Source organism: Leopardus geoffroyi, chromosome D1 (genome assembly GCF_018350155.1).
Source record: "Leopardus geoffroyi isolate Oge1 chromosome D1, O.geoffroyi_Oge1_pat1.0, whole genome shotgun sequence".
NCBI classification, from domain to species: domain Eukaryota; kingdom Metazoa; phylum Chordata; class Mammalia; order Carnivora; family Felidae; genus Leopardus; species Leopardus geoffroyi.
Window position 1 is genome coordinate 100,158,691 of NC_059329.1, and position 142,714 is coordinate 100,301,404.

The 142,714-nt window shown below is 45.9% G+C and overlaps 2 protein-coding genes, 1 long non-coding RNA gene and 1 other non-coding gene across 4 annotated transcripts; 1 reads left to right on the plus strand and 3 right to left on the minus strand.

Moving 5' to 3' along the window:
- Window positions 1-48,263: 48,263 nt before the first annotated feature.
- TRNAK-CUU lies at window positions 48,264-48,336 on the minus strand. Its single transcript has one exon. It is a non-coding gene; the product is annotated as a tRNA-Lys (tRNA).
- A 14,936-nt stretch (window positions 48,337-63,272) lies between these two features.
- On the plus strand, window positions 63,273-117,095 carry PTPRJ (protein tyrosine phosphatase receptor type J). The gene is made up of 23 exons (XM_045485228.1): window positions 63,273-63,291; window positions 65,388-65,591; window positions 67,340-67,591; window positions 68,703-68,930; window positions 72,449-72,715; window positions 75,651-75,911; window positions 81,025-81,282; window positions 82,320-82,598; window positions 84,607-84,897; window positions 88,594-88,725; window positions 90,183-90,393; window positions 90,507-90,631; window positions 92,868-92,955; window positions 95,418-95,459; window positions 96,438-96,446; window positions 96,551-96,638; window positions 98,696-98,786; window positions 100,943-101,016; window positions 101,120-101,254; window positions 104,470-104,589; window positions 108,377-108,537; window positions 110,240-110,375; window positions 113,457-117,095. The coding sequence occupies exons 1-23, from the start codon at window positions 63,273-63,275 to the stop codon at window positions 113,613-113,615; spliced, it is 3,630 nt and encodes a 1,209-aa protein (XP_045341184.1). The 3' UTR covers window positions 113,616-117,095.
- On the minus strand, window positions 69,378-69,774 carry LOC123601681. The gene is made up of 2 exons (XR_006714238.1): window positions 69,692-69,774; window positions 69,378-69,445 (listed from the first exon to the last, which is right to left on the minus strand). It is a non-coding gene; the product is annotated as an uncharacterized LOC123601681 (long non-coding RNA).
- Window positions 117,096-136,615: 19,520 nt separating the features above from the next.
- LOC123601682 (olfactory receptor 4S2-like) lies at window positions 136,616-137,727 on the minus strand. The gene has a single exon (XM_045485230.1). The coding sequence runs from the start codon at window positions 137,650-137,652 to the stop codon at window positions 136,636-136,638; it is 1,017 nt and encodes a 338-aa protein (XP_045341186.1). The 5' UTR covers window positions 137,653-137,727; the 3' UTR covers window positions 136,616-136,635.
- Between the last annotated feature and the right edge of the window lie 4,987 nt (window positions 137,728-142,714).

Sequence of the window (142,714 nt, forward strand, 5' to 3'; positions counted from 1 at the left end):
GACCTGTGAGATCTGGAACCTGGTACGAGGGCGGACAATGGTTTTCTTAGTTTTTATCAACTCTGTTTTGGGTGGAACCTTCTCTTCTAGCCTAATATTCATAAACAGGGTCACACTGAGTCTGAGTTCTTCTTTTCCGATAGGAACAGAACCACACCCTTGGGACCAAGGGACCTAGGTGGAGCTCCGGGAGACTTGCACCTCTTGGCTAGAGGGCTGGAGAGCTGAGGATAGTCAAGTGCAGGAAAGCAGTAGATTCTCGTCTTTAGAAAAAGTTCAGTGTTCACTTGACTGGAACAAGTACCACCTGTAGGACACTATGGAAGGTCAGACAGAATGGGGAAGGAAATGGCTGAATGATTTTTTTTCTTGACATTTTTTTCCTTCCCCTCTTATCAAGAGGCCTATCTCGAAATTGGCAAGGTCCAGTGAAATAGCTCTTGGGATTCGTGGGGGTGGGATTGCTGAAGGGGCTTGGCCAGTTGACTGCTGTTGATGGAATGCTGCCCTGTGTCAGCACCATGCTTAATCCCCAAAACATCCTACGGGTTGAGGAAGTAGAGGCAGAGAGGGCGGGGACCTGGTATCTCAGAGCTAGCAGGTGCAGTTGAAATCCATTCTGGTGGGCAGGTGACGTATTCAAAAGGGCCATTGAACAGCCCCTCTCCCCACCCTGTGAAGGGAAGCTTAATCTTTTGGTGTTGCTTTGCTGCCCTGGAAGGTTCCAGACCCAGGTGATCAGTTTACTCCAAGGGCTCCTGGTGCTGGACTCATTTCCTCCTGAGGGGGAGGGTGGTGGCAGGGGGAGACTGACCATGTGGGAAGGTTGGGGGAATCTGATGTGCTGGACTGTGGGAGGCATTGGCCGTGGCCCACGTGACCTTCTCTGGGGTGGGGAGGTCCACACTTGGGCTTCACACTTGTGTTTATTTTGAGGCATATGTGCTTCTTGTTCGAGTGGGGTTGAACTGATTCTTTTGCCCAGCTGAACGTAGGGTTGACTTCCTTAGGGGTCCCACCTGGGCAGTGGGAAGTGCGATCTCTAGTGAGGGCCATGGCATGGTTGGATGGATTCACAGCTGCTCTGAGGTCAGGCCTGATGGCCGGTGAGGGCCTTGAGGGAATCGGATCACCCAGGGGCCAGGCTGGGGCCCAGGATGGTTGCTCCTGATTACCAGCACCACTCTATGTGGGCTCTCCAAAACTGGTTGGCTTGCTGGTGACACTGGACAAAGGAATAACCAATTTGCATAATTCTTTCATATGCACGAACTAGATTTTGGTTCTCAGAAGACACTGGGAAGGTAGATAAGTCTATCCCATTTCATACCTGAGAAGATGGAGACTTGTTTAAGATCATGAAGTAGTTGGAAATCAGCTACGGTTCCCAAGTCTGCTACTCCCTCCACTACCCTGTAAAAAACCCACGTCGGGCCTTTGGTGACCAAAGCTACAGGGGAGGAGAGCGCCAGCTGGACTCAACAGTGACCAAAGACCGAGTAGGTGCCCTCATATCTGGGGTTTGTCTTGCTCACGACTGTGTCTCTAGCTCCTGATAGGACCTGGCCACAGTAGCTTCTCAAATAAGTATTTGCTGAGAACATGAAAGAATTTCTTCGGTGTGGGGAATAATCTGGCTCACTTGCTCAGCGCCTTCCAGAATTTCCCCCTTCTCTTTCCAACTCCCTCTTCTTTTCCCCTGGGTATCACTTCTTACCCTGGGAGTGGGATGCTCTGTGGGACACCCATCCAGCTCTTCCTCTCCCCCATAAATTATGGGATTTGGGATTGCTCTCTGGGAGAAACAGGTAGCTATTAGACTCAGTGCATTAACATGAGATCTGGATTTTGTAGCTTGCTTCTCATGCAGATAGACCACCTTTGATCTGGAAGAGTGTCCTGTAACCTCTTTATTTTGACAGCTGGTGAGAGGGGGGCCCAGAGAGGTTTCGGGAGCTGCCTGGGGCCTCCAGCCAGTGGTGGCAGAGTTGGGCCTGAACCTGCCCCTTTCACTCTGGTGCTTTCTCTGCAGTATCCACTTCCACCCCAAATCCCAGTGGGGGACCTTGCACATCTTTTGAGATTTAAGTGTCTCTGGTTTCTGCCACTGGGGAGCTCAGCAGGAGACCTTCTCGTCAGTGCAGAATGATCGCGGGGGGTGTCTCTGTCCAAGCTAAAACTTGGGGCTCTTTGCTCAGGACTCTTGCAGCTCTCAGCTTAGGACCCCCAAGGGTTTTTTCTCTTGAGTTTGGTTTTCTCCCCTTTCCTCTGCCTCCCGTGTCTCTCCCCACCTTGTGTGTTGAGTCCCTCATGGCTGCCCTGGCAGGGATGAGTGGAGGGGAAGCGGTGGAGTATTTGAGTGTGGAGCTGGCTTCTCAGACCCTCTTTGGGTCGGTGCTGGTGGTTTGTGGCCCAGGTTGCTCGGCCTTGTGGTCTGAGGTCTGCAGGCCACACCCTGCCCCGGCCTCTCCCCAGGGGTGGGGGGTCGGCCACCTGGCACTCACGTGTGGAGTTCTACATCTGTTCCTGTGACCGGAGGAGAAAATAAAAACGCCATCCGATGGTGTGCCTATGGCTTGTGACCATTTCAAAGCTTAGTTTTCTTTGTGGTTTTGCTGGAGCCGGATAAGTTGTGGATTGGTCTTTAGCAGGCATCTGTGTATGAAAAGTCCCACACAGGGCGCCTTCTTCTACATGAGCTCATGTAAACTTCACAACATGTGAGGGGATGATCTCTCTGTCTTACAGATGAGGACACGAGACTTAGAGCCTTTTGCCAAGGGTTACTTTGTTCATTCAGTAGGTAGTTACTGAACATCTGCTGTGTCCTGGGCCCCACCCTCAACTTGGCCTTGGTGGATAAGATTGACAAGGTCCCTGTTCTCAAACAGCTGAGAGCCCCTGGTGGTAGTGTGGGTGAGGTGGATTGTGGGAGCAGGGGTTAGGGGCCGTAAGAGAGGGTTAGGGTTTTAGCCCGTGGTACTCAAACGCTTTATATTGTACCCTGTTACCACCCTTGACCTTGTGTGCTCCCCTCTCCCCTGATGGGGATTATTAGCACAGTTTATATATGGTTAAATATAAGCTCAGAGAGGCTGAGTGACTTGTCTAAGGTTGCACAGTAGATGAGCTGGAATAGACTCTAGATTGAGCCCTGTCATCCCATGCCTACCTGCGAATAATGTGGTCCTGCTTTCTTCTTCTTACTGCAACTAAAAAAAAAAATTGAGATACAATCAACACAGAGCATCGTATTATTTTTAGGCGTACAACAGTAATGTGTTTTTATCAAAATAAAAAAATAAGCAGTTTGCAGAAGAATATTCAGTCCTCCTGCTAGCATTTTGGTGACCTCTCAGACACATTAAAAAAAAAAAATCGAAGTTGTTAATAAGCAGAGGGGAAGCCCTGCACCTCATTTTGTAATCCGGATCCAGCAGGGTGGCACATCTGTGGTCTGAAAGCTAGGGGGTTTGGCTCTCTGCGACCTGGGGTTGGCCACGTCGTTGTCATGTTCCACTGAGAGTTTGGGGGAAAAGCTCTTAAAAGAGAGCCCTCACATTTGTTGCCAACATTAACCGATAGTAATTTTTGACCCTCGCTCAAACTTTAGAAAGCAGAAGTCTGGAAATTCCGAGTTGAGCCACGGGTGACCGGCCTCCTGGTACACATGAGCATGAGTGTGACACGGGATCGGGGAGGGTGACGTGGCCCCAGGGCAGATGCCTTTGTAGTTTTTAAAAACACAAGTCCACGGCACGCAGAGTCCTTCCTCATCCCTCACAGAGCTTTTGTGGGGGCTCTGAGCCTCTCTAGTTACTTGGCTCTGGCCATTAGTGGCCTTCTTGGGGGGATGCCTTGCAGTGAGTGGGCATTTGGGGGGACCTGTTGGAGGCCCTGACCACTGCATTCTCAGTTGCTTTTGTCACATTAGTTAAAGGACAAAGTGAAGGGGGCTGTGGTTTAGTCTTCGGCTCGTTCCTTTGGGGTCTGGAAGAACCCAGGCTGAACATCTTTGATAGTTATTTGCTCTTTGCCGCCAGACGCTGACCTGGGAGTGGTCTGGCACCTGGGTCCTTCTCCCACTGTCTTTACGTGGTGAATCATTGTCCCCACCCAGAACACCGTTGGGGGTGCAGGTGACTCCAAGAAACTCTGCTCAGTTGCTGGTGTCTCTTCTCAAAGAATCCTGAGTTGCCCCAGACTTCAGCCTCCCAGTGGCTCTTCTCTGCTTCTAGAAGACTCATCTGCTTGCCCGATGCTTCCTCAGGCCGGCGGCTCCCCATTTTATGGCAGCAACGGCTGTCACGGTCCAGAAGCTGTTTCAGCTTTGCCGATTAGTCTCTCGTGCATTTTGTGTTTGCAATGCGCAGGGCGCTGAAGGACCCCGAGCCTTTTATGCATGTAACCTCACTCCATTTTCACCCAGATCTTGGGAGGCAGGTGTTTTTATGGTCCCTGTTTTACAACCGAGGAAACGGAGGCCCGAGGAGAGAGTCCATCGCTGTGTTAGCTCACACGGCTGCCCTTTGCAGGACCGCCCTTCCCAAAGGAGCACAGTTCTGCTCTGGAATTAACCTTCTGGTCCTGAGGCAGGAGTTTTATTTTGAGGCTCCCTCAGCTTCCCCTGCTAAGCTTTTGAGTTGTGGGAGGGCCTCTCAGCCTGGGCACTGCCGACATAGGGGGCCAGGTAAGTCTCTGTCGTGGGAGCTGACCTGTGCCTTGTAGGCGATGGGGCAGCACCTCTGGCTTGTGCCCACTAAATGCCAGCAGCACCCCTCCCCTGCCCCCTCCCCTGCCTCCCCTGCGCCGTGGGGACCACCAAAAATGTCTCTAGACGTTGCCAGATGTCCCCCGAGGAGACAAAACTGCACCCGAAGGAGAACCACCGAGTTCTGGTGACCATTTCAAACCCTAAACCCAGATGTACGTACAGTGTGGGGAGACAGGAAGGTAGAACATTTAAAATCAGGCCTGTCTTAGAAAACCCAAAACTGGGGCTTTTAGGTACAGCCCTCTGTGTGGGAGGACAGACTGACAATGGCCTTTATGTGGGGACAACCTTTCACAGTGAAATTTACACCACCTGCCTTTTGGAAGCCTCACTACAGAGCCTCCTGAAAATACTTTGTCTTGGGGAAGAATCGGTCTTAACATTTATTGCAGTTTTGTGGTTAACAGAACTTTTTGTTGAAAAGAACCAGGTGAAATGGAGAAGGGCCTCCTTTGAGTCACTTTGGACGCTTGGAGCGCTTACAGCAAGGGGCACATTCCTGTGCCTTTGGTAGAGCCCTTGGGGAACCCGCTTTTCAGGTTTCCTCGCCATTCTCCTGGGTCAGATGATTTGAGAAATGTGTGTTCTGTGGTGTGTGTACACAAGCCTGCATGAGTTTGTTTTCACACTCATGGCTGGCAAACCTGTCATGTTTTGTCAAATCTGATTTCTTTTCCTCTGTGTATAGCTTCTGTTTGTTCACGCGTTTCTCCCTCAAAAGTGCTTCAGTGTCTGCAGTGTGCCAGGCTGTATCTGAAGCCTCTGGACTTTTATTTATTTCATTTCATTTCATTCCATTTTATTTATGAGAGAGAGAGAGAGAGAGAGAGAGCAAGTACGAGCAGGGAAGGGGCAGAGGGAGAGGGAGACAGAGGATCTGAAGCAGGCTCTACGCTCACAGCAGAAAGCCTGATGCCGGGCTCCAACTCACGAACCATGAAATCATGACCTGAGCCAAAGTCAGACGCTCCACCGACTGAGCTACCCAGGGGCCCCTATTCTTTTAAAGCATTGTGAATTGTATAATATTCAGCATCTGTTCTAGCCTTTTTAAAATTTTTATATTGCTGAGCATTTAATTCTTTATATTTTTAAACATTTTTTTAATGTTTATTGTTTTTGAGACAGAGAGAGAGAGAGAGAGAATGCATGCACAAGCAGAGGAGGGGCAGAGAGAGAGGGAGACACAGGATCCAAAGCAGCCTCCAGATTCTGAGCTGTCAGCACAGAGTCTGATGCGGGGCTCAAACCCACGAACTGTGAGATGATGACCTGAGCTGAAGTTGGACGCTGAAGCAACTGAGCCACCCAGGTGTCCCTCTATTTTTTTTTTTTTTTTAATCTTTATTTATTCCGAGAGAGAGAGCACGAGCAGGGGAGTGGCAGAGAGAGGGAGAGAGAATCCCAAGCAGACTCTGCACTGTCAGCGCAGAACCCCACGTAGGGCTTGAGCTCACAACTGTGACATCATGACCTGAGCCGAAATCAAGTCGGATGCTTAACCGACTGAGCCACCCAGGCACCCCTAGTTATTTGTGATATTTCAGTATTATAAGTGGCTGTCACTTCAGTGCTGCTCTGCTTGTGACATTTGTGTGTGAGCATGTGTGTGTTTATGTGTGTGTGTGTGCCTGTGTGTGCAAACTCAGTCACAGCATCAAGGCTGTGTGCTGGGCCATTGGGATCCAGGCTTGAGCTGGAAGGTTCTTATATGTGACTTCTAGGCTAAGTTGTAGTTTTCTTCCTTTTCATTTCATTTCTTTCTTTCCCTTCCTTCCTCCCTCTCTCCCTCCCTCCATCCTTTCTTCCTTCATCCCTCCCTCTCTCCCTCCCCTCCCTTCCTTTCCTTCCCTACCCCATTTCTTCCTTCCTTCCTTCCTTCCTCCTTCCTTCCTTCCTTCCTTCCTTCCTTCCTTCCTTCCTTCCTTCCTTCCTTCTTTTCTTTTCTTTTCTTTTTTCTAGAAATTCGCTTGATCATATTTTCCTCTCTCTCATGGCATAAGGAAAATGGTGCTTCTGATGATAGTGCTTATCTGTGAATGTGGGAAAACCTGCTGCTGGTTTTCAGAGAGGGTTTCCAGGTCATGTGAGGTGGGTCTCAACTGGACATTATGCTAACAGTAACCGACAGCGGTTGGGCACTGACTGAACCAGCCACTGACCTAACTGCTTTGGATAACTAGTTTCATTTACTCCTCACATGGGCCCTGGGAAGCAGATGCCGTATCATCCCCATCTCGTAAAGGAGGGGACCGAGGCACAGGCCAAGAGCAGGGCTGGGATTTGAGGCCGAGCTTATACCCAGGGCCCCACCATGAGTTTGTGTCTTTTCTGCCACACAGTCCTGGGCCCTGGCCTTGGTATTCCGTGTGATTCATAGCGGGGGATGGTTTTGCCACCCACGGGGCATTTGCCAACATCAGGAGACGGTTTTGGTGTCATGACTGGGGGGAGGGGCGCAGAGGATTCTGAGGGTGTTATTGGCATCTAATAGGTAGAGGCTAGGATTGCTGGTAAGAGCCCCCACCGTGCAAGGACGGCTCACAACAGTGAACCCTCCAACCCCAGATCCCAGCAGTGTGGAGGCTGAGAGGTGCCGTTAGGCGAGACAGCCAAGAAAATGAAGAAGATGCGAGCTCCTAGAGAGGCACCTGGGAAGGAGTGGAAGAAAGAGGTGCTTGTGAGTGAGACCTCTCCTTAGTTTCGTCGTCTTGCACAGACGACATGAACTTTGTGAGGCTCTGCTTCCTCATCTGAAAATCAGGAAATGATGCTTCTCTGGCATTTATTTTCAGCATGGATACAGGAGTCAGACTCCTTGGGTTTGGATTCTAGTTCCCTCTATGAGTTTGAGCAAGTTACTTTAACTTTGCCAAGCTTCAGTTGCCTCGTCAGTTAAACAGGCCAGTGACAGTTGTACTAAAATGCGTAATGAGAGTCAAATGCGTACCATATGAGCTGAGACATGGTGAGCACTTGATGAATCTTAGTGCCTTGAGAAAAGCAGTGATGGTGGGGGTGCTTAGCCAAGTAAGAAGGTCAAGTGTCTATGCTTCCTAAGGGCAGAGTTTTGTCTTGTCTTGGGCTCTCTCTCTAGTGTCTACAGTTGCCTGTAGGTTTGCCCCTGGATCCATCAAGGTGGGACTGAGTATAGAACGATGTGAAATAGCACATCTACAGTGATGCAAAGCTTGGCGTTTATTCCTGGTCTGTGATGTAATGGAGTCACGATTCAACTGTGAGTGGGTGTTGGGAGCAGAGATGGGCAATTTTCAGGTTCTTGAAATGTGGGAATATGGTTCCCTCGGGGCAGGCACTCGCCATTCCTGGCTTCAGCCTGGAATGTCGGCACTCGTCACCCCAGCCCATGTGTCAGTGCCATCGCTGTGATGGCAAATCCCTTGGCACCTTGCCTACCTTGCCACTCGACAAAGACTTGTGCTCTCTGGGTGGTGGAAGGGCCTCTGAGGCCGGGTGAGGCTGGCGATCTCACGTGTCTGCCTCCCTTCGCTGGCAGGAGGAGCAAAAGCCCAGCTCTGAAGGAGCGGGACGGATGGATGCGGGCAGTGGGGAAGAGTCTTGGGGAGTGTGTGTCAAGTGCACTTGCCGGAGGGTGCTGGCTCCACATTGCTGGCCGTCAATGACACTCCCTTCATGAGTCTCCCAGGTAACAGGGAAGTGCGACCGAAAATCTTACAACATAACAAAGACCTGGCGGCCCTGTAGAAACTAGTGATGGTTGACCCGCTGTACCATCTCACATCGCCTCACTTGATGCGGTGCTTCCTTTATACGGGGCCTGGGCCACCAGTCCACCCGGGCCTGGCAGCCACACACATGAGGGAAGTAGGCTGGGGGCACTGGGGATGAGTTGGAGAGGTCAGGTCCCCCAGAAGTCAACCATTCCTGCAGCCCTGGCCCTTGTTGTTAAGCGAGAACTTGGCCCCGTGTTGCAGATCTTCTGATTTGTTTCCCCCCCCGCAGAAAAGCAGAAATTCTACTTTTATGGGAAACCTCTTTCAGGAAGGCTGTAGTGTGGTACCTGGCACCTGACGGGCACTCAACAGGTATCCCTCCAGAATGATCAGGACTTGCTCTATGTGGATTAGGGATTCTCCGGTGGCGGTGGGCTGCATTTTTTGCCTGGCTGATTGCCTTTTGATACAACAGTGATTCTCAGAGTCCAGGAGGCCCCACATTCTCCTGCCGGATCTCTGGGTTTAACATATACTCAACTTCTTGCTCTGCTTTCTCAGCCTCTGTGTCCCTCCCTCCCCCTAGTATGACAGCTACATCCTCTCTAGAATGTTTCTGGTGAATTCTGACCTTGGGAAGCTTGAGGGCTGGTCTTGTGATCAACGTGTGAAGTACAGTTGTCCCCCACCCCCAGCCACTGAAAGGGCCCCTGGGCTCTGTACTTCAAGGCAGATTAGCTTCCAAGGCCTGCTGACACATCCTTCTGTGGTTGCTTGCACAGGCGTTGGGGGTATGAGGGTTCCATTCCACCGGTAGGTCTCGGGGTCAGGTGACAGAGGTAGGTCCCTGAAGTCCAGGTCCAGAAAAAGGCCACTGGGGCCAGCCTGTCTCTGCCCTGGGACACTGATCTCACAATCCAGCAGGATGCTGCTGGCTAGCTTGGCTCAGCCTTGCAGCATTGAAGACACAATGCATTTCAGTCCAAGGCGCTCTGCTCCCTTTCCGGGCGTCGGGAGAATGTTTTTCCAGCTCGGTTACTTGCTGGCATGCATAGGTCAACATACAAGGTGTTCTTGGAGAAACTGGAGCTGGATGTTGACTTTTGCTTCCTGGGATGTGTTCTGGGAGGAAGTGGGTTTTTAGGTTGTGGTGGGTATAGGATGTGGTCTGGAGTGATTAGTATCACACACTGTGGATGAAGTTAACAAGAATCATGGAGGTTTTTTTCCTTTTGTACTTTTGGGCTGAGGCTCCTTCAAAGGAGCTTGTGTATCAGAGATTCTGCATGTATTTTAAACATTTGTGTAGAACGTAGAGCATTCTGATTGCCTTGTTTTATGCACCAAGTATGTTTCTGGCAAGTGACTTGCTCAGTAAGACCTGGGTTTGACACTTAGTAGTTGTGTGAGCTCTAGCCAGGACACTGAACCTTGCTCTCCAGGGCTCGGATTCCGGAGGGTCAAAGGGGGAAGGGACAAAACTCATGGATCGTAAGGGTTTACTGAGTTATTGCACGTAAAGCACTTTGTGTACGGTTCTTGGCACAGCGTAAGTATTTAGTAATGGTAGTTATTATCCTAATTATTAGAGAGGCAGCTTAGTAATAGTAATAATGGTGGTGATGACAGTTATTGGAGGCTTACTATTTGTCACTTATTCTTCCAAGTACTTTCTGTCAGTTGACTCCTTTCATCCTCACAATAACCCACCAAGGTAGGTGCTGTCATAATCTCTGTTTTATAGATGATAAAACTCAGGCACAGAGAGGTTAAGTAACTTACCCAAAGCCACCCAGCTCCCACATATGAAAAGATGATGGACTGGAGAAGCGTGGACTGAGTGGCATGTTTGCACGTCACCTCCTGACGGTGTGGCTTGTTGCAAACTACTGAAGTCTCAGCGTTGCCTTCTCAACTGTGAAATGGTGCCGGTGACCCAGTCCTCGCTCCCTGATCCCCCCCTTCATTGCCTAGTGTGGTGCTTGATGGTGGGTGTGTAGGACTCAGACGCTGATTGACTGATGAGGCGAGGAGAGTGTTATGAGGGCCCAATGAGCTGTGAATCTCTGGACAAAAGGTAGTTGTTATTTTAAATGCCCCGAGGTACTTACTGTTGGGGTTTAAACACAGGGCCTGTTTTTTAGATTTCTGAACCACTTAAGAGAGAGATACAAGTTAAGAAGGCACAGATCAAAATGTCACCTTTGTTACTGATAAAGGCTCGGTTGGAGGATGTGGCTTAGGTGTGGGGTGGCACGGGCTTCCTGATAGGACTGTTATTAGCCAGATGTACCCACCAGTCTCGGGCCGCCTTGAGCACCCAGAGGCCACCTCACACGGCATGGTGAGTTGGCCCTAGCCGTGGCGCCCCCCGCACCGCCCCCAGGAAGCTTCTGGGTGCAGGAGCGGACCGCCAGAGCGAGATGAATCACCTCTGCATGGAGGAAGTGCTGGGCGGCGAGGCAGGAGTTTTGAAGGAAAAATCCTTTTTTGGAGACCAGAAGTAGGGAAGAAGCTTACCAGCTACAATTACTGTTTAAAGAAATATCCCCCCTCCCCATAAAGCCCCCAACAACCAAACAGCCACTACCAGCTCATGATGCTACCCACGTTCCCCCCTGCGCCTTCCATGGCTGTTGCATCTTTCCACTTGCTCACACCCAAAGCCTTTGAGTCATCTTTGTTCCCTCAAGCCCCGTATCCGTCCATCTGCTAGTCTGTGGGCTCGACCCTCAAAGCAGATCCAGAATCCATCGACTTCTTCTGCCTGGCCAACTGACTAACCCGCTGGGGCAAGACGCCGTTCTCTTGTCTGGGTCCTCCTTGCTGCTCTCTTCACTTCTACCTCGGTGTTTTCTCAGTCTGTTCTCAGTGAGGCAGCCAGAAGGACGCTTTTGAAAACTGAAGTGCTTTAGGGGCCCCTGGGTGGCTCAGTCAGTTAGGCCTCCGATGTAGCTCGGATCATGATCTCGCGGTTCAGGAGTTCGAGCCCCGCGTCGGGCTCTGTGCTGACGGCTCAGAGCCTGGAGACTGCTTCGGATTCTGTGTCTCCCTCTCTGTCCCTCCTCTGCTCGTGCTCTCTCTGTCTTTCTCTCTCAAAGCATAAATAAACATTAAAAAAGAAAAGCGAAATGCTTTAAAAACTGAAGGACCACCTCCTTCCTCTGCTCCAAACGCTGCCGTGATTCCTTGTTTCATCCAGACGAAAAGGCTGGGTTCTCCCAAGGGCCTGTCCGTCTGGCCCCACAGCCCCCTGACCTCCTTACCTCCTCTCCCTCTACCCTCAGCCCTGCTGTCTCTGCACAGTCACATACTCCTGCCTCATGGCTTTTCACTGCACTTTTGCTCAGAACAACCTCCCCAAGTCCTCACTTCCTCCAGCCTCCGAGAAGCCTGCCCTGACTTCCCCACACATGTACAGCAGCGTGCCGGTGCTCCTGAAGTTCCCTCCTCCACTCTACTTTTTGCCCGAAGCACACATCACCTCCGCTAGACTGTATTGCCCTTCCTGGACTTAAAATGTGGGCTCCCTGAGGAGTCCGACCTGTTTTGTTGACTGATGCCTCTCCAGCTTCTAAGGCAGTGCCTCTAGAGCAAAGAAGGTTCAGGAGATGGCCTTGTAATGGGAGACTGTGCCATGTGCACTTGGGCCAGAGCAGGAGCAAGACGTGTGCTGCCCTAGGCTCACGGGGCTGAGGTCTCGTGGGTGAAACGACAGCGTACAACTTCCGTAGCCCTCGCGGTGCCAGGCACTGCACCGACTGCTTCCTCACGACCGCCTGACCAGGCAGCTCCTGTTACCATGTTCATTTTCCAGGTGAGGAAACTGAGGCAAAGGAAGGAGGAGTAATGGACCCTAGGTGACACATGTGACTTCAGCTGTAGGTGACCACTCCAAGAGCCTGCCCTTAACCACTGCACCTTCCTTCTGCCCCCACTAACACAAACCCGAATCACGGCAAGGAACACGAGCCCAATTTCGGTTGAGGCTGTAAAGGAGCTTTGTGGCTGGTTACTGGAGGGTTCTGGGAAGCCTTCTCTGTGGAAGGAAAGTTTTATAAAGTGAAGATGCCTGGTAAATGGATGATTGCCCCCCAGATTAGCTTGTTTTTTGGGCTGACTATGATACATCAGGCTTTCAAAAGTAGAGGTGTGTGTGTGTGTGTGTGTGTGTGTGTGTGTGTGTGTGTGTGTGTGTGTTTCTAAGTCTAAGAAGTAGATTTTTGATATTGGTAAAATTCAAAATGACTGGGGTTACCAAGAATTCAAGAGGTGGGTTAACGAGACAACATTTGAATGCAATTTTATCCTTTGAAAAACATTTTTGAGAAGTCCTGTTTCTAACCAGGAAGCTTCCCTGGTTCATGAAAACTCTCTTTCCCATTAAAGTATGTATGGTCTACTGTAAACAAAGATCGAGTTCCTGTGAGCTGCTTTCTCATAACATATAGGAGCTATTTTTTTTTTTTTTTTTTAAAGGATCCAAGTTCATGTTGCCACACAAACAACAAAATAAACCGGTATGTTCCAAGAACAAACATTTGCTTTACCCACCCACAACTTGGAAAGATGCAGGGTGGAAGGAGAAATCGGAAGCCGGGGAGGTAACGCCAGAATATTTTAGCGGCTCCTATTAATTTCAGTAAGCCTGGAAGAAGCTCATAAACCTTTTAATGTTTTCATTAGAACCACCAGCTCAGGGTGCCCGGGTGGCTCAGTCGGTTGAGCGTCTGACTTCGGCTCAGGTGATGATCTCACAGTTTGTGAGTTTGAGCCCCACGTCGGGCTCTGTGCTGACAGCTCGGAGCCTGGAGCCTGCTTCAGATTCTGTGTCTCCCTCTCTCTCTGGTCCTCCCCTGCTCACACTGGCTCTCTGTCTGTTAAAAATAAACATTAGGGGCGCCTGGGTGGCGCAGTCGGTTGAGTGTCCGACTTCAACCAGGTCACGATCTCGCGGTCCGTGAATTCGAGCCCCGCGTCGGGCTCTGGGCTGATGGCTCAGAGCCTGGAGCCTGTTTCCGATTCTATGTCTCCCTCTCTCTCTGCACCTCCCCCGTTCATGCTCTGTCTCTCTCTGTCCCAAAAATAAATAAACGTTGAAAAAAAAAAAATTAAAAAAAAAAAAAAAACTTAAAAAAAAAAAAAAAAGGAACAACCGGCTCAACAAACTTGTTAGGGAAAGTATGATTGTAGAGATTCACTGGGCACTTTATCTCTTGGGCAGCCGGGAGCCCCAGCCCCTTCACAAGGGAAGAGAGCTTCTTCCCCTGCCTCTCTTCCTCATCCCCACTTTTGCAGAAGGGCTCTTGTGTCCTGTGCACCTAGTGGCTTCTCAGGGAGTCTCAGGAGGGACAGAGGCTGCTCAGTGCTCCCCTGCCCCCCAGGTGCCTTCCTCCCTGGAGGTGTGTGCGTGTGCCGGGCCCTGTCCTGGCTCCTCCCTCGCGTGGTCACTGCCAGTGTCGTTCTCAATTCCCGTCTCCTATGTCCTTCCTGATGGAAGCCTGCTCCTCCCGGTCTCACTCCTCGTAGGGGTGGCCACGTGACCCTGTCCTGGCAAATGGTTGCACGTCGTCATCACTGGGGGAAGCTCCAGGGAAAGCCCTGTGTGTGTGTGTGTGTGTGTGTGTGTGTGTGTGTGTGTGTGTTGGCGGGATGGGGGGGGGGGGGATAGGCTCTGCTCTGCTCTCAGGGCCGTGTGCCCTTCTGACCCCAGTGTGGATGCTGTGCTTGGAGGTGTGACGTCCACAGCTGCTGCTGCTGCTAATCACAGTAATAACGACCACGACACTGCGTCTGTGTGTCCAGGGCTCCTCCGAGCCCCTTTTATTAATGCATTTAAGATATGTAATATGATGATCTCCATCGGATGGATGAGGAGACCGAGGCAGAGGAAGGAGAGTGGACCCTCCCAGGGCCCCGCACTGAGGGAGCGACAGGACCCTGGCACCAGAATTTGTATCCGTCACCTCTCTGTCATGCCGTCATGCCGCCTCTCACGAGAGTGCAGGTCCTGTCCCGAAAAATGGGAGCAGGAAGTAGCCTTGAGCAGCTCTGAGTGTCCTGGGCTGCCTGCTTCTGGAGTACTTGTTATTCGAGAACAGCGAATCCCTTACTTGTTACCAGTGGCTTTACACAAATTGATGGAAGCATTCCGTGTTGTGTGGCTTTGGACGTGTTCCTGAACTTTTCTTCTCTTTAATTTTTTTTTAACACTTATTTACTTTTGAGGGAGAGACGGAGTGCAAGCGGGGGAGGAGCAGAGAGAGAGGGAGACACAGAATCCGAAACAGGCTCCCGGCTCCGAGCTCTCAGCGCAGAGCCGGATGCGGGGCTTGAACCCACGAACCGTGAGTTCATGACCTGAGCCAAAGTCAGATGCTTAACTGACTGAGCCACCCAGGCGCCCCTTAACTTTTCTTTATTTTGGTCTTTTCATCTGTCAAATGGGGATAATAATGGCATCAACTGACGGGTTGTTTAGAAAAGCTCTGTTGTTACTGTCCTAGCATGTTATTGGTAACACTGGCAGGGAATTCATGTACTGATCTCCTACTCGGTACCAACCTCAATGAATATGGAGACAGAAATTGCCTGGGAGCGATGGGGCAGGGTCCTGGGGGCAAGGAACTTCAAAAGAGAGAAGTATTGAATAGTAAGACCTTTCGTCCTTGGACAGCTTTGTTTCTGAAGCACTTTTGCATACATGTGTCCCAATTTAGTCATCTCCTCCCAGCCAGATTTGCTAACAAGCACATCCCTAGGCAGAACTATTCCTTACCAGCCTGGGGCTGATATTTGTGCCTGGACAGGTTGTCCATGTGTGTGCCCGGACGGATGCAGGGGCAGCGGGTTGGCATGAATTCCGGGCTACTAGCTGGGCAGAAATGAGCAGATTGACAGGCATGAATGAGGAGGTAGGAGAATGTCTTCGGTGTCATTTCCATTGTGAAAACCAGAGAACGGATGCCTTTATTTAAAAATCTGGCTTTGGAGAAGTTAAGCCGCAAGGAGAGAGGTTTTGTCTATTTTTGTTTATTTCTAAAATTGTGACTGGAACATAGTAGGTGCTCAGGAAATATTTGCTGACTGAGTAATGAAAGGAAGTTGGCCTTCCTTGCTGTGTTGTCACTGAAAATTCTGTTTTCCACACCAAGGGCAGTGTGCTGCATAGGCTGCCGGAGGGCGGCTGTTCATGGTTCCCTTACCAGTCTCTCCTGACAGGGCGAAGTACACATTTTTAAGCTACTTTTGCTCTGACTGATACACTTGGCTGCCTAACAAAAAGCCAGAGGAGAACTAAAATTTTTAGCATCATTCAAAATGCTTGCCATTCTTCTTGCTTTGCGAAATCGTGAGCCAGTTATTTAGAGTTCACATAAAGGTCAGAACTTGATCTGCAGGAAGGAGGTTCCCCTTGGTTTATGTGAGGGGGGACTTTCCCCCCCTTCTGTTTATTTTACCCAAACGCTTCTGTTTTTCTCCCAAGCTAAAATCTGGCATTTGTTGTAGAAAGTTTCTCAGCTTATGTGTTTTTTTTTTTTTTTTTTTTTTTAAAGAACTCATGTGTTTAGCTTTGGTTGTGATTCTCAGTGATTTTTCTGCTGCCTAAGAGTTGATTTTCTGCTCCTTGAAAGGCCGGCTCTTAAAGTGGGAGCCCGAAGTTCACTTTCAGTTTTAGAGGGAACTTAAAAACCATTTCCCTAGGCTTTTTAAGTGCCTCTCCAGCTTGTGTTTCCTTCTGTTTTTAGTTGATACGGGGGGCAGGGTCTCTCAAAATACATGGGGCCCTCTCCCTACCCCTCCACCCGGTTTGTGGTGTGAGATTGAGTCCCCCTTGGTCCTGCATGTGTAATTCTTTTGTGGGGAGGAGGGTGGAGAAGGCCCCTGACCCCTGGCATTGTTGCGGCCCCTCGCCTGGGGAACTGGAGGTCTCTTTCCCTAAGGGCTGGGTTCATTCAGAAAGTGGGAAGTGTTGGAACTCTGGGGGGCAGGTACGAATGGGCTGAACACGAGGTGGAGACTGGGCTGAGGCCCAGAGACATTTTTGGCTGCAGGGTCAGTCCACTGCGGCCCAGGCGGCTACCCGGGCTTTGCCTGGTCGGGCAAGGTGGCTCGAGCCCTTCCTGCTCCACTGGGATCCTCAGAATGTTTTCCTTCACCTCAAGGGGTGGAGGATAAACCCTACCAGTCAGCCAGTTTAAAGGAGGAGGTGAGGGGCACCTGGGTGGCTCAGTCGGTTGAGCATCCGACTTCAGCTTAGGTCATGATGTCATGGTTTGTGGGTTCGAGCCCCATGTCGGGCTCTGTGCTGAGAGCTCAGAGCCTGGAGCCTGTTTCGGATTCTGTGTCTCCCTCTCTCTGTGCCCCCTCTGCTCTAAAAAATAAATAAACATTAAAAAATTAAAAAAAAAAAAAAAAAAAAAAAGGAGTTGCTGGGCACAGGGATTCTCCCCAGCCCCAGCAGGGCTTAGACCTGTTCTCCCAGCAGGCTTGGTTCTTTAGGCCTTTGCAGGCCTCCTGGCCCCTCAGGGAGGAGGGGTCCCTCCCAGGACCCCTTGTCCTACTCTGCATGCTTCTCGTCTTCATTCTCTCTCCCTGTGGAACCCTCCAGTTTTTTCTCCATGACACAGATTTGCATTTCAAGTTCTCCTACAGCTGCACGTGTTTTTCCTGTTGGTAAACTGTTTATCTTCTGGTAGAGTTTAAACCTTTTCAAAGCGAATGTCTTTCTGTGATGCTGTGACCTATTTTTTGTATAGTGCATTACAGATTACAAAGCGCTTTCCTGCCTTATCTTACTGAGGAGCGGTGACAAGGGCAGACACCCAGGTAGCACTCACTGGGGGGATGGACTGGGTCTGAGAACCATAGAGTGCTGCCTTGTACTCTTGCCGCCCCCTGTGCTGCTCTCACCCCTGTTACAAAGCAGGGAGAGCTGAGGCACGATGGCTAAAGGATACTCCCGAGGCCACACATCTGCCAGATGGAAAGCTGGGATTTGCACCCAGGCAGATGAGCTCCAGAATCCTGATGTTTTTAGCCACGATACCATACTGACCCTCGCAGTAGCAAAACAGGATTAGGATTTGCCGCTCTTCGTTCTCAAAAACAAAAACCCAATAAAAACCAAAAACAAAACAAAAACCCAAAAACCTTCTCTTGAAAAACTTCGGAAGTAATCACCGCAGGAAAAGCTTAAATGATGTAGGTGCGTAAAAGCCGAGAGTGAGAATGCCCCCCTTGCCCCCCCCCCCACCCCCTCGCCCCAGCCCGTGCTTGTGCTCCCGCTGCTCTCAGACAGACCAGAGTGTTAACAGGGGAGGTCCTTGCAGACCATCCATCTAGAATCATTATGTATTTTATACGTTAAGTATGAGAACATACACAATTACACTAACGGGACCTCACCATAGACCTGCAGGTGGTGGGAGGGAAGTGCAGGTCTTAAGTCTACTCAAGGGCACACGGTGACTTAGAAGGAGAATCTGGACTTGAACCCAGCTCTCATCTCTTACTGTGACCAGCCTCATGGGGAACTAGCCAGAGGCTGGTTTCCTAAGAACTGTCCCGCTGTATTGTTGCCAGATGGTCTTTGACACAGTTGTGGGCACCTTCCAGGGTCATCATTAAAAAGGGAATAGGCTTCGGGCAAGAGCTGAATAATGCAAATCTTCAGTTTCGGTTTAGAAAATCCGAAACTTGCTGTGGGGATATAGAAAAAAAGGAAGTAGAATGATTGTCTTTCTCCCTCTTCTTTCTTCCAGAGAGAGAAGGGGTTTAGGAGGCCTCCTGGAAAACAGTCCAGGAGAGTCCTTTCCTGTGATAAAACCAGCCCCTCCCCCTCCCCCAGGGTAATTACAGAGCCTGGGGCCTGGAACCGTCCTCACCAGTCTGAGGAGACACCATTCTGCAAACAATGGGGGGAAGGAAAGGAAGGCAATGCGTTTGCCAATGGTGCCGATGACTTCCTCAAATGCAAGGCTCAGGCTGTACTTAGAAAATCCCTGCTCTGAGGTCCCCCTGGTAGGACGTGCAGATAGGATTTGCTTTCACTCTCTGCGTCCTATTGTCCAGGGCAGAAAATTTCAGACTATGGATGGGCCCTCTGACTCTGAATTCATATGGAAGTTTGAAAGCAAAGGAATCTTAAGTCTAGGGAGCCTTTCTCTTTTTCTGGATTTGACTGATCAGGAAACAGTAATTATCCAAACCACAGCTCTGTACCAAGAGGCAAACCACAGGAAAAAGAAATCTGAACAAGTCAAGAAAATAGAGGTCCCGCAAAGCATACTTCAATGTTTTTCTCAGAAGAGAGTCTCCTTATTCGTGTTTTAAAGACTTTGGTCCAGTAAATATAGCTCTTCTGGCTTCCCATGCTGCAGCAGAGAAGCAGAAAGTTGGAGGGAATGGGGCAGTCAGGGTGGAGATCAGAGATCCTGGAAAAAGAAGAAGCACGTGTTTAAACACCTCTGTACCCCCCCTCCCCCCCCAGGGAGACTTAGGTGCCTGGTTTCTAACAAGAGTGCAGAAGGCCTGGGAAATGTAATTCAGCCCGGTATGTAATATGAGTGGCTGCTAGTAATATGAGTGGGCATGGCCACAAGATTCAGTGATGATAAGGGTAATATTATTGTTATTAAAATTTTTTTAACGTTTGTTTATTTTTGAGAGAGAGAGAGAGAGAGAGAGAGAGACAGAGCACAAGCAGGGAAGAGGCAGAGAGAGAGGGAGACACAGAACCTGAAGCCGGCTCCAGGCTCTGAGCTGATAGCACAGAGCCCGATGTGGGGCTCGAACTCATGTACTGTGAGATTGTGACCTGAGCTGAAGTTGGACGCTTAACTGACCGAGCCACCCAGGCGCCCCTGTGAGGGTAATATTATTAAACTTAGAGTACAGTGGACCCTTGAACAAGGCAGGGTAATAGAGGCACTGACCCTCTCCCCTCTTTTAGTTGAAAACATGCCTATAAACTGAACTACTAATAGCCTACTGTTGACTGCAAGCCTTACTGATGACAGAAACAGCCGATCAGGACATATTTTGTCTGTTATGTGTATCGTATATTGTCTTCGTACAACAAAGTAAGCTAGAGAAAGGAAAATGTTACCAAAAAAATCACAGGGCAGGGGTGCTTGGGTGGCTCAGTCTGTTAAGCGCCCGACTCTTGATTTGGGCTCAGGTCATGATCTCATGGCTGTGAGATGGAGCCTGCTTGGGGTTCTCTGTCTTCCCTCTCCCTCTGCCCCTCTCCCATCCGCAAAAAGCACAGGGAAGAGAAGATACATTTACAGTGCCGTACTGTATTTATTGAAAAAAAAATAAACCCCTGTGTAAGTGGACTTGCACAGTTCAAACCTGTGTTGTTCAAGGGTCAGCTGTACTCAGTTTAAGAAGACAAGAGGGTGTGTGATACATACAGATTTCCATCATTTATTTCTCATTTGGAGAGGCAGTGCCAGGTTGATTGATTATTGATTGGATAGCTGGCCTCTTCCAGACAGCAGGCACTGCATACGCATTTCTTAGTCAGCTGGCACAGGTCGAGAAGCGGTCAGGTTGCTGAGGATGGGTGGGACAGACAAGGTCTGTCCGCAGGGAGTTTGCGCTTCAGTAGCGGTGAGAACGATGTCATTGGTGCAGAGGTGAGAGGGAAAGCTGAGGCAGGAGAGCCCAGAGCTAGGATGAGCTGGGCCTTGAAGCTGATTCCACCACTTGCCTGAGCAAGGGGTGCTGGCTGGGCCCCTCTCCTCCCTACTCTGCACTTTGCTCATGTGTGAAATGAAGACCATGAAAGTTCCTCCCCGTGGAGCTCTCCCAGGAAGATTCAGCAAGAAAAGGCAAGGAAACTGCCTTTGCACAGAGCCTGGCATATCCCGATAGCAGATAGCCGCTGGCTGTCTTCTTATTTTTATTCTCCTTCACATTCCCAATCTGCCCCATGGGGAACTCCAGGACGCTTCTCAAGAGGAAGGGATCTTTGAACCCAATGGGGAAGTCATCCTAGTAGGTGCAAAAGAGGTGCCACCAGGTGAGAATAATTCCAAAGGGCTGTGATGAAAGGTGTGTTGACAGTTAATTTGTCTTTGTGGAATGCCATATGGCCTGAGGACGGTGGGAAAATGCAACTTGACTGTGTAATACTTTGATGTTGGACCCAGGTCGCCATTAATGGTGCCAAGTGGGAACACAATCAGTTGGAGCATAGATTCTTGATGGGAAATCGGTGCTGTGGGAGAAATGCTGTTTAGCTGGAATCATGAGTGGAGATTATTCCTGGAGTCATCCCGAAATACGGGGCGCAAAGTGGTACTTACCTGTCACGTTGGGGAATACCTCCATTTTTCAGTCAGCCTCCCTCAGCTAGTTACTCTTCCGTGGTTGAAAAAGGTACCGTCTGTTACTGAGCATCAGGGAAAATATTATATTTAGGGGCTCCACGGAATGGAAAATCTACGTCCTGAAATGTTGTATCACTAGAAGGGTGGTGAGAAATGGTGCATGGGACTTGGGACTTACTGAGGGAACAGCAGATTTGGGTCTCCCAGCTCAGGCTCACTCTCTCATAATGTGGAGCTGCGGCGCTATTTAAATTATTTTTCTTTCACTTCTTCCCTCCCTTTGACAGGTAGAGTTTAATTCCCTCAAGTAAGAAGCTTATATGATGGGACCTCCACGCCGTTTTGATTTTGCCACTGCTGGTAATCTGATTTTAAACAGGAATATGTCATTGCTCAGAGTTTTTGTTTTTATGTGTTACTCTTTGTGGAAAATTTCTTGATGTATAACCTCATTATTTACCCCCTGGCAGTTCACCAATAGCAGCAAATCTTATTCGTTGTTATTGTTTGGAGGAGCAGACTATTTTTATATTTTTCAATTAAAAGTGGCTTTGACGTTTTCAACCGCAGAGGGAAATTTGATGAGTTAGTGTCATAGGATAGCTGGTGTGAATGTCACGTGATTGTGCTAATTGCCATAGCAATAATGTGTATTATTACCTGTTTTCGGGGGGGAGGGGGACTTGGTTTCCCTGAGATTTCATAATTCTTAGTTCACTAGCACTGCAGACAAGTTAATAGAACAGTTAGAGAATTTGCCATTCACCTTCCTTCCAGTGTGGAGAATCTTCTACAAGGTTCTGTATGGATGTACCAGGTCATAATAACGAGGACTAGAACTCAGTTGAGCTCTTTCTACAAAACAGTGTGAGAAATACCAGCGGAGGTGGCAATGAAGCATCAAACCACTAGGTCCTTGGCACTGTGCTTAGTACTGGGGTGACTTTTAAAAATAATCCTGACAACCACCCGAATAGAGAGAACGCTATATCATACCCATTTGCAGGTGAGGAAACGCACAGAGAAGGTTGGCAGTTTTAACCTAGAGGGGTCTAATTCAACAGCCAAATGTTTTATGTGACTTTTTCTGATCTGGCCTTCTAAACATGGTGTCCTGTGACTCCTGGTGCGTGAGATGATTATAGATGCAACCCTGATGAGTACTTATTTATTAAAAAACTTTTTTAAAAATTAGTTTTCTTTATTTTTGAGAGGCAGAGAGAGACAGAGCACAAGTGGGGGAGGGGCAGAGAGAGAGGGAGACACAGAGCCCGAAGCAGGCTCCAGGCTCTGAGCTGTCAGCACAGAGCCCGAGGCGGGGCCCGAACTCATGAACCGTGAGATCATGACCTGAGCCGAAGTCGGACGCTCAACCGACTGAGCCACCCAGGCGCCCCGAGTATGCATTTTAATAGTCACTTGTCTTAATATGTATTAGGGAAAAACCATAGAGCAGCGAACCTCATGGTTTTTTGGATCGTATCACATAGGGTGAAGCTAAATTCATTTCAGTAAAATGTGTAAGAAAAATATTAAACTGATAAAATGTGGGTGTTTTGTGACTGTGGCCAACACAATGGTGGTGGTACCTGAACGCCCAAGCAATTTCAGGGATGGATCTGTTCGCAGATGCCAGTATTTTGTTGATGTGTGCTGCTGATCAGGGCCCTTACAGCCGGCGGGGGGTGTCTCCTTTTGCCTGCACATTCTGTTTGGTCCTCCTGGAGTCACACGCTGGGAACCTGCATGCGTCTTTCTCGTTCTCTCTGGTATTTTCTTCTGCGGGTTAAACATCCCCAGCCATCTCCACCATTCCCCGCGTGCCTCGGTCAGTCCTGCCCTAGTCCTTCCTTACTGACAGTATCTGTCCTAATGTGGGCATCCCATATGAGGTCGTATTTCCTCCTGCAATCTTGGGCCATATGACCTCCCTCCCGTTTCCCCATCTCTTGCTGTTTTTCTCATGAGCCACTCACCTCTGTTTTCTCATCTGTAAGATGGAGCGATAGCCTGTCTGGAAAGCGCTTCACAAAGTGTTTACGGTACACAGACCACTGTTGCTGCTGGCAAGTCACTTTGCGGCTCGTGGGTCATATTCTCTGATTATGGCTTGTTCGATAGGAAATAGTCAACTGTGACTTGAAAATGGACAGATTTAGGACTTTGGGCCTCATAGCGAAAGGACCCCTTCCCAATTCCCTTTATCAGTTTTTCCTCTCAAAAAAAAAAAAAAAAAAGAGATGTTTTACATCTTTTCACTTTCGAGTTCAGTTTCTCTCTTCTGCTTTTTTTGGGGTGATGGTTAAAGTTACTTGAAAAAAAATTTTATGTGCATGTGCTATAACCTAAACCTACGTAGCTGAATGTGTCTAAAAGGTTTTCCTCGTATTTTTAATTGACCCGTTCACTTTATAAGTCATTAGGACATTATAGTTAAGACACTTGCAGCATTTTATGTATGTTTTACACAGCAAAGTGATACTTAACAGCATATTAAATTCTTTTTAAACTATAGAGTGAAATGTTATCCAGATTTTAAAAACTAGGGAAAAAAGTGTTTAAAGTACTTTAAATTTGAGAACTTGAAGTATCTTCATGTGTTCTGTGTTATCAGTTTATATTAGTAGTGGTAACGATTTCAGCTAACATGTTGGAATGTGGGACTAATTTGTGCAGAAGTATATTTAGAGCCTTTTTTTTAATTAACAGTTTTTTGTTAATGCTTACTTTTGAGAGAGAGAGCACATGTGCATGCCTGCGAGAGCAGGAGTGGGGCAGAGAGAGAGGGAAGATGTGAAGCAGGCTCCTCACTGACAGTAGAGAGAGAGAGCCCCGTGTGGGGCTCGAACTCACGAACCGCCAGACCATGACTTGAGCCAAAGCCTGATCCGTAACCGACTGAGCTACCCAGATGCCCTAGAGCCTTTTACTCAATTAGAATTACTCATATCATGTTTGGATTTGTAATTATCCAGCATGGGCCCAAATTAATATACAGTGTTTAGAGTCTAGGCAACAATGCATTGGGTAAGCTGGCATCCTTTAATTGTTGTAGGGTCTCTGAATTTGAGCAAAGTGTGCTAACTTTTCTGAGCCTTAGTCTCCTCATGCATCAAGTGGAATAATTAGACCCTTTCTCCTTGTAACTTACTAGGGTGTTAGTCAAGGTAATGTGAAAAGAATCTGTCATTGTACCAATGCAGTTCGGGCAAAACCATGTTTGGTATGAACGTCCCCATCCTGGAGGCTTTGAACCTTAGGTCTTAGGTTAGTGCTTCAAAGGTTTTTTGACCCTCTTGTTTGATGTTCTCTGAAGTGCACTGTGGTGTAGTAGTTTTTAGGTATTTTTGAGAATACTAAAGCACTTGCCAAAATAATTGACGAGTCTGTGGAATGTCACCATATTAGGCCTAGGAGTCAGTGCTCTCAGCGAGGCATTGCTCAGGGATTGCTATCAGACCGGATTTTCTTTGCTGATAGGGAAGTTTGTGAGAGCATATCATATCAGGTGAGGTGTTAGCTTAAGGAGGAGAACAAAAAAAAGGATACTGGCGACTTCTTGAATCTCCAAGATTCTCTGGTCCTTGTTTAGAACTCGCAGCTGTCTTTTAGCCTCTTATGCCTTTTCCAAAATACTCGAATATTTTGATGTATGGTGATATCCCTTACCTGCTCCGAAGCCCTTGGTGGCTGCTGCTTTCTGTACGTTTTACTTTGGCCTCTAAGTTCCTTACTGTGGCTCCTTTCCCAGCCTCACTCCTCTACACATAGGTCATGTTCTACTTACTGTTTTCCAGCCTACTGTTTCCTCTGCGAGTGCTGGGGGTTGGGGCCTTCTGCATGGAATACTCTTTCTTCCCAGCTGTATCTACTAAAGTCTTGGTCATCTGGTTTGTTCCTGAAACCTTTCACGGTCTTTCCTCAATCCCAAGCAGGCGTGCTTTTTCTCTTCTTGGGACTACTCTGTGGGAAGAGCATGGTGGCTTGACCTGGATTCAAATTTCGACCCGTGAGTTTCCCTGAGTAATGATCTCGGGTGGGTCAGTTCACGTGCTTACAGCCTTAAAACACCCAAATTCCATGAAACAGGACAGCCGGAGTGCTTCACACAGGGCCTGGACTTAGGTTCTCGCCCAGCATTGGTGTCTTACTTTTTCTTTCCCTAATGGTCTTTACATTTGCTCTTGCGTTAGAATATTTTTTTTTTTATCATGTCTTGTTTTAATAAAGTATAATCTTATGGAGGAAGACTGTATCTTTTCTTTGTTTCTCAAAGAGTGCCTAGCACAGTGCATTCACAGAAATGGGTGTTTTGCTGATCTCCGTAGATTCAAGTTGTTCTGGAGTCATGCTGGTTAGGGGATGGTATTGGAGAGCTCTTGTGTTCAAAGGGCCTACTTCCCCTTTTTCATCCTTGTATTTCTGTCTTCTCCCTATCTTTTAGCTTCCATTTTTACTTCCTTTAGTACTGAGAAAGAGCCAAGCTTACTTCAAAGAGTTGACTTCAAAGCCCCTTTGGCCGAGAATTGCTCGCCGCAGAAGCCTATAGGAGTTGGCGTCAATGGAAGACCTTGTGTTGGTTGCATTTAAAAGTTTTTTGGGACTTCTATTTTTATAATCCTTTTAAAGGGGAAAGGGGGGAGGGTTACAGAAACATCTGCTTCTTAAAAAAAAAAAAATCAAACATAAGCCAGCGTGAGTCCAAAAAAAGTTGAGATCTCTTAAAAGAAAAAAAAAGTGATTTTCTAATTGGTGGAAATGAGTAAGTCTTTTTTCTCAAAAAAGTTACTTTTGCCGTTTTGTCCTAGTTACAAGGGCTTGGGATGGAAATATAGTCTTAACTCCTGTGCGACGTTTTCCAAGATGGCTCCAAGACGGTTGCAGGTTACGTAGCCGAAAACAGGGTTTGGGCCTAGCGAGACCTCACACTCATCTCGCCTTTGAGCCGTGCATGTGGGCTGAAGGAGAGGGCAGAGATTACAGAGCAGTGATGTCCCACCATGGACACTTTGATGCTCTTGTTTGTTGACTTTTTGAGGCTTGGAGTGAGGGACTCTTCCAGGAATGGGAAGTGGAACCCTCCTGCTTTCTATGGTAGTCTCCAGATATATTTACTGAAGGCCTACTGTGTTTCAGCATCTTGCCAAACCTCCCTGACAGCCTTAGTGCGCAGGCTCCTGAGCCAAGCTCTTCATGATTTCACTTCTGCCACCCGACTAGTCATACCCCCTCTGCTCCAGCCCAGGACTTTGTGTGAATCTTTCCAGCGTGCTCCCAAACCCTTATGTCTTATTGGCCTGATGAATCCTCACTCTCCTGGTTTAAGGGTTAATCCTTTATAGAACCTTCCCCCAATTTCCCCTCAGCTGGCTGCTTTGTTCTCAGATATGACCTGGGAACATCAATTAGGACGTTTATTTTATTCTTCGGTAATTATCTATTTACACTTCTCTCTTTGCAAATTGCAAGTCTTTTGAGGGTTCAGTGAATGGAATAAACAAGTGCTGTGGGAATTGAAACTAGGTGGAGGTTAGGTTATCCGGGAGAGATCTGACTCAAATCTGTAAAGATTTGATACAGTTTGTTCACAAAATGTAAGGGGATGGGCTGAGGCAGCTCAGGCTGTGAAGAGACAAGGGTGGGAAAAACATCTTTGAGTCCAACGGAGACAGGCCTCAGATGGCAGCCAAGGTGTTCGGCCATTTTTACCAGGGGGAATGAGATGATTAAAGCAGAATTCTTAGGAAGCTCTGCCTGGGTAGTAGTGAGCAAGACGGATTTAAGGGGTAGTAAGGGGGGGCCAGGAAGGCCAGGTAGGAGAAGATTGCTGAAGTCTGGGAATGAGGCAACAAGGGTGCAGAATCTGGCGTCACCCGACTATGTTCTGCCACCTGTTTCTGTACAGTCAGAGAGCTAAGAAAATACGTTGTGACGTGTGGAAATTATATGCGATTCAGATGTCAGTGTCCATGAATAAGGTTTTGTTGGAACACAGCCATGCTTATTCATTTACATATTGTCTGTGGCTGCTTTCACACACTCCATCAGCCTTGAGGAGTTGCAACAGAGACTGTGTGGCCTGCAGAGGTGAAAGTATTTACTCTCTGGCCCTTTACAGAGTAAGGTTGCTGACCCTGGGGTTGGGCCAACCAGGGTGAGTAAGGATGTGAATGGGGAGGAAGGGACAGGCAGGGTCAAGGGACAGTTCAGAGGAAGAAGCAGTGGAGGAGAGTTTTTCCAAGTCATTGCTCTTCCCTTCTTCTGTGTAATTCCATGTCTTGGGGGTGGTGCTCTAGATGGGGCATCGTTAGGGCAGCGGGGTGTGGAAGGGCAAAAGGGTTGTGCTTTCATGATGCACACATCCTGGGCCCATCTGGGTGGCTCCAAGTCCAATGTGGGCTCCTCGTGCCTTGACCAGGGACAGCTTGCCGGCTCCTAGGGGCGGGACAAGATGGGGGTGAGGCCAAAGGGTCCACATCTGACTGACTGAGAGCTTTTGGGGGCGACTGTGTTCTACAGAGAGGACAGGAGTGGTGGAGGGGCTTTCAAGGAGGCCACCTTCTACCCCCTGCAGCTTCCCAAGGGTGTGTTTGTGCGTGACCTGAGCAGTTGGGAGCTCTTTGTGGCTGGTGTTGACACATCGTTTCCCTGCCTTTGGGGCCCAGAGAGGAAGCTGATGACTCCCTTTAGCCTAAGTGAGGAGAAGGCTGGTAGGCCAACTTCCCTGCTGTCCTGTGTCTGCCTGCGGGCAAGTGTCACCCATGGAGCTCTTTGAGGATGAACAGATACAAAGAAGGAGCGTGGGGTGAGAGGGAGGTCCCAGCGAAAACAAAATAGCCTGAGGCATGTCCCCAGTGAGGGAAAAGGCATGACTTTCACCCAGCCTTAGGAATGCCAGATGGGCATCTCAGGCGCCATGAATCAGAGACGACATGCCCATCGGTCCAGGACAGATCCTGGAGACTGACCGACCATTGCCACTTCTGGAAAAATGTTTGTTGTCAGAGGAAACTTTGGGAGGGTCTGGTCTAAGCCTCTTGTTTTATCGGTGAGAAACCTGAGGCCCCAGATGGACGGATTTACCAGAGCTGGTTGCTGATGGAAGTGGGGTTTAATTTCAGGCCTTTTAGGATTATTGCTGAGCAATTCCTAACTTTTTTGAACGTGTGTCACGTGCCAGAGGCTTTATATGCAGCTTTAGCCTTCCTGATGATGTTGGGAAGTAGCTACTGTCCCTATTTTATAGATTGGGAAGGTGAGGCTTGGAAAGGCTGATTTGCCAATGACCCAATAATGGCAAATGGCGATTAGACCTTCGTCAGCCTCACTCCAGGCCCTGTGTTCTTAAGCAATAGGTGTACGTACAGCATACATCTGAGCTGCTTCCTAGCTCCTGTTCCCAGAGCGTCCGATCCATTGTCTGTTTCTGTTCATCCACTAAATGTGTACCGAGTACTTGTGAGATGTCAGGAGGATACCGGGTTAGGTGAGGACACGCAGGGTACACCGTCTTGGTTTTGGCCAAGCCAAGGGGAATGCCAAAGCCAGCCAGGGTAAGGAATGATTGTTGCATGGCGTCCCCCTTCCCACCCTCCTGGCCTCAGCTCCAAGATCCCCTTGTCTGCGAAGCCGCCCCCGACCCCTCAGGCAGGTTGATTTCTCCCACTTTTGGGCTCCCACAGTGCCCCATGCTCTGTCTTTTAGCACTCACAGTGTACTGTGTCTTCCGGGGACTCTCAGGCTAAGAGCGTGTGTACTTATCTTCGTCCCGCCGTCCATGAGCACAGTGCTCAGCATCTTGGGGCACTTGGCAAGTGCTGAGTGAATGAATGAGTCAATGAATGAATGCAAACTCAACTGTCAGTGGTGCTCTGACTTTACTTTGCAAATGAATCACTGGAGGCACTAGTTAAAGATTCAAACTCCCGAGTTCTACCCCTTGGCGATTACCCCTAGGTTTGCGAGAGGACCCCAGATTCTGAAGTTCCCTGCGGCACCCAGGTGTTTGTGATGCAGGTGGTCTACAAGCCACACTTGGAGCAACTCTGGCACAGGTGCCAAGCTTTCTGGACTAGAGACAGGAACCAGACCTTAAAAATAGCACTCCATTCATCTGCTTGTGCTGAGACGCCAAGTGCCCCCTCCTGCTGGTGACAGGTCCGGATGTGGGCCAGTTCTCAGCCCAGGGAAAATGAACAGTGTCTTCTCCGTGGTGTCCAGAACAGTCTGAGTCAGTGGAATGTGCCGGCCAGTCAGGCAGAAGGGAACTTCTACTTCTTTTTTAAACCTTGGTGGGAACTGTGTTGGCAAGGCAAACCAGGAGGAGAGGAAGCACGATGGGGGTTTGGGGTTGGCCGATGTCGGAGGGCTGGCTGTACTTTGGGTGGCCACCGAGGGCCATTGCTATATATGCCCCTTTCCTCTTGAAATAGTCACTTCCCCGGCTGGGGTGTGTGTTGCTTGGCCGCCACAAATACATGGCCGTTGTTCAAGGAGGCCTCCTGGGATGTTAAAAAGAGAGAACGGGGCTGGGCTTCGGCCAGGGCTTTCTCTGGAAGACAAGAGAGCTGGCTTTGCCCCTGTCACACCTCTGACTCATTGTAAGATTCAGAGGGAGTGGCTCTGGGGCCTTAGGCTGGCTTTCCATCTGTAGAATGAGGTGGGGGGTGATGGGGCAGAGTAATAAAGCTTGTTTCTTGTCCTGAAAGGGTGTTTCGAGGCCAGGATTGAACACAGGGACTCTGTTGTGGGTCTGAAGCTACTGATGGAGGCGCAGGAAGCTCGAATTTTGGTGTTAACTCTTTTAGGGTACGTGAGTCGAATGGTGCCAGGTCTCCTGGTTTTCTGTGATGACAGGCCACTAGAGTATCAGCTCCCGGAGGCAGAAGGCAGGGACATGGTCTTTCTTTCTTCTTCATCTCTGGGTCCCCGCCGCTGAGCCCTGGGCTTGGCACACAGTAAGCCTCCATAAATATTTATAGAGCTAATAGCCACAAACACTTGGTGCCTACTAGGCATCAGGCCCCATATCTCTCTTGTCTTCTTCACAGATGGGCTGTTTCAGAAGGGGGACATGATGAGCAGGACGTTTTTGAAGGAAGAAGCCAAGCTCATACCTCTGTTTTCACCATTTTACCTCTTTCCTCTTCCTTCCATGTAGGACTATCAGAGGTGAAGGAAATGGCACAAATCTTTATGATGGAACGAACCATACTAAGGAGTCAGGGGACTGGGGTTCAAGTTGTGAGTTATCACTTCCTCAGCACGTCGCTTATTAACCTCTCCCAGGCTCCGTGTCCTCATCCATCAAAGAGACGGCTGATACCCACCCAGGCCACCTCTCAAGGACCCGCGTGAGGCTCACGCAAGACAGTGTATGGGAATGTGCCGTAGTTGCAGGGGGAGGGGGCTGCCGAAGTGATCGTGCGTGTAAACAGGGAGGGGTGGAAGCCTCTGGGTGAAAGGAATCTAGCCTCAGTGGTGAGCTCTCGACTCTTCTACGGCAGGTCACCCCTCCTCCGCCCCTGCCCGTGTCCGCAAGTATTTTGGTATTAAGAAAACACCCCCTATTTTATTGTGAAACCCTTAAATTAGTGACTCCCAGGCTGGCGGAATTAGGCTTGCCAGGGAAACCACATGCCCCTGTGCACATGTCTGCACAGGGCTTCGTCTTTCCCCTAGTGCTTGGTACGCCCTGACATTCTAGTGTACGTTTACTTGTGTGTGTGTGTGTGTGTGGCCGTGGCCTCCCGCCCCCAGGAGAATGTGAGCCACACGAGGGCAGGGCTCTGTTTTGTGCACTGTGAAATTCCCAGCACCTGGAGCAGTTTCTGGCACATAGTGGGTGCCCAGTAAATATCTGGGTGAATACATGAGTGAATGAATCCTCACGTTCAGCAGATGTGAACTTCTTTGACTTTAGTCTCAGCCGGTGTTTCTCAAAGAGTGTTCCTAGGACCTCTGGGGGTTCCTGAGACCCTTCCAGGGGTCTGTGCAGTCAGAACTACTGTCCTAATAATATGAGACTGTTATCTGTCTTTTCCTTTTCATTCTCTCATGAGTGCAAGTCCTAGTGAACCAGTATTTTCCAAGGAAGCAATGCATGATGGATGGCACAGAGCCATGCAGGGGGATAAAGAACTGTTCCAAGTGTGATGGATGGAAAGGCCCCTCGCTTTTCACACGGCAGAACGTGAAAAATCACGGACGCAGTTTCAGATTCTACAGTGCAGCCAGCTTTTCAAAAAACGACCTACCATTTGTCCAGTTTTGGTGTGGTGTCAAAGAAAATTAGACAGATTACTGAAAAGTCTATGAAAATATTCCCTTTTCCAACGACACGTGTGTGCGAGGCCAGGATTTCTTCAAAGACTGCAGGCCCCGAGACCATCTTATCGTAGAGCGAATGACGAAGCACAGTGAGAAATTAGCTGTCTCTTACTCGGCCAGACATTAAAGAGCTTGGCAAAAATCTCAAATGATGCCACTCCTCTCACCAGTTCCTTTCCATACTGGAAGATATGTTCCATAAATGTTGTTTTGTTAACAGATAATGGGTTTATTATGAACAAAAGTTCTTTGGGGTCCTCAGTAAGTTTTAAGACCGTCAAGAGTCTTGAGCCCAAACGGTTTAGGAGGCCCGGTTTAGGCCGGAGCCCCGCAGGCCATAGAAGGGGCTGTGTCGACCCCGCAGCTCACACCAGGATTCCTTTCCAGGCAGGTGACTGCTGTTTACAGAGCATCCCTGTGTCAGGAGCTGCCTGTCAGAATGGCATGCTTGCCTTCTAGTTGCATGGCTCTGGGCACGTTGTGTCTCCCTGGGCCTTGCTCTTCTGATTTCTTAAAATTGGGCTTGGGAGGGATGCTCAGTCCCCACCCCACCTGAGGGTGCCTCAGTCAGTCAAAGGTCCTACTCTTAGTTTCAGCTCAGGTCGTGATCTCACGGTTTGTGAGCCTCTGTGCTGACTGTGCGGAGCCTGCTTGGGATTCTCTCTCTCAACCTCTCTCTCTGCCCCTCCCCTGCTCATGTGCTCTCTCTCTCTCTCCCTCTCTCTGTCTAAATAGATAAACTGAAAAAAATAAAAATAAAAAAGAATTGGGCCTGGGGACTGGGTCTGAAATATGTCTTCCTGACATATTTATGTTTAATTTTTGAACCCTTCTCCGCGTGTCAGCTCTGTTCCCCCTTCTGAAAGAGATGGGTGAGAAGCGACACAGGGATGGGTTCCAGGGAAGTGATGGGGCTTGAAGCTGGACGGGGTCAGCCTGTGAGGGAGCGGGGACTGCTGCATCTTACAGGTGGCAAGCTGAGGCTTGGACCCAAGGCAAGTGACATTGGTGGAGGTTCAATTATCTTGGGTCTGGGTCCCAGACTGTCTCCAGCCTCTAGCCTTACCTCATGGTCTGTGATGACGGCACTGACCTCACATGGGGCCTTTCCTGGGATTTATTGAGCAACTGAGGTCAGTGGCCTGGGGCCACCTGTCCTTCCTGACCAGCCAGTGACTCTGCAGGAAGACACTGTGCGTGTGTGTTTGTTTTAATTGCTCCTGTATAACTTCCTGCTGTCTTCTCAGGGCAACAACGCTTTCAGAAAAAGACTCTGTATTTCCCCACGTTGAGCCATGAAATACATTGAAATCTGGTTTTTTTCCCCCCTCCAGTCTGAAAATACTTCCCTATCATGATGCCCCCAGAGAATTGTACACCTTATAGAAAATGGGCAGAAGTTGGGTATGGAGAATTACATGAACCAGTGCACCCAAAGCACTGATTACCTTGTTGCCTGCAGAACAAGAGCAGTAATAAAATTAAAGTCATACATTATTATCATGGTCAGTGCTGTTTCTCTTTAACAACTAAGAAAGTTGTTTTTAAATGTTTATTTTTTGAGAGAGACAGAGTGCGAGTGGGGGAGGGGCAGAGAGAGAGGGAGACACAGAATCTGAAGCAGGCTCTGAGCTGTCAGCACAGAGCCCGACACGGGGCTCGAACCCACAAACCATGAGATCACTAGCTGAGCTGAAGTTGAGTGCTCAACCGGCTGAGCCAACCAGGCGTCCCCTTAGCAATTTTGATAATTGATTTGTACATCCCATTCTGCCAGTTTATTCTGCAACTAAAATGCGTTGAATTCTAGTGTGCCAGGCAAAGGGATGAATTTTCTGTCCTGTGATGAATGTGGTTAGAAATGCATAGGACTTAAGTTCCCAAACATTGGCCTACAGATGGGTGCAGAGCTTGTGAAAAGTTCCCAACTGTCCATGTTAAAAAGAGAAACTCTCTCCCCCTCCTCCACTTGTGCTCTCTCTCTCTCTCTCTGAAAAAACAAACTTAAAAATAAAAAGAGAAAAATAAGGATAACCCCCTGAGATTCTCATGACACTAATTCAGTTCAAAGGACCATCGTTTCATCAGAATATATCCTTCCTGTCTTTTTATGGGGAAAGTGTTTCCTTTTGTGTAACAAGAATGATAGTAGGTAGTAAGTACCCTTTATTTGGAAAAGTAAAAAGTTGTAACCCTTTGGTTGACCCTTAATGGTTTGGGTGTGTAATGTTTGAAACTGCATTGATCTGTGAAATCCAAAAACCTGGTAGATAAAACCATCAACTGTCACAGTTAGAGGGGCCTGAGCAAAGAGCCCAGTATGTGCCCCTCATTTTACAGGCAGGGGCCTAAGACTCCGAGAAAGCATGTGACTTGCCCAGTGTCCCACAGCAAATCTGAGGTGAGTCAAGGCTAAGACCCAGAAAGGATGGCTGTGAGCTTCGGTTTTGAGTCAACCGCCCCTCTATTCAAATTCTGCCTCTGCCACTTACAAACTGATCTCTTATCTCTGAAATTGGGGTACCTGCCGAAGGAGTCAACATGAAGATTTAATGAGATGATTTGATTTGGGAGAGAGTTTGGCGCAAGGGTAGAGGAAACCTTCTCTTTGCCTCCCCTTCCTCATTAGTAAATAGGTTCTTATGATAGGTCAGTGTGTGACATCTGTCAGAAGGTCCCCACGTTTCCTACTTGTGTTTCTAAGTAACCCCAGCTTTTCCTTGGCTTCCCAGTCCTTTCTTGGTGATCTCTCTCTTCAACTTTGAATGATTTTAAAGATCTGATTTGAGCCTGTCTGCCGCCAGTCCCAGGCACAGGTCCTAGGCGGGAGGGTGGGATAAAAAGGGCTTGCCAGGGTCCCATGTTATGCACACAGCTCGGGCACTTCCCTTTCCTGGGGGACCTGCCTCCCTCTTGGAGTCCCAAGATGACTGGCAAGCATTTTCTTTCTCATCTGGGGCGACGAGAGGTGGCCTTTTAACGGACATACCACAGAGTAGCAAGCACGCAGAAATTCTCATGACACGTCAGATTGAAAGACCGAAGAACATCCCATGCTTCGTCTTGAAGCCTTATAATAACTGACATAAATTATCTGTGGGAATGGAATGGCCCTGGCCTAAGCCGAGCTGTACCGGGCTCTCCTAGTGACAGTTTAGTGACTCCATATGTTCACAGATGAAGGGAGCATGGCAGCTTGGCAAATGGCCCCAAATGTCTCTGGCTTGGTGCCATAGGCTTATCCTACAGACCTGGGCAGAGTGATGTGTGAAGAATGCCCACCTTTGTTCTTGGCCCCGCAAGAGGCCCTCTGTAGGTAACGGTCGTCACTGCTGGGATTCCAGCGTTCCTGGTCCTGAAGGCTTCTCTCTCTGCATGTTATTTGAGTGTCTTCTTCTTAAGTCTCTTGTGTTCTGCAGGTTGGATGAATTAGATGCCCGTGATAGGCCCATCTGTGCACAAGGGCGGGAGTCACATGTGGCTTCTATACATGTGGCTTCTGTACCAATCGCATGTGCTTGGCTTTGCTTTGGGCGATCTGAGCAAAAATACAGGTTCCATCCTGATGTGTCGTATTACGAAAATTTATGTTGTACTGGCTTCAGCCAAGTCAGCTGACATGCTTTGCTTTAGGAACTCTGTGTAGAGCTTGTCGTCTATTATTTATTCAGGTAACACGCCGTATCTCTTTGTGTTAGAGACGCACTGTTTGTCATCCATAGTCAGTGTGTCAGGCAGCCGGGGTCTGTCTGCTCTGTGTGAGAGCCACTCTGAATGGTTTTATTTTGGCTGTTATTCATGCCCAAATGTCCTAGGAGACACTTTTTAATTGTAAAAGGAAGCCATGCCCCGTGTGGAAATTATGGCAAGTACAGGAACATGTTTAAAAACAAAACAAAACGAAACAAAACAAAAACCCAAAACGTTGCCTATAATCAACTACTGGAGGAGACCATCGTTAAGGGTTTGATGTGTGTTTTTTCAGTATTGTCTTAAATGCCTTAAGATTTGGTGAATGTCATACTGTACATGTGTGGATGACTAAATGGAGATGATGCATTCAATTTAAAGGGCTGTTGTGAGGGTTTAATGAGGAAACAAATGTGAAATGAGAGGGATTTTTGTGGAGGGTATAGAGCAGGGCTTGGCCCTGTCACATCCTACTTCTAGGGCCCTGTATTGCTGTACTAGCCATTGAAGTATGGTGCCTTTGTTTCACCATCTGTAAAATGGGGCTAATTATAGTATATCCCTATATGAGGTCTTTGGAGCTGCGTTATAGCCAGCTCACAATAAATATTGGCTGTTCTTATTCAAGACAAACATGGGAAAACACATCACTTTTTACAAAACTTTTTTCACGTTTATTTATTTTTGAGACAGAGAGAGACACAGCACGAACAGGGGAGGGTCAGAGAGAGAGGGAGACACAGAATCCGAAACAGGCTCCAGGCTCTGAGCCATCAGCGCAGAGCCCGACGCGGGCTCGAACTCACGGACCGCGAGATCACGACCTGAGCCGAAGTCGGACACGTAACCGACTGAGCCACCCAGGTGCCCTGGGGAAAACACATTTTTAAACAAAGCAGGTGTTCAGTCTCCTCTCCCAACTCCCTAGTCTTAGTGGGTCAAGGAAACTCTCGTTAATTTACAGCCTGTTGAATGGCAGGTAGGAGCAGTTCTTGAGGGTCGGCGCAGCATACGTTGTCTTTGTATCCCATGCGACATGTGACCCCTGCCACCTGGTTTGTCTTCAGCTAATGAACAAATGTCCAGATGACCTGGATCTTCCCTCCTTCCTCACACACATTTTTCTCTCCTACATCCACTTGTTACCCACCCCTGGACTTCCCATCCGGTTTTATGAAGTGCCTGCACCCTAGAGCTGTCTCCGCTGCCTGCCTTGGCTCCGCGTGGCTGTGGGCTTGTGGCTGGTGCTTTGTATTTTTGAATCATTCGGGCCGAGTCTTCATCCTGCTAGTATGTTCCCCTCATGACGCCCAGCCCACCCAACTCTAGAGGGTGAGTGTCTCCGGTAGAGGTGAAGTGGTTCCTAAACCAAAGGCTGTTTATCAGACCACAGTCCAAAGAGTGACACTCAGTGATCCACGGGGGCATTTCCTGTTTGCCTTGGAGGGTTTCTTCAGTCTGCAATTAAGCAAAGTCCTCTTTGGTAAAAGGAGAGAGGGGACAGGCTTATTGTGGACCAGTCAGGTGGGACTGGAGAAAATACCCTGGGGGGGGCCCCAGGCTAGGTGTCTGGTCTTGGGCAATTCACTTCCTATGTTTGGGCATCAACTTCCTGATTGTAAAATGGAGATAAGAGAATCCCTTATCTCCCTGGAGTGTTATTAGGATTCCTTACGTGTGGGAAAATGTTTCCTGGCATATAAGAAGACCTCAGTCAAAGGGCTGTGTTGTCATATCATTATTGTTAGTATAAATTTGCAATTTTTTATTGCTTCCCCTTAAGGAGTTAAGTGTATGTGTGTTTAAAAGGTTAGGCTCCAAAACAGAACTTTGTACAGACCTTGGGGCTGGATGGACCTTATTTATTTATCGGTGTGTGGTGACGGAGGGGCATGTTACAGGCCAGCTGTTCTCACCACCCTTCTCTTTCTAAAGGCAGGTCTTCTCTGGTCTCCCCTAAGGGTAACATGCGGTGGTGTTCACGTGACTCTCTTTTCCCTTTCTGCTCCAGATTCCAGCTTTTTGTTCCTTCAGGTGATTGAAACATTTCTCAGAGATACCTGCCTCCTTAGGATTGCTACTGAGGCACGTCTAGGTGAGACATCCAGAGGAGGCCGGCTCTGAGAGCTCCCACTCTTTGCTCAGGGTTTATTTCACTCAGAGGATGGTGCGTCCTCCCCCAGCCACAAGAAAGGTCCAGGCTTGTTTGCTGGAGCCCGAGGTGGGCAGAGCCTGCTGAAGATCCGAGCAGGGCCCGAAGCATTGCTGGTCTGTGGAGCAGTGTTGAGTCTGTGAAGCTTGTAGGTTGTAAGCGTTGGCAGTCTACGTCGTTATTTCTGGACTCCCCCGGGTCCCGTTCAGAAGTGCAGGTGCTTTTGGCCATTGCTGTGGGATAGAGAGGTAGCAGCCAAACTGAGAAGGGTAGCCGCTTCCTTCTGAAAAGCTGTCTTAAATTTTTTTTTAAATGTATTTAATGTTTTTGTTTATTTTGAGAGGGAGAGAGAGAGATAGGGCGTGAGCAGGGGAGGGGCAGAGAGAGAGGGAGACACAGAATCCGAAGCAGGCTCCAGGCCCCGAGCTGTCAGCACAGAGCCCGATGTGGGGCTTGAACTCATGAGCTGCGAGACCATGACCTGAGCCGAAGTCGGACGCTCAACTGACTGAGCCACCCAGGTGCCCCTGAAACGCTGTCTTAAAGATGTATTTTTGCAGACGGGAAGATTTTATTAGCATAATATTCCAAGAGTGGAGTCTGCGAAGAGCTGGTGTGTGCCATTTCGCTGGATCTTTGCACAGTTCTGTGAGGTTAGGAGGCAGGAGTGTCATATTATGGACAAAAGAACAGAGACCCAAACAAGGTGAGGGGACCCTGGGATGGAACAGGTGCTTTGATTCAGGACCAGAATGCAGGTCTCCCTACCCACGGGAATAGTCTCACTTGTCTTTTGGATGAGTCCTGAAGTGGGAGGTGGCTTCTGCCATCATCTGCTACCTGCAGCCTCCTCCACTGCCCGGCTGGGACTTTGTTAGGCAACTGCCCGTCTAACCAACCAGCTGATCACGCCAGCGGCCTCCACCCAGCTCCCGATTTCCCAGTCCTCTCCCTTTCTTTCCTGTTCTCTCCCCCACCTCCCTCCCTCTCCATGGCCCCTCTCCCTTCCCTTTTTTGCCTCCGTCTCTCTCTGGAATTAGGGCTCTCAGTGCCTTCCTGCCCGCACCCTGGACTTAGGCCTGTGTTCCTGGACTGGCTGTAGACCAGACCCCTTTCCCTCCCTAGTTAAGAAGGCACTTGAGGGAGCAAAGTGTTGGCTGTTTGGTGCGAAGTTTGGATTTGCTCTGCTTCGATAAGAAGTCAACTATCCGCAAGCTTATTAGTTCTACATTAAGGGCACTGTTTCTCACCACTGATGGTAACCTACCTTGTCAACTGAGAACCATTTTTCTAGAAGCTAATGATTAGCTAATTGAATAAGCAAGTGGTTCTAAAGTGGATATGAAACGTACAAGGGCCGCTTTAAAGTGGTCTACGTTAAATGACAGAGCACATTAAGGAACTGGTGCACGTCACTCAAGCATCTAGCCTACAGGCATGTATTAAACACCAACTATGTGCAAGGCACTCAGAGGGGGAACAAAGGAGCTGATGAAGTGTGTGTGTTTGTGTAATTTACACTGTCGTGAGGGAACGAGGGCAAACCTCAGACACCCACAGGCTAGAATGCAGTGGGGCAATGGGCATAGTGGAGAGGACATTGGCCAAGAACCAGGAGGTCTGGGTCTGTCTTCGGCCCTTGCTCCCGACCTTGGAGTGCCACCTCGGGCAAGTCACCTGACTTCTCTAGTTCTTTATGTTTGTTTATTTTTGAGAGATAGTGAGAGACAGAGTGTGAGTGGGGTAGGGACAGAGAGAGAGGGAGACACAGAATCTGAAGCAGGCTCCGTCTCTGAGCTGTCAGCACAGAGACCGACACGGGGCTCGAATCCACGGACCATGAGACAATGACCTGAGCTGAAGTTGGACGCTTAACTGACTGAGCCACCCAGGCGCCCCCTCTAGTTCCTTATGTAACTGAAGCAGTGCCCAGCCATCTAGCGATCACCTGGTAAATGTTAGCTGTTGTCATGGTCACTGATGATGCGGATAGTGCGTTGTGTTAGTGGCGTAAACATTTTTATCATGTATGTGATGATCAAAAGAATATAGTTGTGCTCCCAGTGCAAGAATAAAGTATACACCTGTGAACCCACCACCCAGTTATTTCATCTACCTGTGTTCCCTTTTAAGCCCAGCATTTGCCTACCCCCCCCCCCAACCAGATCACCACTGTCTTGAATTGTATTTATTGCTTATCAGCATTAAAAAAAATCTTAAGAACGTATCTGTGTAGATACTGAGGCAATCTCTTGTTTAGTTTTGCTTATTACGGAGTGTCTCACACGGTTTTCTGTGACTTGCTGTTCTCTCTCAGTGTTGTCTCCCTAATCTTCATGTCGTGTGTTACTGCAGTGAATTCAGTTGTAAAGGCGTAAAGTGTTATCTGGTATGTTACATTGCAGCTTCCTGATCCATTCTTCTGAATGGTTGATATTTGGCTTTTCCCACTTTTTTTGGCTGTTGCACACGGTGTTGCTGTGACCATTCCTGTGCGTGTCTCCTGGTTCGCACGCAGTGAGGGTTTCCGTGTGGCTCGTTCTCATGAGTGGGATTGCTGTGATGAAGTTTTAACTTCACAGGATTGCCAGATTGCTTTCTGGAGTGATTGTGCCCAGTTTCCCACCCCTTCAGCACTGTGTAAGAGTTCCTGTCGATCCATGGGTTCTCCATCACTGGATGCTATCAGAGATGTTAAGTTTTGGAAATCCATATTTTTGTGGCTTTCATCTGAGCAGTTATTTTTGTCTCTGATGGTCACTTGTATTTCTTTTGTGAAATGTTGTTCAGGTCATTTGGTCGTTTTTTTCTGTTGGATTATTTGCTTTATCTTATTGATTTTTTTTCAAGCTCTTTATTTATATGTATATGTATATATATATATAATTTTTTGGCAAGCTTTTTATATTCTGAGGTTAATTCTCTGTTGGCTGTATGCATTGCATCTTCTGTCTGCTTGTGGCCTGACTTCTCTTTCTTTTTTTTTTTTTAATGTTTTTTAATGTTTTTATTTATTTTTGAGAGAAAGAGACAGAGCATGAGTGGGGGAGGGGCAGAGAGAGAGGAAGACACAGAATCTGAAACAGGCTCCAGGCTCTGAGCTGTCAGCACAGAGCCCGACGCGGGACTCGAACTCACAGACTGTGAGACCTGAGCCGAAGTTGGACACCCAACCAACTGAGCCACCCGGGTGCCCCCTGACTTCTCTTTCTTTAAAAAAAAATTTTTTTTAAATGTTTTTATTTATTTTTGAGACAGAGACAGAGCATGAGCAGGGGAGGGGCAGAGAGAGAGGGAGACACAGAACCCAAAGCAGGCTCCAGGCTCTGAGCTGTCAGCACAGAGCCTGACGCGGGACTTGAATTCACAGACAGTGAGATCATGACCTGAGCTGAAGTCAGACGCTTAACCAACTGAGCCACCCAGGTGCCCCCCGCCCCCCGACTTCTCTTTCTTTAAGGTATCTTTTGAGGAACTGGGGTTCTTAGTTTTGAAGGGGGTCAAATTTATCGGTCACTTTTTTTATGGTTATGCATTTGGGTTTTGTGTAAGTTATGGAGATACTCCCTTCTATTTTATTCTGAAAGGTTCAGGGTACTGCCTTTCACATTTATGCCTTTTATTTGTTTAGAAGTGATTTAGGTTTATGGTTTGATGATCGCGGTCTGGTTTCACAGTCTCCACATGGATACCGCACTTTCCTGTTAACGCAGTTTGATGAATTCTTCCCTCTGCTGCTCATGGTTCTGTGCCGCGGGAGCTTATAGCAGGGTTCCAGGGGTGAGGAGGTTTCTGTCTGGGTTCTGGGTTCGTTTTCATTGGTCACTTTGTTCCTGTACTAGCACCACACTATGTTAGTTACTATTAGCATTATAATAAGTTGTTATAGGTGGCAGAAGAAATGACTCTACCAGATTCTTCAGGAGGAGGTCCTGGCACTTCCTGGCTTTCTGCCATTTAAGTCTTAGGATCACCTTTCTGAAAAAAACCCAACCTCATTTGAATTTTGGTTAGGATTGTGTTGAATATATAATCAAGTTGCCAAGAATTGACATCTTTCCATATTGAGTCTTCTAGTCCAGGGACGTGGTATATCTCTTCTAAGTCTTTTATTTATTTATTTTATTTTATTATTATAGTTTTTAAAAGTTGTTTATTTATTTATATTTGAGACAGAGAGAGTGTGTCTAAGTGGCAGAGAGAGAGAGAATCCCAAGCAGGCTCTGCTGTCAGCACAGAGCCTGATGTGGGGCTCAAACCCATGAACCGTGAGATCATGACCTGATCCGAAATCCGGAGTCGGATGCTTAACCACCTGAACTACCCAGGTGCCTCTCTTCTAAGTGTTTTTTTTTTTTTTAATGTTTATTTATTTTTGAGAGAGAGAGACAGAGTGTGAGCAAGGGAGGGACAGAGAGAGAGGGAGACATAGAATCTGAAGCAGGCTCCAGGCTCCGAGCTGCCAGCGCGTCTCTCGAACTCACGGACTGCGAGATCATGACCTGAGCTGAAGTCGGACGCTTAACCGACTGAGCCACCCAGGCGCCCCTCTCTGATTATTTCTAAGAATGTGTCTATGGATTAATTTTTTTCTATACAGCCAATTTTGTCACCTCATTTTCTGTAAGTAGATAGTGTTACTTCCTTCTTTCTAATTCCCAGTATTTCCTTTTCTTGTCTGCTATGTAAACAGAAGTGGTGCCTGAGCATCCTTGTCTTGGTCTTGATTCTTCCCCCATCCCCCACCTCTCCAGTTTTATTAAGGTTTAGTTGACAAATAATATCTTGGTCTTGATTTTAGAGGGAGTCCTCCCCAGTTTCACCGGGGTTCAGAATGCTGCCTGCTATTTGGTAGATTGCCATTATCGGGTTAAGGAAGTTCCTTTCTAGTCCAAATTTGCTAAGAATTTTTCATGTGCGAGTGTTGAATATTACCAACCCCCTCATCTGACCTTGTGTTTTTTCCCCCCTTTAATCTGATACTATAATAATGACAGATATTTTCTATCTCTAAGCCATTCTTGCATTTCCTGGATAAGTCAACTTGGTCATGATACTGTCGTTTTTATAAGTTGCTGGGTTCATCTTTACTAATATTCTGTTTAGAATTTTTTCATCTAAGAAATGTATCAGGTTGGCCTGTAACTTTTCTTCCTCATTGGTCCTTGTCTGTCTTTTTTTTTTTTTTTTTTTTTCAACGTTTATTTATTTTTGGGACAGAGAGAGACAGAGCATGAACGGGGGAGGGGCAGAGAGAGAGGGAGACACAGAATCGGAAACAGGCTCCATCCAGGCTCTGAGCCATCAGCCCAGAGCCTGACGCGGGGCTTGAACTCATGGACCGTGAGATCGTGACCTGGCTGAAGTCGGACGCTTAACCGACTGCGCCACCCAGGCACCCCGGTCCTTGTCTGTCTTAGTGTCAGTATATTGGTTTCATAGAATAAGGGAGCATCGCCCCTCCCCAACTCATTAAAAATTTTTTTTAATGTTTATTCATTTTTGAAAGACAGAGAGGGACAGAGCACAGGCAGGGGTGGGGCAGAGAGAGAGGGGGACACAGATTCTGAAGCAGACTTCAGGCTTTGAGCTGTCAGCACAGAGCCCGGTGCAGGGCTTGAACTCACGAACCGTGAGATCATGACCTGAGCCAAGGTCTTACACTTAACTGACTGAACCACCCAGGGGCCCCTGAAAATGTATGTTTACTTAAACGATTGTTCTTCCTAGGTTTTACTTGTCAAATGTCAGCCCTGATCATTTGGTTTTACTAAAACAACATTATGACCACAACCAAAAAACCTCAGTAATTCCAGAGGTGCTTAAGTCCCCAGTAAACAGGGATCAGGCCTGATTTTTCTTTAAAGGGAGTAACTTTGACCACTTTTAGTCTAGATATATGCAAACTTTTCTGTAAAGAGCCAGATAACAGTTCAGCCTTTGTAATCTCAATATGGTCTCTCTCACACATTCTTTGATTTTGTTGTTTGTAGGACCCTTTAAATTTTTTTTTAATGTTTATTAAGTTTTGAGAGAGAGAGAGAGAGAGAGAGAGAGAGAGAGAGTGAACAGGGGAGGAGCAGAGAGAGAGGAAGGGAGCAGGGAGGCAGAAACAGAAGCAGGCTCCAGGCTCCGATCTGTCAGCACAGAGCCCGACGTGGGGCTTGAACTCAACAAACCGTGAGATCATGACCTGAGCCGAAGCCGGACGCTCAACCGACTGAGCCACCCGGGCGCCCCTCCCCTCCTCATTTTAATCCTTTAGTAGCTTTTGTGTAAAATTGTGTATAGTTTATAGTGTGTAGTGTATAGCGAATAGTTTATCAAATGTTCCTCTGCCCCCGGAACTGTGTGAAGGTGTGAAGTGATAGGCGTTAACTAACCTAATTGTGGTAACCACCTTGTAATTCATATGTATATCGAAATCACCACCGTACATCTTAAACCGTCAATTATATTTCCATAAAGCTGGGGAAAAAATTTAAAAAAAGTTTTGACACTGGAGGCTGCTACCCATGTGCTCTTTTTTATACTGCCAGCTTAACTTTTTTTTTTCTTTTAAATGATCCCTCAGGAATAAAACCCCTGCTGTCTGTTTCATTGTGACGAATTGTTAGACTTTCATCATTTACAGCTACACATCTATGTGAATCAGAATTTTATTGATTTTGTGCAACTGAACGGAACCCAGAAATGGTTGGGATATAACCCATGACTTCAGATTTTTTGTTTGCCCAGGTTGCTGTTTTGATAAAGTAGGTGGGTACTCCATAATAAGTAAGTGGTATGAATTTGAACTTTCAAAATTAAGGCTTACTAATAATGTTATTCATCGTATCGGGCTTTCTTTGGGATTCACATGAGATTTGATTTGTCAAGAGGATTTTGCTGTTGTTAAATATTACAGAGGGGAGCCGCTGATGGCTAATGGCTCCTGCAGTTCTGACGATCCTTGATGAAGTGTTCTTTGATTATGTGTCGGGACAAATGGTGCAAACCTTTGACAGACGCACGGCCGTGCCTAGAGAGAGCCCAGCATTAACTGCTGACCTCGCCGTCCCAAGTGAGCAGGTGTTGAATGAGCTGAGCTCCCTCTCGCTCTTTCTTTCTCCCTGGTGGGTCATTGGTTCCTGAGTAAGATAGATGCATGCAATAGAAGAGCTGTTAATAGCATTTACTCTGTCTTAATCCTTTTTAATCCCATTCATATTTCAGTGTCTGCAACTTGGCAGGCTGTCAGAAGCCACAGTACAAGAAGGGAAATTTCTCTTTGGACAGCGAGGGACAAGTAAAATTGTTTTCCTGATGTTTAATTTGTTAAAACATTTAAGAGTAGAATAGTCCCTCTTAGATCCCAAATAGTGTGCCACCAAAGGGTTTTGCCAAAATGACCTTCCTGGAGCTTCTTCTTATCTTTCTTTTTTAAAAAAATGGCAGTGAAGTCGTTTTATCAAGTTTGTCAACTTCCATAATAAGATATTCCTGGCATTTTAAGTTTACTGAATGGGGAAATAACTTTGACAGAGGCTGATGGCTGAAATCAAGTGTTGCCGGTCTGATGTCAAACCTGTTGGGAATTTGGACCATTCACTCTGTACTGATATGACCTTAGCCTCTACTTGGGCTTGTCTGCCCTACCTTCCTGATTGATAGGAACTGCCTATTTCCTTGCAGATCTGATACAAGGAATTTGGCAAATCCCAGTAAAATGCCGGGAGGACTGAGACCCCGATCTCTCTGGAGATCTGTTAAATCTGAGATTGAGTGGACTGGTTTGTGGTGTCTAGTGTGATGCAAGTGTGATTTGAAGTCCTTATGTAGCCGTCAAGGATGTTTTCGGGGTGCAGAAGTTCTTGGTGGCCCAGTGGCTCCCCACACGACCAGACGTGGGGTCAACTTCAGGGTAACAAGAGGACAGATGCACAAGAACACGGTGTCTTGGGCTTCCTGGCCTTCCTCTTCTGAGGGCCGGCCTTAATTGGGCGGAGATGGGTCTTGTCTGGAGGGGGAGCCCTTTCTGCCATTGGGCTCTTGCCCAGCCCCGGGGTGAGGGCTGGCCGAGGGGGGTCCACACCATTGTGGGAGAGAAGCCTGAGAGCTCCTTGAGGAACATTTGGGGTTTGAATCAGTTGTGTCTTTGAAAAAATTTACCCATTTTGGACTTGTCTGTGGAAGCAATTAGGGAGATCACAGGACCGTTTCTGATTCCTGATTCTGTACAGTGTCTATTCAGAAAAATAGAAAACAGTCAACTGGAACAGGGGATTATTTGAGCACACACAGAGTCCTGTTGTCTCAGAGGCATGCCCTCAGACAATTTGCCTTTTAGTGAAGTTTAAGCCCATGAAAGGAAATAAAAAGTGTTTTATTAGATGGCAAAGAAAGATGGACTGGACTTATGAGACTTTGAGAATTTTAGCTTTTTCTTTGTTAAGGCAAACTTAGGAAGAGAGTCACTCTTTATATAATACAATTTATTTGTACAATGTGGTAATTATCGTTAATAGTTAAAATCATCTTCAATGGGGTAAAATACCCGTGTGTGTGTGTGTGTGTGTGTGTGTGTGTGTGTGTGTTGTGAGCCTTTTGTCCAAAGCCAAATGTTACTGCTTCTGGAGATGAGTGTACCTTCAGGATATAACCCGCTAGCAATTATTAAGCACCAACTTTGTACAAGACCGTATGGAAGTTCTTGCTTGCCACCATCATGAGAGGTCAGGCCACATTGTTTTTCCGATGAATATGTGAATTGGTGGCTCACCTAGTAGGTGGTGAGATGGAGATTCGAACCCAAGTCTGACTCCCACATCCGTTCTTCCTCTTCTGCAAAATGCTGACTCATTCACTTCAGGTCTTGCTGGAACCCAGCCTGCATCACTGCAGCTTCCAGAATGTTTACATCCATCATGTCTTTTTAAGTGCTGAATTTTGTTTCCTGAAAGTACACAAGGAAGAGCAAGGCATCCATGAATGTAGCAAATAATGTGTTGTGTGAGCAGATGGTGCCAGTCAACGGGGAGGGGAAGGACTTACTAAATGCTGAGTGACAGAGTATTGGTCCTCCTGACCCTGGTATGGAAACATTTCAAATTGTCAGTCAGTGAGGAAAATCACTCTTAGCCTGAATTCCCACAGCGGCTGGTGGGATTACTTCCTAGGATCTGTTGGATTGCTGGATTCATTGAAGGGAGAACCGGAAGAAGCTGCCAGAAATTTGTGGTGTTTCTGAGGGAAACCCTCCCTATGGCCCACCTTTTCCCAGTCCGGTTTGTTTGTTTGTTTTTAATTTATTATTATTTTTTTAATGTTTCTTTTTGAAGGAGAAAGAGACAGAGTGTGAGTGGGGGAAGGGCAGAGAGAGGGAGACATAGAATCCGAAGCAGGTGCCAGGCTCTGAGCTGTCAGCACAGAGCCCGATGCGGGGCTCGAACCCACGGACCACGAGATCATGACCTGTGCCGAAGTCGGACACTTAACCGACTGAGCTACCCAGGCGTACCTCCAAGTCTGGTTTTAGATCCATTACAACCCACTGGACAAACTCCGCCTGGATTCCAGAAGACTGGGCCCCTCCCTTGTTTAAAGACCATTAAAGGATGTCTTCAGTTTATGTTGGGTTACGTTTTCCTCAGACCAAACCAAGTAACTCCCAGCTCATTCCCCTCCAGTTGTTCAGGGCTTTCCAGGAGCTTATGGGTTGTGGCTATCTAGACCAGAGGGGACTCCTCTTCTCCTACTATCTCTTTAAAATGCCTTAATCCAGTGGTTCTCACACTTCGGAGGGGATTTGAGTCACCTAGAGAACTGATAAGGAAGAGGCCCAAGCTGGTTGAAGTAGAATAGGGCTGGGCTTTTGTATTTTTTACCAAGTTCCCCAGATGGCTCTGATATCTGCCAAAGTGTGAGAACCACTTCCGTGTGCTTTCTTGCCATTTTATTTGTTTCTTGGCTTGTATGTTCTCTTCCATTCTTTCTGGCTGTCCAGATGAAATTCAGTTCTCATGCTTAGACCTTGTCCCCACCCTCATCCTTTCTGCCTATCACACTGCTTACAATCCGGCTGTCCAGTGCTCAGCAAGCTCAGGCACTGTGCTAGGTGTGAGTTATAGAGTCCCCACCCCCATGGGGCTTCCAGCCAGTCAAGGAGACACGTATAATCATGAGCCCCAAGAGGTGAGGCTGGGGGTTGAGCAGACCCACAGAGGACAGCTCTTGCCACGCTGGGAAGCAGAGTTAGGTGAAGGTGTCCTGGTGGAAGAATGAGCAGGAATTGGGAATTCCCAATCAGTTGGGAAAAGGAGGGAGCAAGATAACTCTCGCTTTCTAGGTAGTAGGACCAGCAGGAGGTAAGGTAGGAGATGGCAGCACAGCTTTTTACGAGAATTTGAGGTATGTCGATAATGTGGAGAAATGTACGTGAAATGTGAGTTCTGCTTTTATGACTCACGGTTTCCTTACCGAAGGCATTGATTGCATCTGTTGTTGAAAAAAAAGGCGTGTATGTTGAAGAGCTCAGGAGAAAACAGAATAGAGAGGTAGAATGTACGAATTTGATATCTTCCCCAAATTAAATGGTTCCACCTAAGGAAACAAAGAAGAAAATCCACTGTTTATTTCTCTGTCTCCTTTGCTAATCTTTAAGCAATGTGAGACCAGGGATCTTCTGTCTCTGTGTCCCTAGAATGTTAATGGGGCCTGGCATATAGAATGCAGTCAGTGAACATGGGGTGAACGAATGAGTTTCAGATCCAGCTACTTTGACAAATCACCTTACCTCTCTGGGCCCGTTTCCTTAACTCAAAATGGAGGCAAATGCTATAGATAATCTCTAAGATTTTATCCTACCTTATGAGTGACCACATATATCCCAATTGCTTGCTCTTGAGGCCCTGAAGTTCACACACATCTGTTTGGCTTTACCTGTTCACGCTCAGGCCAGCTCTGTGTCCTGCCCTGGAGAACCAGTTAAAACCCACAGTCAGCCACCACTGAGCGAGTATGTATCAGGGAAGACAATATACTAGGCATGGGAGGATGTGAAGTGTGTGTCCCCCCCCCCCCCCCTTACCTTAGGAGAGAGTTTATCATCTAGCTAGAGAGATAAGGTAAACACATAGAAAAATAAGTTGCCTTAAGCTGAGAGAGGGTCAGAATGCGAATGTACAGGGTAACCAGAAGAGCTACTCAGAAGCAGCTCTGTGGCCAGTGTGTGTGTGTGTGTGTGGGGGGGGGGGTGTGGGTGTGTTTTATATTTAAGATTTTTTATTTTTAAATAATCTCTACACCCAACATGAGGCTTGAACTCACAACCTCGAGATCAAGAGTCTCATGCTCTACTGACTGAGCCAGCCAGGCGCCCCTGTGGCCAATGTGTTTTGGCCTCCAGTCACCATTCTCTGTCACCAATGGGCCCATATTGCAAGTTATTTTCTCCCTTGAATACCCTGTATTCATTCAGAGACATTTTGTTCCTTCCTATGTCATATCAGCCAAAGACTTCCAATTGGAAATTCAGACTAGCATCGAGAGATCCTGTGTTCTTCACACTGAGCTGATTGAAGTCTAGCCAAAGACAAAGAAACAAGCAAAGAAACAATGGCAATTATGATAGAGTTATCCTCTCTTGAACATTTGTCTTGTGCCAGCCATTATTTCATTGAATTCTCCTAAGTGTTCGAGGAGGGAACTGTTGGAAATCCCTATTTTCAGATGAGAAGATGAAACTTTAGCTTTGTGTTCAAGGTAGTAATTGTTGGAACTGGGACACAGAACCAGACCCAGACCACAGGCTCATGTTCTGTCCTGCTGTAAGCCTGTGCCTGCGGCTCTGTCCAGGGTAAATACATGATTTAGGACAGTGGTCGGCAAACTACGGTCTCGTGGGCCAAATCCACCTACCACTTAGTTTTGGGTGGCCTGTGAGCTAAGAGTAGGTTTTACATTTTTAAATGGTTGAAAAAAAATTCAAGAGAAGAATAATATTTTATGACAGGTGAAAATTATATGAAACACAAATTTAATGCTTATAAATAAAGTGTGATTGGAACACAGCCATGGTCATTAGGTAACGCGTTGTCTGTGGCTGATTTGTTACTGCTATAGTAGTATGACCTGCAAAGCCTAAAATATATACTGTCTGGCCTTTTACAAAACGGCCTTTCACCGACATCTGATTTAGGGCATTCATTAGACTTTATGAGTTGTTGAAAATCACCTGTCACTTCCCATCTCTGTCTTTACAAGTCACGGACAGGCTCTGCTGGGCCAGCTCTCCCATAATCCAGTATTTTATGACCCAGAGTTCTCTTTTCATTGCCTGGATGTCAGATACAAGTGTCTACTTTGTGGCATCACTGACTTGATAATACCTGCCCCAGGTAATTTGCCAAGGTGCCATTTTATCAAAGATCAGTTTCTTGGAGAGATGAAGGTATGGCTTTGCCTTGAAACCTTTTTTGGGGGTTGGTGATGGTTGTATTTAGCTTATTGTTAAAAGCTGACTGGAGAGGGGCACCTGGGCGGCTCAGTCGCTTGAGCGTCTGACTTTGGCTCAGGTCATGATCTCGCAATTCATGAGTTGAAGCCCTACATTGGGCTCCTTGCTGTCCGCACAGAGCCTGCTTCAGAAACTTTGCCCCCTTCCCCCTTCCACCCCTCCCCTGCTTGCATTCTCTCTCAAAAATAAATACAAACATTTAAAATAAAAAAAGCTGATTGGAGGGGCGCCTGGGTGGCTCAGTCGGTTGAGCGACTGACTTCGGCTCAGGTCGTGATCTCACATACAGCTCGTGAGTTTGAGTCCCACAGTGGGCTCTGTGCTGACAGCTCAGAGCCTGGAGCCTGCTTCAGATTCTGTGTCTCCCTCTCTCTCTGCCCCTAACCCACTCGCATTCTGTCTCTGTCTCTCTCAAAAATAAATAAACATTAAAAAGAAATTAAAGAGAAAAAAGCTGATAGGGGAACAAAAAAACCATTGAAGTTTCCTGTGTTGTCTGGCTGTTTCAGTGATGTACTTTTTAATTAGAAGGCAATACTGTAGGCAGAAAAATCTGTGTAAGAACTGATCTGTCACCACCACCTGTGAACTTTGAGGCCACCTTGAGACTGTTCTGGCACATGGGGAGAAGTAGGGCCTGAGTTCTGTGCCGTCCGCTAAACTGGGCCGACTCCACCCACAGTGTAGGGGAGTGGGGCTGATTGTGGGTTTGCAGAGAGCAAACCTGTGGCCTCAGTGCAGCTTTGGCTGGGGTGGGCAGGAGGGACCAAGAAGGCAGCCAGTCCGAGAATTGTAGCTCAAGTTCCTCTCATCACACGACAGAATCCAAGATGCTGGCTGGCCCGTCTCTGCTGTTCTTGCTTCGGTGTTAGCAGAAATACCTTCTGGTTCTGCTTTTCTCTGCAAGACAGCTTACCCCTCCCTGTGTGTCACCTCTCGGGCCCTCTGATCTCAGCTCCTGGGAGTGGTAGTAATTGAAATGATAGCTCACATCGCCTGTGCCCTCACTGTAGGTGAAGTATTTGCTGTGGATTATGTCACTTCAAATTGGCCATGATAAACAGCAAATACTGTTTGTACCATTTACTTTTTCATTTTTCATTTTGTAATTAATTAATTCAATTAATTGTTTTGTTAGAGAGAGAGAGAGATCGAGAGAGGGAATGTGAGCCAGGGAGAGGGGTAGAAGGAGAGAGGTTTTTTTTTTTTTTTTAGGGGAGGAAGGGAGAGAGAGAGAAAGAGAGAGAGAACCCCAACCGGGCTCCACACTTAGTGTCAAGCCTGACGTGGGGTTCTATCCCACGACCCTGGGATCATGACCCTGAAATCAGGAGTCGGACATTCAACCGACTCAACCTGAGCCGCCCAGGTGCCCCACCATTTACTTTTTTATTTGTGAAACTTATCAGACATACACAAATGAACTCCCATATACCCATGGCTCAGGTTCACTACTTATCAGTAGTTCACCCCACCCTTGCTTCTGGTGGGTGTGGTTATTATTGTCGCCAAAAGGGGACGAGTGTCTCCCTCAGGTTCACGCAGTCAGTAGGGTTGGACTCCAGAAGCACGTCACTGTGCTGTCCCACCTCTCAAGGACTGACGTTTGTTGCTGTGTATAGAGGACCTACTAAGTGCCCTTCATTCTCCACATCAAACCTACAGAGTAGCTGGTAACTTACAGGTGAAAGAATTCAAGGAGTGTGGCCTTAAGGCTCCTTGGCTAAGATGTGGTGGTTGCCAGGCTTCACATCCGAACCTGATGCCATGTCCTGTTGTTTTTTGACCACACCCAGTTCTCTCTCCCCCTCAATGCCACCATGCGGTGGGGGGATCAGTGGGGTGGTGGTTTGGCTCGTGGAAACCTCTGTTTGCAAAGCCTTGGAAGAACACAGAGTTACTTCAGTATGGTTCTGAGAGGGCGTGAAAAGCATCTGGGTCTGTGGAAATCACCACTGGCCCTTGTGGCTTTTTGGCCAGAGTGAATAGGTCGTGAAAGACCCCTTAGCTTTTCGTGGTCAGCTGAAGGCAAGGCTTGTGAAGGTGGAAGCTGGAACCTGGTGTCCTGATGTTTGGTCCTCTTCTAGGAGGAAGTGGGAGGGATGTGGGAGGCTGGGGAGTCAGGAAGGCGTAGATTATGGATACACCCAGCTGGGTGGGGTGAGGAAGGAAGGATTCCATGAGGAACTAGCCTGACCATTGCAAGCTCTTGGTGAGTGGTGGCTATTAGCTATTTTTGTCTACACCCTAAGGTGGATGGGCAGTGCAGGGAGGAATTGGTGGGAGTTTTGGAGTGGTTTTATTATTCAGATGTAAAAGTAGGAAATTAAAGTCTTTAATGAAGGATCAGAACTCTCCACCCTGGTTTTTGCGTCTTTTTGGAGGTGGTGGTGGCATTGGGAGGTAGGTTGAGCCGGGGTGAGCAGCGAACTTAGGGGCAGGCAAACTGGTGCATTTTACATTCACAACATGTACATAATTCACATCTGGCATTGGCCAGAGATCTCTTCCTGAGAGAGAAACTTACAAAGTAAACAGGTCTTTAATAATTGCAACCCATGAATTTTGCAAGATGCCCTTCGATCAATAGTTAGAAACTCACATGTTTTCAGGGGCAGTTGGGAAGGTAAATAAATGGAATGGGCCAAATAATGAAAAATCACACTGCTTCTTGATCTTTCATATGCTCACGTTTGATAGAAAAAAGCCACAGATTGGGTACCGTGTTGCTTGGCAACTAGTATTTGCCCTCAGCATTGAGGTGATGCTGGTTGGGAGGGTGGTGAACTCGTAGGACGTAACCCACCAAAAGGGGAAGCTGACACTCAGATCCAGTTAATTGCTTCAGTGTGACCGGGTAAGAAAGCCAGATCTTATTATTATTTTTTTTAGAAGCTAAAAATTAGGATTTAAAAAAATGCTAGGACTCCTAATTTTCACACTTTGTACCTTCTATATATACAATTTTTATTTGTCGGTTATCTATCAATAAAGTTGGAAAGCCCAATGGGGAAAAATAGAGCCGTGTTCTAAGGGACATAAATTAAACAAAACAAAACAGAACACTGCGGATTGAGTAAAACACGTCAGCGGGCTGGATTTGGACAATGACGCTCCCATTTAGGCCCTAGATGTATCATACAACGTGGAGAAGGGGTTCAGACAGGGGTTTGGAGCTTGCACTCTCACCTTCCCTTGAGATGAGGAGATGAACACTTGCAAGGAGTCTACAGATTTGTGCTTTAGCCTCTGTGCTGGGTGATCTGAGTCCAGTTGCTGAACCATTCTGGGACTTACTTTCTCCCTTCATAAAGTCAAACTTTGAAAACTAGTGTTTTCAAACCGTGTTCCTTGAGTTCCATCAGGGGGTTCCGTAAGTGTTTCATTAAAATAAGATACCTTGAACTTTAAAATAAATACATAACAAAACATTGCTTCCATCCAAGTATACCTATATGTGCATATACATGTATATATTTAGATATGTGTGAAATGTGAGACTTTATACATGTAGTTCTTCAGAAGATTCCTCTCGAAATAATAGTTCTGCTGCTAAAAATACCCATGGAAACTTCTGGCCTGGGATTTCCTCAGCTCTGCATCTCAAAGTTCACATAGCCTCACCAAAATAGCCCCTCTGGTTACTTTGTGTTCTGTGCAATTGGAAGAGTTCATCATGCCTCCAGCTGTCCCAGGAGGGAAGAGATGAGCCAGCTGGTCTATGCAAAAGCAGGTTGGTGCCCATCCCTTCCATCGGAACCTCACCTGGCTTTTCTGGGACACAGGGTTCTGGATTTTGCTGAGCCTTTTCTGCAATCCCTTTTGATGACAGCATCAAGTTCAGAGAGTCACCTATTTGCAAAGGAGGCAGAGTAAGCCAGCTCCTTCTCGCCTTTGCCACGCTGCCTGTCCCTTGCCTTTTGGACTCTAGGGTGGAAACGGATGCTCAGCATGCATGCCACCTCCCAACGCCACACTTGTCTTCTGGGGAGTTTCCCATAAAGATGTTTACTGCCTGGCTTCTGGGTTCAGAGGGAGAGCCCATCCCATCGACCATTTTCATGATCAATGATGTACCTTTCAGGGACCAGTTTTATAGTGCGCTGTTGGGGGTGATTTTCACCAGGGAGATAAATGAGAGTTAGGAAGAATGATGGCCTTTCAGAATTGAGATCCCTGCATGCACCAAATCCCATAAAATGCTGTTTGATTTAAAAAATTGCTTGAAGCAGTTCACATTTTAGTTAATTACGTCAGTGGGTAAAAATAACTATTGTCATATGGTGCGTGGGCTTGGTTTTAGAAGGATAAAGAGTCTATTGTTACCCATTGTGTTATTCAGCCACTTATTATCCATCCCTAAAAACCAAACGTGTATAATGGAAAACCTGAAGATTTGTCACTTGCTAAAATCCAGGCTGCTCTGTGAATTTACCCTCAGACTCTGCTCTTTTCGAGAGCAGTGCAGGAGCCTTCTTAATGGAGTCCGTTTAAATGCGTTGCTAGAACCTGTCCCCAACACCCTTGGCAGGCAGGGGTTGGTGGCCGGCAGCCCTGGAGTCACTTGGGTTCCGTAGTCTCAGTGGAGACTTGCTCAGGGACAAGCCAACTGAGTGCTCCTGGGAGGGGTTAAGGTACAGAACTTCCAAGTCAGATAGACCTGGGCTAGAATCTTAGGTTTACTAGCTGTTAAGATGCTGGATCAGGACCTTCAGTTTTCTGGGGCTTAGTTTCTCCATCTGGAAAATGGGGATGAACACCATTACTGCCTCCTGGGATTGCTGTAAGGCTAGTTGAGAGCTCAATCAGTATCGTAACAAGTAGAGTCAACCAGCATTAAGTACCTGCAGGGAGTCCCTCTTTAGGTGGTGTTTCTACCACTCTTCCCTGACACATCGCCCTTAAGCCCCTTCAGACCCAAGTTCACAGTGTCCTTGGGCACCCCCTGCCTGGTTAGTGGGGTGGCTCCACATTGCACTGTCACGTGCTTTCCTGCCTCTTTTGTTTGGAGAGTTGGAACCGCCTTAAGTGCCCTCGGTATCTTGTTGCGGTGCAGGGTCTGGGGCAGGGTGGGTTGGGGGTGGGGGGAAGTCCTGGGCAGCAAGGACTGAAAGGCAGCTGGGGGCTGGAGCTTTCCTGAAGGTCATCAAGGGAGAAGGTCATCAAGGGAGCTGACAGGTGGCAGCTTCAGGGGTTAGGTGAGGTGGAAGACAGCTCTTAGGCTGGGAATCCAGAATCCTTGCTTTGTTTGAGCCTCAGGGAGATCTCAGATGTGGGATCTGTGTTATGTGTATCCTTCCACTATTCAAAAGTGATGAACTGGATGGTTTGGTGAGACTGTTAGACCCCCCCACTCCCCACTCATGACTGTTGGGGGCAGTTGCACCTAAACCTCTTGGTCACCATGCTGGGCTGTGCTTACCATAGTCACAGGCTCTCAGAGGTGAGGGGACATGAGCCCTGTGGTGTGGATCCTTTGTGCACCCCTGCAGACCCTTGCCTGCTCATCTCCACCTTCCCTGCCACTGGGAGGAGGCTGACCTCCATGGGCTACGTCAGTGGATGCCCTTGGCCTCTCCCAGATCGAGATGGGGGAGGGGCAGTCCCTCAACCCTTTTCCTTTCTTTCCCCATTGCTGCTGCCTTAGGATTCTTGCCCATCCCTTATTGGCTCCACTTACCCCCACCCCCACTCTTGTAAAGAGACTCTTAAACTGTCTTCAGTCCCCCCCCACCCCCACCCCGGTTGAGTGTGCCCATTTGTCCCTTTCAGGATCCCGGTGAATATTAGCATGTTTTAGAAAGAATAATGTAGTGGTTCTATTTATTTTTCACCGTGCCTGCGTTGTAGGGAGAGGTTAGAGGAGGGGCAACCAGAGGTGTGGATGAAGAAATAGGGCCTGGCTGTCACCTCTGGTGTTCATCACAAAGGGCCTTGATTTAGGTGTTGGCCTTTTATCCTCCAAATGAGGGATTATGGGTAGAGTCATAGTGACGCTCTGACAGGATTGAAGGGAAAATATACTGCAACAGATATTACCCTCTTCTGGCACTTTTAAATTTTTTGAAAGTGTATACTGAGCACTTCAAAAAATAAATATGGCCTGAGTTTTTCTGAGCCCTAGGAGGAGGCTGCTTCTGTTATTTAGGGCTTGGGGTTAAGAGGATTTGGTTTATGGTGGCCACAGTATGGAAGGGGGGAAGTCAAGGTGCTTTGGGCGAGGAAGCATCTTTAGGACCTGGCTACTGAGTGTACCGGTGGAGGGCGAAGGGAGGGAGGGGTCAGGTTATTCTGGTTATAGCCTGGGAGACAGGTTTAATGGGGCATTTACAGGGAGACTTGGAGAGAAGAGAATCCGTATGTGTGTGCTTTGCTGTGAATGTAGGAGTAAAATTTATATGTAGAGGAGCTGGGGAGAATTTCAAAGTTTTAGGTAAATGCAGCTAATGACATCCTGTGATTTAGGTGTTGAGTAGAAAGAATCCACTGTTCAGAGTGGACCACTGATGTAATGGCTGCAGCTTTGGCTGCGTTGTGTTGGCATTGAGGGCAATGTTAATAGTTTGGTCTTCCGGGGGTCCTGGAAGAGGATCCTTATGCCTGGAACTATAGTTTCAGGACCGGTGGTAGTTTCCAAAGAGAACGAGAACTTTGTCTGGCTCATCACATCGGCATAACCAAAGTGAAACAGGAACACATTCGGGGAGGAGAGTGATGAATAAGGCTGGAAGGCTCAACAGCCGGGGTCTGCTTCTCAGAAAAGAGTCTGGAGGTGACTCTGCTATTCAGTGTAGGATGGTCAGTTAATACCAGCCATCTGGTTGACCAGTAGGTTTCTACTGAGCCTGGGGAGTCGAGGTCAGCAGACTTTGAAGTCTGTGGCAGAATTGAAGATAGTATCATACTCTTTTTTTTTTTTTTTTTTTTGTATGTCCATATGTCTTCCTCTTAAATCAGTGAGCCTAATCTCTCATCTCAGTGATTGCTTCATTTGCCCAGCCATGGGGGCCTGCAGAAGTCTTGGGTCATCTGTATGGGGGATTTTGCAGAGGAGTAGTGAGAGAGGGGGGTGAGCTATGAGTACTCCATCTGTGTCTGCATCCCAGGAGAGAAGGGGTTGGGGAAGCTTAGTGAAAGTGGTTGAGGTTGAGGTGGAAATCAAGACCTGCGTTCGGGTTTTGGTGCTTCCTCACTGGCTATGTGTCCTTGAGTAAGCCGCTTTCTACCTCTGGGCCTCAGTGCCTACCTCTGTAACTGAGCTGTTGCTCATTCATTTAAATGCTTTGCAGATATGAGTTTCAGATTGCCCGTTGGTTTTGTCAGTAGGATCTGAGCCTTGGTGTTGTCATCTGTAAAATGGGGATGAAAGTACCTTGCAGAGTTGCTCTGAAGATTTAAAGATGATGGTGATAGCAATAGCTGTTAAAGACATCACTTACTTTCATCCTTACTACAACGAGGCAGGCATGATTATCATCCCTGTTTACAGATGTAGCCCCGGAGGGATAGAGAGGTTAAGGTCCCTGCCCAAAGTCACAGAACCAGTAAATGGTGAAACTCAATGATTTCCCCCCGGGCAATCTGATTCCAGATCCTAAGCTTTTAACTGTGATTCCATGACTCTGCTCAGACAAGGGATGTAGAAAGCACACCTCAGTGCCTGGCACACAGTAGGTGTCCAGGAAACTCGAGTTCCTTCCTTTTTATCCTCAGAATGCGAAAGTGGAGGTTGCCCAGAGCGCCTTCGGTCAGGCAGTTTTGCCCAGCTCAGCTTTCTAATTTCCAGTTCATGGTGCTTTCTCCCTTTTCTTCTTTTCTTTTTTTTCTTTTTTCTTTTCTTTTCTTTTCTTTTCTTTTCTTTTCTTTTCTTTTCTTTTCTTTTCTTTTCCTTTTTCTTCTCATTTTTCATTTCATTTCTTTTTTTTGAGAGAGAGAGGGAGAGAGAAAGAATCTTAAGCAGGCTCCACGCTTAGTGGGAACCCCGACTCGGGGCTCAGTCCTACAACCCTGAGATCATGACCTGAGCAGAAATCAAGAATCAGATGCTCAACTGACTGAGCCACCCAGGTGCCCCCTTTTCTCCCTTTTCTAATTTTCCAAATCTTCTTTCCAAAACCTCCCTATTTATTACCGTCCTCTTCTCTCCCACCTCCCGCCTCTTCCTTCAGGAAGCTTTCTTTCCCTTCTTCCTTCTAGTGGCTGAACTTGATCATACAAAGTTACCTTCCTACTATCTTAAAAAAAAATTGGGATGAAATTCACGTAACATAAAATTAACCATTTAGAAGAGTATAGTTCAGGGGCACTTAGTACATTCAGCATGTTGTGCAACCACCACCTTTATGTAGTTCCAAACATTTTTATTACCCGAAAGGTGACCCTGTACCCGTTAGCAGTCATGCTTCCTTTTCCCTCTTGCTAGCCCCTGGCGACTACTGGTCTTCTCACAGCCTGTTTCTATGGATTTCCCTTTTCTGGACATTTCCTGTAAGTGAAATCAACATATGGGCCTCTATGTCTGGCTTCATTTCACGTAGCATAATGTTTCTGAAGTTTATCCACGTTGTAGCATGTACCAGAATTTCACTCCTTTTTATGGCTGAATGGTATTCCCTTGTATGGCTGTACAGCATGTGGCTTATCCATTCATCTGTCAATGGACATTAGGTTGTCCTCCACCTTGGCTATTGTGAAGAGTGCTGCTGTGACACCCACTCCTTTTTATGGAAGCTCTACTCCCTCATTCAGCTTGGGTTCAGGGGCTGTGACTTCTGGCATCCCCTGAGTCCTAGCCACAGGGCAGGCTCACTCATAACCCTCTTATGGATGGGTCTGCTGAAGCTAGGAGGGAGACGCCTGGGAGCCTCGGATGAGAAGGGGACAAACATTGGAGTCTGATGTGCCGCTGGCACCAGGCTTGGCCGTGCACGCTAAATCTAGCTCAGTTTCTGCCCCTGGGGGAGGTAGGGAGGAGAAGAGAGTTTTATCTCCAGCCTCAAGCACCTGTTTTCATCTCTCCTTCCTGTGCCTGGGGCAAGTGACACCAGCCGGGAAACTTAGTTGTGTGACCTCGGGTTGTGTACTCTGAGCCCTTGTGTCCCCATCTGTAAAGTGGGGAGTATAATTTCTATTTTATAGGGTTGTTTTGGGGATTCAGTAAAATGGAAAGCTTCCTTCTTTTTCTATCAGGATTTAGGGTCGCTGGGTTAGGGAGCAGTTGTGGAAGGGCATTTGAATACAGGATGATTTCTGTGGATGCCTTCTTGATTAGTAATCACTAGAGTTCTTCTGGATCCTCTTAGAAAGGGAAGGAGCAGAGGTTGCTCTCATCGTGTTTAGCTGGTACTGCTGGGAAGTTGTCCCCAGCTTCCTCTTTTCTGCAGTTAACTTTCATGGTTGGCGTGTGAACCTATTTCACCTCCTGGTACAAGTAGGCTTGGAGCTAATTTTAGAAGGATGAGTTTTCTGTTGATTGTATTGTTTTATTTTATTTTATTTTATTTTATTTTATTTTATTTTATTTGAGAGAGAGCGAGCGAACATATGAGCAGGGGAGAGGGGTAGAGGGAGAGAGAGAATCTTAAACAGGCTCCATGTTCAGTGTGGAGCCCAATCTCACAATGGTGAGATCACGACCTGAGCCAAGGTCAAGAGTCAGACGCTTAACTGACTGAGCCACCCAGGTGCCTGGATTGTATTCTTTTAAAAACTAATCACAAAGTTTCTCCCATGCCAGGTGTCTTGTGGGGGTGTTGTTTGCAAGGGTCTTTTTCTCCTGTGATCAGTGCAAAAGTTTAGGGGTCCGGCAGACCGGGGCTTACATCCTGCTTTTACTTCTCCCTGACCAGCTCTGTGACACTGGACAACAGATCATTGGCCTTTCAATTTCTTCATCTGTAAAAATGAGGGTTCACGCGAAAACTAGCTACCTTTGTTGTTATTGTGCCAACCAGTGTTCTTTTGGTTTTAAATATTAGACAACCCTAAATGAAAGGGGGGTTGCATCTCCCTAGGCAAGAAGGCTCGCGGTAGGACAAGCGTACGATGGGTTGATTTAGTAGCACGAGGATCCAGGTGTTTGCCCCTTTCTCCTCATCAGCCATCCTCAGCAGGTAGGCGATTTCTCCCCTCCTTGTCACACCGAGGCTGTAGCAGCTCCAGGCATCATGGGCAGATCCGATGAAGTGCGGCAAACTAGGATGGCATTTTCTTCCATGTAATTCCTTCTTCTTAGTGAGCAAGCTTTTCCCTCGGAAGCCCCCTAATGGACTTCTCTTGTGTCCCTTTGTCTCATGTTTTAGTCTGGGCTTTTTAGGTCCCCCGGGTCCTGAGGAAAGGATTGAAGTGTTGACGCTTTATTTAGGAAGTCAGGCCCAGTGAGGTCAAGATGAAGGAAAAGAAGGGGGAGTGAGGCCAGGGAAGATGGAAGCCGTGTGATCGTTTCACGCTGAGCCGCGAAGAGACACGGCTGGTGTGTTTGTGCGGCACATTGAGGGGGGCTGCCGGGAGAAACTGTACCCCGATTTGTCAGGAACACTCTTCACTTCGTTTGCTGGAGTTTTTGGAGGGTAGAAGGAAGAAAGGTTTTGACATTGATAGCTTTTGAAATTGATATTTAAACCTTCCCTAAGTCCTGGTATATTTCTCACCAGTTGTTTTACATCGGGAGGCAGGGTGGCCGGTGGTTAAGGACATGGCCCGTGAGTCAGACTGCCTGGGTTCAAATCCAGACGCTGCAGCTCACTGGCCCACGAGGGATCTGCTCCTACATTTAGGGTTATTGGGAGGATTGAGTGAGTTAATGTCTGAAAGCACTTGAACAGTGCCTGACAAGTCAGGCTCTGTGCATATTGATGGTGACCCTTGCCCTTTCACCTCTAGAACTCAGAGCTGTTTGTCCCATGTAATGATCATCAGCCAGTCAACGTTTACTGAGTCTCGGGCTATATAGGACACAGATCGAAAGGCACAGACACTCTTTGCCTTCTGTGTACGCCCTCCTCTGACTTTGGCCTTCCGTGTACGCCCTCCTCTGACTTCCTTCTGCGAATGGTACCTACCTTAGGGGCACCTTCCGTCTGTCCTGTCATTTGATTCAACGGTCTCTCTCAGCCGTGAGCCCCGCAGGACACAGAGGCTGTCTGTCTGTCTGTCTGTCTGTCTTAGCTCTGGGGCTTTACACTGCACTTGGCACATGCAGGCGCTTGAGAATTGCTTAGTCAATAACCTGTCAGTACTTTCTTTTTTTTAAAAAATTTTTTTTTCAACGTTTATTTATTTTTTTGGGGACAGAGAGAGACAGAGCATGAACGGGGGAGGGGCAGAGAGAGAGGGAGACACAGAATCGGAAACAGGCTCCAGGCTCTGAGCCATCAGCCCAGAGCCTGACGCGGGGCTCGAACTCACAGACCACGAGATCGTGACCTGGCTGAAGTCGGACGCTTAACTGACTGCGCCACCCAGGCGCCCGTCAATAACCTGTCAGTACTTTCTACTCTACCTTGAAGGATTTATTTACAGACATGTCTTACTCCCCTTGCTTTCCTAAAAGCAGTTAGAGAGCAGGCCCCGATCGTCAATGTTTGTAGGCGCTGTTTGGGTGGATGGTTGACTGCATGAATCCCAGTTCAGGATACAACACGTAGAGGCATATATGAAGATATGAAGAGATAATAACACTGCAGAGGGCTGGGACAGGCCATTTTAGGGTCTTGAGGTCAGGTAGTTTATGTTTTCCAACTGCTGGGTGGAAAAAAAGAAAAAAAAAAAGAAAAGAAAAAGCTTGCTGCCTGTGCTGACTTGCTTAGCAACCTGCTCCTCGTCTTTCTGTATCCTGCAGTCCATCCAGGGACTAGTGGATTGATGCCTGGCATGGATGGTCGGCAGGGGCTGGAGGCAGGAAGATGAGCTGAAAGAGTGTAGGCCTGAGATGAAGGGGGGCTTGAGGGGGTAGGGTGGGGGTGGAAATGGAAAGCATGGGGGGGCGGTGGGTGGGTGGGTAGGAAAGGAGAAGCAACAGGTGTGGGCCCTTAATTTCGTGGGGTGTGAAGGATGAGGAGGAAGACTCTGCTTCCTTTGGGGACTGGTGCCTGGGCCCCTGGAAGATAGGGTGGTGAGCAGATCTTTTTTTCTATCTGCCTAACCTGTGAGATGAAAGTGAATGTTGTCTTTGCCTTCTCCATTTGGTAAGCCCAAAGGATATTTCCTTTGGGTTGGGTTGAGTGCTTAGGCTCCTGGCCGTGTCCCGCCTTGGCCTTGCTGTAGGACCTTGGGCAAGTGTTTTTCCACCTGTAGGCCTTAGGGGATTACTTCCTTTCCAAAACAAGAGGCTCATTCTTTCCTTTAGTGTCATTTACTGAGTGCCTACTGTATGCACCATTCTAGGCAAGGGCACAGATGAGGTTTCTGTTCTCATGGAGCATACATTTTCGTTGGAGGAGGCTGAAGATAATTGAGGTAAATTGCCAAGGAGGAAACATACTAGTGATGTGATGGAGAGTGAGAGGTGCTAATTTCCGCTGGTTGGTTGGAGAAGGACTGCCTGATGAGGTGGCATTTTAGGCCATGACACAGGAAGGTCTGGGGCAGAGTATTTTTGGAGAAAGGAATCAATGTGTAAAGGCTGTTAAGAGAGAACCAGCCTCAGGAACAGTGAGAAGGGCGTGATGAGATCATGGGGGTTATGTAGACTGTGGTTAAGACTTGGGGTTTTATTTAAGTGTGATGGGAAATTGGAGGACATTTTTTCCACTAGAATCCCTTTTGATTATTTTCCTCTTTACGATGGCCATACTTTTAAAAATCCTGTTAACCGGGGCGCCTGGGTGGCGCAGTCGGTTAAGCGTCCGACTTCAGCCAGGTCACGATCTCGCGGTCCGTGAGTTCGAGCCCCGCGTCAGGCTCTGGGCTGATGGCTCAGAGCCTGGAGCCTGTTTCCGATTCTGTGTCTCCCTCTCTCTCTGCCCCTCCCCCGTTCATGCTCTGTCTCTCTCTGTCCCAAAAATAAATAAACGTTGAAAAGAAAAAATTAAAAAAAAAAAATCCTGTTAACCAAAAAAGTGTACTTACTAAACAATAGATGTACAACTTCAAATTATTTTAGGTTTTTGAAGTATGGGGAAATAATTTATGGATCATGATGCGTATCTTTGAGGATCCTCTGGAGATCTAAAGATGGCAGATTGAGACACTCAACTGAATAATCTTGAAGGTTCCTCTGTTTCAAACATTCATGCTTCCCAAAGCTGCATGCCATGTAATTAAAAAAAAAAAAAAAAAAAATTACGCCACCTACCGACAGAAGGAAGAAGGTGGATTTTTGCACAAGGAAAATCCCAAACCCAGTAGATTTCTTCGGTTGTGTACCTGGCTTTACATTCTGTACGTGCGACCTGAAAATGGCTGTGGGGAAGGGGTGTTATGGTCCTGCTTTCCTTTTTGCTTCCCTAGAGAATCTTGATTGTGCGTCTATGTCCCTGTGCATCCATTTATGATGCAGTGGCAGGGGAGAGGGCTGACCTGGGAGCTGCCCCAGTATTGGATGTATGTGTGGGGAAGAGCGCTGGATGGCTCAGCCTCCATATAACTGAGTTAATCCATTGTTTGTAACTGACCTCTGGTTTCACTGAGTTCCCTTATTCAGTGTCCCCACACCCTAGTCCTTGCCAGTAGGCCTTTTTTAATGTAGTCGTTAACACCCCATCCCTATCATTAAGTTCTCAACTGCTTTATTCCTGATTTGCATTTTCCGTGGCTGAATGAATGCACTGACTTCCGTTTTTTTTTTCTGTTACAGATGGTGTGCGCAGGTGACGGTAAGTAGCACTTCCCTGTCTTCTCTTGTGTTGTTCGTTATCGCCCCCTGCTGGACATAGCATCATTAACAGCAATGTGAAAATCACAGAAAATGCAAATTTGTTCAAACTCTTAGTTTCCAGTTTTATTTTAGAAGTGGGGTGAGTGTGGAAACAGCACGGGAAAGAAAGAATTCAATCATTTGCGCAACTTTGACAAAAATTTTCTATTTTCTGTGATTTTTACTTTCCCCAGCCTACATCTGTGGGTGATTTTTTAAAGACTTTGTTGTCACAATGCAGTATGATTTATATTTATTTTATGTGCTGTTTTACTATATATATTTTTTGGGGCTGATACATTGCTCCATGATTTTTAAAAGTGATATACAGGGTGTATGTAACCTTTGGAAAACCAGACGTAACCTCCTATATATTTTGCTTCCACGTGGAGGGCTGAGTTCCAGTTGCTAACTAGTGTTGGCCCATTGAAGTTCTCCCTAGTCTAGAGTAAAATGAGAAAACTAAGACTATGATAGTAAGATTTAAGTGATGCTAAACATATTTAGTTGAAAGCACCATATATTCTGGGATTATGTCCTTACTATTTTTTTTGGGTCATTATTTGTTTCTATAAGAAATAAATATAACTGTATTTGGTAGTTAAAAAAATGTACCTTTTAGCATAAATAAAAATTGGTAGCTCTTGTCTGTTCTCAAAATTTGGGGACTTTTTTTTTCCTGATTGGTAAGATCCCAAAGTTTGTGAACCATAGAGATAAAATAATTAGAATGTTCTTCCAGTGCCACGCCAAGGGGACAGATCTTGCTGAAACCTTGTAATAAAGGCAATCTCAGTTAATAACAGTGATTCTGCAAAGTCTGTACAAACAATGAGAAGAGCTCTGCAGTTGCTTTTTCTTGCTTGTTAATCAGTTTGGTAAATAAACTGGTAGGTACCTTGTGTAGCCTTGAATCATCGGTGCCAAAGAAGAAAACTTATGTGCATGGAGAAAAGGGGGCAAAGGGGAGATGAGAGAACTGTGATTCGTTTTAAAAATCATAATGAAAACCTGTTGTACAGCAAGTATATGGTGGGAGGTGCCATTTTATTAGTTTGTGTGACCACTGTATCTGACTGCTCAAATCAGTCACAGTTTATCACTGAAAAGTTTCCTGGTGTCTTACTGAGATGGATTTCAGTGGCTGTAGATGTGACTGATACCAGATCACAGCTGAAGCCTAGAACATTGGAAAGAAAAATGAAATGCAAACTAAAAAGTCTGAACCATTGCTCTAAAATGATTAGAATGTTCTCCCAGGGCTTTGAGTAAAATCACATGCTAATGACCAACAGGATGGGATTCTGAACTCAGATTTTTTGCAATGTCCAAATCCAGTGACTTTGGTTACCATATTATAAAAATAATCCTTTATGTTAAAAATAGTTTATTAGAGCTGCCAATAGAGGAACTCCAGAATGGGAGGCTTTAAGGGACTGATTCTAGGTCACAGAGGTAAAGGACAGAGAGTGGGTCCATATGTCTAGTTCTGAATTCAAGGACCAGCTCTTTTCTCCTTATGTTATTCTGTCTCATGCCATCTTTGTGCCCCAAAATGGCGGAGCTTCCTCCTAGTATCAGGGTTTGGCAAGAAAGTTATCTTCTGCACCATGTAAAACCTCTCCACACACAGTGTTTTCTAAGAATGGCGAGAGACTCATTTAGCATCTTAGCGTCTTTTTTTGTATCAGCTCCTGTATAGATTTAATCTGTATTCAAGTGACAGCCAACATTGCCAATCTCTGTCATTTTGGTCTCTGTTTTGCAGCCTTCTGTTTCACTAACACACACACACACACACACACATATATATATATATATATATATACACACACACACACACATACATAAATGTATCTACAGTTAGTTTGTGGGAAGAAAGTCCAGGAGGAGAAATAGAGGGAAATGAAATTCTGTGATTGCACAATTCACTTCTGAAAAGTAGAGATGCAGAGCAGTCCTGACTCTTATATTTCTTTTTTAAATATAATTTTTTCTTTCCTCTTTTGGGAAACCATATTAAAATAGAATCCTTGTTTGTATCTGACGTTGAAGGTGTGTCCATCAGTCCAACCAGTGTGGCCCCAGCATGGACAAACACGGACTCAGCTGCTTCTACGTACACGCACACAGAAGGTGAAGGTCAAGCTGGGGATAACACCACAGGCTTTAGCCCAACAGCTTCATACACATCCTTCACCACTTCAGAAACAGTCAGTAAGACTTGGGCAGATTCCACGGTCGCAAATGATGTGACAGGTAAGATGAGCTCCCAGGAATGATCGTGAGACGTTCCTTTTCACCCTGTATCCTAGAGCCTTGTCCGTTCACGTTGCCTGTGGGGGAGAGATTGGTTTTCGTTAATGGTGGAAGGGGAGGAGAAAAGATGCCATATTGGTTCAAGCCCAGAAGTTCAGGTGATACCTGAATCATTACCTGATCAATGCGGATCATTTGGTATTCAGGTCTTGGGTGCTTTGGGAGGTTTTAAGTAGGTCCACTTTTAAAAATCTTTTGCTATTATTGGCTAGTATTTGCTTTTCTGCTAAGACTTGGGAGCAGTGACCCCATTAGACATGTGTCTTGATGGTGTCTGTAATTAGTAGGCTTTTCTTAAGCCCGGCAGGGAAGTTAATGCTGTTTATATTCTCAGGAGTATTTGCCGGGCCTGGAAGTTTGGTGTGCTTTATAGAAGAGCGTGTGTTTCAAATGAAATGATAGCCCAGTGACACTCGCTTAGGTTTAGATTTTTATTTAGCTTAGATGTCAGTACCCTGAGGCACATGTTAGAGCTGCAGATTTAGCTCTCTCCCTTTTTTTTTTTAAGCAGAAAAGAATCAAAAGTACAAAAAAGAGACAAGAAGCTCTTTTAAGCTGGGAAAAACCAAACATTTAAAAATGAGCTCTTCTTTTGGTTTTCTGATCTGGGGATGTGATCTCTTTGGCTGGTGAGCCTGATGTCTTGGAGCCCATGGCACCTTCTGTACATGGAACAGGCAAATGAAACCGTCGGTTTTCAGCAGGCTTTTTTTTTTTTTTTTTCAAGCCAGGAAACTATTTCTTTAAATAAAATCTTGCCTGGAAGCCCCATAAGGAAAAAGAACTGGAGAGAGAGGAGAGAGGACCTATAGGAGTGGGGTGTCATCAGTACCCTCAAAAAACTCTTGTCGCTCTGTAGAGCACAAGTTCAGAGGCAAAAAAACCCCCTACGATAGAGGTTTGCTCTATCGTGAAAGAGAGGGGGCCAGGTGGAGAGGGCAGGGAGAAGATGGAAGAGAATGAAGGAGGAAAAAGAAGAAAGAATTTAGCAATGGTGATGGGGATGAGATGACACAGGCCAGAGGAGGTGGGAAGGTGGCGGGAAATACCCAGCCTGGTTGCTGAGCCCCTCACTCCACCTGAAAGCCCCCCGGGACAAGGCCTTCCTCATCAGCTACTATTTATTGGTTGTGGACTAAGTGCTTAGTTGTTGTTTTTTTAAAATAAAAAAAAAACCCATTTTTAAAAATGTTTTTATTCAATTTTGAGAGAGAGACACGGACAGAGTGTGAGCAGGGGAGGGGCAGAGAGAGAGAGAGAGAGAGAGAGAGAGAGATAACCCTAAAGCAGGCTCCAGGCTCTGAGCTGTCAGCAGAGAGCCAGACCTGGGGCTTGAACCCGTGAACTGTGAGATCATGACTTGAGCCAAAGTGAGACACTGAACCGACTCAGCCATCAAGGCACCCCTGCAGTTTGACAATTTTGAAGACAGTTTCAAAGACTCTCAAATCACTGTTGAAGTTAACTGTTGTGGAGCAGAGCAGAGATCCTAAAAATCTTTGGTTACAGGTTTATTCTTTTCTGTATCATTTCCTGCTGTGAAATGATGGACTTGCACAGGACCCTGATATAAAAAAAGTATTTTTAGTGAGTCACATTGGAACATCAGTGACCCCAGTCATTCCCAATGAAAGGTGACTGCAAATACCTTGTTCCATCAATGCCCATTGTGTGTTTTTTTAAAATAGAGCCGAGTCAAGTTTCTGATCTTCGTGTTTCCTTCGTGGGTGTGACGCAAGTTGCTATTACCTGGAAGAATGGCAATGACACTGCCACCTGCTGGATGCTCCTTGAAGGCGTCGAAAGTTGTAAGGAGTTGCCTCAAGTCTTGGTGGTCAACATATCACACCTGACACCAGGGGTTCGACACAAGGTCACCCTGTGTCTTTCAGAATCAAATGAGGAAGGGAGAGAGTCCTCGGTTACAGATAGTGGCTTAGGTGAGTTACAAAAGTGCCATACTGGTTTTGACTTTCAGTAACTTAATAGTTTTAAGAAATATTGTTCTTGTAGTTGTATAGAGTTTTAGAATTTCTAGAGGGCTTTGCTCCAGACTGTTAGTTTTACCCCACATCTGTATGAGGAAGGAGGGAAATCTTCTTTTTTTACAGGTCACATCATTGGGGTTCAGAATGGTCACAGGGGCTGGAGCCTTCTGAGTCTGGCATCCCGGAAAGGAGCTGGCCCCTTTAGCTCTTTAAACTTTCAGTTCAACAAATACTAGATGCATTAACCCAAGTAGGGCCATCGGGTGAACTTGTCACATCTGTTGGGAAAAGCGAAACTTAGCAAGCGAGGCTAGCAGATGTCTTCTGCATTGGCAGTGGAGTAGCCATTTACAGGTTTGAGGCATTTTCAGGGGCAGCCCTGTGAATTGAGAAGAACAAGTGTTTAATCCCCATTTTGCACATCAGGAAATAGTGCTACGACGGGGGTGTTAGGATTGTTGACCACAGCTGACAGAAACCAGACTTTAAATAGCCTGGGCTGGAAAAGCAACTTGTTGGCTCATGTCTGTTTTCCTGCTGTGGGCAGTAAGGCCCTGAAGCAAGAGATGAGGGGACTCCCGTCTCCTCCGCCTGCCTCCTTCCGTATCGACCTTGACTTCAGGGTGGCTCCTGCCCCAAAGCTCAGGGAGAAATGGCCACTAGCAGGTCCCCCAGTTCACCTACTATCAGAAGGGGTCTGGCCCAGGGGAGAAATTCCTGGAGTGAGATCAGATTAGCCAGGTGTGAGTCCAATGGCCGTCCCTAGATGACCACCTTTGGAGCTGGGTGGGAGACGATTTTCTTGAAAGAAGGGGAAGAGCTGAAAACAGCCGAGTTGGAAAGAGAAGGAGGGTGGTACGTGGGATACAAGTAGAGAGCGAAAGAGCTGCTGAAAATCAGGGTCCTTCTAGGAGGATGTGTCTCTCTGTGGGGGAGGAAGGGAAGCATTTGTGGTGTAGTAACTCTGGGTGCTGCCTGACGTGTCCTCTTATGGGGAAGGTGCTGTGGGCGGACAGGCATGTGCTTCCGTTGCAGTTAATGTATTTGACTTTTGTGATGGAAGTAGATGCCAACGCCACGGAGAGCTTCTCCCAGCAACCCCGGAACCACACGGCCCCCGTGTCTGGATACCAGCTCAAACGTGTGGACCTGTCTTCGGACCATCTTCTGACCAGAGACACGGAAGTCCTGATTACGGGGTTGGTGCCCAACACGCAGTACCGTGCCGCTGTCTTTTCTCAAGCAGCAGATGGCACAGAAGGAGGGCCCCAGCGCATAACGTTCAGGACGGGTATGTGGAATTTTGTAGAATGTCTTCAGCCCGCGTTTTCCAGCACCCACTTTGGTCTTCTGTGATTCTCGTCTCTCTGTTATCTCTTGCTTCACAAGTACTTGTGTTGTCAGAGGGGGTTTTCTGGAAGAGATTTCAGACAGAGCAAATCCAGTGAGTTTCTTCTTAACTCCGTGGCCAAGACGCTTCTTTCTTTCAAAAGCTCGCTAACGCGTATCGGGCAGCTGCTACGTGCAGACGCGAGGTGCTACCTCGTGTCTTCCTTTCGTGTCTCTGCACCCAGGCCAGTGGGACAAGCTGGTGTAATATTTTTCTCTTATAATTAGCTATTCTTCTTGTCATTTGTTGGTTAAGTATTTTCCCCTTCAGGTAAGAAAATGAGGTGTTTTTTGTTGTTGTTGCTGTTGCTTGTTTTGGGGTTTTTTTGTTTTGTTTTGTTTTGTTTTCTGACCTCCCCTCCAATGCATGCTGATCTTTCTGTGGAAGCTTGTTGATATGTGCATTGCTCTTCCTACCTATAATTTTTTTTTTTTTTAAAAATTTTTTTTTTTCAACGTTTATTTATTTTTGGGACAGAGAGAGACAGAGCATGAATGGGGGAGGGGCAGAGAGCGAGGGAGACACAGAATCAGAAACAGGCTCCAGGCTCTGAGCCATCAGCCCAGAGCCCGACGCGGGGCTCGAACTCACGGACCGCGAGATCGTGACCTGGCTGAAGTCGGACGCTTAACCGACTGCGCCACCCAGGCGCCCCTTCCTACCTATAATTTAATGGTATTTCCGCTCTGTAAACTGACCAATATTTGGAGGTGTGTCGGATTGGTGCTCACGAGGGGGCAAAGAAATGCATGGTTCCTTCCTAAGGGGAGTTCAGGATAGATGGGGAGTTGAGAGAGACATCCACGCATTGACAAGTCCATGGTCAGGCCCCGTGGGCTCAGGAATAAATGCTGCACCAGGCTCACCCTCAGGGACTTGGTTGAGGCAACACGAACTCCCACTCTGGTTACCTGACCCAAAAATATATCTGTTCTCAAAGGCTGTCGGAGACCCATAGAATGGAGGGAGAAGGGGTGCGGGCTGGGGGATACAGGGCAGAAAATAAGACTAGGATCCAGGAATCTCTGGGAGGCTAGTAACACCTGGTTACTAGCTGGGACCTGGTCCGAGTCCCAAGATGGAGACGCTGTCACGTTCGTGATTTCTGGATGGCTGCGTTGGGGAAGGGAGTGTGGTCCTCCGGCTTCTACGTGGATGACGAGCACTTCCTCCCCCCAGGGGGGATTTGGTGCTGTTGGGTGCCGCACAGGTGACACGTGGCCACCGTCCACTGCAGCTGCCCCCTGAGTGCTCTAGACAGTGGAAGGCTGGAGCACGAGCTTAGCATCAAATCCCGAGGGAAGGCCTCTTCTATAGGCAGGATTTGAACTTGCTTTGAAGAGAGACTAGGATTTGGATAAAGGGAGAGAGGGAGGAAGACATGTCCACTGAGGAAACATTATGAGTGAAAGTGCAGGTGGCGGACCCCGAGGTACGAAGGTAGAGATGTACGAGGAGCGGGTGACAGCTCGAGGACCCTGGTAATTCTGGAGGGGTCGGCTTCGTTCCTAGAGAGTTGTGATCGTATGCTCGTGAGTTGGGTGTCTCTGTCAGAGGCAGTTACTAGCCTGGCCATGTCACTTGCAGGGGCTGGACAGTCTGGGCAGGACGCCTATGACAGGTTGTGTCTGTAAAGAATTACTGCTTTTCCCTGTGTCCACCTTGAAGGAGGGTCCACTTGCGCCCTCCTTTCTTCTTTCCCGTTCTACCGGTGATGCCAGTGTGTGGGTGAGGAGGGGAGGATGTAGCTATAGGAAAGGCCGCTTGGCTTCTGGGGACCCTCAGTGACCCAGCAGGTTGGCAGGTGGGAGGGCTCGGTGTCTAGAGGGTGGGGCAGGAGGAGGAGGAAGAAGGGGCCCTCCAGGGGTGCCTTTGACAGCGGTGGGGCCGTCCTACACACAAGATGCTTGTGCAAGAGGGTGAATGGGCCCCTCGCTGAGCAATGTACCCCAGGGCTGGCTCCATCCAGAGGATGAGCCCTTTGCCTGACTTGCTAAAAGGGGTCTTGTGGGTTAGCGTGGGCCTCGGGTTCCCTGCTTTTAAAGCTGTCTGAACAGAATGAAATAGTGATTGCAGGGGCACCTGGGTGGCTCAGTCGGTTAAGCATCTGACTTTGGCTCAGGTCATGATCTTGTGGTTCCTGAGTTCGAGTCCTGCATCGGGTTCTGTGCTGACAGCTCGGAGCCTGGAGCTTGCTTCGGTTTCTGTGTCTCCCTCTCTCTCTACCCCTCCCCTGCTCACACTGTGTCTCTCTCTCTCAAAAATAAATAAACATTAAAAAAAAATAGTGATTGCATCTTAGGCTCTCAGATATATGGATACACATGGCCTGGTTTGTGTGAACTGTCCTAGCACTTGATAAGTAATAATCATAGTAACTTTAACCCTCTCTGTGTGGCGTGTGTGTGTGTATATGTGCATATCTAGATGTATATACGTGCACACAATACATGTCTCACACCAAGCATTTTTCAAGCATCTCGTTAGGTGGGATGGGGTTAAGGAAATCATCAGAGCACGTTGAGACACCTGAGATTAGTCGTGGTAGGAAGTCACCTCTAAGGCTGATGAGTAAGGGGAAGAAGGGGTGCTTCTGGAACCTGGTGGGGCTGGGGCAGTAGAAGAGGCAGCCTTGTCAGAACAGGCAGCCCGAGCAGAGGCCTGTGGGAGAAACACTTCACTGCTTACTCCTCTGCTTCCAGGTCCTCTGCTCACATTGCTTGCAGGTGGAACCCAGTCCCAGGGCCTCTGGCAGGGCCCCTCCTCCCTGCCAGCCGCAGTGATGCAGCATGTAGGGGTCAGCCTTCCAGGGCACAGAGCAGGCAGGGGACGGACAGCATGGACTGGGAGGGTAGGATGGGCCAGTGGCAGATTATTAGAGCTCTGTGTTATCTTTTCTCGAGGTTAGGAATATTACCCCCATTTTGCAGATGACGAGACTGAGCTCACATGATTTTCCTCAGAACTACCTGGCCATTAATGCAGAACTAACCTTGGAACCCGGACCTGCCTTGCGCTAAAGTGTGTGATCTTTAATGGGTCCTGTATAGTTCATTCTGGAAGCATATATGCTTGAGAGTGTTTCTGGGTCACCCCAGGACCTGGGCAGGGCATGAGTAGAGTCCATGTTGTTGTTTGAAGAGCCTGTCATATCTCTAAGAGTAAACTCACAAGAAGAACAAAGCGGTAGCTATGCAGTTGCAATCGGCCAGGTTGTCTCTTCACTGAAGATGATGTCTGACACTTGCTGGGACCCCCATACATTGATGTCTGTTGTGGTGAAAATGTGTAGGAGAGGGAGGCATGATTGCTGAGAATCTTTCTTATAATGGATGACAGGCCCTGATGATGGTTTGTCTCTGTCTCTGTCTCTGGCTTGGCCATTCTGGTTACTGTTAACGCCTCTTCTGTCTTCACAGTCGCCAGTCAAGTGTTTGACGTTGAAGTTGTGGACATCAACGCAACAAACATGACCCTGACCTGGAAAATCAATGATAACGAGTCGTCCTCTGTCTATACCTACAAGATACAAGTCACTGGGGAGACGGATTCCTTCACCCTCCATGTCAATGAGACTCAGGTCGTCATTACTTCGCTCAACTCGAGTACCTTGTACAACATCACAGTGCATCCTTTCCTTGGCAACAGTTCCGAGGGCGTGCCGGGTTTTCTCCAAGTGTACACCCGTGAGTTCACTCATTGTTTTGCTGACCTCTCTCACCTGCCTGCTGTGTGCCAGGCCCAGGTACGAGACAAAGCTTTGTCCCTACCCTCGAGGAAAACACAGCTCAGTGTGTGAGCCCACAGGGACTCTAACCTCCTTCCGGATGTGCGCCGTCGTAACGATGATCATTGACTGACCCACCCCACGTGCTGAACATGGTGTACATGCTTTCCTGGCACTGTCTTCTTTTTATTTTACTTTTTTACACTTTTAAATTTTATTTTGTGTGTGTGTGTGTGTGTGTGTGTGTGTGTGTGTGTGTGAGAGAGAGAGAGAGAGAGAGAGAGAGAGAGAAAGCGAGCATGTGAGCGCGGGAAGAACAGAAAGAGAGGGGGAGAAAGAATCCCAAACAGGCTCCACGCTGTCAGCGCAGAGCCCAATGTAGGGCTTGATCCCATGAACCATGAGATCATGACCTGAGCCTAAATCAAGAGTTGGTCGCTGAACCGACTGAGCTGCCCAGGCGCCCCTCCTTGCACTGTCTTATGTGGTGTTCACAGACCTGTGACATGGTTGGAATTAGCCTTATTTTATGAATCAGGGAGCCGTGGCTGAGAGAGGTGCTGTAGGGGGGTGTTACACACGTGGCAGAGGTAGGATTCAACAGCTGGGCTGACTCCAGCCTGTGCTTGTAATGACCATTCATTCTAGCATGGTAGAGGCAAAATGATGCACGGAGACAAAAAGAACCTGGTTATTCATGTCCCTCTGTCCTTTGGATACTGACATTATAATGAAGCAGGGCACAGATGTATCTCACCCTTTCTTTGCTTACCTGTGCTTTAAAGAGAAGATGACAGGCAGCAAATAAAAAACTTCCTGTTCCAGGGCACCTGGGTGGCTCGGTCAGTTAAGTGTCTGACTTCGGCTCAGGTCATGATCTCACAGTTTGTGGGTTCGAGCCCTGCACTGGGGTTTGTGCCGAGCCTGGAGCCTGCTTTGGATTCTCTGCCTTACTCTCTCTCTGCCCCTCCCCCACTTGCTCTCTCTCTCTCTCTCTCTCTCTGTCTCTCAAAAATAAACATTAAAAAAAGATGCTTTCTGTTCCAAAGAAGGTCCGAGAGTTAAAGTAAAGTGATAATGGTATACCAGTAGTACATAGTATAACAGTATCAGTATCGTACCGTACCAGGCGCTTTATGGGTATTGCGATGGCCTCCATGATAGGTATTAGGATCCCTGTTTTACAAATAAGGAGGCTGCAGCCCCACCCAGCCGAATGATTTGCCCAAGGGCGCAAAGTGGCAGAGCAGAGATGTGGGTCCCAGGGATGCCTGGCTCTGGACCCAGGGCTCGTTTCACAGAATGCTTCACTTGGGTGTCTGTTGCTTGCTGGGAAGCGCACCTTAGGCACCTTTACAAATGTCTTCTGGACTGGCTCTTTGGGGTAAGGGAATCTGGTTTCCCTTCCTCACCTTCTACGCTTTTACTCTTCAGTCCCTTTGTTAGTTCAGACTAGGTTTGGCTGTGAGTAACAAAAAAACTTCCCGAGTATGCATGGCGTAAACAAAACAGGAGTTTGTTTCTTTGTCCTTGTAGAAGCAGCACCAGTGCTAGGCAGGACGGGATGGAGGAGTGTTAGCCAGGGCTCCGTGGCAGGAAACAGAAGCTTTTTACGAGCTTTTTTCAGCCCAAAGGAACTCGATCCTGGGAGCCGAGGGTTTGCAGAGTTATTGGGAGGGCTGGTGTGTTATTTTGCCAGGGCTGCTGTTACAAGTACCACAGACTGCAGAGCTTAAACAACAGAAATTTATTTTCTCACAGTTCTGGAGGCAAGAAGTTTGAGATCAAGGTGATGAACGGTTGGGTTCCTCTGAGGCCTCTCTCCTTGGCTGGAAGGTGGCTGTCTTCTCCCCGTGTCTTCACGTGGTTGTCCTTTGGTCTGTGCATGACTGTGTCCTAATCTCCTCTTCTTACCAGGACACTAGTCATATACTGGATTAGGACCTACTCTAATGACCTTGTTTTAGCGTAATCACCTCTTTAAAGGCCCCGTCTCCAAATATACCACCTTCTGAGGTACTGGGTGTTAGGGCTCCAACATATGAATTTTGAGGGGACACGATTCAACTCTTAACAGCTGGGGGAGCAGGCTTTAGGCTGGGACCCAGGAATGGCTCCCACACTAAGGGGTGAAGTTTTGTCACAGTCTGCAACCCCCACTGTGGGTGTTGGCTTCAGAAATATATGTTCTGAGCTGTACTCTGGGGATCAGGAAGCCATAGGTGCCACCACAGCCACCGTACTCGTTCTGGAGCTAGGCGGCCTGAGCTCTGGGTATTGCATCTACATTCCAACTACAAGGAGAGGAAGGGCAGAAGGTAGTGCTCCATGCGTTCATGATACTTCCTAAAAGTCATACAGTACTTCTGCTCACATTCTATTGACCAGAACTCAGCCACATGGCTAATCTAGCAGCAAAGGAGGCTGGGAAATATAGTCTTTATTTCCGACAGCCAGGTACACAGCTAAAAATCTGGGGTTTTATGACTAAGGGAAAAGCCATGTAAGGAAGGGGTTTTAGGGGTCAACAGCAGCCTCTACTGCATGTTCCTAAACAGAGGTTCTGGGTATTTGAGATAAAGCAGCCAGCAACAGCCAAGGTCCTACCCCAGAGTGTTAGCCCGTGCCCACGTGGGTTCACCCCTCCTCTCATTTCCGGTGAATGACTTTGTACAACCTAAGCATGCAGTTTCTATGCTCTTGTAGCCAACTGTTTTCTCAGTGGCCAAAAATACCAGTTGCTAAGGGCATTGTAGGTGATAATACAAAGAAGAGAGAAAGGTCGCATGTCCCAAGTGTGCATATAATCTCAGTGTAAATATTTTGTGAGGTTCAGTCACCCTGTCTTCTGTAGAACCAGGCTCTAAATCTGGTTGTTTACTCTCTTCCCACAGCCCCCCGTCCAGTTTCCGACTTTCGAGTGACGAGTGTCAGTACAGGGGAAATTGGCTTAGCTTGGAGCAGCAATGACGCAGATTTCTTCAAGATACTTACCACAGAGGAAGGAGCTGGAAAATCTCCGCTAGAAACAGCCACCCAAAACCAAAGTATTGTCATTGGTGGCTTATACCCTGGAACCAAATATCGTTTTGAAATATTTCCACAAGGACCAAATGGGACTGAAGGGGAGTCCCAGACGGTTTACAATAGAACTGGTAAGCAAATAGGCTGTGTTTTCTGTAAAACAGTGGTGTTTCTTAAAGGAAATCAGTATAATTTATAATGCCAGGTTTTCCAAATACTGCTTTTAATTATCTAATGAAAATCTTAAAAACATTTATAATGACAGTAATGCATATTCATTATGTAAAATACATAGACAAGCAAAAGAAAATCACATAGTAAACTATCAACCAGAAATAATCACTGGTAACTTTTGGTGTATTTTTGATGTATGAGATAATCAATGATAACTTTTCTAATTTTAAATATGTGCCTATATTTTATTTATTTATTTATTTATTTATTTATTTATTTAGAATGGGGAAGGGGCAGAGGGAGAGAGAAGTTGTGGGGTTCCATCACATGAATCATGAGATAATGACCTGAGCCGAAATCAAGAGTCAGATGCTCAACTGACTGAGCCACTCAGGCACCCCTATATATTTTTTCTTTTACAAACATTGAAGTCATCTTATTCATGTGGTTTTATAATCTGCTTCTTACCACATAGCAGCTTATTATGAGTGTTCTTCCCTGCCAGTATAAATATTTCTACAGGATAATTTTAATATCTTCCTGGCATTCCATTGTCTAAATCGGGTCAACAGATAATAATGGCCTATGGGCCACATCTGGCCATTGCCTGTTTTTATAAATAAAGTTTTATTAGAATACAACCATGCTTATGTGTTTATATACTATCTATAACTGCTTTTGTGCTAGAAATGAGCAGTTGCAATAGAAAATATATGGCCCACAATACGTAAAATATTTATTCTGTGTCCCTTAAAGGAAAACTTAGTTGACTTGTGGGCTAGATCATTGTTACCCAAAGTGTGATCCAGGGATCTCTGAGAGTCCCCTAGATTCTTTCAAGGAGTTGATGAGTTGTTATTATTATTATCATACTGCTTCTAAAGTGTTATTTGGCTTTTTAAATCTTATTCTCTCATGATGAGTGTATAATGGAGCTTTCCAGATGCTATATGACAAGGGATGACATCGTCACTCTGATGGCTAATGGAATGTATGCTTATGTATTCTTATGTTTTAAAAATTCTTCATTTTTTATTTCTTTAAAAAAAATTTTTTGGTGTTTATTTACTTTTGAGAGAGAGACAGAGAGAGCGAGCGAGCACGCATGAGCAGGGGAAAGGCAGAGAGGGATTGAGACACAGAATCCGAAGTAGGCTCTAGGCTCTGAGCTAGATGTGGGGCTCCAACTCATGAACCGTGAGATCATGACCTGAGCCCAAGTCGGAAGCTTAACCAACTGAGCCACCCAGACACCCCTTCATTTTTTATTTCTAATACAGTAAATATAAATATAGCCTACATAAATAAAAATTTTCCTTAAGGAGGTAAAGGGGTCCTGAGATTCAAAAGCTTAAGAACCAATGATATGGATGTATTGTAAATTATTCAAGTACTCCCCTATTGTTGGAAAAGTAGATTGTAGATTATATATAGTCTTTCATAAACAGCATTATTCTTTGAGGCTAAGTGATCTTGATAAAATTATTTCATCAAAACAATTTAATGTTCATTACTGTTGTTTTTAAAATTTGAAACACATTTTTTGGGAAAGCTTGGAAAACATACACTATTCCTTGAGCTTTGATTGCAAAAGAATTAATCTTTTATATAGAAGGGAAGAATAAAAAAATGAGGCCTAATTCCTTTAGGCACACATGAAATCATTTGGGCTTTTGAGATTCTCCTTGTGTAGGTTTCTTCAACTCTGTTGGTTGGGTGAAGGCATTGATAGTTCCTTGAAAGGTTTGTTTCCAAAATAACGGACTGCTAAAGTACATTCCTTAGATGAAATGCAGTAATTCCATTTCAAGTCTGAATTTTATTTTTTTATTAAAAAAATGTTTTTAATGTTTATTTATCTTTGAGAGAGACAGAGCATGAGTGGTGGAAGGGCAGAGAGAGAGGGAGACACAGAATCTGAAGCAGGCTCCAGGCTCTGAGCTGTCAGCACAGAGCTTGACGCGGGGCTTGAACCCATGAACTCTGAGGTCATGACTTGAGCCGAAGTCAGATGCTTCGCTGACTGAGCCACCCAGGCGCCCCTCAAGTCTGAATTTTAGATTAGACTGTTGCGATGGCGTCTTAATGTCAACGTATATTTCTGTTTTTCTTTTGAGAATGTTGCTACCATGAGGATTACTGTGGTGGGGGACACTTGATATTGTGTGACTTGCCAATGCCCAGAACTTAATGTGATAATAGCTTAATATATTGGGGGTCTACAAAGTGCTGGGCTCTCATCTTTTATTTAAAAATTTTTGTCATAACTTCACGAGGTAGGCACTGTTAGCATCTCTGTTTTCCAGAGCAGGAGGAAATGGGAGTTCTGTGAGCTTTATAACTGGCCCAGAGTGACAAAGGAGTGAACTGACCTCTGGCTTTGAAGAATGAGGTCTCAAGCAGAGTGTGGACTGATGGTCAGCTGCAAAGCAATTTAGGACTATTCGTTGAGGAGAAGTTACATCTCTTGTACTGTAACCTCTAATTGAGTCCCATTGAATGGGAATCATGAAGAGTTGTAATAAGGCACTAATCTCTTAGGGGATTATCATTCTATGGTTGAACAACTTCCATTATTATTAAAGTCAGTATAACAGCATTAAAGGCAATTTTGAAGAAGGGAAACAAATGCTATATGATTCAACAGTTCCAATTCTACGTGTGTGTGTGTGTGTGTGTATGTTTGTATACATATGTTTATATGTGTATATGTATGTATATGTATTTATATGATATTTATATTTCCCAAAGGATTGAAAGCAGAGACTTGAACAGTTATCTGTATACCAGTGTTCATGGTAGCACGATTTACATCAGCCAAGAGTAGAAGCAGTCAAGTGTCCAGAGAGCAGTGGATAGACAAAACGTGGTATATCCACACAATAGAATATTATTCAGCCATAAAAATGAATGAAATTCTGATACCCACTGCATGGATGAACCTCAAAACATTATGCTACGTGAAAGAAGCTAGACACAGAAGGACAAATATTGTATGATTCTACTTACCTGAGGTTCTTGGAATAGGCAAGTTCATAGCGACCAAAGGAGAACAGAGGCTACCAGGGAGGGAAGTGTGGGGAGTTGCTGCTTAAGTGGAACAGAATCTGTGTTGGGGGTGATGAAATATTTTGGGTATAGACAGTGATGATAGTGTCACAAAATTGTGAATGTATTTAATGCCTCTGAGTTGTACATTTACAAATGGTTAAAATTATAGATATGGATATTTTGCCACCATAGAAAGGAAGGGAAACAAGAAGAACTCTGCCTTCTAACCCCGCTGAATTCCTTTCACATCTGTGTCCACAGTCATAGGTTTTGTTTACATCGTTGTAATTATTATACAAATAATTGTATTTTGTATTTCAACTATTTTTTTTTTAACTCAGTGTATATTATAGCCTCCCTCCCATAGTATGTATGGTCTTTATGTTTTTAGTGGCTGCAGGATGTTTCATTATATAGCCAGATCACAGTTTATAGAGCCCTTCTCTTTTTATGGAATATTTAGGTTATTTCTATTTTTTTTTTATGTTTATAGATAATGATGTACTTTTTTCTTTTTTTGAAGTTTATTTTGAGAGAGAGAGAGAGAGAGAAAGAGAGAGAGAGAATGCATGTGGGAGGGGTAGAGAATCTCAAGCAGGCTCCATGTGGTGAGCATGGAGCCTGACGCGGGGCTTGAACCCTTGAACCCTGAGATCATGACCTGAGCTAAAATCAAGATTTGGATGCTCAACTGACTGAGCCACCCAGATAATGGCGTCCTTTTATGGTCTTTTGTCTGTGGAATCCCTGTGACATCAGGAATCTGGTGGTAGGGAAGGAAGAGTCTCAAAGCTACCTACCTTTACAGAGGAGCCACTTAAAAAAATTTTTTTGGGGAAGAGAGTACATGCGTGTGGTACATGTATGTAAAACACACACACACACACACACACACACACACACACACACACACAAGGTTTTACAGTGAAAATATTTCCCTCTTTTGTCCCCTCACTCAGTTCCTCTCACGAGAGGTGACTTGGGTTCCCAGGTAAAGAGAAATGTTTTGAAAGCAAGGGCAGAAAAGTAGTAGCTTACATGGTTATTTCTGGGCCTCGATCTGTGCATGCTCATTACAGCTGGTTCGGTGTGTAGAGGTGAGATGTGGGGGAGCAGGGTACCCCGAGTACCCCTGTGGGAGAGTTCTCTTCTGACCCCAGCTGGGAGGGTGGTTGGGGTGTGTGCGTACGTGTGTTTTCCCTTCTCCACGCTGGCCTCGAATACTCTCAACCTAGCAAACGTCAGCTGTCCATTTCAGTTTTTCTTTTTGGTATATGCCTGTGTTACAGGAAAACGTTTTCTTTTCAGGGAGTTAGATTAAACACACACACACGCCCACCCACCCACACACACATACACACCCCCACACACACCAAACTATTTATTGAGCTGTAATATACATATTGAAAACACACACGTCATAAGTGCATAGTTTGATGCATTTTCACCAACTGAACCCATCTGGTCATCAGCACTCAGATCAGGAATCTGAATAAGACCTCCACCCCAGAAGACCCCCAAAGGGGGCGTTTTTTTAAAATTTTTTTTTTCAACGTTTATTTATTTTTTGGGACAGAGAGAGACAGAGCATGAACGGGGGAGGGGCAGAGAGAGAGGGAGACACAGAATCGGAAACAGGCTCCAGGCTCTGAGCCATCAGCCCAGAGCCTGACGCGGGGCTCGAACTCACGGGCCGCGAGATAGTGACCTGGCTGAAGTCGGACGCTTAACCGACTGCTCCACCCAGGCGCCCCTCCAAAGGGGGCGTTTTTATGACAAAAGCGAAAGACCAGAGAACCCACAGGACAGATTGGTAAGCTTGCTCATCTGTGTCACGGAAGAGCCAAAATTCTCGAAAGACAGGAGTGTGCGTGTTTCTCGCTTGCTTTGGAGTTTGCCCTCTGTGAACTCGTCTGAGACTTTGCTGGCAAAAGAGTAAGTTCTCTGGACACTTTGCAATAAAGCTGGGTGTTAAGATGGCCCTTGACACTTGCTTTGTACCTCGTTTCCTCCCACCAGATCCCAGTGCTGTCTTTGACATCCGCGTGTTCAACGTCACCACAACCGGGATGGAGTTGGAGTGGCAGAGTACGGACAATGCTTCCGAATACACCTACCACCTAGTTATACAGTCCGAGCGCGGCTCTGACAAGATAAACACTTCTCGCAAAGAGATCACTCTCAGGGGTTTGGTTCCAGGCACCTTATATAACATCACGATCTTTCCAGAGGTGAACCACATCCAGGGGGAGCCCAGCTCCACGGCACAGTACACATGTAAGTCTCTTAAGGACACCCTGGTAAGTGGTGTTCTTTCTGATTCTCCTGGAGGGTGGGAAGCAAGCATTGGTTACACGGTGAGGTAAGTGGCCATTGTGTCTCGGGGCTCCAGGTAGAATCTGAAGCTGCTTAAGCTGGAAACATTGGCCTCCGCAAAGGTTCTGGTGTTCTCTTGGGGCATTGGTGCTGAGCTTCTAAGGAATTGTCCTTAGAAACAGAAAGATCCGATAAACATGGACAACATAATTATTCCATTCATTCCTTGGGAATACGGACTAGAGGAGAGTCACCTTGTCTTGGTGACATTAGAAGATACTGCTCAAATGGGGAGCTTTGCTTGCAGAGTAGTAAGGAAGGAGTCTTGCTAATGTTTGATCTAACTATATGGTAGAGATAGATGGTAGTTTGTATTATCTTTTTCGCATATATTTTCTCTTTCATTAATCAGATTTCCAAAACAGATAGGAAATTATATCTGGAAAATATATTTCAGATAAACTTAAAAAAGAAGCCTGGAAAATGAATTTTTTTGAGATTTAATCTGTATAATTATTTTCTGAATGTCTTTTTGGGAAGCCTTCTGTATTTTGAGTCAGCAAATGTTAGCTTTATTTATTCTTTCCTCAAAGGAGCCAGGCTATTTTTAATTGTTTTTTATTTTTTTTTTTTTTTTTTATTATTTTTTATTTTTTATTTATTTTATTTTTAATTGTTAAAAAAATTTTTTTTTATTGTTTATTTTTGAGAGAGAGAGAGAGAGAGAGAGAGAGAGCAAGCACAATTGGGGGAGGGGCAGAGAGAGAGGGAGACACAGAATCTGAAGCAGGGTCCAGGCTCCAAGTTGTCAGCACAGAGCCCGACGTGGGGCTCGAACCCACGAACTGTGATATCCTGACCTGAACCAAAGTTGGACACTTAACTGACTGAGCCACCCAGGCACCCAGGAGCCAGGCTATTTTTAGATGCAGTAAATAAAATAGTCCTGGAATTCAAGGCTTATCCGTGCCCTTTTTTTTTTTTTTTTTAAAACTAAGGGCCTAGCAATGTAGCCAACATTGAAGTAAATACCAGCACCACGGAAGCAACCTTAAATTGGCAGAACTTTGATGAAGCTTCTGCCAGGTATACCTACTACCTTTATATTGGGAAGGATGGAAATTTCAGCCAAGCAACACGACTAGTCACAGACATTGGCGTCACCTATGCTACCGTCACTGAGTTAATACCTGGCTCGTCATACACAGTGGAGATCTTCACCCAAGTGGGAAATGTCACCACGCCACTGGCATCTGGCAGGCAGTCATTCTGTACAGGTGAGTAGCCTCAGGTGCCTTGTGCACTCTTTCCTGTGTGGTGCTGACCTTGCAGGTAGGTCTTCTGCAGGCTTTAGTTTATTAGGTTTCGGGTCGTGTGTGGTAACAGACCCTGGACTTTCCGAGAAAGCCCATTAGCTTAGTAGGGCTGTCTTGTCCTCCTCATTTATTCATCCAGCAGATATTTATGCAACACTTACTATACGCCAGGCGCTGTTAAGTGACACCCCCAAGTCTCTGCCTTCCTGGAACTTCGATTCTGGTGGAGAAGACAGACAGATAATAAGTCATTAGATGATGATTACTGCTAGGGAGAGGGAAAAGAACAGAGAAGGGGGAGAGGAGATGTTTATGTAGGACGCCCTGGGAAGGCCTCAGTGAAAAAGTGACTGTTGAGCAGAGACCTGAAGGAAGTGAAGGAGCCGGCCAGATGGCTGTCAGGGTGTAGAGCATCATAGGCAGAGGAAAGGCCAGTGCAAAGGCCCTGAGGCTGGAGTATGCCTGCTGTGTTGAAGGAAGAGCAGGAGGCCAGGATGGCAGGAGTGGACCAATGGGAGCAAGAGGGTGATGGGTAGGTGGTGCGGCCCCGGGAGGTGGAGGGCTAGGAGAGGGATGCCATTCAGGCTTGTGGTTCATGATTTGGCTTTCCCACTGAAGGAGATTGAAAAGGATATTGTCAGAATGGATGCTCAGCCTTTTTGCCTTTCTCATCCTTATCTCTCACTGTAAAAAGTGCTATAAAGAGAAAGGTAGCCCTGTGTTCAACCTAAGGAGCTTTCAGAGAGCAACCCAGGGAGTGTTCTACAGATGGCTGTGAGTACTTGGGCTCACGGGTCTATTGGGGGCACCTTTGTCACCCCGGCGCCCGTGCACCACCTTATTCTTCCCCCTCTTTGTACCTGCCCCTTTCCTTGCTTAGACCAAGCTGCTCAGGTGTGTTCAGGCTGATTTGGAAGCTGAGGGCTGTCATCGGATCAGCCTCCCTGGTAGCGTAGGAGCTGGCACTTTGATGACCTCTGACCTTTCAGGTGGCGCTGCTAAAGAAATCCCTGTAGCTCTGAGTCACCCCTGCTCCTCGGGCCCCGTCCACCTGGTCTAGAAGCTGATCTTTGGGATTTGGGTGGCTTCTGCTGCCGAGACTTACCCTCGCTGTAATTATTGCAGTCTAGAGCAAGAGAAAAATACGAGCGTTTATGCCCGGGGGTGGCCGGAACAGGGGCTGTGGGGGTAGCGGTGCGTTGGGCGGGTTACTTTCCCAGGCCTCTGGCGGAGCATGTGGGAGCTGTTAATGGGTGGTTTGTTAATGCTTTTCCTGCCTTAAAATACTGCAGCACCGAAGCAGTGATAGTATTCTGCCCCCACCACCTTAGTACAGAGCTCTCTATTTACAGCAGTTTAGGGTCGGCCGTCAACAAAACTCTATTGGTCCTCAGACAGGTAGAGACAGACAACACACCATTTGAAAGATGAAGAAACTGATCCCATTTACTATTGATTATTCCGCGTGTTGTGTGTATACAAAATGCCCTGGACTTGGATTCAGGAAACCCGGGGTCCAGTTTTGGCTTTGTTGCCTAGCAACCAGGTCATCTTCAGCAACTTACGCAACCTCTCGAAGCCTCAGTTGATTCATCGGCAGAGTGGGGCAGTATTAACCCTCCCTCTTCCAGAAGGATTGTCAGGAGGGCCCCAGAATGAAGGAGTTGCTGCCTCCATACTGTTGTGATATCGCTAGCTCTCGCAGAGCCCCGTTCTCTTCCAGGGTGGTGATTGACAGCCACTTTCACAGAATCCTCATACAGTCCTGCTGCTGAGGCTCGGTTGGGTAACCGGCCCAGGGTCACACAGTTCAGTAATGCCTGGTCCAGCGTCAGCCTCTGCGTCTTCTACCATTCTGCACGGCTGTCTCCTCATCACAGATGAGCCGGGATTCGACTGCCCTCTAAGTGCCGGCGTTTGCAAAGGCACCCGTCCCGGACGCTGATGATGTGCTGTGCTTCCCTTGCAGATCCTGCACCAGTAGCCTCCTTCTGCTGCGAGGTGGTCCCCAGAGAGCCAACCTTGATACTCAAGTGGGCCTGCCCTCCCGGCACCAACACAGGCTTCGGGCTGGAGATCAGCAGAGGGGCTTGGAAAAATGTGACAGACCTGGAGAGCTGCTCCTCGGAGAACGGCACAGAGTACTGGACGAATGTCACATATTTGAATTTTTCTACCTCCTACAACATCAGCATCACTGCCTTGTCCTGTAACAAGACGGCACCTCCCACCCAAAACACCTGCCTCACTGGCATCACAGGTGGGCTTTGTGGTCCACCCCTGGAGAACGCTGACCCAGCGGGTCTGCACGTGTGGCCTAGAAATCCATATTTCTTTTGAAATTTCTGCTAAAATATATATTTTTTTAACTTTATTTATTTATTTTGAGAGACAGAGACAGAATGAGAGGGGGAGGGGCAAGCAGAGAGGGGGAGAGAGAGAATCCTAAGTAGGCTCTGCCCCACCAGTACAGAGCCAGACATAGGGCTCGAACCCACGAAACCGTGAGATCGTGACCTGAGTTGAAACCAAGAGTCGGGCACTTCACCGACTGAGCCACCCAGGCGCCCCTAAAATATTTGTTTCTGCTGCCATAGACCGTTAACCCAAATCTGTAGAAATCAAGTCTTGAAGAGCAGGGTAAGAGAGACTCATTTTTAACATCCCAAAAGTTTCCTTTGCTTTACAGAATAATTCGCTGCCACATTTTCTTTTAGGTAGTGAGTTCCTTGATTATATTACATGAGAAAAGCATTTTCATAGAAATAGTCAAATGTACACAGAAGTAGAGGAAAGCATAAAGAAACCCACATATCCATCATCGCCCAGTTGAATATTTGTCGGAGTTTGACCAATCTTCTTTCATTTATACCCCCCTCCTCCCTGATTGGATTACTTTGAAACCAGTCCTCATCATTCTATAATTTTATTTATAAATACTTTAAGAAGTATTTCTCCAAGATAGGGGCTCCTTTCCCCTTTCTTTCAGACATAACCATATTGCCATTACCATCACACTGAAAAATTGAACAGTACTTTTATTCATTATTATCATATATTCGGTCAAGATTCTTATTTTCTTGGAATCCATATTGATAAGCTCTCTGGCTGTTTTGGAGAGTGGGGGGTCACTCACTGCACAGGAGATCCCCCTAGTCAGACTTTTCAGGCTCATCGTTCTTATTTCTTTGGAAGAAAGTTGCTTCTTATATCTTTGCTTCATTTATATCTGTCTTTTGCTCGCCATGTCTTTGCCAATGTTATGTGTTAGATCAGCCTGGCGGGTTGGTTTTGCTTTGTGCTTTTCAACCCCTGGATGTGTTTCCTTTAGGGTATCAGAATGTTTCTGGACAATTTCCAAAGAATTCGTGGTTGACATAGTAAGAAAAAAAGGCCTCTTATTACAGGGACACTGACTTGAAAAGTGGTGGAGGGGTTCTGTGGACAGAGTGTTGGATTTAGACAGGCCAACCTGGGTTTGATTCTAAGTTCTGCCTTTTACTAGCTGTGCGATCTCAGAGAAGCTGCGTAACCTCTATGAGCCTTGTTTTTTTTCGTTATAAAAAGGGGAAGTAAGACTAGCTTTCAGGACTGTTAAACAAATTAGATGAGGTAATTTGTATGGAAGGCCACTTGACAGCGGCCATGTATGGCTGCTCAGGTTGTGCAGCACACAATTCCAGGGGATACCATTCATATGGACTACAGTGTGCACGGGGCTCCTTGGAGTTGTGTAGTCCACACTGTAGAGGATGGCCCTGGGTCACACTCCTTTGGGTTTCTGCAGCACTCTAGAACATAATGGAAATAATGAACCTTTTTGTAGTTCTCTTTTATCACGCCATCTCTTGAGCTGCTGAGGAACATCAACCACATCTGATTTGGTATCTCTAGGGCTACGCTCAGTGCCTGGTGAAGAGAAGGAACTTGTCAGAAGTAGTTTCTGAGCCTGAACAGTATGGTAGGATTGGATAATGACCACTTACTTAGTTCAGGGATTCTCTTACTTTTTATTCTGTAGCTCTCCCTTTCCTCAGATGAATTTTCGTATACAAATTTAACACGCCTTTTATTTACTGGAAGAGCAGAGCTGCATTTTCCCTAGGAGAGGTAGGAAGCGTTGGTGGGTTGGGTAAATCTGGGGGAATTGAAGTGATGGTCTTTTAACCAATATTTGTTAGTTGTGCTGTGTGTGTCTGGGGTTAAGGGACACCGGTGAGTAAGGCAGACGGGGCCCCTGGAGCATAGGATTCAGATAAGCAGAGAGAGGGAAAGCGTTTCCAGTCTTGCAGGTAGATGAGTTAGCCTGCCACCCACAGTCTAGTCCTCTCTGGGCAGCTCAAAGGCAGAGCGCTGGGGGGAATCCTGGGAGCCTGTGTTAGGAAGTCTGGCCAGGCGGTTGATGATTAGACCTGGGAATGGCGCCTCCAAGCGGTCACTGCTGTCAGTTACTTGAGTGGTTGCCGAAGCCTGGTTCGGAGCTGCACGGCCTGGTAGAAAATGTGAGTCTCTTGCAGAATTTAACCTTTTTTAGGAGCTGCGTTAAAAAAGGTAAGAAGGAACAGCTGGCATTGATTTCAATCACATTTTATTGAACTATGTTGAAAACATTATCGTTTCACTGGGTGAAGTAATTTGTGTGATCTGTGTGAAGTCCATTACTGATGAGATACTTTGCATTCTTTTTTTGTGCTAAGTCTTTGACGTCCGTCCGTGTTTCATGTGTGTGGCTCATCCGAGTTTGGGCTGGTCATATTTTCAGAGCTCAACTGTTCCGGGTGGCTGGCGGCTGCCGTGCTGGCCAGTGCACGTGTGGGAGTCTCGCGGTGGTGTTTTTGTTCAGCTTTCTCAGCCTCCTGGAATCTTGACACACTAATGAAAACACTCAAACTGTACGTGGGAGACAAATTTAGGTAGAGTGCATGTGTGTATGGTGTGTGTGTGTGTGTGTGTGTGTGTGTGTAGAAGGATCATCTTTAATTCAGCATTTTCTTCTTTTGTGTTCATCCGGAGGGTGACCGCACAAGCTCAGCTCAGAAAGGGGAGGCACGTCATCATGAGGGTCATGTGTGGGATGTTCCTGTGTGCGCTTTCCTGGTTTCTAGGAAGAGGGTCGGTCGGGTTTCTCTGGTTGGCATTTTAAACCAACTCAGGCAAAAATGAGGACTTCAGTGTGAAGGATGTGGAACAGGAACACAGCCAGGTCTCAGGAGAAAGTGCCTTCTCTCCATTGCAGCTTTGCTTCCCTCTGGGTGTCTGTTCTGTTCCATCATGGTCCTCAGCGACCAAGCCATCTGGTGCCGCGTCCATGCAGTGGGCAGGTGCTGCGGACAGCTCCCTCCTTGAGTTCCAGCCACACAGGCCTTTTATCTGTCGCTCTCCTCCTGCCCTGCTTTTCAGGATACGGCACCTGCCGCCTCTGGGTCAGAAGGGCCTGGGGAAACATAGGAGCGGGAGGTTGTTTTCAACTAGCAAGTTTGCTGGGAGCTTTCTCCAGGCAGGTGGCGGGGCATGCTGGAGGTGCCATTGTGAGCTGGGGGATCTGCCAGCTCTGCCTTCCACTGCCCTTCCCTGCCCCTTGCTCTGGATGAGCCCAGCACACCACTCCCACAGCGAGGGCAGGACTTGAGGGCATGGTAGCAAATGCCTCCTTAATCATTTTGTTCTTCTTTTTTTTTTTTTTTATATTTCTTATTCTGAGAGAGAGAGAGAGAGAGAGAGAGAGAGAGAGATCGAGAATGAGCGCGAACAGGGGAGGGGCAGAGAGAGAGGGAGACACAGAATACGAAGCAGGCTCCAGGCTGTCAGCACAGAGCCCGATGCGGGGCTCGAACCCATGAACCACGAGTTCATGACCTGAGCCGAAGTCAGATGCTTAACCAACTGACCCACCCAGGCACCCCTCTTCTTTGATTTTAAATGGTGGGTGATCATGTTTTGTTTTGTTCTATTTTAGATCCCCCTTCTCCAGACGGATCCCCGAATATTACATCCATCAGTCACAATTCGGTAAAGGTTGAGTTCAGTGGGTTTGAAGCCAGCCACGGACCCATCAAAGCTTATGCGCTCATTCTCACCACTGGGGACGGTAAGGAGGGGTCAGTTACGGGTTAAACAGCCAGTGAGCTGTGTCGTGACCGGGTGCCATTCCTGTGCCCACTGAGGCACATTAGAGATACAAATACGTGTCTGTTTTTACACTGTAGCCCACACTTTGGCACTGAGAAGCGGGAGGGTGAGCTATTTGCCCGACGGTCTAGGTCAGGATTGACAGATCTTCTGTAAAAAGCTGGATTGCAAAGAGTTTAAGCTTTGCAGGCCATGCAGTCTCTGTTGCAGCCACCTGACTCTGCTGTTGTGGCACAAGAGCCACCGCGGAAGATGTGTGAAGAATGAGTGCGGCTGTCCCCATAAAATGTTGTCTACCGGAAGGGGTGGCTGGCTGGATTTGGCCTGTGGATCCTACCTTGCTGACCTCTGATCTAGGTTTTTCTTCTCTTTTACAACACAGCGTCCTCGAGGTGGCAGAATATTAGTCTTAAGCAACTCTCTCTCTTTCCCTCTCTCACCCACACACTCACATACCCACACCCCCCCCCCCCCCACTACCATACTCAAAGGGTGGCTGTCTCTTGAAGGAAAACAGAAAGTGATTTGCATTTGTGGTGGGAACTTGCAAAGAGCCATCCTCACAGCTGAGAGTGGAGGAGGCCCTCAAGCCCCCTTTCCTGACAGGGCTCCTTTACATTCTTTGGTGGGAAGGAGGGCACGACTAGAGGGTGTCTTTGTTAGCTGTGTGTGGGTGCTTTGCACAAGGCTGGGCTTTCAGGACCCAGTTCTGTTGTTTTTGTTGATTCTTTAAATATGAATCACGCAGGGGCACCTCTGTCCGTTCTCTCAGCCCATGATAACTGCCCTCACCTCCTCGAGGACGTAGAGATCAAGCACCTTGTAAGGGGAGTGGGGATCCTGAAAGACAAGGACTTTGCTCGTGTCATAAACGCACGGCAGAGTTTCAACAACTAATGCTGAGATGTCTCAGTCTCTCTGGCTTTTTGTTTGGGGTCTGTTTCAAGTCATTGTGTTGGAAAGGTTTTCAGCAACATCCAAGCTTATACCTTCGCCGAATGAAGGAGGCAGTGTTTCCTAGTGACCACAATGACCAGTACCAGCCTGTGGTGGATGAGACCACACGCTCCCAGTTGATGGTCTGAGTTAGAAATCAACCCCACTGTGTGGGCGGTGTGGCCTTGGGCCCAGGTCCTGCTAGCTTTCCCGGCCTTCATTTTCCCATCTGTAAGATGGGACTAGTCAACGTATGTGATGAGACTCTTGTTAGTTGCTATCGTTTAGTGCAGAGAGATTATGTAAGTCAAACAGTTAGAACTCAACAGAGGTAAAGCCTGGACCGAGAGCACCCTTGTGCTCTGTCATCATTGTCATCATTATCACCCAGTGTCAATGTCATTGTGTAGACGTGGGCGAGACGTAAACCTTTGTCTGGAATCCCTTTCTCAGGACTTTCCTTCTGTGTGTCTTTCTTAGCTGTTCGCCCATCTGCAGATGTTTTGAGATATACATATGAAGATTTCAAAAAGGGGGCCTCAAATACTTACGTGACATACCTCATAACAACAGAAGAAAAGAGACGTTCTCAGGACTTGTCTGAAGTCTTGAAATACGAAATTGACGTTGGGAACGAGTCGACCACGCACGGCTATTACAACGGCAAGCTGGAACCCCTGGGCTCCTATCGGTAATGCCTGGTGGTTCTTGCCCTTTGGGGCTGAGCCTCCCGAGCGCAAAGCCCTACGTGCCTGGGGTGGTGGCCGTGTCTCAGCAGCCTCTTTCCTTCTTGTCATCCTACAGGGCTTGTGTGGCCGGCTTCACCAACATCACCTTTAACCCTCACAATGACGGACTCATAGATGGGCCCGAGAGCTATGTGTCCTTCAGTCACTATTCGGATGCTGTTTTCCTGCCCCAGGATCCAGGTAGAGAAAGAACGGCGGTGCTGTTAACATTTCAGTGGGTTTTTGCTTCTGGTGTCCACAGGAAGCCTGGATTTGTGTCTTCCATCAATTCTCATAGTCACGTGGCTCCAGGAAGCAGGTCTTGGCCGCCTGGGAGGGCTGGGCTCTCCTCCTAGAAGTTGAGATGTCACCAGGACCCATGTCTGTTCCCTCGACTAAGGTCCCCACGAGCCCCCACCCCACACTCTCCCTTCTCTGAGTGCCAGCTACACTTCCACTCTGCAAACACTGCATAGGCCTTTGTTGTCAGTGTGGTTATTTGTGTGACCATGTGCCAGGCACACAGTTTCACTTTCGGTACATAGAGCCTTCGAATGTGAGGGTTGGAAGGAGCCACAGAAATCGTCTTGTCCCGTTCCTCTTTTAGAAATGAGGCTGTTAAGGCCCAGAGAGGGGCAGTGACTTGCCCAAAGTTACACAGTGACTCAGAGACAGGCCTGACAGTCTTGCCTCAGACTCCTTGTCAAGCACAGCTGTCTTTTGTCGCACAGAATCATTTAGGAGCGTCAAGGACCCAAGCGGGGTACATACTCTGCCTTCAGGCCAGAGACAATGTGACTAACCGGTTTGTTAGTTGGTCTGGCTTTTGTACTCGATAGTTGTTGGCTTTGGGAAAGAAGCCCCAGAAGCAAAGTGCAGGGAGTCCCTGCAGCCTTCCCCAATAAACAAAAGGGTGTTGTGTCCCATGAGTACCGAGCTGTCGGTATTTCCGCTCACACGTGGGTGTTAATCTCACAACGTCAGAGGTGGTGGGAACCATGTGGAACATTTTGGCTTGTAGTCTTTTGTTTTATTTTATTTTATTTATTTATTTTAAAAAATTTTTTAACGTTTATTTATTTTTGAGATGGAGAGAGACAGAGCATGAATGGGGGAGGGGCAGAGAGAGAGGGAAACACAGAATCAGAAGCAGGCTCCAGGCTCCGAGCCATCAGCCCAGAGCCCAATGCGGGGCTCAAACTCACGGACCGCGAGATCATGACCTGAGTCAAAGTCAGACGCTTAACCGACTGAGCCACCCAGGTGCCCCTTGGCTCGTAGTCTTTAAACACTGGTCACTCCACCAAACAAGAGCCAGTCCGGAGATCCTGTCTGCTGCCACCTGACCTCCACGAGAGCGTTTCTGCCTGGCTTTCTATTTTATTTATTTATTTTTTAAATGGTTTATTTATTTATTGTTAAAAATTTTTTTTTTATTCTTTATTTATTTTTGAGAGAGAGAGACAGTGAGGCAGAGTGTGAGTGGGGGAAGAACAGAGAGAGAGGGAGGCACAGATTTCAAAGCGAAATCTAGGCTCTGAGCGGTTAGCACAGAACCCGACATGGGGCTTGAACTGCAAGATCATGACCTGAGCCGAAGTCGGACGCTTAACTGACCGAGCCACCCAGGCACCCCAAATGTTTATTTTTGAGAGAGAGAGAGCACAAACGGGGGAAGGGTCAGGAGCGGGGACAGACGATTTCAAGCAGGCTCTGTGCTGACAGCAAAGGGTCCGATGCGGGGTTCAAACTCATGAACCGCGAGATCCTGAGCTGAGCCGAAGTCAGATGCTCAACCGACTGAGCCACCCAGGCACCCCCTGGTTTTCTATTTTATTTTATTTTATTTTATTTTATTTTATTTATTTATTTTTTTTTATAAAATTTTTTTTTTAACGTTTATTAATTTTTGAGACAGAGAGAGACAGAGCATGAACGGGGGAGGGTCAGAGAGAGGGAGACACAGAATCTGAAACAGGCTCCAGGCTCTGAGCTGTCAGCACAGAGCCCGATGCGGGGCTCGAACTCACGGACCGAGAGATCATGACCTGAGCCGAAGTCGGCCGCCTAACCGACTGAGCCACCCAGGCACCCCTGGTTTTCTATTTTATATATTGGGCTGCTGCATGCAATTTCACGTGAAGAAAGGCATCAGCGGTAAGAACAACTTGAAAATCGCAGATGGCCCAGTTCTTTAAGTTTGCAGTTGAGGATACTCAGAAGAGAGGAGCACTGACTTTCTCAAGACCAGCCTGTTATGGTGGACTGGGGATAGGGAACCCGGATCCCAAATGCCAACTCTATGTCCAAAGGCGTTTAACACACACACACACACACACACACACACACACACACACACACTCTGGTTTGAGGACCCTGGGTCGGTTGTTTGTTCGTGAACATCTTCTGAAGTGCTTTCCATTTGGACTTTTCTCAGGTGTCATCTGTGGAGCAGTTTTTGGGTGTATCTTTGGTGCGCTGGTAATTGTGGCTGTGGGAGGCTTCATCTTCTGGAGGAAGAAAAGGTGACTGTTGCTCATGTTAATAATACCCTACTTTTTTTTTTTAATGTTTTTTTATTTTTGAGAGAGGAGAGAGAGACTGAGCACGAACGGGGGAGGGGCAGAGAGAGGGAGACACAGAATCTAAAGCAGGCTCCAGGCTCTGAGCTGTCAGCACAGAGCCCAAAGTGGGGCTGGAACTCATGACCGTGAGATCATGAACTGAGCTGAAGTTGGATGCTTAACAGACTTTGAGCCACCTAGGCACCCCGACAATACCCTACTTTTTATTTTTTAAATTAAAAACTTTTTTTCTATGTTTTATTTTTATTTTTGAGAGGAAGAGAGAGAGAGAGACAGAGCATGAGCAGGAGAGGAGCAGAGAGAGAGGGAGACCCAGAATCTGAAGCAGGCTCCAGGCTCTAAGCTGTCAGCACAGAGCCTGATGTGGGGCTCGAACCCACAGACTGCGAGATCATGACCTGAGCGAAAGTCGGATGCTTAACTGACTGAGCCATCCAGGCGCCCCGATAATACCCTAGTTTTTAAAGGAGCTTTTTACTCTGGAAAATTTCAGACATTCTCACAGTTGGAAGGACTCGTGTCACGAGTTCCCATGTCCCCGTCACCCAGGCTCTTCACTATCTGGCCAGTTGTACTTCGTCTCAGCCCCTACGGCATCAGGTCGGGGCAAACGCTGCAGTGTGCAGTACTCCTTTCGAACAGTGCCCTCTGGTCCACAAGTCAGTGTTGAGGTGTTAAGAGATTTCATTAAAAAATTTTTTTTTAAGTTTATTTATTTTGAGAGACAGAGAGAGTGGAGGAAGGGCAGAGAAAGAATCCCAGGCAGGCTCCATGCTGTCAGTGCGGAGCCCGATGTGGGGCTTGAACTCACGAACCGTTGAGATCATAACCTGAGCCAAACCCAAGAGTCGGACGCCTAACCGACCGAGTTGCCCGGGAGCCCCAAGAGATTTCATTCGAGAGTTAGCTAAGTTTGAACACATGCTCTGACTGACTAGCGGTTAGAGAGCTTCGCTGTAATGTGCACATAGTCTGTGATGTAGGGATAATAACGGGACCTAACTTGTGACACGGGGGAGCGTAAAATAAATACAAGGCTTCAACAGTGCCTTGGACCCTGTATGCTACTATTGTTATCTGTACAACTACCCTTCGAGGTAGTTAAATAGTAAAAAAAAATCACAGCTCTGTTTTGCTAGCTCACTCTGTACCTGAATTTGTGTTTTCCGTCAAATCTCATACTCACCCGGGCTCTAGGAGGAAGGTCTTGAAAGCCGCCTTGCAAGGAGGCACAAGCTGAGTATGGGAAGCGTGGAAATGAACTTGAACTTGGTGTTTGCACTTCATTGCTCAGTCTCCTGTCTGACCGTGTGGCCGTTGAAGCCTGCGTATCAGCTGGGATTCATTCCTGGTTGTCAACTGCTGCCAGTTGGAGAATTTCATTCTGGCTCAGAGTTCCTTGATGTAACTCTGCCCGGTCCCTCTGCCGCCATCTTGCCCTGTAGGGCTGACAGGCAGAGTAAAAAAAATGTTTTCTGAGGGAGGGGTCAAAGCAGCTTTATTGTTTCTTGTTAAAATAAAAGTTGTACATGCTTGTGGCCCCCCAAAAAAACAAATACAGAAGAGCAAAGACACTGGATGATTCATAATCACAGCCCAAAACGACTCTGAATGTTGATAGGATAGTGAAACTCACACACAAGTGGAATCCTATTATGTGTATTATTTTCTAGTCTGCATTATTATTTAAGACATTGTGTACAGCTTTAAATCTTCATTTTAAGTGGCTGCGGAGTATTCAATTGTACAGAAATTATTCAACCAATTTTGCTGATGTTTTCAGGTTTGTTCTTTGGTTTTTTGTTTTTGCCACAGTAATCTTTGAGCACATTCCTGATTATTTCCTTAGGCTAAATTCCAAGGTGGGCAGTTGCTGGGACAGTGGGTATGATGCATGTTTTCAGTTTGATACGCACTGCCAGGGTGCCCTCCAGAGGGTTATTTTTATTTTTTTATTTTATTATTATTTTTTAACACCAGTATGGGGTTTGGCCAGCAATGCAGGAGAATGCCAGATGCCCCGCCTCCATATCTACAGTGGCTATATTTTCTGATTTATTTCATTAACTCATCAGAAAGGCCTTTCTCAAGAAACAGCATGAAAAAATGAGTCTGGCTTTACCAAAGGGTCAGCTGCTAATGTATTTTTACCCAAAGATATTCCTAAAAGTTGCCCGAGCAAGATTCTTCCATACTTTTGGATGGTATGAAAGAGAGTTACTTCATAGATTTGTAATCAGTGTTTGCTGCTTAGACCATGAAGCTTAGTATTAGTGAATGGGATTTAGTGCCATATGTGAACCAATTCCCCGGGGAAAAGTCCTTTGGTAGATACGTTGAAGGGGAGAAAACACAGAATTACCCTTTCTTGGTCTAATGGGTCTTTGTTTCTTTCAAAACAGGAAAGAAGCAAAGAATAATGAAGTATCCTTTTCTCAAATTAAGTAAGTCTCTGGAGTTAGTTATTGAGAATTTTTATTTTACTTTATTTTTTATTGTTTAAAAATTTTTTTGAAGTTTATTTATTTTGAGAGAGCAGGCGAGTGGGGGAGGGGCAGAGAAAGAGTGATAGAGAATCTCAGGCAGGTTCTGTGCTGTCAGAGAGGAGCCCGATGTTGGGGGGCTTGAACTCATGAACTGTGAGATCATGACCTGATTTGAAACCAGGAGTTGGATGCTTAACCGACTGAGCCACCCCGGTGTCCCTCTAGTGAATTTTTGATGGAACTTGCTGTCATTTTTCCTGATTGACACATTTGGCCTTGATCCTGCAGGAGTTCTTGCTAACTTTGTTTTTCTGCAAGGACTCTCTGTTTATTAGTCTCCTGAAGCTGCCTGCTTCCTTGCCATGTTCTACTATGGCAAAGTAGAACCTTACTTCCATATTCTACCAATAAATATGTACTTTCTGATTTTTTGTTTTTTTTGAGAGCATGAGTGAGGGTGGGGGGAGGGGCAGAGAGAGAGGAAGGGAGGGAGGAAGAGAGAGAGGGAGGGAGAGAGAGGGAGGGAGGGAATGTCTTAAGCAGGCTCATGCCTAGAGCAATGCCTGATGCCAGGACTCTATCTCACAACCTTGAGATCATGACCTGAGCCAAAATCAAGAGTCAGACCCTTAACCGACTGAGCCACCCAGGTGCCCCTCATATTTTGTGATTTTTGAGAACAAATAAACGGGTTATCAATAGGTAGGAGACCTTGTGTAAAGTCACAAAGCCCATCAGTTAAGTGACAGGCTCTAGAAGGGAGATTTCCTGATTCACACGTTTCATTGTTTTGTAAATAACATTCTATTGACACGCCCTCCCCCCATTATACTCTGGTTTTTGTTCCTGTGGGAAGACGTTTACCATCATTTCTAGACTCATGATCCAGTCGGTGTTTCTAATTCTTATTCTTTTCTTTCCCTTTCTATGATGAAGACCTAAAAAGTGAGTAGCCTCTTTAATTTTTAAATAACTTGTCTTTTTCTGTTTTGAGCATGAATTTTACTGGATGTAAAAAAAGTCCTCATAAGCTGTTTTTATTTTCTTAGATCCAAGTTAATCAAAGTGGAGAATTTTGAAGCCTACTTCAAGAAACAACAAGCGGACTCCAACTGTGGGTTTGCAGAAGAATATGAAGTACGTGGTTGTAAATAACGTATTCTTAATTGCTTTATGTTTCTCCTGCAAGTTGGAAAACCGCCTGTTTTTATTGAGTGGGGGAGCGCTGGATAAGAGGCGGCCCTCTTAGAGGGGAGAGGAACTCTGTCAGGTAGACCTCAGGGGTCCTAGTGGCCCTGTGGGCTGCGAGCACTTAGGTGTACCCTCGCTTCTAGTGGTTTGTGTGTTCAATCTTGTTGATAAATGAAGATTATGCGGAGAGGGAGAGAGAGCGAAAGGTACAGAAACTAGGCGTTCAAGTTCAAGTCTGAGGGCTGTTAACTGGGGTAATTAGGAAGCTGTTCTGGCTGGCATTTCCGGGCTGGGGCTTGACAGCTGTGTGGCCGACATTGATTCCGGAGCATTCTGTGAAGTCCTGCGGAAAGAGTTCTTGCCTGTCAGTCCCCATGTGCTCTACCCCCCACAGCAGCTTGGCCAAGCACACTCGCCCTCCCTGGGCTGCCCTGCTGTGGTCTCTGCCTTTATTGAATCTACTCCCTCTTTGCATTGGTTTCCTGCGGCTGCAATAACAAATCACCACAAACTGGTGGCTTGAAACAACAGAAATTTATTCTCTTGCAGTTCTGGAGGCTATAGTAAGTCCAAAGTCAAGGTGTCAGCAAGGCAGTGGTTCCTCCAAATCTCTGGGGGAGAACCTCTTGCTTGCCTTTCCTGATTCGGGTGGCTCCACGCGTTCCGTGGCTTAGGGCCCAGTCACTCCACTCTCTGTGGTCTCCTCCTCCCCCTCCCCATGGTTCCCCTCTGGGTGTCTTGTGTATAAGGACACTTATTGGATTTAAGACCCACCCACATAATCCAAGATGATCTCACCTCAAGGTTGTCAACCTAAATACATCTGCAAAGACTCTTTTCCAAAATAAGGTCACATCCACAGGTTGTAGGAGTTAGGAAGGGGGCCTGGCTTTTTTGGGCCTGCCATTGAACCTACTGTGCAACTCAAAGCACAGCCCAGGAGGACTTAAATTCTCTTTCTACCTGTTTCATCTGTGACATGTGGTGTTTATTTAATTCTGCCTCGTTGTAACATCAGTTATTTCGAAATTAAAAAAAAATTTTAATGTTTATTTACTTAAAAAAAAAATTTTTTTTTAACGTTTATTTATTTTTGGGACAGAGAGACAGAACATGAACAGGGGAGGGGCAGAGAGAGAGGGAGACACAGAATCGGAAGCAGGCTCCAGGCTCTGAGCCATCAGCCCAGACCCCGATGCGGGGCTTGAACTCACGAACCGCGAGATCGTGACCTGAGCCGAAGTCGGACGCTCAACCGACTGAGCCACCCAGGCGCCCCAATGTTTATTTACTTTTGAGAGGGAGGGAGAGAGAGACAGAGAGAGAGACAGCATGAGTGGGGGAGGGGCAGAGAGAGAGGGAGACCCAGAATCAGAAGCAGGCTCCAGGCCCTGAGCTGTCAGCACAGAGCCTGATGGGGAGCTGGAACTCACGAACCACGAGATCATGGCCTGGCCGAAGTCAGATGCTTAACTGACTGAGACCCCCAGGCACCCTGACGTTAGTTATTTCTGCCTGTGCCTCTCTCCCAGGGTGTAAGCACCTGGAAGGCAAGGATTATCCTTTTTCTTTTATTTTAACCTCTGCATTAGTTTCCAAGGGCTGTGGTCACAAAGCACTAGAACAACAGCAAATCCTTCTCTCACAGTTCTGGAGGCCAGTGGACCTAAATCAAGCTGTTGCTAGGGCCGTGGTGCCTCCGAAGCCTCTAGAAGACTTCATCTCAGCATGGCCGCCTCCCCTTGAGTGTCTATCTCAGCGCCTCTTCTTCTGTAAAGACGTCAGTCCTGTTGGATTAAGGCTCCCCGTCCCTAATCCACTATGACCTCATCTTATTTTGATGACAAATACGGCTGCATTCCCCGGTCCTGGGGGTTAGAACTCCAACATACCTTTAACTCAAAACACCTCTGCCTTCACACTTTGTTTTGTCCTACGCGATGCTCAGTATAAATAATATCTGGACACTAACTAAATGGATGACTCATTTGTTTTGTTTTCAGGATCTGAAGCTTGTTGGAATTAGTCTACCTAAATATACAGCGGAACTGGCTGAGAACAGAGGAAAGAATCGCTATAATAACGTTCTGCCGTGTGAGTTGTTTTTTCCACAAGATCTTCCCTTTTGTCTGTCCCTGGCCATCGCCCCTCTCACAGTGGAGGGAAGTGGGGTCAAGATAGTTACTAACCACCTCCACAATTATTCAGGAGTCACCTGCGCTGTGCTAATTTAGCCTTGTATTTAGGCATATTCCTTTGAATCCAGGCCTCATGAGAACCTTATGCCATAGGTGGTAGCATATTCATTTTGCAGATGAGGAAACGAGGCACAGGGTAGCTAGGTGATTTGTCCCAAGTCACACAGAGGCCCGTGGCAGGCAGGCCGGGCTCTGGATTAGGTCTGTCATTTCTTTCAGGGTAAGGGTTAGAGTCTGTGCTCTTATCCCCTCTATCTCAAAGCCCCTTTATTTCAGCTAACATAGTTCTAGAAAGGAAGTGGGTAAGAGGAGGACAGGCAGGGAGTAATGCTTTCTGCTTGTCCGGATACATCTCTGGTTGGCTGAATGCATCCCACTGCTAATTATGAATTGTATCTGGATTCACATTTTGAGAATTAACAATATCTGCCGAATGCATGGGGCTAACGACAAATTGGGTTTAAAATAAGAATTATTTGTTACATCATCCATTCAGATGAAATGTGAACCTTCCTCCACAGAAAAGTTCTTTGCGGTCTTTCTTTCGGATGAGAATTAGGGTACAAAGACGTATCAGTCGATTGCAGCTGTGTTCTGATTTAGGCGTAATTTCTAGGTTCTGCTGATACTTTTTACACCAGGACATTTAGAGACATTGTCGTTTTATATTTGAGGCTGTGTTTCTCTTTCCTGGCCTAAAACATTAACTTCTGTTTAGATTCAGGATTTTTTAGCTTGTGTGCTTTCTCTTCATCTCCTCCCTGTGCCCCCTCCCCCCCATCCCCTTTGTATTGGCAGCAGGCATTGAACCTTGTTCCAGGAAAAATGCTTTGAAAATCAGGCTAGTGGGATACGCCCCCATCCTGCCCTTCTAGGGTTAACCCAGGATCACTGGCCTGATCTTACAGTTGCTGCAGAGGTTTTCAGATCGAGAGTTCGGGTACTGTTTTTTTTTTTTTTTTTAATTTTTTTTTTAACGTTTATTATTTATTTTTTGAGGAAGAGAGACAGTGTGAGAGTGGGGGAGTGGCAGAGAGAGAGGGGGAGACACAGAATCCGAAGCAGCTCTAGGCTCCGAGCTGTCAGCACAGAGCCCGACACGGGGCTGGAACTCACGAACCGTGAGGTCATGACTTGAGCTGAAGTCGGACGTGTAATCGACTGAGCTACCCAGGTGCCCCTCGGGTACTGTTTTTATTGGGAAAGTTCTAGACTACGAGTCATGTTGGTAACCGAGCTTGGAACTGTCATATTGTTTTGTCCAAGAGGAGGATGAGATGGTATATAGTCAAAGACAGGGAAACACGTGGTGCTGCTGATTATTCCGCCTGACGTTTGAAATTCTCAAGTTATTATTTAATTTCTTGAGTTGGACACATTTGTGTGGTTTTGAGATGATAGTATTTAGAAAACATGAGAATTTTTGTGTTTTAGATCTTTCCGCCTATAATAGTCTTACACATTCAGTTTATTCTGGAATTTGGTACTGTCTTGTCCTAATAACATTTCTATGAAAATAAAGTATGCAAATTTGGGTGTTTACCCTGCCATTGGTGGAAAGGGCACTAGAGTTGAATTCTGACTGCCCTTGACCAGACATCAGTGCTGGGAGAAGTCACTTAATCTTCCTGACCCTCAGTTTCCTCGTTTGTAAAATGGGTACACAGGCTGGTAGGGTGGTTTTGAGGAATAAATAAGATTGCTCAGTGCACTCCCTGGCTCACGGCACACACCCAAGGATGTTAATAGTAGTAGGTTTGTGTTGTTTCAGAAGGTGGTCTGGTATGGTTAGGAGCTTGCACCCCAGCGTCAGGCTGCCTGAGTTCGAACCCTGGTTCTGCCAGTTACTAGCGCTGCCGGGTAATTGCCTAACTTCTCTGTGCCGGTCACAGAGGCTGACTGTGAGGGTCAAATTAAGGTCATCTCATTTTCTGTAAAATGCCACGCAGCACACCCTCACAATGTGTTGCCATTTTGTACTTTTCTCTCTTATATGTAATTCTCCTCAAACATTTGCTTCTAACGGGGGCCTTTTTTCTCTTAATGTCATAGATGATATTTCCCGTGTCAAGCTTTCTGTCCAGGCCCATTCAACTGATGACTACATCAATGCCAACTACATGCCTGTAAGTGGGGGGACGTTCCCATGGCACGGCTTGTAAGGATGAAATGTTCAGGGCTCCTCTTTGTTTCTCTGACGCTGAATTTCTGTCACTTTCCATGTTTTAGGGCTACCATTCCAAGAAAGAATTTATTGCCACCCAAGGGCCTTTACCCAACACTCTGAAAGATTTTTGGCGTATGGTTTGGGAGAAAAATGTGTATGCCATTGTTATGTTGACCAAATGTGTCGAACAGGGAAGGGTAAGTATCTTTGATTTAAATTATTAAATTAAATTAATTAATTCATTTTGGCTGTGGTTAAAGTATATCTTTAAAAAATTTTTTTTAATGTTTATTTATTTTTTGAGACAGAGAGAGAGCACGAGCGGGGCAGGGGCAGAGAGAGAGGGAGACACAGAATCTGACGCAGGGTCCGGGCTCTGAGTTGTCAGCACAGAGCCTAACACGGGGCTCGAACTCACGAACCATGAGATCATGAACCTGAGCTGAAGTTGGATGCTCAACCGACTGAGCCACCCAGGCGCCTCAGTGAAAGTATATCTTAACAAGCATTTTTGTTTTTTAAAGAAAACGCTCCCCCAAACGTCACCTCTACTCGTTTTCTGTATTTTTCTTTTCTAAGAGAAACGCTTAAAAATCAGTTTAAACAAAGAAGAGTTTTAGTGTTACCTTCTTTTGTGGGTGAATATCAGTGTTCTCTGTTCATAAGGCTGCTGCAGCTAGAGTTACAAGGAACAGGAGTTGGGGTCACTCAGCGCCAAGCTCCCAGTCCGGAGCAGAAACGGCTCCGGCTGTCTCAGCTCTGTGTCTCTAAGCATCCAGCTTGTTCATCTGTGAGATGATAGATTCGACCAACTCAGTGATCAAACCCAATTTTTAGCCTTGGAGCCCTTACTTTACCCCAAATCTCAGACTTCTCCCCAGATAAACCTCAGCAGTCCCCTCTCCCCTGTGATGGTCTGAAACCCCCCGGCTGCTTCCACCAAAGATAAGATTTCTTCTTGTAATAAAATCCCATGTCTCCATAAATGCATCTAAGGAGACCTAAAGACACAGGCTGACTTCAGAAATTCTGTACCCAAGGAATAGGACCTAACATTGCTCTGGGAATGTTTTCCTGTGGGTTTGTTACCTGAGGAATAGGAATTCACTCCCTAGGCCAGTGCTTCTCAGACCTGAAAGTCCATCAGAATCCCCTGGAGGGTGGTTCTGCCTCCAGAGCTTCTGGTTCGGGCAGTCTGGGCTGGGATCCCCAGAACTGCATTTTGGAGAGTTCTCGGTGCGGCTGCTTCTGCTGCTCTGGAGTGCGCACTTGGAGCGGCTCTGCCCTGGGTGGTTGTGGGAACCCATTGAAGCCCCTTTAAAAAATTTTTTTTAAGTTTATTTACTTTGAGAGAGAGTGTGTGTGAGCAGGGGAAGGGCAGAGAGAGAGAATCCCAAGCAGGCTCCACGCTGTCAGCGCAGAGCCCAACATGGGGCTCAGTCTCATGAAGTGTGAGATCGTGACCTGAGCCAAAATCAAGAGTTGGATGCTTCACCGACTGAGCCACCCAGGTGCCCCGAAACCTCTTTTAATGTTCTTTATTTAACTTGAATGTTTATCCTGCCCCAAGTATGTGTAAGGTGCTCTGCTAGGGGCTGGGGCTGGGGGAGGGAAAGATCACAAAACACGGTAAGAACTGGTTCCCATCTTCACGGGGCTTGCGATATAGAAGCTTGGGTTCCACCACCTCCTTGCATCCGGAGAATAGGCTGTTGTGCAAACAAAAGAACTTTGTTTGTGAATGCAGATAAACTTTATGGTGTTGTGGAGCTCAGGCCTGGTACATGGAACATTCTGTTAAATATCTGTTAGACAAATGAACATGACATAGTTAAATTAATGGAGAACATGAAGAGAATGAACCTAGGTGCGCCCTTGTGTATCGAAAGTCAGGAGGGAAGTAGATTTACTGACTCTGGATGAAAAGGGAAGGGAGGCAGTGAGCTTTCTGCACTAGATACTCCATTTATGTTATTTCTTTCCTATAACAACCCTCCTGTATAATTACTGTATCGATGGGGAAACTGAGGCTCAGAGAGTTTAAGAACTTGCCTACAGGGTGGCAACAGAAACCCAGCTGGGAAGAGGCTGAGCTGAGCATCAGGTCTATGTCATTGAGTGTCCAAGATGTGTGTTCTTTCTGGGAGCAGTGATCTGGAAACTGGGATCTTCTTGAAAATACAGGTCTCCAACCAGAGTCTGCAGCCCTGGAGGTGGGGCCTGGGCATCTGTTTTTAAAGCAAAACAGACCTCCCAGGTGAGTTAGATAATAGAAGCCACCTGCAGAAGTTAGATAATTGGAAGCCACCTGCAGTAGAGTATGCCTCTCAGAGTGGGTGGGGAGGGAGAGAGAGAGTGGGAGACTGTGTGTGTGTGTGTGTGTGTGTGTGTGTGAAATCATTTCCCAAATCTGGGGATTTGGATATTCGTGGAGAACCGATGTTTCCTGATTTTTATTTCTTTTTTTTTAACGTTTATTTATTTTTGAGACAGAGAGAGACAGAGCATGAATGGGGGAGGGTCAGAGAGAGGGAGACGCAGAATCTGAAACAGGCTCCAGGCTCTGAGCCATCAGCCCAGAGCCCGACGCGGGGCTCGAACTCACGGACCGTGAGATCGTGACCTGGCTGAAGTTGGACGCTTAACCGACTGCGCCACCCAGGCGCCCCTAACGTTTATTTATTTTTGAGACAGAGAGAGACAGAGCATGAACGGGGGAGGGTCAGAGAGAGGGAGACGCAGAATCTGAAACAGGCTCCAGGCTCTGAGCTGTCAGCACAGAGCCCGATGCGGGGCTCGAACTCACGGACCGAGAGATCATGACCTGAGCCGAAGTCGGCCGCTTAACCGACTGAGCCACCCAGGTGCCCCTCCTGGTTTTTATTTCTGTTCACATCTGCCCACCAACTTATGAAAATCAAAGGCCCAGAGTGATTTGATTTGATTCTCTTTATTGGTGTCTGTATTTGTATTACAATTAGCGTGGATCTGAAAGTATTGGGCGAAGTCCTCGTTTCTTCTAGCTGCAAGGGGTTATGGGTCAGTCTGAATTTAGTCCAGTGAATAGTTATGGACTGGCTGCTCTAGGGGCCAAGTGGAACTGGCTGACACTATGTCCCCAGAGAAGGGGCAATGTCTGTTCTGCTCTAAGTCCATTTTCATGCAGAAATTGGGGCTCAGTGTTGGCCGGATCTTCTGATTTCTCAAGAGAAGCCAGAAGTCTGCATTTTTATGAGAAACCTCCCAATTTTAAAAGAGTTGGCAATAATTGTAAATGAAAAAACAGTTTTGGGAGTCAAACAGAACTCCCAGCCTCTGATGCCAGTTTTCAATATCTGGCCTCCCTTTTGAGGCTTTAGTGATGACAGACGATGTGACCCAATTTTTTTTTTTTAATGCAATTTTATTCTAGACCAAATGTGAGGAATACTGGCCCTCCAAGCAAGCTCAGGACTATGGGGACATAACTGTGGCAATGACCTCAGAAATTGTTCTTCCACAGTGGACCATCAGAGACTTCACAGTGAAAAATGTAAGTAAGAGGCCGAGATGGATAGGTCTCAGAAAAGATGACTGTATATTCGTTTTGGGGTGATACTTTTTAGGTTGATGTGAACCAATATGTTTTTTTTTATGCATCAGAAAAATACTTTTGCTCTCTTTTTACGGAATAAAACTATCTACATACACTCTAAGGCAACTCTTTAGCTTTACTGTATTAAGAAATTTCATAAGTTATTTTTTTCTTCTCACTGAAGTATAGATGACATATAATATTATATTAGTTTCAGGGGTGCAGCACAGTGACCCAACAATTATACATGTTACACAGCGCTCACTGTAATAAGTGTAGTCACCATCTGTCACCATATAGCATTTATATTCCCTACACTGTACTTTTCATCCCTGTGACTTATTTATTTTATAACTGGAAGTTTGTACCTTTTAGTCCCCTTCACCTATTTCACCCATCCCCTGACCTACTTTCCGTATGGCAACCACCAGTTTGTTCTATTTGTCAGTTTCTTTTTCTCCTCCCTTCCTTCCTTCCTTCCTCCCTTCATTCCTCCCTTCCTTCCTTCCTTCCTTCCTTCCTTCCCTCCCTTCCCTTCCCCCTTCCTCCCTCCTTACTTCCTCTCCTTCCTTCCTTCCTTCCTTCCTTCCTTCTTTCCTTCCTTCCTTTCCTCCCTTCCCTTCCCCCTTCCTCCCTCCTCCCTCCTTCCTTCCTTCCTTCCTTCCTTCCTTCCTTCCTTCCTTCCTTCCTTCCTTCCTTCCTTCCTCTCCTTCCTTCCTCCCTCCCTCTCCTTCCTTCCTTCCTTCCTTCCTTCCTTCCTCCCTCCCTCCCTCCTTTCCTTCCTTCCCCCTTCCCTTTTCCCTTCCCCCTTCCTTCCTCCCCCCCCCCCCCCCCCGCCTCATAAATAATTCCTAAACGAAATGGATCGTAAGAGAATGGATCAGCAGCAGTAACTGTTCCTTCTATCTTCAGGTGACTTGCTCATAGAGTTTTTGCTACAAATCAAGGCCCTTTTGGATTATTTACTTGCAGATGTGTTACCAGGAATGGCGGTGTGCCTTGGGAGCAGTTTATGAGAGCAGTTACATTAATTGGATTTCAGGGCGTATGCACATGGCCTTAACCCCCAAAGGTTATTTGAAAAATCCAATTACATTGTGTAGGCAGATTATGTGTCCTTTTTTTCTTTCTTTTAAAGTTTATGTATTTATATTGAGAGAGAGAGAGTGAGTGAGCATCAGTGGGGGAGGGGCAGAGAGAGAGAGGGAGAGAGAGAATCCCCAGCAGGCTCCATCTACGCTGTCAGCACAGAGCCCGATGCGAGGCTCGAATTCATGAACCGTGAGATCATGACCTGAGGGGAAATCAAGAATCAGGTGCTTAACCCACTGAGTCACCCAGGTGCCCCTGCCTTTTTTCTTAAGGGTGGTTAGGGACAATGAAGCAACATTGATATCTTTTGGTGGGCGTGTAAATTGGTATAACCCTTCTGCAGTTTATATCGGAAGCATAAAAATGACCACTCTCCTTTGATCTGGTGGTTCCAAGTTTGAGACTCTGTCTTAAAGAAATAATCTGAAATATAGGACAAGGCTTATTATTCACAAAGAGGAGTCTCAGCACTATTTCTAGTGGAGGAAAATTTAGAACCCGTGCAAATTTCTAGCTTTTGGAGGATGGATAACTAAACTATAGGTTATCTTGCAGTGTATCATTATTTAGCTATTAGAAATGTTGGCTGTGTAGACTGCATAATTACCATGAAGAGATGTGAGAATGCAATTAAGTGAAACATACCAGCAGACAAAATTTTATGCATATTGTGAATAGTGCACAAAAGAAAAGCCTGGGAGTAGAGTCAGTGGTGTTGACTTTTATGGGGGTGCTGGTAGGTTAGGTTGTAGTTTACAAGAATTATCCTTAAAGATTCCATAAGTCACGGATACAGAAGTATTAATTCTTTACTGATTGGCTGTGCCTCAGATGTCCTGGTTTCAGTTAACATTTCAATTCCTCCTCTGGAAGTGCTGTCCAGGCTGTTATCACACGCTGATAATAGTGGTTGAGAAGCCCTTAAAATATACTTATTTCTATAGATTTCGTCCATTTAAAACAGATTGGATTATCCTCTGTTGCTTTCAGTGCTAGGGGTTCACCCTTGTGGAGAGGAATCGCGGGTGGAATTGTCCACATTATTTAAAGAAAATTACCGTGACTGTTAACATTTTTGTTAACTAAACTCCAGACTTCATTTGGGTTTCACATTTTTCTGCTAAAGCCCTTTCCTGTTCCTGTTTCCGCTGAAGCCCGATCCTGTGGATCGAATCCAGGATACCACATAGCATTTAGTAAAATAGTAATTTTTGATTACACAAAATGCATGAATCTATTCCTTTTTTTTTTTTTTTTTTTAAATGTTTATTTTTGAGAGAGAGAGAGAGAGACAGAGTGCAAGCAAGGGAGGAGCAGAGAGAGGGAGACACAGAATCCAAAGCAGACTCCAGGCTCCGAGCTGTCAGCATAAGAGCCTGACGTGGGGCCCAAACCCACGAACTGTGGGATCATTATCTGAGCCGAAGTTGGACGCTTAGCCAACTGAGCCACCCAGGCGCCCCAGATCTATTTTCTTTTTTAACAGCGGGAAGGCAACAGATAAAACTAAAAGTTTCCTTTGACTGCCACCCCTAACCTGAGCCCCCTTGCCCCTCTACAGAGATAAATACTGAAAGGTCTGAACTCCCCCCACCCCTTCCTCTCCTTATCTCACATAACTGCTTTCCTTCTTTGGATCAGTACTTTCGGTTAAATTTGTGAATGTCATCTTTGTGTGTATGAGACTTCCCAGTACCCTGTCCCTCACTCTGCCCCTTTCTCTACTCTTTTCCATGTTTTGAACAATGCAAATACACTGCTTTTATAACATATGTACAAAAAAAAAAAAAAAAGCTTCAAAAGGTAGCTGTCATAAAGGAGATGGAAATGCCTGCAGTCCAGATGTAGGTACGTGGGTGAGGTCAGTGCCGGGGATGGACGTAGTGAGAACACTTGAATCCAGGGCAGGAATGGCCCAGCCTGGGTGGAGTTCTGATGACAAAAGGTACATGCTTCAATCTGTGGTAGGAAACTAGTCTGTGTCATAACTAACTGTTATAACGAGATCCACTTTCTGTTGTCTGATGTTGAAATAGATGCTTTTTTCTTTTTCTTTTTTTCTTTTTTTTTTCCTTTGAGGAGGGTTGGTCTTTTCTCAAACTCTTGCAATTCTAAATACTTCCTTGGTGCTTGCCAGTTGCCTGTCGCTTCGTGAGACTCTCCGGAAGGCTCACAGATTGTGAGGCAGCTCTCGCCCCAAAGGTTCTGATTATCAGAGTTGCATCAGTATAGTTCATTTTTGGTGTTTTGGTTGATGACCTTCCCATGTGGGCTCAGGGACGGGCTTCATGAAGCTCTTAAGAAGGTGTCGATGTAGGACTGTGAGACTGTGAGTGCATTACTGGCAGGCACCTGTAGTGGGAAAGGAAGATCTGAACTCAGGATCAGAGGATGATGCACTTGTACCGCATCTAGGCTGAGTGGGGGGAGTTGATTCACTTTTCAGAGTCTTTAGAGGGGATGATAAACCCTCCCTCTTGGGCACATTGTGGGGATTTGGTGAGCAAGCACCTTCTCAGTTGCTGTACCAATGTAACATTGCAGTTGTTAGTTGTAACCACTCCTCTGTAGCTACCTGTCAGCTATCCCATGCGGCTCAGCCTTCGGGTGCTGCTCCATTTCACGTGCCCTTTTCTCTTTCCTGGGTTCTTAGCTCCAGACAAGTGAGAGTCACCCTCTGCGACAGTTTCATTTCACCTCCTGGCCGGACCACGGCGTTCCCGACACCACCGACCTGCTCATCAATTTTCGGTACCTTGTCCGTGACTACATGAAGCAGAGTCCTCCTGAGTCTCCCATTCTGGTGCATTGCAGGTATGCAGATGGCGCTCCATGTAGGACCGATTTCAAACACCATTATAAATGCGGACACTTTAGAAAAGCAAGGCGTGAGAGGGAATGCAACAGGCATTTGGAAATTTAGGAAAGGTTTGGATAAGGGACCATGGACTTATTCCCTAAGCCCTGAGGCTTTTAGAACAGGGGTTGGCAAACTATAACCATGGGCCAGATCTGGTAGGTTGCCTGTGTTTTTTTTAAGACTATAATATATTCTAATTTATATCTTACTTATAACATTTTATTAAGTTTATTTATTTATTTTGAGAGAGAGAGAGAACAAGTTGGGGAGGGGCAGAGAGAGGGAGAGACAGAATTCCAAGCAGGTTCTGCACTGTCAGCTTAGAGCCTGACACGGGGCTCGAACTCACATACCGTGAGATCATGACCTGAGCCGAGATCAAGAGTCAGATGCTGAACCAACGGAGCCACCCAAGTGCCCCTATGACATTTTCTTATAAAATATTTCAACCTAGGGGTGTCTGGGTGGCTCAGTCGGTTGAGCATCTGACTTCAGCTCAGATCATGATCTCACGGTTCGTGGGTTCAAGCCCCTCATCGGGCTCTGTGCTGACAGCTCAGAGCCTGGAGCCTGTTTCAGATTCTGTGTCTCCTTCTCTCTCTGCCCCTCCCCCTCTTGCGCTCTGTCTCCCTCTGTCTCAAAAATAAATAAACATTAAAAAAAATTTTAAAAAAGATATTTCAACTTACAAAAATATAGAGTAATAATCTAATAAACTATGGCATGAGGCCTTGTTTCTTTTTGTTAATAATATGTTCCAGATATAAAGTTGCTACTTATCAGTGTCCTTACACAGTTAAACGTGGTTCTAAAGTTGATCTGAATCATTCCCTTGTATGCTTTTATATTTTATTACATATGTATGTAATCTGTGGTTTTATATAGCTTTAAGCTTTTGCCAGATTTTATGATGTAGACATCATTCTGCAACCTGCTTTCTTCATTCAGCATTTAGGTTCATTATTTAGTGAAATTGAAATGCATAGTTTAAGTTCATTTTATTGGCTTATTTAAAACATTTTTTTGGGATACAAAACTGTACATAAATTAATGTATACAACTTCATGAGTTTGGAGGCAAGTATACACCTGTGAAACTATTACCACAATTCCTTTATGAATAAAGTTGTATTGGAAAAGAGCCATGCCTGTTTGTTTACATATTGCCTCTAGTTGCTTTCATGCTAAAATGGCAGAAAGAGATCATTTAGTGTGCAAAGCCAAAGATATTTACTATCTGGTCCTTTACAGAAAAAGTTTGTCCCCACTTCCTGCTCTAGCCCAATAAGACAACTAGCTAGCTTTTAGGCTAAAGCAATTAATTTAGGAAAGATGAAAAGGGGCTTTGTTGCCCTATGGGGAAAAAATTGATGAAACTTGCCATCCTGGGTTATGGTTAATAACTTGAATGGGACTGAGATTCAAGCAGCTCTAGCAAGAGGTTTTATTTGTGATATTTGACTCAAAATGAACTTTAGGGTTTGGGTCCCAGTCCCAAGCTAGTGTAATCCAATTTGCTGACGTTTTAGTTGAGCAAATGTTTCATGATCCTGGGCATTGATAGTGGAGGGGAGCAAGATACATGCACAAATGCACATCTGAGCATTTTAGGTTAGAGGTAACCCATGGTGATGTGTTCATGTCTTTTTTTCTTCAGTGCTGGGGTTGGAAGGACAGGCACGTTCATTGCCATCGATCGTCTTATCTACCAGATAGAGAATGAGAACACTGTGGATGTGTATGGGATTGTGTATGACCTTCGAATGCACAGGCCTTTAATGGTGCAAACAGAGGTGAGGCCGAGCTCTGAGTCTGGCAGTCCGCTTTTTCAATCCTGTTTTCTTTTTTTTTTTTAATTTTTTTTTTTTTTCAACGTTTATTTATTTTTGGGACAGAGAGAGACAGAGCATGAACGGGGGAGGGGCAGAGAGAGAGGGAGACACAGAATCGGAAACAGGCTCCAGGCTCCGAGCCATCAGCCCAGAGCCCGACGCGGGGCTCGAACTCACGGACCGCGAGATCGTGACCTGGCTGAAGTCGGACGCTTAACCGACTGCGCCACCCAGGCGCCCCTCAATCCTGTTTTCAAAAGGTTGCATCATGTCACATACTTGTGTTGAAACACTTCACCCTTCTAGGTCTTTCTGGTTCTGGGCTGTGAGGTAACACTGGATTTCTTTTAGATCCGTAACTGCGATTGAATTATCTGATATGGTGATACGGTGGTAGTGATACCAGCAATGGAACAGTACACACCAAGATCATACCTGGATTCCTTACCTTGCGGCCACTAACTCATCAAATAATCTTAGCAGTTCTCTGAACTTTGGCTTCCGGGGTGTAAACTCTTAAAACTGCTATCTTCATGCTTGGTTTCTGAGAAGGTCTGACCATCCTTAAAACAAGCTGATGAGGGGCGCCTGGGTGGCGCAGTCGGTTAAGCGTCCGACTTCAGCCAGGTCACGATCTCGCGGTCCGTGAGTTCGAGCCCCGCGTCGGGCTCTGGGCTGATGGCTCAGAGCCTGGAGCCTGTTTCCGATTCTGTGTCTCCCTCTCTCTCTGCCCCTCCCCTGTTCATGCTCTGTCTCTCTCTGTCCCAAAAATAAATAAACGTTGAAAAAAAAAAATTAAAAAAAAAAACACAAGCTGATGAAACGGACTTCTCAAATGTTAGCAATGTGAATGAAATAGGCGTAATGTTCATATAGCAGTGTATCCTCACCTAGCCCTGTGAATGTAAAAGAACATCAATTATCATAGTCCCTGGGAGATGGCTGGCCAGCTGAGAAACTTCATGCTTAGTATCTACAATGTCAGTTGGGTAAGACCCATTGGATTTGGCTTTCCCTGAAATGTTCCTGACAAACATTGTTTTCAAGTCATGTTCTCAGCAAATATATTGGGAAATCGCCTTCTTCAACGCTGTAGGAAGGAATGTGTCTTGACTGGGATGAGAGCAGAATATTAATTTTGTATCAGGCTGTTGCCCTGTACCAATTTAGAACTCCATGAATATGTGCTGTGTTTTTGAGTCTAGCAGGGAATGTTTTGGAGGCCTGGGTACATCGTGTGCTTTTGGGCGAGCAGCATGGTTGTGGAAGAAAGTGTAGAATTCACCTCCTGTGTTGGTCAGAAGAGATTTTTTTTTTCCTGCTATAATTATGTAGAGTAGAACTCAGTCTTTTATCTCCTTTGAAGAAACACAGAAATCTTATACCTGCCCACAAATTCTTTTCTTGGTCCTTTTTTTTTTGTAGTTTGAAGATAATGTAAACTTGTTCATATTAAGACATCTAACAAAACAGGATTATATAGAATGTATTTTTCTCTTTTACTTTTTCTTCCCTAGAGGTAGCCAATGCTTACAGTTTGTGTATATCACTATAGGTTTCTTTATGTACATCTGTAGAAAAACACATGTACACGTGCACACACACAGTATTTTTTTTTTTTTTTTTTTGCTATGGCTGGTGCTCTTTAAAAAAACTGAGTACAGATGACACACACACAATGTTACATTGTTTTCAGGTGTACAACAGAGTGATTCAGCAAGTCTATATGTTATGTTCTGCTCATCATAAGTGTAACTACCATCTGTCACCACACAAGGTTATTACAGTACCATTGACCGTATTCCATATGCTGTGCCTTTCATCCCCGTGACTTAATTCATTCCATAACCGGAAGCCTGTTCCTCCTACTCCCCTTTTCCCATTTTGCCCATCTCCCCCCTCCCCTCCCCTCTGGTAACCACCAATTCTCTGTATTTATGGGTCTGTTTCTGCTTTTCTGTGTGTTTGTTTTGAGTTTTAGAGTCTATGCATAAGTGAAAGCGTATGGTATTTGTCTTTCTCTGTCTGACTTATTTCACTTAGCATAATACCCTTTAGATCCATCCATGTTGTCACAAATGGCAAGATCTCATTCTTTATTATGGCTGAGTAATATTCTATTGCATATTTATACCATGTCTTTATTTATCATCTATTGATGGCTGCTTGGGTTGCTTTCCTATCTTGGCTACTGTAAAAAATACTGCAACAAACATAGGGGTTCACATATCTTTTTCAATTAGTGTTTTGTTTTCTTTGGGTAAATACCCAGTAGTGGACTTACTGGGTCACAATTGTATTTCTGTTTTTAATTTTTTGAGGAACTTTCATATTGTTTTCCATAGTGGCTGTACCAATTTACATTCTCACCAATAGTGTACAAGGGTCCCCTTTTCTCCACATCCTCTCCAATCCTTGTTGTTTTTTGTCTTTTTGATACGAGTCCTTCTGACAGGTGTGAGGTAATATCTCACGGTGGTTTTGATTTGCATTTCCCTGATGATGAGTGATGTTGAGCATCTTTTCGTGTGTCTGTGGACCATCTATATGTCTTCTTTGGAGAAGTGTCTATTAAGGTCCTCTGCCCGTTTTCTAATCAGATTGTTTTTTGGCTGTCGAGTTGTGTAGGTTTTTTTTATATATCTTGGATATTGACACATGGAATATTTTTTTTCATTGGATTTTATGTTATATCTAATTCTGCCCTGTGATTTTTTTTTTCTCTTATAGCACCCTGGATATCTTTCAGCATATACCTTTTTCCTCTTCCTTTTTTAATGGCTACCTGCATATTCTGACGAGCTTGCCTGAGGGTGGTCCCCACCCAACTCTACCCAGATTATCCCCCTTAACCTGTCCCCTCTGTTGAGAATCACAATTTACTCCTTACACCGCCCATGCTCACTAACCAAGAAAATCTTGTTGGCTTTGTTCATTGTGGGGCCAATGGGTTTGGGGGAGTGGTGGTAATCTGAAAGTAACCTTGGGTGCTAATCTCTGGCACCTCTGCTCATTTGCTTTCTCTTTTTACTTTTCTAACAGGACCAGTATGTTTTCCTCAACCAGTGTGTTTTGGATATCATCAGATCCCAGAAGGACTCAAAAGTAGATCTTATCTACCAGAACACAACTGCAATGACAATCTATGAAAACCTTGCACCAGTGACTGCGTTTGGAAAGACAAATGGTTACATCGCCTAGTTCCAAAGTAAAACCTTTCTGGAGTGAACCGGACCGTCACACCCACAGCGAAGGAAAATGCCCCGATGTCGACATGTTTTTATATGTCTAATATCTTATTCTTTGTTCTGTTTTGTTAGAACTAATTTGAGGGTGTGAAGCTGCACATGTAGAACATGACAAATGAGAAGTTGGGGCTGTCAGGGGCTGTGGATGGGTGTTGAGTTAATCAACTACATTCCTGAATACCAATGGGATGAGTTCACTTTTTTTTTTTTTTCCTTGAGAATTATGGAACACCAGGAAAAGTGAGCTATGATTTTTTTTTTCTTTTTCAAAACAGATTCTTTTTAAAAAAGACTATTTTATATGATTCACATGCTAAAGCCAGGATTGTGTTGGGTTGAATATATTTTAAGTATCAGAGATCTATTTTTACCTACTGTATCTTGGAATCTAGCTGATGGAAAATACGTGATTGTGGATGATTATCATGTCGGGAGGGGTACGTGGTACCTCTTCTGCCTGGGTTTTCTATTTGAACATGTGCCTTTTCTGAATTATGCTTCCACAGGCAAAACTCAGTAGATATCTCTATTTTTGTATTGAATCTCATAATTGGAATATAAGGAATATTTAAACAGTAGTTTAGTATCTGAGGTTCAGCCTTCTCGGTAACATTCCTGTTCTCATTTGACTAGAGGAGGCCTCCCCGTCCCCCATGTTTCGTGCTCTATTCTTTTTTTCCCCTTTCTCTCCCGGTTTTCCCCAAAGACATTTCTGTTGGCCACATTTTCAGCCCATTGGTTGAGTGAGAGTGGAAACCAGGTATCACCTTGAGAATTTCTGGGGGTGGGGGAAAGCAGAGGAACCCTACAGTGATATAATCTCCTTCTCTTGTCCCTGTTTCATCCCTTTTTCTCATTTCTGTATTTGGTAAGAAGGATTATTTAAAGGTGCAATATGTGACTTAGTGATTCATGATGCTCTAGGTTTTTAGTAACGTTTTACTCAGGTTGGCATTTTATGTGCGTCTGTGTGTCCGTGTCTGTGTGTACGTGTGTGTGTGTTTAAAAGCGTGGCAATCTGTGAACACTTCAGTGTGAAAACAGTGTCTGATTAATCCCTCCTCCCTCAAAGTCCACTGGCTTTAGTCTATCTGCAGTGACACATATCGGTATCTACTGTATATATATATACTAAACTCTTAAAACAGTCATTCCTTTGAATTGAGGTGTACAGAGTTTGAATTTGTATCAAAGATGTAATTATTTTTAAAACCTCTTTTCACTATACTGCTGCTGTAATTACTTTTGATTTTTTTAATGTAGATTAATTTTTTTTTTTTTTTTTTTTTTTTGCTTCAGGTGTGTATCCACCAAGAATTTCAGAATTTATGAGGATTTATTTTATTGGTACATAATCTGTAAACTTCTCAAGGCATTAACATGAAGGGTTTGTTTCTTTTTATTTTATATTGTGGCTCAGGTTATATTTTGAAGAGGTTTTGAATTTATCCTCCTATAGGCAATGAAGTAGAGAAGGTCTTATGAAGGAATTACCAAGTCCCTGGGTTCCTGTGGCCATTTTCCACAGTAATAAATCCTGCTGTAAATTCAGGACAACTGTGTCCTAGTGAAAATGGGAGCGGGGTCTTCTCCGGGTGCCCTGGTCACTCTTGACCTGGGGGAGCCCGTCTCCCGACGCTGCCGTGTTCCTCAACTTGCTAGCACCTTGAGAACTGACTGGACGTGCTAGTGGGTTATGGAGGGTGAACCACAACGTACCGAAAGCCCTTGATTCGGTTCAGAGGCTTAGCGCTTGTACGTCTTTTGTCCCCCTTTTCCCTTTGAGGTACTAAAAGGATTAAAAGGAGAGGAGGTGGTCGTGTCAGTGTCTGGGGAGGACTTACTTCCCACACAGAAATTGCACTTTTCGCCGAATCCTTTGCTCTCTCTTGTGGCAAGCAGTTCATTCAGCATCAGGCCCTGCGAGGAATGGGTTGTACGGGCCTGGTTGGGCCCTCTTGACTCCCCTTCGGAGGGGCCTTCGGCTCTTTAGGCCTGCATCAGGGAAGCCACGCCGTCCCGGGCTGTTGAGTGAAGCTGGCTTTGGGCAGATTGCTTCCAAACCTTCACACTGGTCTGCCCCTCCATGCGTGCAGCTCTCAGAGTTCCATGATGGCATTCAGAGGTCCCTGCCCGGGGCCCCAGTTCTGTGGGTCATGCCCCTCTCCACTTTACTTGTCAGGAAGCCACTGGAATGGGGGTGTAGAAGTCACTTCTGACAAAGATGCTCTGCCCGGCCCTGCCTACATTCCCTGCCACAGAGAAACCGGAGGGAAGGACTTGGCTTCAAAAATTCCTTTGGAAGGCTAAAGCAACAATAATTATAAACATATTGTGTAAAATCACACAAAACCCCAGAAACTCTCCTTCCTTCCGTCTGGTATGGGTTTGGGAAATGGGCAGGAGCCCCAGCTAAGCCACTCTCTGATGTCATTCCCAGTCCTGGGAGGAAGGCTCGTGGTAGAGAGGTCTGGATTCCACATGGCAGGTCATGTGAAGGTCACGATGCTTCTCTGCATCCTGAAGAGGGCTGGGTTTGGGGACCGGTGGGGGTGGTGAGGGTATTTATAGCACAGTGATTGAAAAGGGAAGATAATTGTGTAAATATAAAGGACACACGGGCTGGGGATTGGCCACAGAAAAGAGAAGGTGCTTTCAAGCTCCTGCCCCAAAGCCTCCCAGGAACGATGAACTAAAATCTGAGGAGTCCAGCGGAATCGCGGAGATGGTGTGATCACCCCTGCTTTCCTATTTGCCGGTTGCACACAGAAAAATGGCCAGGGTGGGATTAGTTATCAGTGAAAGGCCTGAAGGTTGGTGGTCAGTTGGTCTGGGGGATTTGGGGCATCGGTACCTTCTCCCAAGAGTGAGGACGTTTGCCTCCAAAGGTAAACCTAGTGACGTTTGGCACTGGTGGGAAATGACATTTGGGAGTCTGTTCCCTGTGGGCACCTAGTGACCTCCGGTGGACTTTGGCAGATTTGACTGCACTGGAGTTGGGCTTCATCGAGCCGGAGGCTCGTTGGGGGTGGGGGCCACCTTTGCATCTGATTCATGTTTGCTTTTCATCAGAGATGAAAAAGGCTGGTTTTCTTTTGCAGTGCTGGGTTGCACTTATGCGCTAAACAAGGCTTGGTGACTATGTTGGTTTGCCTCAAAAGTCCAAGTTCTGCGTTTTCAGACTGTATAGCAGCCAAGTGTTCGACATACTGTAGCATTTTTCCCTCGGGCACGTATGAACAGGATGTGTTGATATGGACTCTAAAACTGTAATTTTCTTGTAACTATTTTGGAATGATGCATATTTCTAATGTTTGTTATACTTGTACAGAGTATTGCTGTTGGTTGCTTTTTTTTTTTTTTAAGGAAAAAATGGCCTGAAAAAAAATTTTTTTAAAAGACTCACAAATACCAAATATAAAAAGTGTCAACACACGGTGCCTTTTGTTTCTTTTTTGTCCCACTTTTTACTTTAGGTCCCCACCATTTCGTTTCCTGAGCAGTGTACGGGCCTGTGTTTACTTGGGGCGTTCTTAACAAAAACATGTGTCCCTTTTGGATTTTGTACACTGTGTTAGTTTGCTGGGGCCACAACAAAGTGCCACAGGCCAGGAAGCTTAAACAACAGGAATTTAATCTCTCTCAGTTCCGGAGGCCAGAAGTCCAAGATCAAGGCGCTGGCAGGTTGGTTTCCTCGGAAGCTTCTCTCTTTGATGCAGATGGCCGCCATCTTCCCTGTGTCTTCACTTGGTCTTCCCTCTGTGTCTGTCTGTGACCCGATCTCCCCTTTTTATCAGGAAACCAGTCATAAAAGATTAAGGCCCACCCTAACGACTTAAATTTTACCATCATCACCTCTTTAAAGACAGTACCTCCAAATACATTCTGAGGTACTGGGGTTAGGACTTTAAGCTATGAATTTGGGGAGACATAATCCAGCCCAAAACACACATCCAGGGAGACTAAGTGGAGACTTGGAAGAAGAAGCGAGTGTGCATCTGAGATGTGGCTGCGTGTGCTTTCACAGGGTCAGACAATGGATCTACAGATGGACAGACACTCCATTTGTGCCATTTGGTCGCAGCACACATACCTTAGGCAAGTCCCCAGGATTTTCAGAGGTTTTTTTTTTTTTTTCTTTTTTTTTTTTAGTGATGGATTTGGGGAATCCCAGAATTTCTGGGACACTGTAGCAATCTGGACAGTTTTTGAGTGCCAACTATGCACCAGCCACTATCCCTTAGTGCCTGTGATGCACCAGCCACTCTGCCTCTGTGGCTGGTGAAGCAAAATACTGGGTTCAACCACAAACAAAAAGGACAAAAACCTTTGCTCTCATGGATCAAAAACAGAGGGGGAAACAGATCCCCCTCTTATGTGAATTATTTTATGTAAATAAAAGCTTTAGTATGTTGGGTCATGCAGGTGTAAGGAAAACCAGCATTTCACCCTTGGAGGCATGAACTCGTGGCTGTCACACGGCAGGCCGTGCACACCCCCATGCCAACGAGAGAAAGCTTTCCTGCGCGTGCTCGGCGCGTGCTTGGCGCGTGCTCGGCGCGCATGCCTGCTTGCGGGGAGACTAGAGGCCGTTCCCGGAGCCGCGGTGCACACGCCGCAGGCCGGCCAGGGAACGAAGATGAATACAGCAGAGGTCCTCGCGTAGGAAGCCGCCCCAGGTGCCTCAAACCCAAAAGGAACGCACGAGGTACCAGGGGAGGTTTAAAGGCACAGGTAACCGGATTCCGGAATTACGGGTGGTGGTTTTCGAGCCGAGTCTTAAGCGGAATGTTCGCAGGAGGAGAAGGGGGGGCGGTTGGGGGCGTGAAAGCCCAGGCTTTGCGCCCGCGGGGACCCTGCGCGTGTCGGGGAGGCCGGAACGGGAGCACCGGAGGGTGAGCGCGCGGGCGGCGGACGAGCCTGGAAGGGAAGAAGCTCCGGGACTGTATGTGGTCGCCTGAAGCAGTCTCACGCCTGACACACTTCTCCAGGTGTGCGTGTACATGATACGTAAGTAACCGCGTGCGCGCACACACACACACACACACACACTTTACCTTCACTATTTTCTCTGGATGGAAGCTGCATGGTGGTCACGTGGTGTCACACGGGCTGGAAGGAAGGGCACCTACCAGACGCTGGGCTGGTGGAGGGGAATGGAGCCCTGTTAATGGGAGCCAGGGGTAGAATTTACCACACCGAACAGGGCACGTACAGCCCTTGCAGTGGGGAGACAGGGTTCCCCGCCGCCAGGCCCCACTAGGTCCTCAGCAGTGGGTGGGGGTTCCTCCGGGTTCCTCCAGGACCTTGCTCATAGCCGGCTCCTGCTGTCTCTCCCTCCTAACCCCCCCGCCCCCCCATCCTCCTTGCCTCTCCCAACCATCTGGAGACTGCGGCTACATGCTGGCCTGCTTGCCAAGTGCAAAATAACTAGTAACAGTTCTAGCACATGCCTGAGCTGTTGACTGTGAAATGCTGTGTTGAAGGAAGGTCAGTTTTCCAGGAAGGCTACTTACTGCTGGTATGTCCAGGTCTGCCTGAGGCCACGACTGTAATGACTTTTCTCCTTAGACAAGAAAGCACAGATCTGGAGCATATTACCGTTTAATTATTCCTGATTGAGGATAGAAAGTATTTTGCTTTACAAGCGATGCTTCCTGATGGATGTATGGTGGTAGACAGGTCCGAGTTTGGAGGCCTGAGCTTTTGTTCTTCCCCTGCCCGAATGGACTGAGTGGAAATCACAAACTTTCCTGCTTTTGATAAGCGTTAGGTGGCCGAAAGCTGAAGTTCTCCCCGAGTGTCAGGAGTGGAGTCTGTGGGCCTTGTTGAATACACAACCCTCGTGCCTAAGCAGAGGTGGGTGTGGGTTGATGTCTTGTTGAAGCTGGGGAAGTTTAAAGACCCCAGCCCCTACGAGGGCATCTTCCCAAGGGTGTTTTGAGCCCCGATGTCATCTGGCCATCACACCTTCAACTGGGAAGTTTCTGGGCTTACTTACCCTCATGTCTCAGACTCTGCCTCTCAGCAAAGAGGAGGCTTGAAGGTAAGTTCAGAAAGAATAGAGATGACGGTTCAGATTTTTGCAAATACGAATGTGGTTAAAATTTGGATGCTGTAACACTCAGCATATTGCCTGGGATGCATGAAACGTCCAGTAGATGGTAGCTATTCATTTATCAACTTAAATTTTATTGATCATCTATGGGCTGGCAGTGGGCCCTGGGTATGTACAGTTGAGAACAAAGCAGGCATGATGGCTGCCCCTGTAGAATTTTAGGGCCTAGTGGAGAGTCAGAAAGTTTAAAAGGGATTAAACCTACCTGCTGACACATTGCAGCTAGACTGAGAAAGGATTGGAAGGGAGTGGCAGAGTGTGCCAAGGCCCTGAGGCAGGAATGAATTTGGCACTTTGAAGAGGGATCCAGGAGACTGCAGTCTCTGGAGCTTAGCTGAAAGGGGACCTAAGAGCACAATATGAAGCCAGAGAGGTAGGCGGGTGATCGGGTCCGACTTCGTGGAGGATGACGATGGGCCAGTACATTCCTCCTCCCTTGTCTCTGAATCAGCATGAGGTCAGGCGATTTGTTTTGGTCCGTCGATGTGAGCAGAAGTGACCGTACTGGTCCTGAGCCTAGATCATAAGACACTTCGGTTGATTTTGTTCACCCTCTTGTGGTTCAACCATTGCTATGAAAAATACCCCCGCTGGGCAGCTGCTGCCCTGTGAACCTGAGCCCTGGAATGAACACTTCAGTAGCAGAGTTGCCCCACCCAAGCCCAGCTGGGCTGTGCCTCGGAACAGAGCCACCTGGGTCCAGCCCTGCCTAGTTAGCTGGTCCCTGGCTGACCTACGATTCCATGAGAATGATTTACTCCAGGAGAATCTATGACTTTGGGATCTCTTATTATGTTGCATTTTTGTGGCATTTTGTGTTGCATATTGTGAGGCAATACAGCCTCACAGCTAGTATTTGGTGGAGCTGGGATTTGAATCAACTCTGAGGCTTGGTTCTTAGTCATCTCTTTCAAGAGTAGAAGATTTCATTTAAAATAGTCTTTTTTTTTTTAAGTTTCAATTTTAATTCCAGTTAGTTAGCATGCAGTGTTATATTAGTTTCAGGTGTACAATATAGTAATTCAACAGTTACATGCATCACCCTGTGCTCATCACAAGTGCCCTTCTTAATACCCATCACCTTAAAATAGTCCATTTCTTAACCAGGCATTTATAAACAGAACCCGGAGGTATCTATCAGCCTAAATTTTTTACTTTCTTTCAATGACTACCCAATTAGTTAAAACCTAATTTTTTTTTCTCCTTGATGAAAAAAAAGTAGCTACAACAGAGTTTTAAATATATTTGTCAAGTTTTACAAAGTTCTTTAAAATGAGCGTGAACCTGAGGCCGGTTTTGAGTCCCTCTTGCTGCTAGCAGTTTGTTAAAAAACGTTAAGTTTTTGGACGTTAGGTTCTGAGCAGTAAAGCTGGAGGAAACAAGGGAGCACCTTCGTGCTTCTGGCTGAGTGTTGCCCTGCCAGGGAGCAGGGCTGGTTGACATCTGGGGAGCAGGAGGAGGCAAGTTTAGTCCCTGGTCTCAAAAATTCTGACAGCTCATCCATCCCTTCCGGGGTTTCACAGCTCCTTTCTGGAGCTGGATGTCGATCTCTGAGACTTCTGAGGAAAATCATCCTAGTCACTTTCCTGAAGGCAGGTAAATCCTTGGACCCCAAAACGGAGAAGCGTTGGCTGGGGCAGCCATTTCGGATGTGGCCACTAGATGGCGCCAGAGGACTGGGCGGAGGAAGCCATTCTTGGTTCAACTGTGGGAGGGCGATGGAAGAAAATAGGATCCTTAAAGTAACTAGAAGGCAGAGAGGGGATGCCTAAAAATCAACAGGGCTGAGGAAGTGCCCTTGCCAGCACTCTGTAGCTTTCCCCCTTATAATTTAGTATACAAAAAATTTAGATAAAAAGAAGGGGGAAAATCCCGTGTGGTCTCCAAGCAACAAGATGGCCTCCAATGATTACTTACTCTCTGGTCCTCATAGCCAGGTGGTCCCCTTGTGCCTTGTACCAGGGTTGGTCTGTGTGACCAGCAGAATGTAGCAGAAGTGATGGTGTGTTGCTTCTGAGATTAGGTCGTAAACATCTCAGATGTTTAGGTTGTAAACATCTCTGCAGCTCACTCTCGCGAGCAGCCCAGGGAGCGGCCCACGTGGCGAGGAACTGAACCTCTTGCCGGCAGCCAGGTGGTCTTGGAAGTAGAGTCTCCAACTCCAGTCAGGCCTTCAGATGATTGCAGCCCCGGCTTACAGGCTGACGGTAGCCTCCTGGGAGACCTTGAGCCAGACCTGCCAGCTAAGCCACTCCAAGATTCCTGATCCTCAGAAACTGCTTTGGAGTCAGACGGACCCAATTTGCCTGCGATTCTATAGACAAGTCACTTCGCTTCTTGGAACCTCTAGGTCTTTGTGAGAATAATAGCATTTACTGATAATGCGTGGAACATAATAGCGTTTACTCATAGCTTTAAATGAGATAATTTGTACAAAACTCAAGTTTAACTGCTAGCTGCTTTTCTGTATAGGCAGAGGCAGGAAGTTTCCTTGGAGTAGATGTCTTTGTTCTGAGAAGTTAATGGAGCGCCCTGCTTAGTTATGCAGATATAGTAAGTGTAGGAACCTTTTGTTACGATATCTTTCCTGAGGCAGAGCACAAAGTACCTCTCCCCTCGGTATGCACAATTTTGCACACAGAGCAAGGGGCTTTCTGGGAAGGAAGGACTGAAGCCCCTAACTTTTGGTCTCTGAGATTTGCAATTAAGGAAACCTGTTTTGGTGGTTCCTGGTAACATTGACCATGATCCATCAACATGAATGAATATTAAAAGCTGCAAGAGGGAGCCCTCCATGAGGGAAAGAGGGGCCAGTGTTGGTGATGTAGGTTCAGCACCAGGGTTTGTGTGGGGGCTTGATTTGTACAGCATGTGCTGGCTGTACCAGCCATACTGGACCCCATGACCTTGGGACTCAAGTATGGAGTCCGACCCTGCCATGGTGAGGTCTAGACCTGGGCAGTAGACCCACATCCATCAGATGACCCAGGACCAGTTACATGGCAATGACCAAAGACAGTGCATGGTCAGATTTTTAATTCCTCTCTTCCTACATGGCCTTTGGCAGCAGCAGCCCTTTGGATTGAGAATTCCTCAGTTCTTGGACAATTTGGGATGGAGAAGGGGTCCAGCATTATGTGGGGAAGATAGTGGACTTCTGTTAATAAGGCAAGCGTGGCCTTGAGCTATTAGTTGTGTAGATAAAAAATGTGATTTCATTTGTATTTTCCAGATGGTGAGCTAGAGTGTATGACTTGGGTAAACTAACTGCTGTTATAACCAACAAGTCCCAGAATCTCAATGGCTTAATAGCCATGTCACAATTTAAAGTAGCTGGCACCATTCAAGGACCCAGGCTGGTACAGGTTCCATTCCATCTCACCCAAACCTATGAAGGTCATTCAGAGTGTTAACTTCCTAGCTGGCAGGTGAGGAAGAGAACGTGGAAAACAGTGTGTGGGAGGTTTTTTTTTTTTTTTTTTTAATATTTTTTTCCTAATGTTTATTTATTTTTGAGAGAGGAGACAGAGTGCAAGTAGGGGAGGGTCAGAGAGAGACGGAGACACAGAATCTGAAGCCGGCTCCAGGCTTCAAGCAGTCAGCAAAAGCCTGACATGGGGCTTGAACTCACAAACCGTGAGATCATGACCTGAGCTGAAGTCGGAGGTTCAACCAACTGAGCCACCCAGGCGCCCCTGGGAGGTTTCTATGGGTCAAGGTCGGAAATGACATATATCGTTTTCAGCCACATTCCATTGACAGGGAAACAGCGTTTAGCTGGGTACCCAGGAAGCAGAGGAGGACTGAGGGTGGTGAGTGCTGGTGTTATGTGCCATATTGGGCAAGCCATAGATACAGTGCTTAGCATAGTGCCTGGCACCTAGCAGGGATTCCTTAAATGGTGGCATCTTCCCTCTTTCCAGAGACACCTGTGTGGGGAAGGAGTAGATGGGAAAGAAATGGCCTCTGTGCTTCTGCTTGGGCATGGTGACCCAACTGCTTCTAAATGTCTTGTTTTGTGGCTCTAACAGGGGGACTGGGGGGTGCTGAGTCCTGGTTTGGGTGTACAGTGTGGTTATAGGAGGAGTCTGGTTCATCCGTGTCCTCACGGCCTCCAATCACGCCTTTAATTACTTGCCTGTAGCTCCTGGGGATCTCAAGGAGGTCAAAGAATTCCCAGCTCTGAAATCCCCCCAAGGGATGACATTAATTTGCTTCTTTGCAAACTTTTCCTAACTCTTTGCCTCAGCTCCTTGGAGTATAATTAGTTGCCAAAGACTGTCATCATGCCTCAAAGCTGGGTGCGGGCCACAGAAAATAGATCATAGATCTCACAGAACAGGGAACTAATTGGCTCTTTTCCTTCCCTTGATGATGATTGTAGCAGCAGAGAACTTTTTCTGCTAAATAAGAAGAGGCCGGATATCTGAGTTGTGGAGAGTTAATGGAAACAATTGAGAATACATGGATTTGAACAACAAGCCAGTATTATTTTTTTTTTACATCTATAGTATCATGTTTGCACAATGGTTTTTAATGTGCTTTTTTTTTTCTTTAATGCTTGATATATTTTGAAGCTCTTTTAATAGCAGTATACATAGCCTGTATCTATTAGTCACCTTGGGCTGCCATAACAAATACCATACTGAGTGGTTTAAACAACATGAATTTATTTTTCATAGGTCTGCAGACCAGAAGTACAAGATCAGGGTGCTGGTGGGGTTGGTTCCGTGGTGAGGGTTCTCTTCCTGGCTTGCAGAATTGCTTTCTAGCTGTGTCTTCACAAGGCCCTTGGGGGGCGGGTGGGGTGGGATGGAGGGGGACCCAGTGCCTTCTCTCTCTTCCTCTTCTTAGAAGCTGCTAATCCTATCAAGAGGATCCTACCCTCATGATCTCATCTAACCCTAATTACCTTCCAGGGGCCCCATCTCCAAATACCATCATGGTCACGATGAAGATTAGGGCTTCAACAGATGAATTTCTGGGAGACAGTTCTGTCCATAGCACCATTCATTTTTTTTAATTTCTTTAAATTATTTTTAAATTTCAGCTTTATTGAGGTATAATTGACAAATAAAATTGTAGGATATTTAAAGTGTACATTATGGTGATTTGATATACATATACATGTACATTTTGAAAGGATTCCCCCATGTAGTTAATTGATAAATCCATCATCTCAGTTATCTTTTTTGGGTGTGTGTGTGTGAGAGCATTCAAGTTTTACTCTCAGCAAATTTCACTTACACTAAACAGTGTTACCAAATTCAGTCACCATGATTTACCTGAGAACCCCAGACCTTATTCTTCTTACCTTCTTATAGGTGAAAGTTTGTTTCCTTTTATCAAGCTCTCCATAACTCCTCCTCCCCCCCCCCCCCCACCAGTCTCTGGTAACCACCTCCTACTGTTTCCAGGTTTCTACTGTTTCCATGAATTTGACTTAATTTTTTTTTCTTTTCTTTTCTTTTTTTTTTTTTTTTTTTTTGGTTCCACATATAAGTGATACTATGCAGTATTTGTCTGACTCATCTCATTTGGCATAATACCTCAAGGTCCACCCATGTTGTTGCAAATGGCAGGATTCCGTTCCTTTTTATGACTTAATATTCCATTGTATATTTGTGTACCCCATCTTCTTTATCCATTCAACTGTTGATGGATGCTTAGGTTATTTCTTTGTTAGGAGAGGTTTTTTTTTTTTTTTTTTTTGAGAGAGAGGGTACAAGTGAGCAAGGGCAGAGACAGAGGGAGAGAGAATCCCATGAGAGGCAGAGAGAGAGAGAGAGAGAGAGAGAGAGGGAGGGAGAAAACTGGGGCTCACCCAAAGTGGGGCTTGTGCTCACCTGAAGTGGGGCTTGAGCTCACCCGATGCAGGACTTGAACTCTTGGACTTTGAGATCATGACCTGAGCTGAGGTCAGATGTTTAACCAGCTGAGCCACCCAGGCACCCCTTTTTTATTATTTATTATTCTTTTATTAGAAACAGCGAGTGAGCAGGGGAGAGGGGCAGAGAGATTGTGAGAGAGAATCCCAAGCAGCCTACATGCCAGGCATGGAGTCTGACCAGGGGCTCGATCCCATGACCCTGGGATTATGACCTGAGCCAAAATCCAGAACCAGACACTCAACTGACTGAGCTACCCAGGTGCCCCTGTTGGGAGGTTTTTGATTACTGATTCAATCTCCTTATTAGTAATTGGTTTGTTCAGATTTTCTATTTCTTTATGTATTGGAAGGTTGGAAGGTTGTATGTTTCTAGGAATTTATCCATTACTTTTAGATTGTCCAATTTGTTGGCATGTAGTTGTTCATAGTAGTCTCATAATCTTTTGTATTTGTGTGATATCATTTGCAATTTCTAATTTTTTATTTGAGTCCCATCTTTTATTTTATTTCGTAAGTCTTGCTGAAGACTTATGATTTACTTGTTTTTTTCAGAAAACTACTTCTTAATTTCATTGATCTTTTCAATTGTTTTTTAGGTATCTATTTCATTTATTTCTGCTCTGATCTTTGTTGCTTCCTTCCTTCTACTAATTTGGGGTGTTGTTTCTTCTTTCTTTTCTAGTTTTTTTGAGGTATAAAGTTAGGTTGTTTGAGATTGTTCTGTTTTCTTAAGTAGATATTTATTGCTATAAACATCTCTCAGAACTGTCTTTGCTGCATCCCATAAGTTTTGGTATATTGTGTTTCTGTTTTATGGACTCAAGATATTTTTATTTTTTCTTTTTTTTTTTTTTTTTTTTCAACGTTTATTTATTTTTGGGACAGAGAGAGACAGAGCATGAACAGGGGAGGGGCAGAGAGAGAGGGAGACACAGAATCGGAAACAGGCTCCAGGCTCTGAGCCATCAGCCCAGAGCCCGACGCGGGGCTCGAACTCACGGACCGCGAGATCGTGACCTGGCTGAAGTCGGACACTTAACCGACTGCGCCACCCAGGCGCCCCTTTTTTTTTTTTCTTTTTTTTTTTTTTTCAACGTTTATTTATTTTTGGGACAGAGAGAGACAGAGCATGAACAGGGGAGGGGCAGAGAGAGAGGGAGACACAGAATCGGAAACAAGGATATTTTTAAAATTTCTCTTTTAATTTCTTCTTTGACCCATGGGTTATTCAGTAGCATATTGTTGGATCTCTGTATATTTATGAATTTTTCAGTTCTCTTCTTATAATTGATTTTTATTTTTTCTTTTATTTTATATAATTTTTAAGTTTATTTATTATAAACTTATAATAATAAGTTAATTATTCTCTGAGGGGCAGAGAGAGAAGGAGAGAGAATCCCAAGCAAGCTCTGTGCTGACATCATGGAGCCTGATGCAGGGCTAGATCTCATGATTATGAGCCAAAACCAAGAGTCGGACACTTAACTGATTGAGCCACCCAGGTGCCCCTTGTAATTGATTTTTAGTTTCATACCATTGTCGTTGGAAAGATGCTTGATATGATTCCAGTATTCTTAAATTTATTACGACTTGTTTTGTGGTCTCACATGTGATCTCTTCTAGGGAAAGTTTCATGTGTCCATGAGAAGCATGTGTATTCTTTTGCTTTGGGATGGAATGTTCTGTAAATGTTACATCCATTTGGTCTAACATGTAGTTTAACTCCAATGTTTCCTAATTGATTTTCTGTCTGGATGATCTATCTATTGATGAAAGTGGGGTGTTGAAGTCCTCTACTATTATTTTATTGCCATCTCTTTCTCCTTTCAGGTCTTTTAACATTTGCTTTATGTATTTAGGTCTTCCTATGTTGGATGCATAGATATTTACAAATGTTATATCTTTTTGTTGCAATGACTCCTTTATCATTATATAATGACCTTCTTTGTCTTTTATTATAGTCTTGGGCTTAAAGTCTGTTTTACTTAATATAAGTATAGCTACTCTTGTTTTCTTTTGGTTTCCATTTGCATGGAATATTTTTTTCCATTCCTTCACTTTCAGTGTGTGTATCATTAAGCTGAAGGGAGAATTTTGTAAGCAGCTTATAGTTGGGTCTTGTTTTTTAATCCATTCCGCCACTCTGTATCTTTGATTGGATAACTTAGTCCATTTACATTTAGGGTAATTATTGATAGGTATGGACTAACTACTGCCATTAATTGTTTTTTGGCTCTTTGTAATTCTTTTCTTCCTTTCTTCTTGTCTTGCTCCCTTGTGATGATTTTCTGTAGTGATGTTCCTTTCTCTTTTGTGTATTCACTGCAGGTTTTTGCTTTCTGGTTACCATGAAGTTTACATAAAATATCTTGTGTTTATAATAGTCTATTTTCAGCTCATAACAACTTAAGTTCAATTATATACTAAAGCTACATTTTTACTCCTCCCCTCATTTTATGTTTTTGATGTCACAATTACCTGTGTATCCATTAACAAATTATTGGGGTTATGGTTATTTTTAGTACTTCTGTCTTTTACCTTTATACTATAGTTGTAAGTGATTTATTACCTACTGCCATTACAGCACTGGAATATTCTGAATTTAATTGTATTTTACCTGTAGCAGTGAGATTTATACCTTCATATGTTTTCATGTTACTAATTAGCATCCTTCCAGTTTAGCTTGAAGAACTCCCTTTAATATTTCTTCTAAGGCTGGTCTAGTGGTGGTGATTCCTTTTGCTTGTCCAAAAAACTCTTTATCTCTCCTTCAATTCTGAAAGATAGCTTTACCAGGTCGAGTATTCTTGGTTGGTAGTTTTTTTTCATTCAGCACTTTGAATATACCATGCCACTCCCTTCTGGTCTGCATAGTTTCTGTGAAAAATGTGTGGATCATCTTATGGGGGTTCTTTTTTTTTTTTTTTTACTTTATTTATTTATTTATTTTTTTAATATATGAAATTTATTGTCAAATTGGTTTCCATACAACACCCAGTGCTCATCCCAAAAGGTGCCCTCCTCAATACCCATCACCCACCCTCCCCTCCCTCCCACCCCCCCCATCAACCCTCAGTTTGTTCTCAGTTTTTAACGGTCTCTTATGCTTTGGCTCTCTCCCACTCTAACCCCCCCCTTTTTTTTTTTTCCCTTCCCGTCCCCCATGGGTTTCTGTTAAGTTTCTCAGGATCCACATAAGAGTGAAACCATATGGTATCTGTCTTTCTCTGTATGGCTTATTTCACTTAGCATCACACTCTCCAGTTCCATCCACGTTGCTACAAAAGGCCATATTTCATTTTTTCTCATTGCCACGTAGTATTCCATTGTGTATATAAACCACAATTTCTTTATCCATTCATCAGTTGATGGACATTTAGGCTCTTTCCATAATTTGGCTATTGTTGAGAGTGCTGCTATAAACATTGGGGTACAAGTGCCCCTATGCATCAGTACTCCTGTATCCCTTGGATAAATTCCTAGCAGTGCTATTGCTGGGTCATAGGGTAGGTCTATTTTTAATTTTCTGAGGAACCTCCACACTGCTTTCCAGAGCGGCTGCACCAATTTGCATTCCCACCAACAGTGCAAGAGGGTTCCCGTTTCTCCACATCCTCTCCAGCATCTATAGTCTCCTGATTTGTTCATTTTGGCCACTCTGACTGGCGTGAGGTGATACCTGAGTGTGGTTTTGGTTTGTATTTCCCTGATAAGGAGCGACGTTGAACATCTTTTCATGTGCCTGTTGGCCATCTGGATGTCTTCTTTAGAGAAGTGTCTATTCATGTTTTCTGCCCATTTCTTCACTGGGTTATTTGTTTTTCGGGTGTGGAGTTTGGTGAGCTCTGTATAGATTTTGGATACTAGCCCTTTGTCCGATATGTCATTTGCAAATATCTTTTCCCATTCCGTTGGTTGCCTTTTAGTTTTGTTGGTTGTTTCCTTTGCTGTGCAGAAGCTTTTTATCTTCATAAGGTCCCAGTAATTCACTTTTGCTTTTAATTCCCTTGCCTTTGGGGATGTGTCGAGGAAGAGATTGCTACGGCTGAGGTCAGAGAGGTCTTTTCCTGCTTTCTCCTCTAAGGTTTTGATGGTTTCCTGTCTCACATTCAGGTCCTTTATCCATTTTGAGTTTATTTTTGTGTATGGTGTGAGAAAGTGGTCTAGTTTCAACCTTCTGCATGTTGCTGTCCAGTTCTCCCAGCACCATTTGTTAAAGAGACTGTCTTTTTTCCATTGGATGTTCTTTCCTGCTTTGTCAAAGATGAGTTGGCCATACGTTTGTGGGTCTAGTTCTGGGGTTTCTATTCTATTCCGTTGGTCTATGTGTCTGTTTTTGTGCCAATACCATGCTGTCTTGATGATGACAGCTTCGTAGTAGAGGCTAAAGTCTGGGATTGTGATGCCTCCTGCTTTGGTCTTCTTCTTCAAAATTCCTTTGGCTATTCGGGGCCTTTTGTGGTTCCATATGAATTTTAGGATTGCTTGTTCTAGTTTCGAGAAGAATGCCGGTGCAATTTTGATTGGGATTTCATTGAATGTGTAGATAGCTTTGGGTAGTATTGACATTTTGACAATATTTATTTTTCCAATCCATGAGCAGGGAATGTCTTTCCATTTCTTTAAATCTTCTTCAATTACCTTCATAAGCTTTCTATAGTTTTCAGCATACAGATCTTTTACATCTTTGGTTAGATTTATTCCTAGGTATTTTATGCTTCTTGGTGCAATTGTGAATGGGATCAGTTTCTTTATTTGTCTTTCTGTTGCTTCATTGTTAGTGTGTAAGAATGCAACTGATTTCTGTACATTGATTTTGTATCCTGCAACTTTGCTGAATTCATGTATCAATTCTAGCAGACTTTTGGTGGAGTCTATCGGATTTTCCATGTTTAATATCATGTCATCTGCAAAAAGCGAAAGCTTGACTTCATCTTTGCCAATTTTGATGCCTTTGATTTCCTTTTGTTGTCTGATTGCTGATGCTAGAACTTCCAGCACTATGTTAAACAACAGCGGTGAGAGTGGGCATCCCTGTCGTGTTCCTGATCTCAGGGAAAAAGCTCTCAGTTTTTCCCCGTTGAGGATGATGTTAGCTGTGGGCTTTTCATAAATGGCTTTTATGATCTTTAAGTATGTTTCTTCTATCCCGACTTTCTCAAGGGTTTTTATTAAGAAAGGGTGCTGGATTTTGTCAAAGGCCTTTTCTGCATCGATTGACAGGATCATATGGTTCTTCTCTTTTTTTTTTTGTTAATGTGATGTATCACGTTGATTGATTTGCGAATGTTGAACCAGCCCTGCATCCCAGGAATGAATCCCACTTGATCATGGTGAATAATTCTTTTTATATGCCGTTGAATTCGATTTGCTAGTATCTTATTGAGAATTTTTCCATCCATATTCATCAGGGATATTGGCCTGTAGTTCTCTTTTTTTACTGGGTCTCTGTCTGGTTTAGGAATCAAAGTAATACTGGCTTCATAGAATGAGTCTGGAAGTTTTCCTTCCCTTTCTATTTCTTGGAATAGCTTGAGAAGGATAGGTATTATCTCTGCTTTAAACGTCTGGTAGAACTCCCCTGGGAAGCCATCTGGTCCTGGACTCTTATTTGTTGGGAGATTTTTGATAACCGATTCAATTTCTTTGCTGGTTATGGGTCTGTTCAAGCTTTCTATTTCCTCCTGATTGAGTTTTGGAAGAGTGTGAGTGTTTAGGAATTTGTCCATTTCTTCCAGGTTGTCTAATTTGTTGGCATATAATTTTTCATAGTATTCCCTGATAATTGTTTGTATCTCTGAGGGATTGGTTGTAATCATTCCATTTTCATTCATGATTTTATCTATTTGGGTCATCTCCCTTTTCTTTTTGAGAAGCCTGGCTAGAGGTTTGTCAATTTTGTTTATTTTTTCAAAAAACCAACTCTTGGTTTCGTTGATCTGCTCTACAGTTTTTTTTAGATTCTATATTGTTTATTTCTGCTCTGATCTTTATTATTTCTCTTCTTCTGCTGGGTTTAGGCTGCCTTTGCTGTTCTGCTTCTATTTCCTTTAGGTGTGCTGTTAGATTTTGTATTTGGGATTTTTCTTGTTTCTTGAGATAGGCCTGGATTGCAATGTATTTTCCTCTCAGGACTGCCTTCGCTGCGTCCCAAAGCATTTGGATAGTTGTATTTTCATTTTTGTTTGTTTCCATGTATTTTTTAATTTCTTCTCTAATTGCCTGGTTGACCCACTCATTCGTTAGTAGGGTGTTCTTTAACCTCCATGCTTTTGGAGGTTTTCCAGACTTTTTCCTGTGGTTGATTTCAAGCTTCATAGCATTGTGGTCTGAAAGTATGCATGGTATAATTTCAATTCTGGTAAACTTATGAAGGGCTGTTTTGTGACCCAGTATATGATCTATCTTGGAGAATGTTCCATGTGCACTTGAGAAGAAAGTATATTCTGTTGCTTTGGGATGCAGAGTTCTAAATAGATCTGTCAAGTCCATCTGATCCAATGTATCATTCAGGGCCCTTGTTTCTTTATTGACCGTGTGTCTAGATGATCTATCCATTTCTGTAAGTGGGGTGTTAAAGTCCCCTGCAATTACCACATTCTTATCAATAAGGTTGCTTATGTTTATGAGTAATTGTTTTATATATTTGGGGGCTCCGGTATTCGGCGCATAGACATTTATAATTGTTAGCTCTTCCTGATGGATAGACCCTGTAATTATCATATAATGCCCTTCTTCATCTCTTGTTACAGCCTTTAATTTAAAGTCTAGTTTGTCTGATATAAGTATGGCTACTCCAGCTTTCTTTTGGCTTCCAGTAGCATGATAAATAGTTCTCCATCCCCTCACTCTCAATCTAAAGGTGTCCTCAGGTCTAAAATGAGTCTCTTGTAGACAGCAAATAGATGGGTCTTGTTTTTTTATCCATTCTGATACCCTATGTCTTTTGGTTGGCGCATTTAGTCCATTTACATTCAGTGTTACTATAGAAAGATACGGGTTTAGAGTCATTGTGATGTCTGTATGTTTTATGCTTGTAGTGATGTCTCTGGTACTTTGTCTCACAGGGTCCCCCTTAGGATCTCTTGTAGGGCTGGTTTAGTGGTGTCAAATTCCTTCAGTTTTTGTTTGTTTGGGAAGACCTTTATCTCTCCTTCTATTATAAATGACAGACTTGCTGGGTAAAGGATTCTCGGCTGCATATTTTTTCTGTTTAGCACACTGAAGATATCGTGCCAATTCCTTCTGGCCTGCCAAGTTTCAAATGAGAGATCAATCACGAGTCTTATAGGTCTCCCTTTATATGTGAGGGCATGTTTATCCCTTGCTGCTTTCGGAATTTTCTCTTTATCCTTGTATTTTGCCAGTTTCACTATGATATGTCGTGCAGAAGATCGATTCAAGTTACCTCTGAAGGGAGTTCTCTGTGCCTCTTGGATTTCAATGCCTTTTTCCTTCCCCAGTTCAGGGAAGTCCTCAGCTATAATTTCTTCAAGTACCTCTTCAGCACCTTTCCCTCTCTCTTCCTCCTCTGGGATACCAATTATGCGTATATTATTTCTTTCTAGTGTATCACTTAGTTCTCTAATTTTCCCCTCATACTCCTGGATTTTTTTATCTCTCTTTCTCTCAGCTTCCTCTTTTTCCATAACTTTATCTTCTAGTTCACCTATTCTCTCCTCTGCCTCTTCAATCCGAGCTGTGGTGGTTTCCATTTTGTTTTGCATTTCATTTAAAGCGCTTTTCAGCTCCTCATGACTGTTCCTTAGTCCCTTGATCTCTGTAGCAAGAGATTCTCTGCTGTCCTCTATACTGTTTTCAAGCCCAGTGATTAATTTTATGACTATTATTCTAAATTCACTTTCTGTTATATTATTTAAATCCTTTTTGATCAGTTCATTAGCTGTTGTTATTTCCTGGAGATTCTTCTGAGGGGAATTCTTCCGCTTGGTCATTTTGGATAGTCCCTGGAGTGGTGAGGACCTGCAGGGCACTTCCCCTGTGCTGTGGTGTATAACTGGAGTTGGTGGGCGGGGCCGCAGTCCGACCTGATGTCTGCCCTCAGCCCACCGCTGGGGCCACAGTCAAACTGGTGTGTGCCTTCTCTTCCCCTCTCCTAGGGGCGGGATTCACTGTGGGGTGGCGTGGCCCGTCTGGGCTACTTGCACACTGCCAGGCTTGTGGTGCTGGGGATCTGGCGTATTAGCTGGGGTGGGTAGGCAAGGTGCACGGGGGCAGGAGGGGCAGGCTTAGCTCGCTTCTCCTTAGGTGATCCACTTCAGGAGGGGCCCTGTGGCAGCGGGAGGGAGTCAGATCCGCTGCCGGAGGTTTGTCTCCTCCGCAGAAGCACAGAGTTGGTGTTTGCGCGGAGCGAGGAAGTTCCCTGGCAGGGACTGGTTCTCTTTGGGATTTTGGCTGGGCGATGGGCGGGGGAGATGGCGCTGGTGAGCGCCTTTGTTCCCCGCCAAGCTGAGCTCTGTCGTCTGGGGGCTCAGCAGCTCTCCCTCCCTTTGTCGTCCAGCCTTCTCTCTTTCCGAGCAGAACTGTTATCTTATGACCTCCCAGACGCTAAGTCGCGCTTGCTGTCGGAACACAGTCCGTCGGGCCCCTCCGCTTTTGCCCGCCAGACTCGGGGGCTTTGCTTGGCTGGCGAGCCGCCCCTCCGCCCCCGCTCCCTCCCGCCAGTCCGTGGAGCGCGCACCGCCTCGCCGCCCTTCCTACCCTCTTCCATGGGCCTCTCGTCTGCGCTTGGCTCCGGCGACTCCGTTCTGCTAATCCTCTGGCGGTTTTCTGGGTTATTTAGGCAGGTGTAGGTGGAATCTAATTGATCAGCAGGACGTGCGGTGAGCCCAGCGTCCTCCTACGCCGCCATCTTCCCCTCCCTCTTTCAAATGATACCTACTTTTAAAAAATACTAAAATAAGGGACACCTGGGTGGCTTAGTTGGTTAAGTGTCCAACTTTGGTTCAGGTCAAGATCTCGAGGCTCAGGGGTTTGAGCCCTGCATCAGACTTTATGCTGACAGCTCAGAACCTGGAGCCTGCTTTGGATTCTGTGTCTCCCTCCATGGGGGTTCTTTTATATGTAACATGTCGTTTTTCTCTAGGTGCTTTAAAGTTTGTCTTTAACTTTTGACAATTTAGTTACAAAGTGTCTCAGTGTGGGTCTCCTTCGATTCATCTTATTTGGAACTGTCTGAGTTTGCTGGGTTGGATCATCTATTTTCTTTCTCTAGGTTAGGGTAATTTTCATGATTTCTTTGAAAAAGCTTTCTGCCCCTTTCTTTCTCTCTTCTCCTTCTGGGACCCCTGTAATGTGAATATTGGTCTGCTTGATGATATCCTATAGCCCCCTCATGTTATCTTCTCTTTTTCATACTTTTTTCTTTTTGGATGAATTCCACTGACGTGTCTTTGAGTTTATTGATCCTTTCTTTTGCTTGATGTAGTCTGGTATTGAACCTCTATTGAATTTTTCAGTTCAGTTTTTGTATTCTTTAGCTCTGTGATTTCTCTGGTACTTATATTTTCTTTTTGTTGAAATTCTCACTTTGTTCATGCATCGTTCTAACCTTGGTGAGCATATTTATGACCATTATTTTGAACTCTTTATCAGATAAATCACTTCATTAAGGCCTATTTCTGGAATTTTATCTTGCTCTTTTGTTTGGCACATATTCCTCTGTTTGTCTGTTTTCCTTGACTCTCTGTTGGTTTCTGTGCATTAGATAAAAGAGCCATCTCTCCTAGTCTTGATGGAGTGGTGTCTTGTAAGAAATGAACCTAATTATTCAGCCTGGCCTGAGCTTTTGGTTTTCTCTCAAACCTATGTGCAAGATGCTTTCTTTGTATTTAGTGGCTTTCAGTAGATGAGGGTGAGCCACGACCTGTAAGTGTCCCAAAGGGGAGGATCTCATCAAGAAACAGGCTGATTGAAAGCCAGACCCTTAGGCAGCAGCTTTTAAAGTATATAAATAAGCCTCTTTCAGGAAATACTGGGAAATGGGCATTTCTGTCTGTTTCCTTTGTGCTAGGACCTGGTTAAGGAGTGTTTCTTTGTTTGCTGCAGTCCTATGGGACCAGTGAATGCAAGCCCACTGCCCACAAGAGTCAGTTGATTGAGGGGGGCATACTCTGGGAGCAGCCACAAAACCTGGGGCACCAGATAAGCTCCTGCCAGGGGGACACTGATGACCTGGAATGGGCCAGGGAGAGAAGGTGGAGACAGTATCCACTGGCCTTCTTGGTCTTTAGGGAGGATTGCAGTCAGCCCCTAGATGTGTGCTAAATTAGAAGCCTGAATCTTAGGCGTTGGCTTTTAAAGTATGTAAATAAACCTCTTTCAGAAGAAGACTTGGAGAGAGGCATTTCTGCCTGCTTCCTCTGGCTGAGCCTTGGGGGACCACCCACAGTGTGTCCTCATGAGCCCGTTAAGAACTGTTTCTTTGCTATAATTTTGTGGGTCTCATGGATGCAAGCCATGTTGGCTTTCAGAGCTCCATACCATTGGCAGAATGCTTTCACCTTCACTTCCACGCCATTCAATTCTCTATACAACCCTGGGAAGTAGTAGGAAATGTAGTTTACCTCCATTTTAAAATGAGATAAAAGACCAAAAGTTAGCAAGATCAATGTCAGCATTTGTTTTTGGTATCAATCCTGTATGTTTTAATATTATTCTAATATTTTGGTAATATTTCTTCATATTCCTTTATTAGAATATACATGCCTGACATTCCACATCGCTTGGAGGCTATTAGAGGCAACCGTACTATATGTTATGAAATGGACTGTGTTTAGGTGTCAGATTTCTCTGTATAAACATTGAGTGCACTCAGGGCCATGAGACTGTCTCTTTGCCTAAAGTCAACTACTAGTGACTGGTAGAATGGGTCCTTCGAAGTAGGTCTTTAGATTTCAAATCCAAGGCTGTGCTATATTTGCACTGTTTCTCATGAGATGAAGTTCAAGAGGTGATGACTGACTTGTTTCCAGCAGCCCTTTTGGAAACTGGTACAATGCAGGCTATACCAGCCCCACTAAGCTTCACACCAGAGTCTCTCTTATTTTTGTCCAACAACCTCCCGACCCACAGTCTTTTCATGGCATTTTTCACCTCTGTGTTTCTCAGGGTGTAGATCAGAGGGTTTAACATGGGTGTGATGATGGTATAAAACACAGCCACCATCTTGTCCTCAGTAAAAGTGGTGGAAGGCCTTAGGTAGATGAAGAGGCAGGGGACAAAGAAGAAGATCACCACTGTGATGTGGGAAGCACATGTAGACAGGGCCTTGCGCCTCCCCTCTGATGAGCGGGTCTTAAAGGAAAGCAAGATGACAATGTAAGAGCCCATAAGAATGACAAAGCAGCTCAGTGAAATCATGCCACTGTTAGCTATCACAATGAGCCCCACCATGTATGTCTCTGTGCAAGCCAGCTTCAGTAAAGGGTGGACATCACAGAAGTAGTGGTCAATCAGGTTGGGGCCACAGAACGGCAGTTGTACAGTGAGGATGGTCTGGATGAAGGAATGCACAAACCCTCCTAACCAACAGGTTACCACCAGTATAGAGCAGACCTTCCGGTCCATGATGGTCATATAGCGCAGAGGCTTACAGATAGCCACGTACCTGTCGTAGGCCATCACTGTGAGAATAAAGATCTCTGTGCAGCCAAACAGATGGGAGAAAAAGAGCTGGACCATACAACCAACAAAGGAGATGCTCTTGACTTTGGCTTGGGAATCAATAATCAGCTTGGGGGCTGTAACAGAGGAGTAGCAGATGTCGACAAAGGATAGGAAGCTGAGGAAGAAGTACATTGGAGAGTTGAGATTGGGACTCCTTTGAATAGTCATTATAATGAGAAAATTTCCAGTCATGAGTGTCACGTAAAAGAGTAAGAACAGAAAGAAGCATAGTTGCTGCACTTTCTCATTTTGGGAAAGACCCGTGAAGATAAATTCTGTAACGTTATTTTCCATGGAAACGAGGAAGCTCACAAGAGGGAAATACAGTGTGACTTTACCTATAGGAAAAAAGTATGAAAGACAATTAGATTTGGGCACATGGTACCATAACATTGTTGTTTTTTTTTTTTTTTTTTAAATTTTTTTTTTTCAACGTTTATTTATTTTTGGGACAGAGAGAGACAGAGCATGAATGGGGGAGGGGCAGAGAGAGAGGGAGACACAGAATCAGAAACAGGCTCCAGGCTCTGAGCCATCAGCCCAGAGCCCGACGCGGGGCTCGAACTCACGGACCGCGAGATCGTGACCTGGCTGAGGTCGGACGCTTAACCGACTGCGCCACCCAGGCGCCCCAACATTGTTATTTTTTTAAAAAAATTATTCTCGGGGCGCCTGGGTGGCGCAGTTGGTTGAGCGTCTGACTTCAGGTCAGGTCACCATCTCGCGGTCTGTGAGTTCGAGCCCCGCGTCAGGCTCTGTGCTGACGGCTCGGAGCCTGGAGCCTGCTTCAGATTCTGTGTCTCCCTCTCTCTCTGCCCCTCCCCCACTCATGCTCTGTCTCTTTGTCAAAAATAAATAAACATTAAAAAAATTAAAAAAAATTATTCTCAAAATTTGTCACTTAAGGTATTGGTTTGGGTAAAGTATGTTTCTTTAAATTATCAGAGATGGGGGACTGTGTGGGAGGAGAAAGAGAGAGAGAAAGAAAAAGGAAAAAAGAAAAGTTTGACAGGCTTTAAACAGATTTAGGAATACAGTCTAGGCTCTCCTCCTGTGTCAGTAGTCCAAATTATTGTTGCTCCGGAATTTAAATTAAATCTCTCTGTTAAATTAAGCCTCCAAGTGGTAACCCTCAGTCTCTTTACTCCAGGATGCTTTTCATCCTTGTTTTAGTTGATGTATGGAATTTACAAAAATACACACACACACACACACACACACAAACACACACACATATGCGATCATAAGTAAGTCTTAAAATGTACACTTTGAGTCAAATCTAGGATGTAACTAGCTTTTTTTTTTATGTTTATTTTTGAGAGAGAGAGAGAGCACGAGCAGGGGAGGGGCAGAGAGAAAAGGGGACAGAGGATCCAGAAGTAGGCCCCACGCTGACAGCAGCGAGCCTGATGTGGGGCTTGAACTTACAAATCGTGAGATCATGACCTGAGCCAAAGTCAGATGCTCAACTGGCTCAGCCACCAAGGAGCCCCCTAACTAACCTTTTTATGAGACCCCTTGGCTTCCCAAATTCCTGATAGCCTGATTAGCTTTGTTGTATTTTAGATTATTCTAGGACTTCACTCTTTGTCATTTCTTATATGTCTGAAAGTCAGGAAAAATGCATAGAGGCTTCACAGAAAGGGACTGCCACCTGCAAGATCCTCAAGACTTCAGATCCCAGTTGACATTAGTTGTTATAAAGTATGGAGAGGAAATAACTCTTGAGTAGGTTTAGATCTTTTAGATCTTAATAATAACCAACTGTGAGTTCTGGGGCAAGTTACTTAACAATGATAGAGACCCAGTTTCTCTGGTCTTTGGTGTAACCTCTACATAAACACCAGGGTCTCCTCTGCTTTAGCCTTATGTCATGGAGTTTGGGGTCATCCTTTCATTGTGTTGTGTTGTGTTGTGTTGTATTGTATTTACTTATTTTTACATTAAAAAATGTTTATTTTTGAGAGAGAGAGAGAGAGAGAGAGAGAACACATGAGCAGGAGAGGGGCAGAGAGAGAAAGACACAGAATTTAAAGCAGACTCCAGGCTCTGAGGTGTCAGCACGGAGCCTGATACAAGGCTGGAACTCATGGACTGAGAGATCATGACCGGAGCCAAAGTCAGCGGCTTAACCAGCTGAGCCACCCAGATGCCCCTGGGATGATCCTTTTAATACAATGAATCACTGTCACTGAATGTAGTTTCTTTGTTTCATTATCTATGTTTTCCTTTGAACCAAAAGATGTGTGAAGGTTGGGACAAGGTGTGTCTTTATTTTTGTGCGGCCTGAATGCAAATGTTCCTTTCGTTAGTTTGACCATTTAAGCCTCACTTTCTTCATCCTTCAAATAGAAATGCTACTATCCACTTCAGAGAATTATTTTCAATACCAAAGCTAGCCCTGCATATAGTAAGCACTCACGGAATTATGCCCTTTCATTTTCCAACCAGGTTGCCAGTACTTAAGACATTTTGTAATGAAAAATTTCAAATGTACACAAAATGGAGATAGTTGTATTATAAGCTCTCATACAGTGACCACTCAGATTAAAAAAATGATTCATGTTTTACTACATTTGGATCATCCATCCCTCTTTTTCACTTGTTTGCCAGGTATTTTAATGCAATTCCCAGTCGTCATGCCATTTCAACCTCTACATGGTTCATTATCCGTATCTCAGGAGCTTTCTTATGTGAGCACAAACGCCATGATCACATCTAACAAAATAACCAGCAGTTGCCTGATATCAACCTATTCATGGTCTGCTGGAGACATGTTTTGTTCTCATCGCTCCTTTATAGTGCTTAGTTGAGTGCTCACCATGCGTGCTCCGTTGGCCAGGGTAGTTCACTGTGGCTGCTGTGCACCTGCGATGTGGATAGTGTGACTAAGAAACCGATGTTCCAATTTTATTTAAATTTAAATTTAAAAAAACATAAAGCAATGTAAAGTATTTTCATGTAATAAAATTTTGGATAAGATGCGTTAAACAAAATATTATTAAAATTAATTCCACCTATTTGTTTTGCTTTTTTTTTTTCAACGTTTATTTATTTTTGGGACAGAGAGAGACAGAGCATGAACGGGGGAGGGGCAGAGAAAGAGGGAGACACAGAATCGGAAACAGGCTCCAGGCTCTGAGCCATCAGCCCAGAGCCTGATGCGGGGCTCGAACTCACGGACCGCGAGATCGTGACCTGGCTGAAGTCGGACGCTTAACCGACTGCGCCACCCAGGCGCCCCTTGTTTTGCTTTTTTATGTGGCTACCGAAACATGTAAAATGACAATATGGCTTGTATTGTGTTTCTATCACACAGTGCTGTACTAGGGGTTAGGCTCTGGTCTAAGTGCTTCATCGTACTATCTAATTTGTTTCTTGTAATTATATGAAGTACGTAGAATTATTCCCATTATCCACAAAAGGAATAAAACCCAGAAAAGTAAACTAACTTTATTTATAGTCGTGTAGCTAGTCATTGGTGGAACACAGATTCAACCTTGATAAATTCTCTTAGTCTGTGCTACATTATGTCATAAATGTACAATTTCCATTGGCATTATTTTAAAAATACTGATAATTCTTTTGGGATCTTCTGTATTATTTTAATATTTATGGGATATGAATTGGTACTTTAATTAACTCCAAACAAAACTTAACCAAGATAGACACCAGTACTCTGATAAATTAGTGGAGTCCTGATGTCTATGTTCTTGGAAGACCCATAGGCCTTACTGCCAAACAGTAGTTTCTGCTACAGTATAGGCACAGTCTCAGAAAATGGTGCAGATTGTGGAAAAGCATATTCAAACTCTGCCATTTCTCCTGCCAGAGTCTAGGACTCAGTAGGATCCTCTGTCTCACCTTCCCTCCTCTGCCACTGTCACCTGCCATGTGGTGCTGGGCCTAGACATAGATTATTCCACAGTCTGGAATGCATCACTACTTTAAAAAAAATTTTTTTTTATATTAATTTATTTTTGAGAGGGAGACAGAGCGTGAGCAGGGGAGGAACAGTGAGAGAGGGAGACACAGAATCTGAAGCAGGCTCCAGGCTCTGAGCTGTCAGCACAGAGCCCGACTCGGGGCCCGAACTCATGAACTGTGAGATCATGACCTGAGCTGAAGTTGGCTACTTAACTGACTGAGCCACCCAGGTGCCCCTAGAATGCATCACTATCTTTCAACCTGTAGTGGGATAAGGACAGAAGCAAATGGATGAGGGTTAGGCTTCACCAAATGCTAAATTTTAGTGCCTTGACTAAATGCTGACTCACTGAAAACATTTGTCCACAGACATTTCTTGAAAGAGGTAGCTTTCTAAAAGTCTGCAGTAAAGGCATTTGCTGACCCCTTCAGATGTCCTCTGTTTCTTTCTATCATAATATTTAAAATCACTGTCTTTGGGGTACCTGGGTGGCTTAGTTGGTTAAGCGTCTGACTTTGGCTCAGGTCATGATCTCATGGTTCGTTGAGTTCGAGCCCCATGTCGGGCTCTGTGCTGACAGCTCAGAGCCTGGAGCCTGCTTCCAATTCCATGTCTCCTTCTCTCTCTGCCCCTCCCTTGCTTGTGCTGTCTTTCAAAAATAAAAAAATAAACATTAAAAAAATAAAAAATAAAATCACTGTCTTTTAGACTACTTGTGTGTCTCCCCCAATGGACTGTGTGTCACTTAGATGCAGAGTTCATTCCTATTTGTATAGGTTTTCAGAACTTGACCCTAGGCCAGGGACATATGTTAGGTATTCAGTAAACTTTGTAGGAGGAAGAGAGGGAGAGGGAGAAAGAAGATGAGAGTTACTAGTTTATGAATCCTTCTAGATGGTCTAGCTATTGTCCAGCATAGAGTACTGCTTAAAAACACAAACTCTTATCAGATGGAGCTGGATTTTCAACCCCTGGGCACGCCAATACCAACTGTGTTGCTTTAACCATGTGAGGTTAGCTATTATTGTCCTCATCTCTAAAGTAGGGATAAATAGTTCCTGCCTCATAGAGTTGGTGTGAGAATTAAAATAGCTAATGCATGTAAGCTTAGCATAAAGTCTGGTCCATTAGAAGTACTTACAAAATTTTAGTTATTGTCATTTTTATCCTGTACATTGTTAATATGGGAAATATGAAGCAAAGAAGAAAGGTGATAAAAATGATTCCACTTACCTGGAGAGTATGAAACTCTTCCTTCCCATCATTTCCTACTTCTGAGTCCTATGAATCCTCTACCTAGCTGTTACCCCTCCAAACACCATTCCTATTCCAGTAGTCTCATATTTCTGTGGTCAGTGCATAACATATACGAATAACATATATGTATTTCATAACATATATGAAAAAAGTAGTCTGTCTCCCATTTAT

Excerpts from the sequence above, each read along its gene's own strand:
- LOC123601682 (XM_045485230.1), bottom strand. The coding sequence starts at position 137,652 with ATGGAAAATAACGTTACAGAATTTATCTTCACGGGTCTTTCCCAAAAT.
- PTPRJ (XM_045485228.1), top strand. Across the intron at positions 101,017-101,119 it reads TCAATGCCAACTACATGCCT|GGCTACCATTCCAAGAAAGA; the intron begins GTAAGTGGGGGG and ends TCCATGTTTTAG. Across the intron at positions 110,376-113,456 it reads CTTTAATGGTGCAAACAGAG|GACCAGTATGTTTTCCTCAA; the intron begins GTGAGGCCGAGC and ends CTTTTCTAACAG.